Genomic DNA, 144,179 nt, shown 5'->3' with positions numbered 1-144,179 from the left:
TGAGGCGCCGGCACACACTTCCTGGTATCGAGACAGGCGCCCGCGCGTGCACAGTCTCTGGTATCTGGAGGGCGCCCGCGCGTGCACAGTCTTAAAGGGCCAGTGCGCACATAATTGCAGGAAGTCTGCAATCAAGCCCAGAAAGCTACTGGACTATAAAAAGGGCTCTGCCCTCTTGTTCTTTGCCTGAGCGTTGTTCGTTACCCAAAGTTTGTCTTGCAAATGGTCTCCTAGTGTCTTCAAGTTCCCAAGTGTTTCCTGGTCCTGTATCCTGTATCCCGTGCTATCCTGGTCAAGTGCAGTGCTGAAGTTGTTGTTGTGTTCTGCTACTCCATGCCTGACGTCTACCTGCTGCCTGGTCCCAGCCGAGCCTGCCTTGCTACTGTTCAAGTTGCCACAGGTACCCTTTTTGGATTAAAGACTCTGTACTATACCTGTCTGGCCAGCTGCCACCCCGCTGCGCTGTACGGCCCAGTGGGTCAACACCCCGCACCGTGACAGTCCCTGTATAAAATCGAAGGCATGCGCCCCTAGATTTACATGGTTGGTTGTATTACAGCTATACACCGCATGGATCTATTATATGGCCTTGTTTATAATCAGAAACAGAACCCAACAAGCAAGCCTGTCCCTTTCATAAAAGCTCTAGGCACTGTAGGCAGAAATTTCTAAGCCGGTGTACGTTGACAGAATATTTAAAATAAATATGTTTATTCCATGTGTGAATTCTTGTGCTCTAGAAGTAGATATATATCATCAAGAGATTGCTTTTTTTGGGGTCAAAGATATTGGTAAATATTTGTCATTGTAATAATGCCTCCTGCCATTTTTTCTGACAGCTACTGTACATTATTTTTGTATTTGTCATGAAAAAGTGGTTTGCCTTTTAAGTTACATTGTGTACCACTGATTTACAAACGTTTTCCGCCATTTTTGCATGCCGAAAGGTGATGAAATGTATGTCAGGTTCAACCTGTTAGTTAAGTAAAATAGCTGTGTGGTTAAATTGGTGTGAGACATCTTGGGGAACTACAATGCACACTTCACTATAAATACATACTGATGTAGCGCTTGGCGCTTGGTATTAGTAAAATTGCCACACTGTTTCTGCAGTAACATCCAAATAAGGCCTAGAGGAAGAAGTGTATTTGAAGATGACCTATCACCCCTTCTAAACTGTCTAAGTAAATACTTGTATTCCCCATAATATAGCAATTCTGGAATATCTTTATTCAGAAGTCCACATTGTGCCATTCATCTGTTATTCTTCCTAGAAATGTATGAATAAATTGACAACTGGGTGTTACCAGTTGTGTTGTTTGTCCCTACACAGGCCATCTGGCAGTCCTGGCAAATGCCAGATGGGCTGGTAAACAGTGGGCCACCTGCTGGCCGCCCAAACGATTAGTGACGGCGGCCTGCTGCCTCTCTGAGGGGGAGGTGGGCACAACACTGAAACCAGCCGCCGCTACCCCCCTCCTGCACTAATTGTACCTGCCTTACAATGACGCTGATTGGCAGGGCAGAATTATTTGCCCTGCCAATCAGCACCTTTCAACGGTGCTAGCGGCGCAGTGACGTCACCGCACCGCTTCCGTTGTCGAAAGGCGCTGATTGGCGGGGCAAGTCATTCTGCCCTGCCAATCACTGCCTTTCAATGACGCTAGAGGCGCGATGACGTCATTGATTCCGTTATTGAAAGGCGCTGATTGAAGGGGAAAGTCATTCTTCCCTGCCAATCAGCGCCATCGTTCTGCCCCAGCATATCTGCTCAGAATAGAGCAGGCCTGCATTGACACAGGACGGCGTGGGAACGGGATCAAGGTAAGTATGTAAAGGTGTAGTTTTTTTCCCACTTAAAAGTGTGAGTGCCATTATCTACCAGGGAGGGAGCTATATGTGGGACACTATCTACAGGGGAGGCTATATGTGGGGCACGGTCTACAGGGGGGCTATATGTGGGACACTAAGGGAGGGCTATATGTGGCGCACTACATACAGGGGAAACTATATGTGGGGAACAATCTACAGGGGAGGCTATATGTGGGGCACAGTCTACAGGGGAGGCTATATGTGGGACACTAAGGGGGGCTATATGTGGGGCACTATATGTGGGGCACAATCTACAGGGGAGGCTGCATATGGGTCACAATCTACAGGAGGGCTCTATGTGGGACAACATATACAGGGGGCCTATATGTGGGGCACCATATACAGGGCGGCTGTATGTGGGGCACTATATACAGGGGGCGCTATATGTGGGAAGATAACTACAGGGGGGCTATATGTGGGGCACTATCTACAGGGGGCACTATCTACGGGGAGCACTGTGTGTGTAGGACACATTGTATGGTAATATTATAATCAGAGACACAGTGTATGGTGCTATTATAATCGGGAACACAGTGTATGGTGCTATTATAATTCGAGGCGCAGTGCATGGAACTATTATATTTAGGAGTACAGTGTGTGTCACCATGAGAATTTTATCTTCATTTATAGGTGCAGAAATGTTTGAATAGTGAGTAGCTGAAGACATCTGAGCGGCAAACTCTGCAGGATTGGGTCGTGGCCGGGAGAAGTCATCATAGAGGTCTGGACCGGATGATGAAGAAAAGAGAAACAAAACAATTAGAATCTGAGATTGTCACCGGTGAGTCACTTAATATAAATGTTTATTCTGCCTCTAATCAGTACTGTAGTCACTGTATGAGCTGCAGCGAGATGATGGGTGATATGATTTTTTTTTTTGGGGAAACAGCAACTCCCAGCATATCCTTACCATTGTTCGGTCTATGCTCGGAGCTGTAGTTATACACGTACAAACCTGTACGGCAGGGTTTGCACTAAATTGAGCTGTATTTGTGCTGGTGCTGTATTTATGTATTGAGCTTTGTTCTGGAGCTGTATATATGTACTGAGCTTGGTTCTGGAGCTGTATATATGTACTGAGCTTGGTTCCACTGCTGTATATATGTATTGAGCTTGGTTCTGGAGCAGTATATGTCAGAGCTTGGTTCTGGAGCTGTAATTATATAGAATGTATTTATAATAAAAAAAATTACAGGGCAGGTGGAATTGTTTTCAATTCATTGTATATTTAATGGCAACCTGTCAGGTAGTTTTAACCCCTTGAACCGCCACCAGGCAGTAGTACATGACCTGACAATATTTCTAAACATTCCCCTGTATGTTGCTTTCAGATGAAGAAAAATCTGTAAAATCAACTTTTACATTGGTGCACACTATATGCTAATTACTCATTAAAGGGTCATGGGGCTGTGCCTCTATCCTAAAGAGTCAGAGTCCTGCCTCCAAACCCACCTTTCCATGTTTGATTGACATCCCCATGGCTGTTATACATCACTACCAGTCTCCTCCAAATTCCTCGTATGCTCCATTGCCTTGTACTACTTGGGCACACACAGTGCAGCGAGGTGTACTCTGCCCAGCTGCACCGCGCATGCCAGTACAAGGCAACAGCGCCTGGTAAGTGTTACGTGAGGTAGGTGTTTAGCATTTGTGGGGTGTGTGGTATGTGTTCAGCGTAAGTAGTGTGTGCGGTATGTTTAGAGTGGCGAGAGTTGAGGATACATCCTAGGTGTGAGTGGTGTGCGTGCGCATATGTCCTAGGTGTGAGTGGGGGATGTGTTCTAGGTGTAAGTGGTGTGCGTGTGTATGTGTCCTTAGGTGTGCGTGCGCATGAGTCATAAGTGTGAGTGGTGTGCGTGTGCATGTGTCCTAGGTGTGAGTGGTGTGCATGCGCATGAGTCATAAGTGTGAGTGGTGTGCGTGTGCATGTGTCCTAGGTGTGAGTGGTGTGCGTGCGCATGTGTCCTAGGTGTGACTGGTGTGCGTGCGCATGTGTCCGAGGTATGAGTGTTTTGCATGCGCATGTGTACTAGGTGTGAGTGGCACAAATGCAGCATGTGTCCAGCTTGTGGGTTGCGTCTGTGCGTCATGTGTCAAGCATGTGAGTGTGTGTATATGGCTGAATATAAAATTGAAATCATACTATGTAGTTACAGTATGGTGATAATTTAGCATTGTATAATGGTATAATTTGCAATCTTTATATGTCAGTATTAGGCCATGATCACGCAATCAAGATTTGATTAGGACTAAGTCCCTGATTCCACACCTAAATCCCTTTCAAATCCTCTAACATTCTGCATCCATTACAAGTGAATGGGCTATTTTATACCCCATTCACATGCAGCGGAAATAAGTGTGCTTTCATTTTTGTTTTCATGTACACCAGCCCAACACTGGCGGCTGCGTATGGCCTGTGGTGGGCCTGTGTGTTTAAAAATGCCAGGGCTGATTGTAAGTCCCAGTCCAGCCCTGATTAACACTGTCCAATCATGAATGGTAACACCCAGTTGTTAATTTATTCCTAAATGTCCAGTAGGAAAAACAGGGGAATGGCACAATGCAAAGTTCTAGAAAAAAATCCTCCAGAATTGTTTCATGAAGAATAGAAGTATTGCCTAAAACAAACATGTCTGTACAGATGACAGGTCCTCTTTAAAATTATCTGGTTTCTTTAAAAGGTTGCAAACAAAAAAAAATAATATTGTTATATAATTAACCTGCAACGATCCAATACGGTAGCTGGCAGAGATGTCGGTCGGCGCATGCTCAGAGGGCACGATTGTCCAACTAATCAGATGGCTAGGCGTGTAATTTAAGCATCAGCAGGCTGCCAGTTATAGGTTTCTTTTTTCTCTATTCTATTGTGCTATTTCCCGGTCTCTGACCTTTATTTGAACCTTTCTGTTGTGACATGTTTTGTTACTGACTATTCTCTTTCATCATTCTGTGTACCGCAAACTCGACTGCTGCATCACTATTAGGCCGGATTTACACGAGCGTGTGACTTTTGCGTGCGCAAAAAATGTGGTGTTTTGCGCGTGCAAAAGGTACTTAACAGCTCCGTGTGTCATCACCATATGATGCGCGGCTGCGTGATTTTCGCACTCTTTGACACTGTTTGTATGTTTGTAAACAGAAAAGCACGTGGTGCCTTTCAGTTTTCATTAATACATTTTACTGCTGTTGCGCGAATCACGCACGTCACACGGAAGTGCTTCCGTGTGCTGCACGTGATTTTCACGCACCCATTGACTTCAATGGGTGCGTAATGCGCGAACAACGCACAAATAACGGACATGTCGTGAGTTTTACGCAGCGGACACACGCTGCGTGAAACTCACGGACAGTCTGCATGGCCCCATAGACTAACATAGGTCCGTGACAGGTGCGTGAAAATCACGCGCGTTGCACGGACATATATCATGTTCGTCTAAATAAGCCCTTACTGAACCTGGATTGCATGACTACTCTCCTGACCTACTTCTGTGTTGCATACCAGCTCTGCTACATCACGAACCCTGAAATGCTTAGCACCGGTTTGTCATTTATCTGATACGTGTTATTAGACTTTTGTGACTGTTACCCTTAGCAACCATATCTCCTACTTCCCTAAAGCATACCTCCCAACCGTCCCGATTCCGGCGGGACAGTCCCGGTTTCTCACCGCTGTCCCGGCCGGTCAAAATGCCCCGCTGGGCGCTGCATCAAGACAGCTGATTGCTGCTGACTGCAGCAGCGATCAGAAGGCAGGAGTCTTGCGGCGGTGTTCTCACAAGGATTGATGCCGGCCCGGGAGTGGACCAGTCACCTGACTTGTCACCTGACCTCACCGGTCAGGTGACTGGACTGGTCCACTTCCGGGCCGGCATCGACACCAGTGAGAACACCGCCGCAAGACTCCTGCCTTCTTCTGACGGTGAGTGAAAGCAGAGCAGAGAGTGGCAGAGGTAGGGCCGGCTACCTCTACCTCTACCGCTCTCCGCACAAAGTATAAGGGGCTGTGTGTTGCGCTACCTACAGGGGGACTGTATCTGGCGCTATCTACAGGGGGGCTGTATCTGGCGCTATCTACAGGGGGGCTGTATCTGGCGCTATCTACAGGGGGGCTGTATCTGGCGCTATCTACAGGGGGGCTGTATCTGAAGCTATGTATAGGGGGGCTGTGTCTGGAGCTATCTACAGGGGGCTGTATCTGGCGCTATCTACAGGGGGGCTGCATCTGGCGCTATCTACAGTGGGGCTGTATCTGGCGCTATCTACAGGGGGGCTGTATCTGGCGCTATCTACAGGGTGGCTGTATCTGGCGCTATCTACAGGGGGGCTGTATCTGGCTCTATCTACAGGGGGGCTGTATCTGGCGCTATCTACAGGGGGACTGTGTCTGGAGCTATCTACAGGGGGCTGTATCTGGCGCTATGAACAGGGGGGGCTGTGTCTGGTGTTATCTACAGGGGGGCTGTGTGTCGCAGTATGTACAGGGGGGCTGTATCTGGAGCTATCTACAGGGGGCTGTGTGTGGAGCTATCGACAGGGGGCTGTATCCGGCGCTATGTACAGGGGGGCTGTGTCCAGAGCTATCTACAGGGAGGCTGTATCTGAAGCTATCTACAGGGGAGCTGTATCTGGAGCTATCTACAGGGGAGCTGTATCTGGAGCTATCTACAGGGGGGCTGTATCTGGAGCTATCTACAGGGGGCTGTGTGTGGCACTATGTACAGGGGGACTGTGTGTGGAGCTATCTACAAGGGGGCTGTGTGTGGCACTATCTACAGGGGGGCTGTGTGTGGCACTATCTACAGAGGGGCTGTGTGTGGAGCTATCTACAGGGGGGCTGCGTGTGGAGCGATCTACAGGGGTCTGTGTGTGGAGCGATCTACAGGGGGGCTGTGTGTGAAGCGATCTACAGGGGGGCTGTGTGTGGAGCGATCTACAGGGGGGCTGTGTGTGGAGCGATCTACAGGGGGGCTCTGGTGGATGATTTTTCCATTGACCGGTAGCAGAGTTACACAACTGGAAAAGAAAAATCCCCATCATGTAACTCTGCTACCTGTCAATTGAAAAGTCATCCACCACAGGGTCTCCCTCTTGACTTTCATTGTTGTCAGCCTTTTGGTTTGTCCTGCAGCTGCCGTGATGAGCAAATGTTATACCCAAGATAGGAAAAGTAACACAAAGACGATATAACCTCATCCATAATATCTGTGATATCCAGACAGTCTAGAGATCCGCAGTGAGAATGTGCGCTTGTTATTTGCGGAAGGAAGGATCTGGCCGAGATTTCATGTGTTTATGCCGGATATTGGGCGTGGTTAGGGGCATGGCTTAAAATGTCCTTCTTTTCCGAATTCAAAAGTTGGGAGGTATGCCTATAGTAGTCAGGGCCCCCTACTACTGATATTCTCCAAAGAATGAATCACTGGGCTAGCTAGAGGCACTGAAGTCCTGGGGACAGCAGAGTACCTCAAACCTAACCGAAGTTGTGGGAAATTTATGCCACCCGGTTGGTTCTTTCTCTTGGTATCATAGGAACCAGAATGTAACAAATATAATAATACGCAATATAGTGTAGATTGGGGTCTGCTCAGCACTCACTATGCTTCAGACGTTCCTGTCTCATAGCTCAAAAGTTACTCTCTGCCAACTCCCAATCTAAGGTCTCATGCACACGACCATTATAGGTTTTCCAAAGGAGTGCCTTCTACCATTATATGCCTACATATAGTGGAAGAGTGCAGAAAAACTTGGGAAGAATTACACAAAAAAATGGGAAGAATAGCTCCATCCTCACAACACTAAAAAGAGTATTGTGTGGTGGCAGTCTGTAGTATGAAGTCTTACAGCACTACATGTATTGCCCTACACCATTGTGCCGCATGCATCAGGCCTTATTCTCATAGACTTCTCCACTGCAGTCTCACTCACAGATTTCCTTCCAGTGTCTCCATGCACAGAGCTCTTCTGACTGTCTCAGGTCCTTATATAGAGATTGTACAACCTGGTGCTCAATTGCACCTATTTGGCAGCACAAAGGTCTGGACTGTACTATTAAGCAAAAGAGAGAAGTATACTGTAAGCGTATACCCACTGCTGGGATAACCTGGGGACCACTTAGCTCACAGGATCGCCATCTCCCGGGTGAGATGGTTGGCACACATAGAAAGTTCACTCCAACTCCTTGAATAAAAGGTTTAAACCAGCCGCAGCTAGCTTTATTGTCTTCACCACAGCAGTCAGTGTTACAACAATAAACATACAAAATAAACCCTAGGCAGTCCAGCCTCTAACTAACACATTCAGTGTCCCTCACTACGAGACACTGAGCCTTGTACCCAGCACCTCAAAACCTTCACAGTTTTACCTCACACGGTGGTAACTCTCACAGGCTAGCATGTCTGTCTTCCCCAGACTGAGAGCCCTGTGTGAACTGCACACCCCTGAATTAAAGAGCCGTCTCAGGTGAAGCCTAACTAAGCTTATCAGACAGCCCAAGACATGGACTGTCTGTATGGAGTGGAAGCCCGCCCTTCTCCTTTACACTCCAGCAAACCAGGCCCTATTCCAGGCTTTACACCCAAGCAACAGCAGAAAAAACCCTCTCTGCTATACATGCTCACTGGTTGCTTAAAACCTGAGTTTCTGCACTGTCCAGTAGCTGCACTGCTACAATATATATATATATATATATATATATATATATATATCAGTAGCGTAACTACCGCCATAGCGGCTGCTACGGGGCCCGCGGCATGAGGGGGACGTGTCGCCCGCCGGCACGGCCCCCCCATGGCCGGAGGCTCCGCTAGCAGCCGCTATGGCTACTACAGCGGGACGCCACTGAACACTACGGCAGAGGAGGGAGGTATCTCCCCGCTCTGCCATTAAACAAAAGACATGTATCCCCTATCCACAGGACAGGGGATACATGTGTGATCGCTGGCATTGATAGGGAGAACTCGGGACCAATAGTCCCCTGAAGTTCTCGTGCGAATGCGTCACCAGCGCTCCTTTCATTTTTATTGAGCTGCGCAGACGCTGGAAGTCAGAGGTTAGTCATGGAGAACTTCAGGGGACTTTCAGTCCCCCGTTCTCCCTATCTCTGCAAGCGATCACACATGTATCCCCTATCCTGTGGATAGGGGATACATGTCTTTTCTAGGACACACTGTAGGTCACATTTTTTTGGGGGGTTGAAGACGCTGTATGGCATTCCCTACAAGGGTGGGCTGTATGGCGTTCCCTAACCCCTTCCCTCTTTAGCCACTTTTGACCTTCCTGACCAAGCCTCATTTTTCAAATCTGACATGTTTCACTTTATGTGGTAATAACGTCGGAATGCTTGTACCTATCCAAGCGATTCTGAGATTGTTTTCTCGTGACACATTGGACTTTATGTTACTGGCAAAATTTGCCCGATACATTCAGTATTTAATTGTGAAAAACACCAAAATATAGTGAAAAATTGCAAAAAATAGCATTTTTATCAATTTAAATGTATCTGCTTGTAAGACAGGCAGTTATAACACACAAAATTGTTGCTAATTAACATCCCCCATGTGTCTACTTTAGTTTGGCATCGTTTTTTGAACATCCTTTTATTTTTCTAGGACGTTACAAGGCTTAGAACTTTAGCAGCAATTTCTCACATTTTCAAGAAAATTTCAAAAGGCTATTTTTACAGGGGCCAGTTCAGTTCTGAAGTGGCTTTGAGGGCCTTATATATTAGAAACCCCCAAAAAGTCACCCCATTTTAAAAACTGCACCCCTCAAAGTATTCAAAACAGCATTCATAAAGTGTTTTAACCCTTTAGACGTTTCACAGGAATGAAAGCAATATAGAGGGGAAATTTATAAATTTCGTTTTTTTTTGCAGAAATTCATTTTGAATCCATTTTTTGTGTAACACAGAAAGTTTCACCAGAAAAATGCAACTCAATATTTATTGCCCAGATTCTGCAGTTTTTAGAAATATCCCACATGTCGCCCTAGCGTGCTTATGGACTGAAACACAGGCCTCCGAAGCAAAGGAGCACCTTGAGGATTTTGGGGCCTTGTTTTTATTACAATATATTTTAGGCACCATATCCGGTTTGAAGGACTCTTGCGGTGCCAAAACAGTGGAAACCGCCCACAAGTGACACCATTTTGGAAACTACACCCCTTGAGGAAATTATCTAGGGGTATAGTGAGCATTTTGACCCCACAGGTTTTTTGCAGAAATTATTGGAAGTAGGATGTGAAAATGAAAATCTACATTTTTCACAATAAAACGTAGGTTTAGCTCATTTTTTTTTCATTTCCACAAGGACTAAAAGAGAAAAAGCACCACAACATTTGTAGAGCAGTTTGTCCCGAGTAAAACAGTACCCCACATTTGATCATAGACTGCTGTTTGGACACATGGCAGGGCTTAGAAGGGAAGGAACCCCATTTGGCTTTTGGAGCTCAAATTTAGCAGGAATGGTTTGCGGAGGCCATGTCACATTTGCAAAGCCCCTGAGGGCACAAAACAGTGGAAACCCCCCACAAGTGACCCCATTTTGGAAACTACACCCCTTGAGGAAATTATCTAGGGGTATAGTGAGCATTTTGACCCCACAGATTTTTTGCAGAAATTATTGGAAGTAGGATGTGAAAAATGAAAATCTACATTTTTCCCAATAAAACGTAGGTTTAGCTAATTTTTTTTCATTTTCACAAGGTCTAAAAGAGAAAAAGCACCACAACATTTGTAGAGCAGTTTGTCCCGAGTAAAACAGTACCCCACATTTGATCATAGACTGCTGTTTGGACACACGGCAGGGCTTAGAAGTGAAGGAACCCCATTTGGCTTTTGGAGCTCAAATTTAGCAGGAATGGTTTGCGGATGCCATGTCGCATTTGCAAAGCCCCTGAGGGCACAAAACAGTGGAAACCCCCAACAAGTGACCCCATTTTGGAAACTACACCCCTTGAGGAAATTATCTAGGGGTATAGTGAGCATTTTGACCCCACAAATTTTTTGCAGAAATTATTGGAAGTAGGATGTGAAAATGAAAATCTACATTTTTCCCAATAAAACGTAGGTTTAGCTCATTTTTTTTCATTTCCACAAGGACTAAAAGAGAAAAAGCACCACAACATTTGTAGAGCAGTTTGTCCCGAGTAAAACAGTACCCCACATTTGATCATAGACTGCTGTTTGGACACACGGCAGGGCTTAGAAGGGAAGGAACCCCATTTGGCTTTTGGAGCTCAAATTTAGCAGGAATGGTTTGCGGATGCCATGTCGCATTTGCAAAGCCCCTGAGGGCACAAAACAGTGGAAACCCCCCACAAGTGACCCCATTTTGGAAACTACACCCCTTGAGGAAATTATCTAGGGGTATAGTGAGCATTTTGACCCCACAAATTTTTTGCAGAAATTATTGGAAGTAGGATGTGAAAATGAAAATCTACATTTTTCCCAATAAAACGTAGGTTTAGCTCATTTTTTTTCATTTCCACAAGGAATAAAAGAGAAAAAGCACCACAACATTTGTAGAGCAGTTTGTCCCGAGTAAAACAGTACCCCACATTTGATCATAGACTGCTGTTTGGACACACGGCAGGGCTTAGAAGGGAAGGAACCCCATTTGGCTTTTGGAGCTCAAATTTAGCAGGAATGGTTTGCGGATGCCATGTCGCATTTGCAAAGCCCCTGAGGGCACAAAACAGTGGAAACCCCCCACAAGTGACCCCATTTTGGAAACTACACCCCTTGAGGAAATTATCTAGGGGTATAGTGAGCATTTTGACCCCACAAATTTTTTGCAGAAATTATTGGAAGTAGGATGTGAAAATGAAAATCTACATTTTTCCCAATAAAACGTAGGTTTAGCTCATTTTTTTTCATTTCCACAAGGACTAAAAGAGAAAAAGCACCACAACATTTGTAGAGCAGTTTGTCCCGAGTAAAACAGTACCCCACATTTGATCATAGACTGCTGTTTGGACACACGGCAGGGCTTAGAAGGGAAGGAACCCCATTTGGCTTTTGGAGCTCAAATTTAGCAGGAATGGTTTGCGGATGCCATGTCGCATTTGCAAAGCCCCTGAGGGCACAAAACAGTGGAAACCCCCCACAAGTGACCCCATTTTGGAAACTACACCCCTTGAGGAAATTATCTAGGGGTATAGTGAGCATTTTGACCCCACAAATTTTTTGCAGAAATTATTGGAAGTAGGATGTGAAAATGAAAATCTACATTTTTCCCAATAAAACGTAGGTTTAGCTCATTTTTTTTCATTTCCACAAGGACTAAAAGAGAAAAAGCACCACAACATTTGTAGAGCAGTTTGTCCCGAGTAAAACAGTACCCCACATTTGATCATAGACTGCTGTTTGGACACACGGCAGGGCTTAGAAGGGAAGGAACCCCATTTGGCTTTTGGAGCTCAAATTTAGCAGGAATGGTTTGCGGAGGCCATGTCGCATTTGCAAAGCCCCTGAGGGCACAAAACAGTGGAAACCCCCCACAAGTGACCCCATTTTGGAAACTACACCCCTTGAGGAAATTATCTAGGGGTATAGTGAGCATTTTGACCCCACAGGCTTTTTGCAGAATTTATTGGAAGTAGGCCGTGAAAATGAAAATGTAAATTTTAACCAATAAAACGTAGGTTTAGCAAAATTTTTTTTCATTCCCACAAGGACTAAAGGAGAAAAAGCACCACAACATTTGTAGAGCAGTTTATCCTGAGTAAAACAGTACCCCACATGTGGTCATAAACGGCTGTTTGGACACACGGCAGGGCTCAGAAGGGAAAGAACACCATTTGGAGTTCAAATGTAACTGGAATGGTTTGCGGTGGCCATGTCGCATTTGCAAAGCCCCTGAGGGGTCAAAACAGTGGAACCCCCCCACAAGTGACCCCATTTTGGAAACTACACCCCTTGAGTAAATTATCTAGGGGTATAGTGAGCATTTTGACCCCACAGGCTTTTTGCAGAATTTATTGGAAGTAGGCCGTGAAAATGAAAATGTAAATTTTAACCAATAAAACGTAGGTTTAGCAAAATTTTTTTTTCATTCCCACAAGGACTAAAGGAGAAAAAGCACCACAACATTTGTAGAGCAGTTTATCCTGAGTAAAACAGTACCCCACATGTGGTCATAAACGGCTGTTTGGACACACGGCAGGGCTCAGAAGGGAAAGAACACCATTTGGAGTTCAAATGTAACTGGAATGGTTTGCGGTGGCCATGTCGCATTTGCAAAGCCCCTGAGGGGTCAAAACAGTAGAACCCCCCCACAAGTGACCCCATTTTGGAAACTACACCCCTTGAGTAAATTATCTAGGGGTATAGTGAGCATTTTGACCCCACAGGCTTTTTGCAGAATTTATTGGAAGTAGGCCGTGAAAATGAAAATGTAAATTTTAACCAATAAAACGTAGGTTTAGCAAAATTTTTTTTCATTCCCACAAGGACTAAAGGAGAAAAAGCACCACAACATTTGTAGAGCAGTTTATCCTGAGTAAAACAGTACCCCACATGTGGTCATAAACGGCTGTTTGGACACACGGCAGGGCTCAGAAGGGAAAGAACACCATTTGGAGTTCAAATGTAACTGGAATGGTTTGCGGTGGCCATGTCGCATTTGCAAAGCCCCTGAGGGGTCAAAACAGTGGAAACCCCCCACAAGTGACCCCATTTTGGAAACTACACCCCTTGAGTAAATTATCTAGGGGTATAGTGAGCATTTAAAAAAATGTTTCAATTAAAATCCATGGATGTGTGATAAACTTTGAAGCACTCTTTTATGCACAGGCCAGGTTTGTCGGGACAGGTTTCACAATGATAAGTTGTGTCTCGTCTTCTCCCTCTGTTGTAACACACTTTACACCTTTTTTGGCTCCTTCCCTTTTTACCAGTGGGGGGGATTTCGCCAGGAAAGTGTTGCCCTGGTACAATACGTGGACCATCGCTTCTAGAAGTACTGGGGCTCTCCCCTTCCTGGTCCCCAAATACAAGGGCCTTGATAACCGCTTCTTGAAACTGAAGGAATGTCCCTGTCCGGCCTGCACATCGGTATAGCACGTAAGCGTTATACAATGCCATCTGTACCACGTGCACGGCCAGCTTTTTGTACCACGTCTTTGTTTTACGCATGGCACTGTACGGCTTCAGTACTTGATCAGAGAGATCAACACCTCCCATGTACTTATTGTAGCCGAGGATGCAGTCTGGCTTGGGGGTCATTGTGGTGCTACCTCGGACAGGGACAGGGGTGATGCCACTACCGTGTATTGTGGTCAACATAAGGACGTCCCTCTTGTCCTTATACTTGACCAGCAACAAGTTATCGCTGTGTAGTGCCCTGCTTTCTCCTTTTCTTAGGGGTTGCCCAATCAGATTTTTAGAGAGGCCTCTCTGATTTTTGCGCACGGTGCCGCATGCTACAGTACTTCTGGTGGAGAGGCATTTAAATAGTGGGATGCTGGTATAGAAGTTATCCACGTAAAGGTGATAACCCTGGTCCAGCAGTGGGTGCATCAAGTCCCACACTATTTTTCCACTAACTCCCAGGACAGGGGGGCATTCTGGAGGTTCTATCCTGGTGTCCTTCCCTTCATAAACCCGAAACCTGTAGGTGTACCCTGAGCTGCTCTCGCACAGCTTGTACATTTTAATTCCATACCTCGCCCTCTTGCTTGGCAGGTATTGGCGGAATTTTAGTCTCCCCTTAAAATGTACAAGGGACTCGTCTATTGCTATGTTCTTTTCGGGGGTGTACACTTCCTGAAATTTGGTGCAGAAATAATCAATCATTGGCCTGATTTTGAATAGGCGGTCGTATGTGGGGTCATCACGGGGCGGGCACTGTGCATTATCATTATAATGCAAAAATTTCAGAATAATTTCAAATCGTGCCCGGGTCATTGCCATGTGGTATAATGGGGTGCTGTATAAAATGTCCGCACTCCAGTATTGCCTAATCTCTGGTTTTTTTACTAGGCCCATATGTAGGACAAGGCCCCAAAATTTCATCATCTCCGCTGCCTCTATGGGGGTCCACCTAGCAAATGATGACGTGGGGTTTTGGGCTAAACATTGTTGGGCATATAAATTTGTTTGGGCCGCCATTACATTAACAAAATCCTCAGTGAAAAACAGATTGAAATAGTGAATTTCTGCGAGGCCTACAGTCTCAAATAGAATTCCAGAGCTCCCTGTGAAATCTGGAATGTGAGGCTCATAATTATCAGGGGGTGGGTTCCACAGGGTATCGCTCATTTGGGGGGTTGCCTCAGCTGATGTCCTGGGGCGTCTTTGCGGGGGTTCCTCATCACTGGATGAGGATGATGAGGTCAAGATGAATGGGGCAATTTCCTCTTCTCCCTCGCTGGCCGATTCAGTGTCAGAGGCCAGGATGGCGTATGCCTCCTCAGCGGAGTAGAGCCTTTGAGATGATTGGGCCATTTTTATTAGGGGGGTATGTAGTGCTTCAACACGTGTAATACTCTTTATAGAGGTGGTTTTGTATGTTGTGCTTTTACACGTGTAATATGAAATTTATAGGAAAAAAAAAAGAAAAAGAAGAGAAGAATAAGAAAAATTTAGGAGAAAGAAATTTATTGAACGTTCAATATAGAACTGTAAAAAAAACTGAGCTACAACTGTGTCGCTACGTTATCAAAAATTTAGTGAACAAATTTCAGTTAAAAAAAACTGAATGTATGTCACTAAATGGACGCTGACTATAAGATGTAAATTTATACTAAAACTGTCGCTACGCTATCAAAAATTTAGTGAACAAACTTCAGTTAAAAAAAACTGAATGTTCGTCACTAAACGGACGCTGACTATAACGCTATAAATTTATACTAACTGTCGCTACGCTATCAAAAATTTAGTGAACGAACTTCAGTTAAAAAAAAACTGAATGTCCGTCACTAAATGGACGCTGACTATAAGATGTAAATTTATACTAAAACTGTCGCTACGCTATCAAAAATTTAGTGAACAAACTTCAGTTAAAAAAACTGAATGTCCGTCACTAAACGGACGCTGACTATAACGCTATAAATTTATACTAACTGTCGCTACGCTATCAAAAATTTAGTGAACGAACTTCAGTTAAAAAAAACTGAATGTTCGTCACTAAACGGACACTGACTATAACGCTATAAATTTATACTAACTGTCGCTACGCTATCAAAAATTTAGTGAACGAACTTCAGTTAAAAAAAAACTGAATGTCCGTCACTAAACGGATGCTGACTATAAGATGTAAATTTATACTAACTGTCGCTACGCTATCAAAAATTTAGTGAACGAACTTCAGTTAAAAAAAACTGAATGTCCGTCACTAAACGGACGCTGACTATAACGCTATAAATTTATACTAACTGTCGCTACGCTATCAAAAATTTAGTGAACGAACTAAATGTCCGTCACTAAATGGACGCTAACTATAAGAAGTCAATTTATTCAAACTGTATAAAAAAATATATAGCTAGAACTTCTGCTATATATCTTTTTTTACAAAACGGACGTCAGTAAACGTCCGCTACTCTAATGCTAGTCTTTTTTTTTTACAGTTTTATAAAATGAAGAAAAAAAGGCCAAAAAAAAACCTGCGTAAACAAATTACCACTGAGGCTGATTATTAGACTCAGCACTCAGTAGCCGCAGGGCGCACGCAAAAAAAAGGTGCAGTAATAAAAAAGGCCAAAAAATAAAAAAAATTACCACGGATGCTGATCAGTGATGGCGGTCACTGATCAGCACTCAGTGGCCGCAGGGCGCACACAGGGAGGTGCAAAATACAAAAAAAAAGGAAGTCCTGTGCCAAAAATTGGCGGTCAGTGATGGCGGTCACTGATCCGCACTCGGCGGCCGCAGGACGTAAAAAGGGAAAGATGGGGAGGGTGGGATGGGGGGGGAGGGTACAGGGATAAGAAGTTTAGGAAAAAAAACAAGTGCTGCTGCTAAAAAAAAAAAAAATCAGCAGCAGCACAGTTGATGATGATGACGGTTCACTCTTCTGCAGGAAGCAGTCGGATGAAGACGTCACAGCAGGATCGCAGCACAGAAGGCCTCAGATTCGGTAAGTTGGCTTCACAGACGGTCACACCAGCTCTGCTCACCGTTCCTAACCGGAATGAGGTGGGCAGGGCTGGTGTAGGGTGTTTCAAACACCCGCCATGGCTGCGATTGGTCGGTCGGTGCTGACCGACCAACCATAGCGATCTGGGGGCTGGCATCACCGCCATTTTTTACATGGAACATGGTAGTCATTGGTGCTGTCCTAGACAGCACCAATCACCACCATATCACTGTGCCCTGTGGCACAGTGATTGGCAAAAGCCGCAAACAGCCGCAATTGGCCGGTCTGAATTGAACGGCCAATGGCGGCGATCGCCGATGCGGGGGGGAGGCGACACCCCCCTGGGCATCGTGTACAGATGTCCTGCTGTTATGAACAGCAGCCATCTTTACTTTAAAACTTTTATTTTTGATACGGTAACCCCTTCTGCATTTGACGTACATGTACGGCAAGATGCGGGAAGTCAATGCTTTCCATGACGTACATGTACGGCAAATGTCGGGAAGGGGCTACAGGGGGGGGGGGCTGTATGGCGTTCCCTGCAGGGGGGGCTGTATGGCGTTCATTACAGGAGGGGGGCTGTATGGCGTCCCCTACAGAAGGGAGGCTGTATGGGGTTCCCTACAGGGGGGGGCTGTATGGCGTTCCCTACAGGGGGGGGGGGCTGTATGGCGTTCCCTACAGGGGGGCTGTATGGCGTTCCCTACAGGGGGGGCTGTATGGCGTTCCCTACAGGAGGTGGCTTTATGGCGTTCCCTATGGGGGGGGCTGTTTGGCGTGCCCTACAGGGGGGTCTGTATGGCGTTCTCTACAGTGGGGGATGTATGGCGTTCTCTACAGTGGGGGCTGTGTGGCGTTCTCTACAGTGGGGGCTGTATGGCGTTCTCTACAGTGGGGGCTGTATGGCGTTCCCTATGGGGGGGGCTGTTTGGCGTGCCCTACAGGGGGGGCTGTATGGCGTTCCCTACACAGGGGGGGCTGTATGGCGTTCTCTACAGTGGGGGATGTATGGCGTTCTCTACAGTGGGGGCTGTATGGCGTTCTCTACAGTGGGGGCTGTATGGCGTTCTCTACAGTGGGGGCTGTATGGCGTTAGCGCCATACAGCCCCTTCTGTAGATAACCCCATACAGTCCCCCCTGTAGATAACGCCATACAGTCCCCCCCTGTAGATAACGCCATACAGCCCCCTCTGTAGATATCTACAAAGGGGGCTGTATGGCGTTATCTACAGGGGGGGCTGTATGGCGCTATCTACAGAGGGGGCTGTATGGCGCTATCTACAGAGGTGGCTGTATGGCGCTATCTACAGAGGGGGCTCTATGGCGTTATCTACAGGGGGGCTGTATGGCGTTATCTACAGAGGGGGCTCTATGGCGTTATCTACAGAGGGGGCTGTGTGGCGCTATCTACAGAGGGAGCTGTATAGCGCAATCTACAGAGGGGGCTGTATGGCGCAATCTACAGAGGGGGCTGTATGGCGCTATCTACAGTGAGTGTATGGCGTTATCTTCAGTGGGGGCTGTATGGCGCTATCTACAGAGGGGGCTGTATGGCGCTATCTACAGAGGGGGCTGTATGGCGCTATCTACAGAGGGGGCTGTATGGCGCTATCTACAGAGGGGGCTGTATAGTGCTATCTACAGGGGGGGCTGTATGGCGTTATCTACGGGGGGATGTATGGCGCTATCTACAGGGGGGGCTGTATGGCGCTATCTACAGGGGGGGCTGTATGGCGCTATCTACAGGGGGGGCTGTATGGCGTTATCTACAGGGGGGCTGTATGGCGTTCCCTGCAGGGGGGGCTGTATGGCGTTCACTACAGGTGGGGCTGTATGGCATCCCCTACAGGAGGGGGGCTGTATGGCGTCCCCTACAGGAGGGAGGCTGTATGGGGTTCCCTACAGGGGGGGGGGCTGTATGGCGTTCCCTACAGGGGGGGGGGGCTGTATGGCGTTCCCTACAGGGGGGCTGTATGGCGTTCTCTACAGGGGGGCTGTATGGCGTTCCCTACGGGGGGCTGTTTGGCGTGCCCTACAGGGGGGGCTGTATGGCGTTCACTACACGGGGGGGCTGTATGGCGTTCTCTACAGTGGGGGATGTATGGCGTTCTCTACAGTGGGGGCTGTATGGCGTTCTCTACAGTGGGGGCTGTATGGCGTTATCTACAGGGGGGCTGTATGGCGCTATCTACAGAGGGGTCTGTATGGCGCTATCTACAGAGGGGGCTCTATGGCGTTATCTACAGGGGGGCTGTATGGCATTATCTACAGAGGGGGCTGTATGGCGTTATCTACAGAGGGGGCTGTGTGGCGCTATCTACAGAGGGAGCTGTATAGCGCAATCTACAGAGGGGGCTGTATGGCGCAATCTACAGAGGGAGCTGTATGGCGCTATCTACAGAGGGGGCTCTATGGCGCTATCTACAGGGAGTGTATGGCGTTATCTACAGTGGGGGCTGTATGGCGCTATCTACAGAGGGGGCTGTATGGCGCTATCTACAGAGGGGGCTGTATGGCGCTATCTACAGGGGGGGCTGTATGGCGCTATCTACAGAGGGGGCTGTATAGCGCTATCTACAGGGGGGCTGTATGGCGTTATCTACGGGGGTGTATGGCGCTATCTACAGGGGGGGCTGTATGGCGCTATCTACAGGGGAGGCTGTATGGCGTTATCTACAGGGGGGCTGTATGCCGTTATCTACAGGGGGGCTGTATGGCGCTATCTACATGGGGGGCTGTATGGCGCTATCTACAGGGGGGCTGTATGGCGCTATCTACAGGGGGGGCTGTATGGCGTTATCTACAGGGGGGCTGTATGGCGTTATCTACAGGGGGGGGCTGTAAAAAAGGCACTATCTACAATGGGGGGTTGTGTGACACCCAGGGGAGGGGGGCCCCAGTCAAAAGTTTGCTATGGGGCCCAGTCTTTCCTAGTTATGCCCCTGCTCTCTCTCTCTCTCTCTCTCTCTCTCTCTATATATATATATATATATATATATATATATACATACACACACTACCGTTCAAAAGTTTGGGGTCGCCAAGACAATTTTGTGTTTTCCGTGAAAACACACACTTATGTTTATTAAATGAGTTGCAAAATTACTAGAAAATATAGTCAAGACATTGACAAGGTTAGAAATAATGATTTTTATTTCAAATAATAATTCTCTCCTTCAAACTTTGCTTTCGTCAAAGAAAGCTCCATTTGCAGCAATTACAGCATTGCAGACCTTTGGCATTCTAGCCGTCAATTTGCTGATGTAATCCAGAGAAATGTCACCCCATGCTTCCAGAAGGCCCTCCCACAAGTTGAATTGGCTTGATGGGCACTTCTTTCGTACCATACGGTCAAGCTGCTCCCACACCAGCTCTATGGGGTTGAGATATGGTGACTGCGCTGGCCACTCCATTGAAGACAGAATACCAGCTGCCTGCTTCTTCCCTAAATAGTTCTTGCATCATTTGGAGGTGTGCTTTGGGTCATTGTCCTGTTGTAGGATGAAATTGGCTCCTATCAAGCGCTGTCCACAGTGTATGGCATGGCGTTGCAAAATAGAGTGATATCCTTCCTTATTCAAAATCCCTTTTACCTTGTACAAATCTCCCACTTTACCAGCACCAAAGCAACCCCAGACCATCACATTACCTCCACCATGCTTGACAAATGGTGTCAGGCACTCTTCCAGCATCTTTGCAGTTGTTCTGCGTCTCACAAATGTTCTTCTGTGTGATCCAAACACCTCAAACTTCGATTCGTCTGTCCATAACACTTTTTTCCAATCTTCCTCTGTCCAATGTCTGTGTGCTTTTGCCCATATTAATATTTTCCTTTTATTAGCCAGTCTCAGATATGGCTTTTTCTTTGCCACTCTGCCCTGAAGGCCAGGATCCCGGAGTCGCCTCTTCACTGTAGACGTTGACACTGGCGTTTTGCGGGTACTATTTAATGAAGCTGCCAGTTGAGGACCTGTGAGGCGTCTATTTCTCAAACTAGAGACTCTAATGTACTTGTCTTGTTGCTCAGTTGTGCAGCGGGGCCTCCCACTTCTCTTTCTACTCTGGTTAGAGCCTGTGTGTACTGTCCTCTGAAGGGAGTAGTACACACCGTTGTAGGAAATCTTCAGTTTCTTGGCAATTTCTCGCAAGGAATAGCCTTCATTTCTAAGAACAAAAATAGACTGTCGAGTTTCACATGAAAGCTCTCTTTCTCTAGCCATTTTAAAAGTTTAATAGAACCCACAAATGTAATGCTCCAGATTCTCAACTAGCTCAAAGGAAGGTCAGTTTTATAGCTCCTCTGAACAGCAAAACTGTTTACAGCGGTGCTAACATAATTGCACAAGGGTTTTCAAGTGTTTTCTAATCATCCATTAGCCTTCTAACAGAGTTAGCAAACACAATGTACCATTAGAACACTGGAGTGATGGTTGCTGGAAATGGGCCTCTATACACCTATGTAGATATTGCGTTAAAAAACAGACCTTTGCAGCTACAATAGTCATTTAGCACATTAACAATGTATAGAGTGTATTTCTGATTAATTTAATGTTATCTTCATTGAAAAAAACTGTGCTTTTCTTTAAAAAATAATGACATTTCTAAGTGACCCTGAACTTTTGAACGGTAGTGTATATAAATATACATATATATATATGTATATATATATATATATATATATATATATATATATATATATATATATATATATACACTACCGTTCAAAAGTTTGGGGTCACTTAGAAATTTCCTTATTTTTGAAAGAAAAGCACAGCATCTGTGTCGACACCCGTGATTAATCAGTCTGCATCTGCTCCTAGGTCTGATAGTGAGTGACTCCATCTGCTACCACTCAGGCTGGTAGGCTGAGGAGTGAGAGAACCTATCACAGCCTGGCCAGACGGAGCTAGCTCCCGCCCTCTGTCTATTTATACCTTCATTTTCTGCTCTTCCTTGCCTGTGATTCTGTCTGGTTTCCTGGCTCTGCTGTTCCTGCTAGTACAAGCTCAGTACACATATACAGCCCCAGAACCAAGCTCAGTACAAATATACAGACCCAGAACCAAGATCAGTACATATATACAGCACCAGAACAAATACAGTTCAGTACAGAGATCATTTGCAAATTCAGATTAACCCCTGCTGTATAAATTTGTACAATATAAAAGAACAGCTCCCCGTGTAGCCTGAACAATGGTTAGGGTATGCTGGGAGTTGCTATTTAACAAAAAAGAATGTTACCATCCGTCATCTCGCTGCAGATCATACAGTGACTACAGTACTGATCAGTCACAGGGGGAATAAACATTTACATTGAGTGACTCACAGGTGATGTCTCAGATTCTTTTTCGTTCTTTCTCTCTTTTTTTCTCCATCCAGTCCAGACTTCTTCCGGGCACGGCCCATTTCTGCAGTTTGCAGCTCAAATGTAATGACGGGGTAGGGAGACAGGTGAGCCCTAATCTACCCGCCACTCAGTCCCTGCCTACTTACACAGCTTACAACTGGGCGACGGTCCCTACGCTCAATAAGTGCACAACAGACCAACAGACAAGGGTACACAGAAGCTAAGGGAAATGGGGCAGTGAGCAACAAGAGTAGTAAACGAGCTGAGTCAAACCAGGAGTGAACGAGGTACCAAACACAGAGCAGGAGAGTAGTCAGTAAAGCCAGGGTCAATTTGAAGCAGAGGTCAATAGTACTAGCAGGAACAGCAGAGCCAGGAAACCAGACAGAATCACAGGCAAGGAAGAGCAGGAAATGAAGGTATAAATAGACAGAGGGAGGGAGCTAGCTCCATCTGTCCAGGCTGTGATAGGTTCTCCCACTCCTCAGCCTACCAGCCTGAGTGGTAGCAGATGGAGTCACTCTATCAGACCTAGGAGCAGATGCAGACTGATTAATCACGGGCGTCGACACAGAAGCTGTGTCAGGCAGATCCTTTACACTGTACTCCTGAATATAATAGTACTATACACTGTACTCCTGAATATAATAGTATTTTACACTGTGTGCCTGAATATAATAGTACAGAAAAGAAAAAAGAAGTACTATGCACACCAATATGGAATTATTTATCCAAGCAAATAATTTATTTATTTGTAGCCAGTGACAGTGCGACGTTTCGGTCAACACCTTGACCTTCCTCAGGCACTTTAGTCAATGCTGGTCCTGGGTGGCTGGTGCTGTAAGATTGGCGGGTAACCACTATGTGAGGCGCCTCACACAGCTGTTACCCGCCAATCTTACAGCGCCAGCCACGCAGGACCAGCATTGACTAAAGTGCCTGAGGAAGGTCAAGGTGTTGACCAAAACGTCGCACTGTCACTGGCTACAAATAAATAAATTATTTGCTTGGATAAATAATTCCATATTGGTGTGCATAGTACTTATTTTCTCTACTGGATCGGGTTGGGCCCCTACTCATGCACCCACACCATTACCTAGTGCTATCCAAACCTTGCAACTGAATATAATAGTACTATACACTGTGCTCCTGTATATAATAGTGCTATACACTGTGCCCTAATATCATAGTATTATACACTGTACTCCTGAATATAATAGTATTATACACTGTACTCCTGAATATAATAGTACTATACACTGTATTCCAGAATATAATAGTATTATACAATGTGCTCCTGAATATAATAGTACTATACACTGTACTCCTGAATATAATAGTATTATGCACTGTGCTCCTAAATATAATAGCACTATACACTGTACTCCTGAATATAATAGTATTATACACTGTGCCCCTGAATATAATAGTACTATACACTGTACTCTTGAATATAATAGTACTATACACTGTGCCCTGAATATAATACTACCATACACAGTGCCCCTGAATATAATAGTACTATACACTGCACTCCTGATTATAATAGTACTATACACTCTACTCCTGAATATAATGGTACTATAAACTGTGCCCTGAATCAGTGGTGTAACTACCGCTATAGCAGCCGTAGCGGCTGCTACGGGGCCCGCGGCATGAGAGGGCCCGTGTCGCCCGCCGGCACGGGCCCCCACCATGGCTGGAGGCTCTGCTAGCAGCCGCTATGGCTGCAACAGCGGGACGCCACTGAACACGACTACGGCAGAGCAGGGAGGTATCTCCCCACTCTGCCATTAAACAAAAGACATGTATCCCCTATCCACAGGACAGGGGATACATGTGTGATCGCTGGCATTGATAGGGAGAACGGGGGACTGAAAGTCCCCTGAAGTTCTCCATCACAAACCTCGGACTTCCGGGGTCTGTGTCGGCAGCTCCGTAGAAATTAATGGAGCGCCGGTCGCGCTTGCGCGCATGCGTGACCAGGGCTCCTTTAATTTTTATTGTGCTGCGCAGACGCCAGATGTCAGAGGTTAGTCATGGAGAACTTCGGGGGACTTTCGGTCACAGGGGGGGCTGTATGGCGTTCCCTACAGTGGGGGGGCTGTATGGCGTTCCCTACAGGGGGGTCTGTATGGCGTTCCCTACAGGGGGGTCTGTATGGCGTTCCCTACAGGGGGGGCTGTATGGCGTTCCCTACAGGGGGGCTGTATGGCGTTCCCTACAGGGGGGGCTGTATGGCGTTCCCTACAGGGGGGGCTGTATGGCGTTCCCTACAGGGGAGGTCTGTATGGCGTTCCCTACAGGGGGGGTCTGTATGGCTTTCCCTACAAGGGGGGGTCTGTATGGCGTTCCCTACAGGGGGGGGGCTGTATGGCATTCCCTACAGGGGAACGCCATACAGCCCCCCTGTAGATAACGCCATACAGTCCCCCCTGTAGCTAACGCCATACAGACCCCCTGTAGGGAACGCCATACAGACCCCCTGTAGATAACGCCATACAGCCCCCTCTGTAGATAACGCCATACAGTCCCCCTGTAGAGAACGCCATACAGCCCCCCTGTAGGTAATGCCATACAGTCTCACCTGTAGATAACGCCATACAGTCCCCCCTGTAGATAACGCCATACAGCCCCCCTGTAGATAGCGCCATACAGCCCCCCTGTAGATAGCGCCATACAGCCCTGCTGTAGATAGCACCATACAACCCCCTGCAGATAGCGCCATACAGCCCCCCCTGTAGATAACGCCATACAGCCCCCTTTGTAGATAACGCCATACAGCCCCCTTTGATAGATATCTACAGAGGGGGCTGTATGGCGTTATCTACAGGGGGACTGTATGGCGTTATCTACAGGGGGGACCGTATGGCGCTATCTACAGGGGGGACTGTATGGCGCTATCTACAGGGGGCTGTATGGCATTATCTACAGGGGGGCTGTAAAAAAGGCACTATCTACAAGGGGGGGGGGTTGTGTGACACCCAGGGGAGGGGGGCCCCAGTCAAAAGTTTGCTATGGGTCCCAGTCTTTCCTAGTTACGCCCCTGCCCTGAATATAATACTACCATACACTGCGCCCCTGAATATAATAGTACTATACACTGTACTCCTGAATATAATAGTACTATACACTGTACTCCTGAATATAATAGTACTATACACTGCGACCTGAATATAATACTACCATACACTGCTCCCCTGAATATAATAGTACTATACACTGTACTCCTGAATATAATAGTACTATACACGGCACTCCTGAATATAATAGTACTATACACTGTACCCTGAATATAATAGTACTATACACTGTAGTCCTGAATATAATAGTACCATACACTGCACTCCTGAATATAATAGTACTATACACTGTGCTCCTGAATATAATAGTACTATACACTGTGCTCCTTAATATAATAGTACTATACACTGTGCTCCTGAATATAATAGTACTATACACTGTGCCCTGGATATAATACTACTATACACTGCGCCCTGAATATAATAGTACTATACACTGTACACCTGAATATAATAGTACTATACACTGCGAACCCTGAAAATAATAGTATTATACACTGTACCCCTGAATTAAAGTGTGTCAAACACTGTAAAGTAAAACACCACACTCACTAACAAAGCCCCCTGTAGATAGTGACAGTCACAATGCCCCCTGTATTTAGTGCCAGTTACAATGCCCTTTTTAGATAATGTCCCCTGTAGATAGCGCTAGTTACAATGCCCTCTGTAGATAATGTCCCCTGTAGATTGTGCCAGTTACAATGCCCTATGTAGATAACGTCCCCTGTAGATTGTGCCAGTTACAATGCCCTATGTAGATAACGGCCCCTGTAGATTGTGCCAGTTACAAGGCCCTAAGTAGATAATGACCCCTGTAGATAGCGCCACTTACAATGTCTCTGAACTGTAAATTTAACAGCCGGTACGGGAGAACCGGGGTAAACTTCCAGCCACGGGCCCAAGCCCAAATTGCCCCCATTATAATCTGCCCCTGCACCCAGATCCTTCTCAACAAGTGACTCTCACAGTGTTGCTCGGACATATGACAATTAGTTTGTTTAAATCCAGCTGCAATTCACGAACATCTTCCATAGACTGAACATTACTACATAGTTTGGTGTCATCTGCAAAAATAGAAATAGTGCTATTAATCCCATCCTCTATATCATTAATAAATAAGTTGAATAATAGTGGTCCCAGCACGGAACCCTGGGGTACACCACTTATAACAGGGGACCATTCAGGGTAGGAATCATTGACCACAACTCTCTGGATACGGTACTTGAGCCAATTCTCAAATCCAATTACAAACTATACTTTCTAAACCTATAGTCCTTAATTTACCCATTAGACATCTGTGAGGGACAGTGTCAAATGCCTCTGCAAAGTACAAAAACATTATATCCACAGCGGCCCCTCTGTCCAGGCTTCTGCTCACCTCTTCATAAAAACAAATCAGGTTCGTTTGACAACTTCTGTCCTTAGTAAAACCGTGCTGGCTGTAACTTATAATACTATTTATTGTTACATAATCCTGTATATAGTCCTTCAATAGCCCCTCAAACATTTTCCCCGTATGTTAAGCTTACTAGTCTATAATTACCCAAGTATATACCGATAAGATACCAACAGAAAGGACACAAATACAGAGTAATGTTCAATGTGAAGCAACGTTGCTGAACTATATAAAATCAGACATCTCTTTCACGCTTCCTTCATGTCCACCGGTATGTTCCACATCTTCTTCATGTTAGACAGCTACCATTGAGTTTCTCTTGTCTTTTCTCTGCTATCTTCTGTGAGCCCATGTACATTGCACACTTGACATTTTTATGTTGATCCTTTAGCATCCATATTATGGCCCCTGTTAGCCCTCCATGTTCATCTAGACAATTACTGCACTTATGTATTCATATGTAATTGTTGTCACACGCCTTCACATAGGTGGGCTAGATTATATACATTTGTTGGATCCTATTGGACTTTCTTTTGTCATAACCTACCTCGGCTCCATTAGATACAGGTCTGCATGAGTATCTACATAATTCTCTTTTGCTGTTTCTATAACATGTATATTACTTACATACTTATGTAACATTCATATCCGGTGCATGATCGATTTGATGTCTTTTTATTGAGTGACTCATTCCCTGTTCCAGTTTTAACTGTGTCATGTCTTTATGTTAATAAAATTTTGTACTTTTCTCTATAAATTTCATGTGCTTCAGTCGATCATATTTTCTTGGTATTCATCTTGTATAATTACCCAGGGAAAACCTAGAGCCCTTTTTGAAAATAGGCACCATATTTGCCCTGCGCCAGTTCCTTGGCACTATACCAGTCACTAGAGAATCTCTAAATATTATGAAGAGGGGGACAGAAATAACTGAACTAAGCTCTTTATGAACTCTAGGGTGTAATCCACCTGGTCCCGGGGCCTTAGTATTATTATTTGGATGACTCTTACTCTAATTTCTTTATCACATTATGTTTTTAATTCATGTGAATATACAATTTACCTATCTTACAATTTCCTTTATGTTATTGATTTAAAAAAACAACAACCCCAAACACAATCACTAGGATATTTACATTTTCCATTCATTTACATATTCCATTCATTCATGTATAATTATGTCAACACTTTAAAATGAATTAGCTCATATACCTATGTATCATTTTCATGTCCTTGTTTATGCAAACTCAAAGGAAACACAAGTATGCTTCAACAGAGAGACAAATTTAGGAATATCAATGGGGTAAACTGGATACCTGACAATGATAAACGCTGCATTACAGAGCTATGTGAGAATACAGTCAGTCTGACACGAGCGGGATCGTAACAAACAACCGACACCCGCATCGTATGGAGCGGGTTCACTCCGTGAGCATGCTCCATACTTCCCCTACCCGACTATGACGTAACTGTATGTCATATGTCGGGAAGGAGTTAAAGCCTGGAATAAGCGCATGCGCCACCCTAAAGGATACTGCAGAGCGAAGCGGAAGTGAGCGCTGGCGTCTCCTAGGAAAGAGATTCCGGCCAGCAATGGGGAGTCTGCGGTTGCGGCCGAAGAGGAACGAGTGAGAACGATGGGCTGCCGACGTTACAGTCACTAGGGTTATGCCTAGCTCCCCTACCTTTTCCCTTGTATTACGCTTTCGATTTTCCTTATTAGCTAGGTGTGTGTGTGTGCGGTGATTCACGACACAATTCTATAGTAAATAAGGGTTTATTAGTAACACAAAATTACACTAGCTATGAAACACAATATACACAAAATACATATAATCACGGTATAGTATCAGTATACTTCAATACACATAACTATCAATATCAGAAGCCTAGACAGAGGGGCCGCTGTGGATTTAGTGTTTTTGGACTTTGCAAAGGCATTTGACACTGTCCCTCATAGATGTCTAATGGGTAAATTAAGGACTATAGGTTTAGAAAATATAGTTTGTAATTGGATTGAGAATTGGCTCAAGGACCGAATCCAGAGAGTTGTGGTCAATGATTCCTACTCTGAATGGTCCCCGGTTATAAGTGGTGTACCCCAGGGTTCAGTGCTGGGACCACTATTATTCAACTTATTTATTAATGATATAGAGATTCGGATTAATAGCACTATTTCTATTTTTGCAGATGACACCAAGCTATGTAATATATTTCAGTCTATGGAAGATGTTCATGAATTGCAAGCGGATTTAAACAAACTGAGTGTTTGGGCATCCACTTGGCAGATGAAGTTTAATGTAGATAAATGTAAAGTTATGCATCTGGGTACGAACAACCTGCATGCATCATATGTCCTAGGGGGAGCTACACTGGGGTAGTCACTTGTTGAGAAGGATCTGGGTGTACTTGTAAATCATAAACTAAATAACAGCATGCAATGTCAATCAGCTGCTTCAAAGGCCAGCAGGATATTGTCGTGTATTAAAAGAGGCATGGACTCATGGGACAGGGATGTAATATTGCCACTTTACAAATCATTAGTGAGGCCTCATCTAGAATATGCAGTTCAGTTCTGGGCTCCAGTTCATAGAAAGGATGCCCTGGAGTTGGAAAAAATACAAAGAAGAGCAACTAAGCTAATTAGGGGCATGGAGAATTTAAGTTATGAGGAAAGATTAAAAGAATTAAACCTATTTAGCCTTGAAAAAAGACGACTAAGGGGGGACATGATTAATTTATATAAATATATTAATGGCACATACAAAAAATATGGTGAAATCCTGTTCCATGTAAAACCCCCTCAAAAAACAAGGGGGCACTCCCTCCGGTTCAACCTGCAGAGGCGACAAGCCTTCTTTACTGTGAGAACTGTGAATCTATGGAATAGCCTACCGCAGGAGCTGGTCACAGCAGGGACAGTAGATGGCTTTAAAAAAGGGTTAGATAATTTCCTAGAACAAAAAAATATTAGTTCCTATATGTAGAAATTTTTTACTTCCCTTTTCCCGTCCCTTTGAACTTGATGGACATGTGTCTTTTTTCAGCCATACTAACTATGTAACTATGTAATATGCCTACCTCCCAACTTTGAAGTATCACAAAGACGGACTGTCGATGGGGCACGCGCAAATTCTTTTCTTTTAAGCCATGCCTTTAATTCAACCCAATCCCCAACCATACACACCCGATTCAGCCCACACAGTGGGTTCCAAACATGCTCCCATAGTGCCTTCCAAACAGTATAATACCAAATAGCTGCTCCCACACAGTATAATGCCCCCATACAGTATAATGCCCCCATAGCTACCACCATACAGTATACTGCCCCATAGATACAGTATAAAGCCAACACAGATATAATGCAGTATAATACAATACCCATACAGATGCCCCCATACAGTTTAATGCCCCTTAACTGCCCCTAGTGCCAGTGCCCTTGTAGATAGTGACACCGTGCCCATGTAGACAGTGTCCATGCACTTAGCGCCACAGTGTCCCCTATTGAAAGTGCCCCAATATAGTGCCACATTGTCCATGTAGATAGTGCCACACCCCCTTAAAGATAGCGCCCTCTGTAGATAGTGCCACACAGCTCCCCTCCCAGGTAGTGCCACACAGCCCCCCTCCCGGGTAGTGCCACTCAACCCCCCTCCCAGGTAGTGCCACACAGCCCCCACCTAGGTAGTGCCACACAGCCCCCCTGTTAAGGATCTGCCAGGCACAGCTTCTGTATTCACGCCCATAGGTAATCAGTCTGCACCTGCTTCTATGTCTGTGAGACTGACTCCATCTTCCACCACTCAGGATGGCAGGCTTAGGAGTGGGAGAGCCTATCACAGCCTAGACAGACGGAGCTAGCTCCCGCCCTCTGTCTATTTTTACCTGCCTTTCCTGTTCCTCCTTGCTTGTGATTCTTCTCTGTTGGTTTCCTGGCCCTGCTGCAGCTTCTTGAACTACTTGTCCCTGCTTCGTATTGACCCTGGCTTACTGACTACTCTTCTGCTCTGCGTTTGGTACCTCGTACACTCCTGGTTTGACTCGGCTTGTTCACTACTCTCCTGCTCTACGTTTGGCACCTCATACTCTCCTGGTTTGACTCGGCTCGTTTACTACTCTTGTTGCTCACGGAAACTGCCCCGTTTCCCTTTGTTCTGTGTTTCCTTGTCTGTTGTCTGTAGTGCACTTATTGAGTGTAGGGACCGTCGCCCAGTTGTACCCCGTCGCCTACGGCGGGTCGTTGCAAATAGGCAGGGACCGAGAGGCGGGTAGATTAGGGCTCATTTGTCTGTTTCCCTTTCCCTGTCATTACATAATCACAAGCCCATATACCTACTCTACCCTGGTCCCTCACACCACTATGGACCCCCTTGAGACCCTGGTTCAGCAAATGCAGGGTCTCTCCCTACAGGTCCAGGCCCTGGCTCAGAGGGTCAACCAGCCTGATACTACCATGGTAGTACCCCTCACCTCACCTCTTGAACCCCACCTCAAGTTGCCTGACCGGTTCTCAGGGGACCGGAAGACTTTTCTCTCCTTTCGGGAGAGTTTTAGGCTCTATTTTCGTTTAAAGCCCCACTCCTCAGGTTCTGAGAGCCAGCGGGTGGGTATAATTATGTCCCGGCTCCAGGAAGGGCCCCAAGAATGGGCCTTCTCCTTGGCTCCTGACGCTCCTGAACTTTCCTCCGTTGATCTTTTCTTTTCTGCTCTCGGACTCAATTATGACGAGACTGACAGGACTGCCTTTGCCGAGAGTCAGCTGGTGACCTTACGTCAGGGTAAGAGACCTATTGAGGAGTATTGCTCTGACTTTAGGAAGTGGTGTGTAGCTTCTCGGTGAAATGACCCTGCCTTAAGGTGCCAGTTTAGGTTGGGTCTGTCGAACGCCCTGAAAGACCTGCTAGTTAGCTATGCCTCTTCTGACTCCCTAGACCAGGTTATGGCGTTAGCGGTACGACTTGACCGACGTCTCAGGTAACGACAACGTGAACGTTTATGTGTTTTCTCCTCTGACTCCCCCATGATGCCTCCCGAGGTTCTGTTGCTTCGTTCTTCCATGGAAGACTCTGAGGTACCTAAGCAACTCGGGGCCTCCGTGTCCCACCAACAACGTAGAGAGTTCCGCAGGAAGAATGGTCTCTGCTTCTATTGTGGGGATGACAAGCATCAAGTGAACACCTGTCCTAGGCATAAGAATAAGCAGCCGGAAAACTTCCGCGCCTAAGTGATCATCGGGGAGGTCACTTGGGCGCACAGGTTTTTCCCGTAAATATGAAACTTAATAAAATCTTGCTTCCCTTTCAGGTCTCTTTTGGTGGTAGGTCTGCTACTGGCAGTGCCTTTGTGGATTCAGGGTCATCTGCTAATATCATGTCTGTGGAATTTGCTATGTCTCTAGCTATGCCTTTGATTGATTTGCCTAAACCTGTCCCGGTAGTGGGTATCGACTCCACTCCTCTTGCTAATGGTTATTTTACACAGCATACCCCTGTTTTTGAACTCCTTGTTGGCTCCATGCATTTGGAGCAGTGCTCTGTACTGTTGATGCAGGGATTATCATCCGATTTGGTTTTAGGCCTTCCCTGGTTGCAGTTGCATAATCCCACGTTTGACTGGAATACTGGGGAGCTTACCAAATGGGGTAATGAATGCTTGACGTCATGTTTTTCTGTTAATTCTATTTCTCCCCCTGAGAAGGTGAACACGCTACCTGAGTTTGTTCAGGACTTTGCTGATGTTTTCTCTAAGGAGGCCTCCGAAGTGTTACCTCCTCATAGAGAATACGATTGCGCTATCGAATTGGTACCAGGAGCTAAGCTCCCTAAGGGTAGGATATTTAATATTTCTTGTCCCGAACGTGAAGCCATGAGAGAGTATATCCAGGAATGCCTGGCCAAGGGTTACATTCGTCCCTCTACTTCTCCCATAGGTGCTGGCTTCTTCTTCGTAGGGAAGAAGGATGGTGGTCTTAGGCCATGCATTGACTACCGTAACTTGAATAAGGTCACTGTAAGGAACCAGTATCCCCTTCCTTTGATTCCTGATCTCTTTAATCAGGTTCAGGGGGCCCAATGGTTCTCTAAGTTTGATCTACGGGGGGCGTATAACCTTATCCGCATCAAAGAGGGGGATGAGTGGAAGACTGCGTTTAACACGCCCGAAGGTCATTTCGAATACCTCGTCATGCGCTTTGGGTTGTGTAATGCTCCTGCGGTCTTCCAGAATTTCATAAATAAGATTTTAAGAGATTACCTGGGGGTATTTCTTGTAGTGTACCTTGATGACATACTGGTGTTTTCCAAGGACTGGTCCTCCCACATTGAGCATGTCCGGAAGGTGCTCCAGGTCCTTCGGGAAAACAAACTGTTTGCGAAAACCGAAAAATGTGTGTTTGGGGTACAGGAGATACCATTTTTGGGTCAAATCCTCACTCCTCATGAATTCCGCATGGACCCGGCCAAGGTCCAGGCTGTGGCGGAATGGGTCCAACCTGCCTCCCTGAAGGCGTTACAGTGTTTCTTGGGGTTCGCTAATTATTACAGGAGATTTATTGCTAACTTCTCGGTCATCGCTAAGCCTCTTACGGACCTCACTCGCAAAGGTGCTGATCTCCTCCACTGGCCTCCTGAGGCTGTCCAGGCTTTTGAGGTCCTTAAGAAGTGCTTTATCTCGGCCCCAGTGCTTATTCAGCCCAACCAAATGGAGCCATTTATCGTGGAAGTTGACGCATCCGAGGTGGGAGTGGGGGCTGTCTGGTCCCAGGGTACCAGGTCCCTCACCCATCTCCGTCCCTGTGCCTACTTCTCCAGGAAGTTTTCGCCCACTGAGAGTAACTATGATATTGGCAACCGCGAACTCTTAGCCATTAAATGGGCATTTGAAGAGTGGCGCCACTTCCTGGAGGGGGCTAGGCACCAGGTAACGGTCCTTACCGACCACAAGAATCTGGTTTTCCTAGAATCTGCCCGGAGGCTAAACCCGAGACAAGCTCGATGGGCGCTATTTTTTATCAGATTCAACTTTTTGGTTACCTATAGGGCTGGGTCTAAAAATATTAAGCCCGATGCACTGTTGCGTAGCTTCATGGCCAGCCCTCCTTCGGAGGAAGATCCTGCTTGTATTTTGCCTCCTGGTATAATCATTTTGTCTATTGATTCTGATTTAGTCTCTGAAATTGCGGCTGATCAAGGTTCAGCTCCCGGGAACCTTCCTGAGGACAAGCTGTTTGTTCCCCTGCAATTCCGGCTAAGGGTACTTAGGGAAAATCATGACTCCGCACTATCTGGTCATCCAGGCGTCCTGGGTGCCAAACACCTCATTGCCATTGCTCATTACTATTGGTGGCCTGGGTTGCCTAAAGACGTTAAGGCCTACGTTGCCGCTTGTGAGGTTTGTGCTAGGTCCAAGACTCCCAGGTCCCGACCAGCGGGCTTACTACGTTCTTTGCCCATTCCCCTGAGACCTTGGACCCATATCTCCATGGATTTTATCACCGATTTGCCTCCATCTCAAGGCAAGTCGGTGGTGTGGGTTGTAGTAGACCGCTTCAGTAAGATGTGCCACTTTGTGCCCCTCAAGAAACTACCCAATGCCAAGACGTTAGCTACCTTGTTTGTCAAACACATCCTGCATCTCCATGGGGTCCCTGTCAATATTGTTTCGGACAGAGGGGTACAATTTGTTTCATTGTTTTGGAGAGCCTTCTGTAAAAAGTTGGAGATTGAACTGTCCTTCTCCTCTGCCTTCCATCCTGAAACTAATGGCCAAACTGAGAGGACTAATCAATCTCTAGAACAATATTTAAGGTGTTTTATCTCTGACTGTCAATATGATTGGGTCTCATTCATTCCCGTCCAAGAAGTTTGCTCCCCAGTTTATAGGGCCGTACAAGGTAATTGAAGTCCTCAATCCTGTCTCCTTCCGACTGGAGTTGCCCCCATCTTTTCGAGTACACGACGTGTTTCATGCCTCCCTCCTTAAACGCTGCTCCCCGTCCTTGGCTCCCTCGAGGAAACCTCCTGTCCCCGTTCTCACCCCTGAGGGGGTAGAATTCGAGGTGGCCAAGATTGTGGACAGCAAGATGGTCCAAGGCTCCCTCCAGTACCTGGTCCATTGGAGAGGTTACGGGCCTGAGGAGAGGACTAGGGTACCTGCCCAGGATGTTCACGCTGGGGTATTGGTCAGGAGGTTCCACCTTCGTTTCCTCAATAAACCAGGTCCATCTAGAAAGGGTCCGGTGGCCCCTCATAAAAGGGGGGGGTACTGTTAAGGATCTGCCAGGCACAGCTTCTGTATCCACGCCCATAGGTAATCAGTCTGCACCTGCTTCTATGTCTGTGAGACTGACTCCATCTTCCACCACTCAGGATGGCAGGCTTAGGAGTGGGAGAGCCTATCACAGCCTGGCCAGACGGAGTTAGCTCCCGCCCTCTTTCTATTTATACCTGCCTTTCCTGTTCCTCCTTGCTTGCGATTCTTCTCTGTTGGTTTCCTGGCCCTGCTGTAGCTTCTTGAACTACTTGTCCCTGCATCGTATTGACCCTGGCTTACTGACTACTCTTCTGCTCTGCGTTTGGTACCTCGTACACTCCTGGTTTGACTCGGCTTGTTCACTACTCTCCTGCTCTGCGTTTGACACCTCGTACTCTCCTGGTTTGACTCGGCTCGTTTACTACTCTTGCTGCTCACGGTGTTTACATATAGAGTGTATTTCTGATTAATTTAATGTTATCTTCACTGAAAAAAACTGTGCTTTTCTTGCAAAAACAAGTACATTTCTAAGTGACCCTAAACTTTTGAATGGTAGCGTATATGCCCTGAACACTGGACAAGTAGCTTGGTTATCTGACACTCTGGAAACCTTTTCACGCTTCTCAGAATGTTTGATACTATTAGGTGGGGACTTTAAGGATATGCTGGAGCCGCTGCTGGACTCCTCCATGGGATCATCGGTACACCTTTTTTCGGCCCTTCCAATGTTTGATAGATGTCTGGAGGTACTTTTTCCCTTTGCGAAAGATAGTAAATTTTACTCCCATCCTCTCACTATCTGACCATGCACCAGTATCCATGTACCATGCGCCTTATCCAAACGCTTCCACCTAGACAATATAATTGGAGACTCAATGAGACTCTTCTCTGCTCCCAACATAATAGACAGTTAATTAAAACAGCTTTGACTTCTTATTTCTAAGATAATGATACGCCAGATATTTCTCTTAGCACCATAGTGGAGGCACATAAGTCAGTGATCGGAGGTGTTTTGATAAGCATAGGGTCAAATATGAAACGAGAGTGCAATAAGGAAGTAGACTCTTTCCTAAGCCAAGTTCCTGATTTGGAAGACAAGCATTAAAAATCAATAGATCAAGGGGTTCTCCCTGATCTTATGCTATGTAGGGAAAATCCTGAGACAATGCCTGATCTTGCGTACAGCTAAGGCATACATCACAACTTCCCATAAATATTACATGCATGGTAATAACAGTAGCAAACTCATATCGTATCTAGCAAAAAAAGAGACAGCAACATAGCTTTGTTGCCAAGATTCATTCCACAACTGGAACTAGAGGAACTGCTCCTTTTACCAATCATTATACGATTTAAGTCCAGGAGATTTGCCTAATGAGCTAAAAGAGAGAACTACTTTAATTAACTATTTTCTAGACTCACTTAGGCTTCGTTCACATCTGCATCAGGGCTCCGTTCCGACGTTCCGTCCGAGCTTTCCGTCGGAATGGAGCCCTGACTGACACAAACTGAAACCATAGGTGTCCGTTTCCATCACCATTGATTTCAACGGTGACAGATACGGTGCCAATGGTTTCAGTTTGTCTCTGTTGTGCAAGGGTTCCGTTGTTTTGACGGGATGAATACTGTAGTTGACTATGGTATTCATCCGGTAAGTCAGGGCTCCGTTCCGACGGAAAGCTCAGACGAAACATAGCCCTGATGCATATGTGAACATAGCCTTACATTCCCAATCCTCACAGATGCTCACAGAACAATGCTTGTATCACTGTTTACACTACAGGAACTCAATTTATCACTATCTAATATGCCCTCTAGTCAGTCCCCAGGCCCTTATGGCCTTCCAGTCCCATACTATAAACAATTTAAGGATGAACTTATTCCCTTCAAGGAGGGTAAACATAATACCACCCGTGTTCTACCTCTAATCCAGTACACTCGGTCTAGAAACATCCCTTGAGTACTGTTATCTACAGATGCTGAAAAGGCATTTGACAGAGTTGACTGGAGATTTATGTCTCAGACACTGGCCTGCATTGGCTTTCCATTGGCATTCATACAAAAGTTTATGCCCCTATATACCTGCCACGGGTTAGGGTCATGGTCAATGGACACATTTCAAAACCTTTCAATATCAAAAACGGGACAAGACGGGGATGCCCCCACTCCCCACTTTTGGTCATCCTCACCATAGAGACCATGATCCAAAAATTAAGACACAACCCACAATTATCAGGAGTGTAAGAAGGTGACCGCACTCACTCTACTGCTGCCTTTGCGGATGACCTCCTCATCTTCATCGTGAACCTGAATACCGCCTTACCCCATCTTGCTGAAAGTTTTCATTAATTTGGCAAATTGTCCAAATTTTAAATAAATGCTTGCAAATCTGAAGCCTTATGTATTTTTTACCCCATACTCTTATGATAACCTTAAAATGCACATCGCCCTTCCCATTACGTTTTGACCATATTAAATACCTGGGAATCACTCTGACTACTACTCTGACTGAGTTCTGGTATCAAAGCAACTACGTCCCCTTACTTACTCACATACAATCCATCATTACCTCCAGGCAAATTCATTATTTTCCTGGATAGGTAGATCAAACCTATTTAAAATGTTTATGTTTTGTTTTCCGCCATAAAACGTGTTTTCCAAATATATATGCAATACTACTAAACCTAGAATTGCCTATCATACTCTTGCTCTCCCAAAGAAATCCAGAGGAATTGGACTTCCAGATGTAGAGACCTATTTAGGGTAAGTACAGTTAGCACAGATAATGGAGTGGTTTGATCAATCATCCCCTAGACCTGGTGTTCCCATGGAGGGGGCAATGGTTGGGCTTCCATTGAATTCCTTACTATGGCTAGATTACCCTAAGGTAACATCTTACCTAGCGAATAACTCTCTTACATCAGCATGTGTCCAGACATGGACAATGAATAGACACATAGGATCCTTTCATCAAATCCCTTCACCGTCAATCGGCGACATAGCAATTTCTCAAATCAAGCACCAGTCGGACTGCCAGACCCTACCAAAGACAGCATATCACAGCGTGTATGACTCCATTCTGAGGGAGCCATACACATGAAGAATTGAAAGAACAACCAGGTTTTTCCTCACTTAAAGAGGCTCTGTCACCAGATTATAAGTGCCCTATCTCCTACATAATCTGATCGGCGCTGTAATGTTGATAACAACAGTGGTTTTTATTTTGAAAAACGATAATGTTTTAGCAAGTTATGAACAATTTTAGATTTATGCTAATTTGTTTCTTAATAGACAACTGGGCATTATAAAGAGAAGTGTATAACTCTCTGTGTTGGAGATGTAATAAAGCTACACGTACCTATCCCCATCTATAGTGGGAATGCGCCATCACTCGGACCTCCATTACCATAAAGCCACTGTCATGATATGTGGGTATGTGGACACACTGGGCCGTACCACCGTAATGGGATAGCAGCTGGCCACACAGTGTACCAAGTAAAGTCTATAATCCGAGTAAGGGTACCTGTGGTAGTTCAGACAGTAGCGATGGTTAGGCTCTTATGGGACCTTGGCAGCAGACACCAGGTGTGGTGTAACACAGCAGATGTGATCGGTGGCACAACACGACTCCAACTCTCTAAGGTACAGGAACAAGGTAGCACGGGAAACACGATACAGGTAGCAGGAACGGGAACACTGGGAACTGGAAAACACTGAGGGTCCATTTGCAAGACTAACACGTGTAAACACAACAACGCTCTGGCAATGAGTGAAGAGGCAGGGCCCTTCTTATAGTCCAGGGTGATTAGACAATTCGAAACATGTGTGCGCGCCGGCCCTTTAAGGCCGGTACTGAGATCGCACGCACATCCTAGTGGTCACTGCAGGCCAGGATGGCCGCATTTGCTGGCATCTCCGGGAAGTAAGGCGTCAGCAGGATGAGAGGAGTCTGCGGTCTGCGACCGCGGATTGTACACCCGCGTCTATTATTTCTGAATATATGGCCATCCTGCCTTTGGATAATGTCTTGGGAGCTTTGGACACATCTATTTAGTGTAGCAAATGCGCTCATACCACTTTACTGGAAAACTGAAACGACCCCTCCAATTGGCCAGTGGCTTAGAAAAGGATTCTAATTTGTCAGAATGGAGGAATTATCTCATTTAGAAATATGCAATTGTACTAAATTCCAGAAAATCTGGAAATCCTGGTTCACATTTTGTGCAGATGAAAATTATAAACACCTCTGCATAGATGTTGCTGATGTTTCAGAGAACTAGACCTTAGATACCATCTACCGTCAGATATATATAATGCTTTTCCAAACTGAAGCTATACATCATATGCCCCAGGCCATTTAGAGAGCCGCAGTTCGAGAAAACTGCTGTATAAAATAGTGTCTAGAATGTAGGTCAATACATATTAGTTTTTTTTGCATATTGAATATATTGAATATACTGTCTTTATTCAGTGCACAATTTATACATTAAATATTAATAAATCTAGTATCCCCCCCCCCCCCCCCCTGTTTCCAGTCCCCAGCCGCCGGGTTCTCATGCTGGGAATATACCAGTTTTAGCAGATAAGAACATCACCCCAGTCATTCCAACTACTGACTGTATTTGCCAGACATTAATGATATGAAACATCACACATCTGTCATTTTAGGATGTTTTATACTCCATATATTTGTATATAAGTTCAGAGAAAAAACACAAAAATCTTAGCTTTTTATTTGTGATTTATTTGCAGTATACTACTTGTTACAGATGCAAAAGTGTCAAACTACTAGCATACAAAGCTATGTGTGCATATATATATATATATATATATATATATATATATATATATATATATATATATGTATACACACACACAGAGACCTGTATCATCTCTCCAAAAGCCCCACTGATGCCATCATTTCATGCACATTCATAGCTGAGCAGTAAATATAATATATAAATGCATGAAATAGTATAGAAAACTTTCTATTATGTTTACTAAGGTGCCTAACATGCCAGCTGATAACATTTACATTGCATTCAATGACATTACAAATATATTTTCAGAACTTTACATATAAAACACACAGCTTATCTGTATTTTTACTTGAAAAGAAAAAAAAGTAAATAGCCACAAGTTCAATGTAAAATGTAGTGGAAGAGGTTAAAATAGAAATCTTCACGTTAGTGTGTATATCCTGAAGTGCAGACTTTCACTGTTTAGAAATATTAGAATTATTTATCAGCATATTTCCCTAACTGGTCTTCCCTAACTATATTGCATTATTCAATTATGTAATTTAACTGCATAATAAAAATAGAGTCTATGTACAGCGGACTAAACCACGCCAAGTTGCTCCAAATTTCTGATGTGCTGCATATTAAAACTACAGCAACACTCTTGCAGATTTCACAACAGAACAAATGTGTTGTATAACAATGTATGCACAGGATTATTAACTTGCATGACCAAATGAATACTTGTAGGATATTATGGGATTTTTATAGCCATAACGAATACAAGTAAATGTCAATGGCTTCCTCTTTTCTGGTATCGTCTTCGAAATTAGTTTTTAATCTACAGCTTTTGACTTGTATGACAGCATAGGATTACATAGATGTGAGAGGGATATAGGAAATATAAATAATGAGCTTGCTTTTTCCGCAGGACCATCCTTGTCTCTATTCCAGAGGACATTGTATGTGTCATTCAAAGATTTTGTGTTTCCCACATTCTTCTATTGATGCATCATTTGCTCTTACAGTAATTATTTGTGCAAGGACTTGTTCCCCGTCTGGTGCCATAATTACAGCACTATGCTCCTCTAGAAGGTTCATACATACACCATAGTATGGAGTATGCCACAATTGTATATACATTAGAGACAAGCTGAGGTACAGTAAAGGCCCCATGCACTTCTATGGGTGCCGTTTAACGGCTTTGTAAAAAAATGGAGCCAAAATACAGTCGTGTTCATGATGCTCTATTGTTTTGCCTTGTTCACACTGGATTATTGTGTAGTTTAAATTGCAATGTGAATCCTCCTTAGGCCTTGTAAACAGTGCAGTTTTGGTGCAATTATTATTATTATTTTTATTTTTTTTGAGCTAAAGCTAGGAGCGGATCTTAAACAGAGGAATATTGTAAAGAAAAGACCCATTTCTGGTGCAGATAACAAGAATCAAACAAAACGTTCTAAAGAGAGTTAGTTCCAGAGTTCTTAGAAATATATGTCAATAAAAAATGGATCTGTGTAATCGAAATGGTCAGCAGGTCTGGTCACAAATCATACTATGAACCCTCGATTAACTGTGGGATCTGCTTTATTATTGACTACAGATAGAAAACATTTCTAAATAATCACAGCCCAGTTTCATCAAGCTAATTACAGTGTAACAAATCAAACAATCCTTTCCTGCTATTATTGAATAAAACTAAGGGTGTGTTCACATCAGTGTCACCCTTCCGTTCATGGCTTCCGTTAGACCTTTACGTCAGAGGAACGCATGAAAAGAAAGGCAAATGGAAACCATAGCTTCCATTGGCATTACCATTGAAAAAACGGAAACCTTACGGAACGGAAACATTGAAATCAAGGGTATGTTCACACAGTTAACAAAATACGGCTGAAAATACGGAGCTGATACAGCTCTTGATTTTCAGCCGTTTTTTTAATCAAACTAGCATTTTTCGCTGCCTTTTTTTACGTCCGTTTTTGGAGCTGTTTTTCTATTGAGTCAATGAAAAACGGCTCCAAAAAGGGCTCAAGAAGCGACACGCACTTTCTTTTGAAAATGAGGCATAAAAAAATGCCCCGTCGGTATAGAACGCCGTATTTCCCATTGAAATCAATGGGCAGATGTTTGTAGGCATTCTGCTTCCGATTTTTCAAACCGGCTGAAAATAGCCCGTGTGAACATACCCCAATAGTGATGCAATTGGAAGCTATGGTTTCTATTTGCCTTTCCGTTTATGGGTTCCTCCGACATAAAGGTCTAATGGAAGACATGAACAGAATGGTGACACTGAAGTGGACAGACCCCTAAAGGGCAGAAATAATTTCTTATGGCCCATTGCAGTTTGACATCACTAGTGTACAGCAAGTTTGGTCCATCTGTATGTGGTATGATAAACAATGATAACAGTGCACTAAAGTCAATCTACTATGCACTATTTAGCAACTCTTAGAAAAAGGTTTAAGTCTACAACAGATAAATATAAGCAAGATTAATACTTTAATTTTCAGATAATCTTAATTCAGTGTTTCACTACCGGTATGGTTAGCTCTTGAACTATTTTAATTCTTGTGTTTATACATTTTGGGGCTGACACAAAAAGGTAATTCGATTAATACAATGCAAATGCAATGAGCTGGTTTAAATTACAGTCTGTTCACATCCCGCTCGGGTATTTTTTTGCAGTATCCTGTTGAGTTCAAAAGCGTGGTAGAGTATGCTTTTCAATACAATCGAAAAAATAGGTATACCGACCAAATAGATGCCAAAGGGAAACTGTTTTTCCATGTATCAAGTTGATGAAAGCCTCGTTAGATGTATTTGTCAATATACACACCACACATAGTGCCCAAACGTGAAAAAGACCTTACAAACACTGATCACTGGGGGTTTGACCGCTGAGATCCACAAGAACACAAGTCCCCTGTGTGAATGGAGTGGTAGCTTGCTTTCATGACCACTCTCCATTCACTGTTTATAAGCTTGATGGACATAGCTGAGCACTGTACTTGGCTATCACCATCAGTCCCATAGATAGTAAATCGAGTGATGGAAACACATTCACACTACCGCTCCATTCACACAAGGGACGGAGGGACCCGCATTCTCATGATTGCTGGGGATCCCAATGGTCAGATTCCCAGAGATGAAACAGGTATCACTTATCCTTTGGATAGGTGATAAATGTTGTTTATGGGAAAATCCCATTTAGCATTTAAGAGATGTGCACATCCCAATACATTATGCTCCATTTTATTAATTTGATGAATTTTATTATATTTATATTATATCAATACAGTACTTTTAATATTAAGTATTATTATGACATTTATTTTAGCAGTTATTAATATATATATTCTTTAACAAATACAACATCAATTTACTCTACATCATTCAGACTGTTTCTTTTCAGCTTTTCAACTTTCTAGATAAAAGTAGAAAGCAATTGGTGAAGTTGCTAGTGATAGGTGAAGTAACGTGAATAACAAAAACAGGAATATTTTATTACAATTTGGTTTAGCATATTTGTCTATGCAGCGTTGGCATTTGATTATTTACCTGAACTATAATCCAAAAAGCAGTTAGTATGGTTTTTAATTGCTTTATGAAATTGCCTTAGTTACATAATTACATAGTTGAAAAAAGACACAGGTCTATCAAGTCCAACCTATAATCCTACTGTATTAATCCAGAGGAAGGCAAAACTCCCATGAGGTTGATGCCAATTGCCTCATTAGGGGAAAAATTCCTCCCGGACTACAAATATGGAAATCAGAATACATCTCTGGATCAACGTCCCATCTCCAGAATTTAGTACTCCTAACCTGTAATATTATATTTTTCAAGAAAGGAATCAAGGCCCTTCTTAAACTTGTTCAATGAATCAACCATCACAACATCCTGTAGCAGAGAGTTCCATAGTCTCACTGCTCTCACAGTAAAGAATCCCCGTCTGTGATGGTGGTGAAACCTTCTTTCCTCTAGACGTAGGGGATGCCCCCTTGTCCTTGTTACAGGCCTAGGTGTAAAAAGATCATTAGAAAGATCTGTAGTCTGGTACTACCTAGTTATATATTTGTACATTGTAATGAGATCGCCTCTAAGCCGTCTTTTTTCTAAACTGAATAGCCCCAAGTTTGATAACCTTTCTTGGTACTGCAATCTGTCCATTCCCTTAATTACCTTGGTCGCCCTTCTTTGCGCCCGTTCTATTTCAGCCATGTCCTTCTTCTACTCAGGTGCCCAGAATTGTGCACAATATTCCATGTGTGGTCTGACTAGTAATTTGTATAGAGGCAAAACTATGTTCTTGTTACGAGCATTTATACCTCTTTTGATGCATCCCATGATTTTATTTGCCTTGGCATTAGCTGCCTAGCACTGGTTGCTAAAAGTAAATGTACAGTCCACGAATATCCCCAAATCTTTTTCAGTAGTAGTTTTACCCAGTGTTTTACCATTTAATGCATAATTGTAAAATTGGTTTCCCTGGGCCCAAGTACATAACCTTACATTTATCCGCATTAAACCTCATTTCCCATTTCTCTGCCCCAACCTCCCGCGTCCCCAAATCCCTCCAAAGAAGAGCTAAAATCAGCTATAAGGCCCACAAATTGCAATAAATTTCTGTAGGCAAATTCCATGAGGGTGCTCTTGAGTGAAAAGTAGCTGGCGTAGACTTGACTTTCTGGGGCATGGATAGCCAGAGATGGCCCTAATTTATTAAAGGCGTACACCTCTTAACCTTCTATGGGCATCTTACTCCAGCGCTCTTTAAGTCTGCTGTATGAAGTGCCAGTCTAATAATTCCCCCTAAGAGCCCATATACCTTTATGCTTTTTAGTGCATTCAGTTTTTTATAATAAAGTAATTTAAATGATTACCTTGCATAACCTATTTGAAGATGTAATTTAACCATCTCTCTTTTAAAGTTTCTGTAAAAATAACTTGCAAACACATTTTTTAATCATCACACATACTTCCACCATTAAAATAATATATTCCCATTTTATTTAATGTTCCAAAGCTTCTACTAGTAATCTTCCGTGGATATAATCTTTTCTATACAACCAACAGCAATATATAAACATATATATTTTTATCATATAGGTGCGTTACTAAAATAATCAAGTGTACAAAGTGGAGTGAAGGTGCAATGCTATGTAGGTCCCTAGGAATATTAATACATAGTGCTAAAAAAATACAGAAAATATTTTTGCTTGTAACATTTAATACTTGAATATGTATTTTTCCCCATTTTTTTATAATGTAAATACGAAAAAAGCTTGAAGCCATTGAATGAATACATAAAACAAATATATAAAGCATTATTTGAAAATGTTAGGATTATATACTTGAATATTGTCAACTTTCTTATCTTTCGGTTACTATTTTCATATTGTTATACCTGCAGCAATTATATTTTTAGTAGTGTTAAATGGAGGAGGTATAGATGGAAATGGAAGGCCACTGCTCCCTTGCTCACTAGAATTAAGAAAACATACACAATACGTTACTAGAAAATAAAAGACTATTTAAACAAAAGACCCCTTTAAATGGTCTTAGTCCCCATAAATCTATCTGGAGCCTTTTCAACATATATACTGCAGACACTAATAAGAGTTTCCTGCAACCAAAACATATTTTTGATATATTAGTGGATATTAAAGGGGTTTTCCAGCCAATAAAAATTGATGGCCTATCCTCAGGTTAGGCCATCAATAGCTGATGGGTCGGGGTCCGACTCCCCAGATGCCCGCCGATCAGCTGTTTTGAAGGGGGTACAGTGCTCAAACAAGCGCTGCTTCCCCTTCATTTCTTCTTGAACACTGTGAATCATTGACACGTATTTAGCGGCAATTCACAGGTATTGCAGCCTTTTCTCCCATTGAAGTGAATGGAAAAAAAGCTGCAATACCTGTGAATTGCCACTAAATGCGTGTTGACGACTCACAGTGAACAAGGAGAAATGAAGGGGAAGCAGCGCCCATACGAGCGCTGTGGCCACTTCAAAACGGCTCATCGGCGGGAGTCCCGAGATTCGGACCCCGACCCATCAGCTATTGATGGCATATACTGAGGATAACCCATCAATTTTTATTGGCTGGAAAATTCCTTTAAGTTTAGAATAAGTTTTCCCCTTTCCAAATATTAGGGTTATTAATATCATATGTCAACCCTAATAACTAATAAATAGTAATGGTCATTGGCAGGCATGTGGCATATCCACCTAGCACTCTTTTCCATTATTTGCTTAAAGAAAACGTGCTCATCATGTGTGCCCATGTATACATAAAATGAAAATGTAACTGTCTTAGAATATACTGAAAAAAGAAGAAAGAAAAATGCCTTTATTTCATAGAATGATTTTATTATAGTGTTAGTGTAGCATTATTAGGACACAATTTATTTTACTATCTATATGAAAAATTGGTGTTCCCTAAAACATTGGTCCCATATGTTGTAATGAGATAAGTCAGATTGGCACACACGGCGACATTGAGACCTAGTCTAAGTAACCTAAATATATAAAATATACAGATAACATATTAGGTCATCCAGTCTAATATCTCTCTCTCTCTCTTTCTCTCTCTCTCTCTCTATATATATATATATATATATATATATATATATATATATATTCATTTTTACTTTCTTTAATGCCCCATGAGGCAGTTATCATCTGTTTAGTAACAAAATAATGACTAGCCTTAAATTCCTATTATCTTATAGAGTGTATGTTTATAGGATAGATAGATAGATAGATAGATAGATAGATAGATAGATAGATAGATAGATAGATAGATAGATAGATAGATAGATAGATAGATAGATAGATAGATAGGTAACAGATTTATCCAAATTAACAAGCGAATGTGTTATTCTCTAGTGTTCCACTGCCGTTTAAAACAAATTACTTTTTATGAAAAAAGCAAAAACTTTTAACTTATCACTAGTCTACTGGGTAATGGACAGGGTCCTTTACCTAAACACATTACTACCCTCTAAACTAATCTAAAGATTAATGTTGCCTTTCCATCATATTAGCACACAATATTTTATAGGTATTCAAACATCTCTGTGCAAGTCACCACTTATAACCAGGTGACTGTATACTGAGACAACTTTTATGCAGTTTGGTCTATTTGGAGAGCAGTTGACTGTGTAGATGCTTCAAAAGATTCTTCATATTCCTCAGGCTTTGGCTTGTACTCAGGGCTAAATGGGTTTTCATTTTCAAAGTCTATTTCATTCTCCTCATCATCTTCAACAATCGATAACTCAATGTTTTTCCTCAAGTCTTGCTCTTCTTCTGTTTTAGGCTCTTTAGCTATTGAAACTTCAACAATTTGTACTTCCTCATTAGAAGGAAGTACCTCAGAAGGCTTCTCATCCATTGGGCTACCATTCTGAACATCCACAGCTTGTTCTTCTTCAGCATTACTTGGGGACTTAACCTCACCTTCCAGAGGAATTTCTTCATCATTAGATTTCTTCACGCTAAAACCTATTGGAACTTTAAATGATGAACTTTTTGAGGTTTTATTTTGGGATGGGGTGAAAGACTTTTTAATTTTTTCTCTTCTTTCTGGGGACACAATTTTAGTGCTGATCTTACTCATTTTCTTTTCAATATTTTGACGTGAAAATGCTTTCTTCAGACTGTCTACTTTCTTCAGACTGGATCTTTTCATTTTCTCAGCTCTGCTTGGCTCAAATTTTTCATCCAAACTGTCATCATGGCCATCATCCTCATGATTAATTTCATCATCTGAAGAAAGGTCAATTGTATGCATGGTCTCCTCCTGAGACTTGTTAGGGTCAGTGAGATCTTCTGGACCTTCTGTTATACTGGGAACAGGTGTTGGTTCTTTCACAAAGACACTTGCAGGGATTTCATTTTCTTCCTTTATGGAAGGAAGAGATTGCAATTAGAACTAGTGCAGCCTACACAAACATACAAAATATTCAGGCTTTAAAGCAAGTGAAGATTAATTTACAATGTGATTTTTTTCATCTAGACACTATAAAAGCTTAAGCAATAATAGAACAAATGTTACATTTTAAGATATTAAACATATAATTTCAGTAGAAAAAGCAATTAACATGAAGAAAATGGAATACCTTAAATCATTGTTCACTAAGAGCAATTGATTATTTAAAGAATTATATCCCTCCCATCAATTTCTATGATGGAGTTCACATAACAAAATACAAGGCTGACTTTGTTATTTGTGGAGCTTCTTGAAGGCTCGAATAACTAATTAAAACAGAGTAAAGAAAATATAAAATGTGCACTGAGAATCCAACTATTCGGTTATTCTTAATTAATTATTTAGTTAATGCAAAACAACGGAACTTATTACTGACAGCTGGACAAAGAAATTAGTAGAGAACTGTTAAAATATAAAGATTAGGTTGGAGAAAAGTAATTATTGAAGGGGTTTTACCCCAGAATTGCCTTATTACATGTCACAGAAGATTGATTGGTAGGGATCTAAATGCTGGGATCCCCACTGACATCAAACATGGGTTGTTTTTTGTGCTTCCCTCCAGTGGAGAGCATGAAGTGTGTGATTGGGGACTCTCCGTGAAATTAATAGGAACTATGAGAAGTGTAGAGTGACCTTTATAAACAGTCTAAATTTATCGAGAAATGTATCACATTGTACCAAACATAAATAAAATGTGTTTTAATTCACTATTATTTATAGTAAATTCATTATTTATATAGTGCCTCAAAGATGACAGCCTTTTGCAATGAATATCACACCAGTTCCTGCCTTATTGGAGCTTATTATGTGACATTCCTATTACCATTACCATGGGTAGATAGACATATATAAGCTAATAAAGATTATTTATTCCTGAAGACTTTTTCAAAGTTAATGTCCATTCAGTTTTATTGATTAGGTGTAAGTAAAAGATAAATAATGTGTTTGTTCTTTTTTTTAACTTTTTGTAACTACTTCTTTTTGAAAACTTCCCAGGGTCAGCTACATTACAGACTGTGTGTGTGTGTGTGTGTGTGTGTGTGTGTGTGTGTGTGTGCTTTACAGTAGCTACGATGAATCGAATATGAGTACAGTCCTGTCCCCTAGGAACCAGGAAGTAATGACGAGATGCATACAGAGCCTTATCTGTGTGTATGGTGTTGCTACCCTGTCTTATCTGGGCATCCAGCGGTATAATACTATAATAGGCCTGTTATTAAATCCCCCACACTCTGCTGACCCCACCCCAATCTACACAGAAAAACTGACAAGTAAGCGTACTTTTGCACCAGTCAATCCTGGCAGTCAAAACAAGCGCTGATTAACCCCTTAGTGACCACTAATACGCCTTTTTACGTCGGTCACTAATGGGCTTTAGGCTAGGCTGACGCCTTTTCACGTCAGCCTAGTCTAAGTCCTGCACGGGTCTCCCGTGCAGGCAGGAGCCGGGGCTCTGCTGTCTGATGACAGCTGAGCTCCTACTCCAATGCCCGCGATCGACGTTTACTTCGATCGCGGCCGTTTAACCCGTTAAATGCCGCCGTCAATAGCGACCGCGGCATTTAACTTTGTTTACCAAGGGAGTGAGCTCCCTCTGTCACCCATCGGCGGCCCGCGAATGCAATCGCGAGTCTCCGATGGGGTGTCATGGCAGCCGGGGGCTTGATAAAAGCCTCCAGGTCTGCCCTGGACATATGCCTGTTAGGACGCGCCGGAGGCACGTCCTAACAGATTGCCTGTCAGATTTACACTGACAGGCAATAATGCTCTGGTATACGAAGTATACCAGAGCATTATAGCAGCGATCGGAATATAGCACAGTAAAGTCCCCTAGTGGGACTAATAAAATAAGTCATCAAAGTGAAATAAAGATTATTAATAAAAAGTACAGTAAAAAAATAAATAAAACCATTTTTTTCCATAAAAAGTGGTTTTATTTAGTAAAAGTGTAAAAAAAAAAAAAGTACACATATGTGGTATCGCCGCGACCGTAATGACTCCATTAATAAAGTTAATATGTAATTTAAACCGCAAAGTGAACACCGTAAAAAAAAAACGCAAAAAACCATGGCGAAATTGCAATTTTTTTCCATTGCCCCCCAAAAAAGTCATAATAAAAATGAATCAATAAGTCCCATGCACCCCAAAACAGTACCATTCAAAACTACGTCTTGTCCCGCAGAAAACAAGCCCAAAAAAACACTATATTGATGGAAAAATAAAAAAATTACAGCTCTTAGAAAGCGACGATGCAAAAACAAATAATTTTAGTTCAAAAGTGTTTTTATTGTGCAAAAGTCGTAAAAAAAATAAAAAAAACTCTACATATGTGGTATCGCCGTAATCGTACCGACCCATAGAATAAAGGTAACATGTTATTTACGTCGCACAGTGAACGGCGTCAATTTAAAAACGCATAGAACAATGGCGGAATTTCAGGGGTTTTTTATAATCCCCCCCAAAAAAGTTAATAAAAATGTGCTATTAAAAAGCACAACTAATCCCGCAAGTCCTCATACAGCTATGTAGACGAAAAAATAAAAAGGTTATAGCTCTTTGAATGCGACTATAGAAAAACGAATAAAATAGCTTGGTCATTAGGGCCTAAAATGGGCTGGTCACTAAGGGGTTAAGGAGACAAATTGTTGATCGGCAATTGTTGATCGGCACTTGTTTGCTAAATTCACAGGGAGCTATGTATGGTGTTGCTATCCTGTCTTATCTGGGCCTTCAGAGGTATAAGGCTGGGTTCACACGTGGCGGAATTTCACTTGAATTCCGCTGCGGACACTCCGCAGCGTTAATCCGCAGCGGAGCCGTTTCTCCATTGACTTCCACTTTAATTTAGCAGTGTTCGTTTAGACGATGCGTAAAATTCCGCTGCGGAGCATAGGCTGCGGAGCGGAATTTGGTGTCCGCAGCACGCTCTGTCTGTTGCGGAGCAGTGGCGGACTGGTTGCGGACTCATGGCGGAATTTCTCCATTGACTTCAATGGAGATTCTAAATTCCGCAATGAAGTCCGCAGCTGTCATGCACATGCTATGTGTGCTGCGGATGCGTCTTGCTTTTTTAACATGACATTTCTTCATTCTGGCTGGACCTATGTATTTCTAGGTCTACAGCCAGACTGAGGAAGTCAATGGGGCTCCCGGAATTATGGGAGCGTTGCTAGTAGACGTCAGTAAATAGTCACTGTCCAGGGTGCTGAAAGAGTTAAGCGATCGGCAGTAACTGTTTCTGCACCCTGGACAGTGACTACCGATCACAATATACATCAACCTGTAAAAAAAATAGAAGTTCATACTTACCGAGAACTCCCTGCTTCTGTCTCCAGTCCGGCTTCCCAGGATGACGTTTCAGTCTAAGTGACGGCTGCAGCCAATCACAGGCTGCAGCGGTCACATGGACTGCCGCGTCATCCAGGGAGGTAGGGCTGGATGCCGAAAGAGGGACGCGTCACCAAGACAACGGCCGGTAAGTATGAAATTCGTTTACTTTCACTAGGGAAAGTGCTGTCCCTTCTCTCTATCCTGCACTGATAGAGAGAAGGGAAGCACTTTTTCCGCAGTCCGCAGCAGCTAGTCCGCATCAATTTACTGCACATTTTGGGCAGATCCGCAGCGTAATCCGCAACCCGAATTAGGTGCGGCATTGATGCGGACAGTTGCGGAGGAAATCCGCCACGTGGGGGCATGCCCTAATACTATAATAGGCCTGTTATTAAATCCCCCACACTCTGCTGACCCCACCCCATTCTACACAGAAAAACTGCCAAGTAAGGGTACTTTTACACCGGTCAATCCTGGCAGTCAAAACAAGCGCTGATTAAGGAGACAAATTGTTGATCGGCGCTTGTTTGCTAAATTCACAGGGAGCTATGGATGAGGTTGAGCGATTTTTACTATGATCGCTTGTCCCCATGCATTTCTATAATTTGGCAGCACATTTCCCTGGTTACATAGGGAGATGTGCTGACGACAACAATTTATTTTGTGCTGCATAAACAACACGATCAGCCGATGAATCATTTGCTCTTTCTCCGGCTGATCGTCGCCCTGTTTGCACAGGGCAATGATCGGGATCGATCGTTCATATAAACACTAGTTTGCCCAATCATTGGGCCCATGTTAAAGGACCTTAAGCTTCAGGGGACAGGAAGTGTCAGCCTGTAATGTTTGCCATAGTGGCCAATAAGAAAACTGGAATATTTCTGACTTTGGACATGTATAGTCACATTAAAAAAAATACCTACAAAATAAAAAAAGAGAATGGTCCCTCAAAAATGTTTTGTTGTTAGGACCTTGCTCAATCAGATGCGATTGCAGAGTCTGAAGTGGCCTAGTTCTCAGGTTCCCTTCAGCAATGCTGTAAATGAAATGTGCCTTACAAAATGTCAATTAAAATCAATATATCATCTGTGTAATGCAGGGATGAGATGGGAGCTCCAGAAGGAGAGCCTAACAAAGCATGTGCAAAGGGATTGTCTATAGCCGACAACCTCTGTAAAAAAAAAAAAAGTCAGGAAATTCTGATATAAATATTAATTCTTTACATTGCAAGATTAAGAAAAAATATTTTATTGGTTTGATTAATTTAACTTGAAATAAATAAATCTATTATTATTTTCTATATTAAAACTTGGTTAATTTATTCTGCACTTGGGTGCAGTATTTCAGAGTATATCCAACCATGACAAATAGTAAATTTAGCAGTAGAGTAGAAAATTAGATTATCTTGAGCTAGTACCTAAATTTAGGATACTCTTGTAAAGGCATGCTTTAGCATGAAAAGGTAGGGAGAACTCTAAATCAATGCTATAATAAAGAAACTTAGGTGATCTATAGACTTTCTAGTTAATCTAAGAGCAAATAATTGCTTCCAAAGAAAGATTATATTAGCCTTGGACATTTTAAATTGGGCAGAAATCACTACCTCCAATTATAATGAAAAGTCATTTTTGCATGTAGAAATAGTTAATTAGGTTGAAACATGATTTTGTTTAAGAAAGGTTCTTATTTTGGCGTCACAAAATTGTTTGAAAATATATTAGACCTGCTTAAAATGTATACTCATTTGCTGGTTTTCAACAATTACCAAAGAATTTCACATTTCAAGCATTGTCATGATTTGTTTCTAAATAGTAATTTATTTTGATGAAATTAAGAGATTAAGTTAACTATATTGTTTTATTTTTTTATAGCCAGGGCAACATCTACCATGAGGCGAGTTGAGCCTCTAGCCTCAGCCGGCACCCAGCAGAGTCTCAGAGGGGGCGGCATTACAGAGCTGCTGGCCGAGTTTCCCTACACTTATCAGCTGCAATATGTGCTGCCTCCATAAGAACATCATATCTCTGCTGTGCCACAATAATAACCCCCTCTGACCACTCCCCCCGCTCTCCACTCTCCTTTGGCCACCGTAATATGATCCTGCTCAGTGTCGGGACGGAGAGGGAGGCGCGAGGTGTCTACTCTGCACTTGAAGGGAAATCCTGCTATGATGGACTCACCAACGCTTGCTAGTGGTTTCCTCTGGTGTCTCCCTGCACATCCATATAGGCAGCAGCCTGCACAAAAGGTATGTGCGTAATGTATGTATGCACTGTATGTGTATAGTGTATATGTATTGTAGTATATAGTGTATGTGTAGCATGTAACGTATGTACTGTATGTATATAGTGTATATGTATGCATGTACTGTATGTGTATAGTGTATATGTATGTATGTATTGTAGTGTATATGTGGCGTGTATTGTATGTATGTGTAGTGTGTAATGTAGTGTATGTGTAGTGTCTAATGTATGTATTGTAGTGTATAGTGTATGTGTATCATGTAATGTATGTATGTACTGTATGTGTATAGTGTATGTGTAGCATGGTATGTATGTACTGTTTGTCTGTATTATATGTATGTGTAATGTATGTGTTGTAGTGTATAGTGTATGTGTAGTGTGTAATGTATGTGTTGTAGTGTATAGTGTATAGTGTATGTGTAATGTATAGTGTATGTGTAGTGTGTAATGTATGTACTGTACATTAGTTATTTGCCCTGCCATTCAGCAGTTTTCAATGACGCAGGCGGCGCGATTACATCATCACGCCACTTGCGTCATTCAGTTCCAGCAGACCTGTTCATTAGAGAGAATGCCTGCGTTGCTAGAGGACGGCATGGAAACGGGATCAGGTGAGTATGTAACGTTTGATTGTTTTTTTTAGTTAAAGGGGTTGTCCATTACCGGACAACTGATGACCTATGACATCCGGACCCTGCACCAAACAGCCGCTCCGGTAGCCAGCGGGCATCGGATGTTACTGCCCATTATGTGATGTACAGAGCCCGAAGCAGATGGCTCTGTACATGGCATAGCGGCCGTGCTGCAGAGCTGCCACTCTGCTCCTATTCACTTGAACAGTACTGCAGCTCGGCCGCTATTTCTTGTCTGGAGCCAACTTCTTCCGGCATATACGTCCGGTGCCCATAGGCAGTCAGAGCGGCTTAACGGTGCAGGGTCTGGATGTCGGACCCCCACAGATCATGTACTGATGACCTATCCGGTGGATGTCACCAATTGTCCGGTAGTGGACAATCCCTTTAACAGTGTGAGTGGCATTATCTACAGGGGCTTTATCTACAGGGGGCTCTATAGAGCAATTTCTACAGTATACTACAATAACCATTGTTCTAAAAATCCAATGATAACAATATGAGAAATATCTTTAATTAATAATCCATTAAAAAACAAGAACAGATGTACACAGACAATTAAAATCAACAGAGTAGTAGGACAATGGAGGACACAGCAGGTTTAAAATGTATGAATACAATGCCTGGGAGCAGTATATACTGACACAAATACAAAAATAGACATATATCCCAAATATTATAGTACAAAAAAGAAGAGTAGGATTTAGGCTATACACATGTATATAATAATACTCCAAAATTAATCATCACTCACAAACGTGTATGTTTTTAGGTAGGTCACTAAATGATAGAATATGCACAATTAGTTGTATATTGAAGTAGTACTTAGTATCCATATCACATTGGTTTGTTACTACTGCATATGTACCTTCTGTTGTCAATATCTGTTTATAGGTTGTCAATATCTAAAGAAGACCCTATTTAAATGGGGCACTGTGTGTGTGTGTGTGTGTGTGTGTGTGTGTGTGTATGTGTTTGTGACACAGTGTATGGTGCTATTATATTCATGGGCACAGTGTATGGTGCTATTATATTTAGGAGCATAGTGTGTGGCACTATGAGAATTGTATCTTTTATGTTTGAAAGGTGAGAAGTTGAAAGACATCTGAGTGGCAAACTGCAGAAATGGGATGTGGTCGGGAGATGTCACCATAGAGTTCTGGACCGGATGGAGAAGAAAAGAGAAAAAGAACGGCTAGAATCTGAGAAGTCGTCACCTGTGAGTCACTCAATGTAAATGTTTATTCTTCCTCTAATCAGTACTGTAGTTACTGTATAAACTGCAGCGAGATGATGGGTGGTATGATTTTTTTTGTAAAACAGCAACTCCCAGCATATCCTTACCATTGTTCAGGCCATGCTGGGAGCTGTAGTTTTACGCTGTACAAACCTATATGGCAGGGGTTAAACTGAATTTGCAAATGATCTCTGTACTGAGCTGTATTTATGCTGATACTATATATATGTACTGAGCTCTGTTCTGGTGTTGTATTTATGTACTGAGCTTGGTTCTGGTGTTGTATATATGTACTGATATTGGTTCTGGTCTACTAAATGTTGTACTAAATCAAATCTGTAGTTCCTCTGTTCAAGGGATAGGAAAACATTTACCTAAATAGAAACCCGGTGGCAACAGATCCACTACAAACAAGTTCTAAGTAAGGCTAGATTGGAAAAAAAACCCTCATGAGCAATACTGGAAATGTTTAAAAAGAATTGTCTCCAAAAATATATGTCTCGGCTTGGAGGACAGGTTTAATGTCAATTAAGTAAATGATAAAAAACTGTAACCTAGAGACAAGGAATGCTGTTACTGTCTGCTACCTAACAACTAAATATATCCAACAGTGCATATTAGGGCTCAGAAGTTATGATGTCTCCAATGATTTATTATGCAGAACACAATGACCATTAGCTGTGAATTCAATAAGAGCTGCATAAGGCTGGGTTCACACGTGGCGGAATTTCACTCAAATTCCGCTGCGGACACTCCGCAGCGTTAATCCACAGCGGAGCCGTTTGTCCATTGACTTACACTTTAATTTAGCAGTGTTCGTTTAGACGAGGCGTAAAATTCCGCTGCGGAGCATAGGCTGCGGAGCGGAATTTGGTGTCCGCAGCATGCTCTGTCTGTTGCGGAGCAGTGGCGGACTCATGGCGGAATTTCTCCATTGACTTCAATGGAGATTCTAATTTCCGCAATGAAGTCCGCAGCTGTCATGCACATGTTATGTGTGCTGCGGAGCCGTCTTGCTTTTTTAACTTGACATTTCTTCATTCTGGCTGGACCTATGTATTTCTAGGTCTACAGCCAGACTGAGGAAGTCAATGGGGCTCCCGTAATGACGGGAGCGTTGCTAGGAGACGTCAGTAAATAGTCACTGTCCAGGGTGCTGAAAGAGTTAAGCGATCGGCAGTAACTGTTTCTGCACCCTGGACAGTGACTACCGATCACAATATACAGCAACCTGTAAAAAAATATAAGTTCATACTTACCGAGAACTCCCTGCTTCTGTCTCCAGTCCGGCTTCCCAGGATGACGTTTCAGTCTAAGTGACGGCTGCAGCCAATCACAGGCCAATAACAGGCTGCAGCGGTCACATGGACTGCCGCGTCATCCAGGGAGGTCGGGCTGGATGCCGAAAGAGGGACGCGTCACCAAGACAACGGCCGGTAAGTATGAAATTCGTTTACTTTCACTAGGGAAAGTGCTGTCCCTTCTCTCTATCCTGCACTGATAGGGAGAAGGGAAGCACTTTTCCCGCAGTCCGCAGCAGCTAGTCCGCATCAATTTACTGCACATTTTGTGCAGATCCGCAGCAGAATCTGCAACGCAGATTCTGTGCGGCATTGATGCGGACAGTTGCGGAGGAAATCCGCCCCGTGTGGTCATGCCCTAATAGCTGCAGAGAGTTGGTCTGCATTTTAATAACTTAAGTTTGATTTCAAAGCTAATAAGATAAAAATATCATAAGTAAAGCATTGAAATCGCCTTTGATTCAGCCAGGAAATTAATGGAATTCCAAAATATACTTTAAAATGTTTTACTCCTGTACATTATTATTAGGATTAGCACATGAAACACTTGTTTACTGCACATTTCTAAAGATAACTAATGTTTTGTAAGTCAGAGAAACAAATTATATTTTTAGTTCAAAGCAAATGACTAAGAAATTCAAAGACAGAAAACGAAAAACTATATAAAAGCCAGAATCCCATATGAAGGTGAAACTTTTTCTACCCGGGCCCCACCAGTCAATTGGTGGTAATTCCGGGGTTTCACCAGCAATGAAATACTACTGAACAGCGCCCATATTACCACCGTAGCAGCAGCAAACAAATACCACTGCAAAGCGCCCATATCACCCCCGGCAGCGCCAACCAAATACAAATATTCAATGTACATAATATTTCCTAGAAGTACCAAATATGAAATAAAAATTAACACCACTGTGCAGCACAATATACATCCCCAGCAGCGCCAAACATCACAGTGCAGCACAAAATACCTAGCAAGAAGCGCCAAACAAATACCACAGTGCAGCACAACATACCTCCCCACCAGCGCCAAACACTACAGTGTAGCACAAAATACCTCACCAGAAGAGCCAAACAAATAACACAGCACACAAGGATATGTTATAACATTATGATGGCCACAGGTGCGACCTCTTGGACCCCCGCTGATCCTAAGAATTAAGGGGTGGAAGTCCCTTTGGCCTTTTTCCTGCGCAGCTGGTCACCTACTGTGCACAACTGCAATACAGCTCCATTCAAGTGAGTGCTTGAGAAGGGAAAAACTGGCGCTCCTGTCTGTTCATTCTGAAGAATGCAGTTGGATCCCCACCGATCAACAAGAGATGGCACATCCTAATGAGGAAAAACCCCTTTAGCTACTTATGGGAAAAAAGATTATTGCCACACAAATACTGAGCCACATTAGTTACAGTACGGGCAGAGCCTGCAGTTCTGCTATAACATATCTAGAAATTTACTCATATGCCTCTTACTCCAATTAGAATTGTTTGCAGTATGTAAAATCAAGTACTAGAGGGCTGGATATGATTATAAAAAAATTGAAAAATAGTACAAACAGACCCAGCTAGGTCATATGCTCCCTTACAGATTATTTCCTTGAGATTATTTCAAAACCACAATTCTGGAGTTAGAATTTATAAGCTGAGAATGTGAGATGACTGCTGGTCAATCAACTGCCTATTTTTTTGTTATATATGTCATACTTTTAATTTGTGACATAAATTTCCATAGGAATATAATTTCTGTATGACAAGTTCAGTGGCCTTGATATGTATGAAGTCTTTATATTCCCCGTTGTGCTCATTTACACAATACCTCAAGTATTCTTATATTATTCCTACATCATAGAATAAAATGTGAAAAAACAATTAGAATTCTGTAAATATCTGCCCTTGGTAAAGAACGGAACTGTGCACATCTCCTCATTCAGATATCACATTTTCAATTAGGAAGTAGATGGTTTGCAGGTAATTGCTATTATTTTTTTTACCACTTTCTGTTCATCACGTCAGCTTGAAAAAACAGTAATCTCGTTCTCGCATCCTAAATTCTTTCACATTAAGGAGGCTCTGTCACCAGAGTCTCAAATCCCTATCTCCTATTGCATGTGATCGGCACTGCAATGTAGATAACAGTAACGTTTTTGTTTTTTTAAAACGTACAGTTTTGGCCAAGTTATGAGCTATTTTATATATATGCAAATGAGGTTTGAAATGTACAACTGGGCGTTTATTTTCCGTTATGTCCAACTGGGCGTGTATTGTGTTTTTAACTGGGCGTGTTTACTTGTATGACGCTGACCAATCAGTGACCAGTCAGCGTCATATACTCCTCTACATTTATTTACACAGCAGCGATGTGCAGCCACATACACAGAGATTAACGTTAATCATGTGTCCTGATAATGAATACACATGACCATCCAGACTGGACGTCATGTGTATTCAGAATCCTGACACTTCTGACTCTTTTCTTTGAGATTTCTAGCAAGGGAAACAAAATCTCGCGAGATTACGGAGGTAAACGAGATTTTGTTTCACTTGCTGGAAATCTCACAGAAAAGAGTCAGAAGTGTCAGGATTCTGAATACACATGACGTCCAGGCTGGATGGTCATGTGTATTCATTATCAGGACACATGATTAACGTTAATCTCTGTGTATGTGGCTGCACATCGCTGCTGTGTAAATAAATGTAGAGGAGTGTATGATGCTGACTGGTCACTGATTGGTCAGCGTCATACACGTAAACACGCCCAGTTAAAAACACAATACACGCCCAGTTGGACATAACGAAAAAAAAAACGCCCAGTTGTCCATTTCAAACCTCATTTGCATATATATAAAATAGCTCATAACTTGGCCAAAAGTTATAATTTTTAAAAAAACAAAACGTTACTGTTCTCTACATTGCAGCGCCGATCACATGCAATAGGAGATAGGGGTTTGAGAATCTGGTGACAGAGCCTCTTTAACTATAACAGAACTTGACAGGAAGCAAAGACTAAAATCTCTTTTATACTTCTGTTACAATGTTCTTATTGTATAGTATAGTAGATTAGTAAGAGTAGAAGAAATATAAACATTTGTAAATCATATTGTTCATGACCAAAATGAATTTAAAATAAATAAATAAACAAAAATAAATAAACCTAAATGAATGTATTGAAGAATAATCAGCAGTTCACTATTACATCCCAATTATTAGCACAAAGCTTTGTGAATCAAGCAGTGAAGCTGTAGAAACGTTACATTTCCTGCACTTTCCCTCTTAACCTGTCTGCCACTTTTAGATACCGGCTCAACTAGAGTGCATAGTTATTTATTCAGAGAGTATGTCAGATCAGGGAACTACTCTGCCCAACTAAAAAGTTGACATGATGCTGACTACGCTATTGCGTCAGTGAAACGGAAACGCAAAAAATTGAAACTTAACGGAACAGAAACAAACGGAAACTAACTGCAACGGAAGAATTACCATGGAAATTAATTGAACGGAAGCTATAGTTTCATTTCATCTGTTCCTCTGACGGAATGGATGAGCGGAACCTCCAAACGGAACCTGCCGGTGATGTGAACAGGAATCTCTTCTATTTGAATTTTATTACTTCTGTAACAACTAAGGCATATTGCACATAGAAAGTAGGTATGCATTTAATAGTGAAATATATAAACAATTGACTACATTGTTATCCATTGTGTACATTCTTCATAACAATAAGCCATTGTGTAAAACTGTCAGGCAGATATTTTCTGCTGATTAAATACTGGGTGTGAGAAGTTAACCACTACTTGTTAAGGATATTAATTTCTTTTTTTCTAGTCAGCTTATCCTTTTACATTTAACCTTAAAAGCTATGTACACCTTTGAAAGGGATTTTATTTATTTTTTATTTTTCTTAATAAAAAGGTTAATCAGTGTGTTTGGTGAAACGTTATAATTAGTTTTTATTAAAAATAATTTTTACTTTTTGAGATACAGCTGCTCTGTATTCTGAATCCATCAGTCCAGCATTATGAACTTAGATGTGATGGATAACAGGTGGATCCCGCTTTCACTGAACCGCGGATCTGACGGAAATAGTATTTTGCAAACGATATATAGGGAATACAGAGCTGCTGAAATTTTAATAAAAAATAATTTGAAAGTTGCACCAATCACACTGACCTTTTTATAAAAAAAAAATCCCTTTCAAATGTTTACATAGCCTTTAAAAATATTGTCTCATTTAGAAAAGCCATTTTAGGTGCACTATTAAGAAATTCTTTGTTAACAGAGGGGAGTTCCCAGTCAAAGGGGTTATCTCACAAACACATGTGTGATCACTTTTGTCCGACCACTGGGGCCCCCAGTGATGAGGAGAATGGGGGACTGAAAGTCCCGGAAGTCCCATTGAAATGAATAGAGCGCTGGCCGAGCATGCGCACCATGCACTCATGGAGCACTTCGGGTGACATTTGGTCCCCCATTCTCCTCAATGCTGGGGTCCCATCGTTTGGAGCCCAAGCAATCAAACATCTATTCCCTTTCCTGTAGATATGGGATACATGTGTTTTGTGGGAAAACCTCTTCAAGGACCCTCATCTATTAACCAGAGCAAAGAGCAGCTACAAAAAGTGTCTGTAGCGTTGGAGGACCCAGCTCATCCATGTATTACTTTGAACACTTGCTGCCAGATTCCAACACAGTTTACAGCTGATTGCTGGGGGTCCCCGTAGCAGGACATTGTGCGATATTGTTGGGGACTTTTCTAACAAAAAGCTATTGTCCAAAGTGAACTACCCCTTTAATGGAGAAAAAAAAGTATGCAATATTTCCATACCAGTACAGCCACAGGAAAAAAAAAGTAGTATTTGTAATGTTCCTCAACCTTTTATTTACATTTAAATTGTGAAATATTGAAAGAGGAATATAGCTTTAAACTCATACACTGAAATACAATGGTGTTTTCTGGCCCTTGGGAAATATGGGCTGCTCTCTACTGAAATATTGGGCTCATACAATACCTGTCTATACATTAATAATCTAGTCCTATGATTATTTTTCTTTGCACATCAGTATTCTATAAACAGGTCCTTATTAGGCCTCATGCACACGACTGTAACTATGTGCATGGTCCGTAATTACGGCACTGACGGCCCGAGGAGTGTCATCCGTGGGCTGTCCGCAATCATGGGCCGTGCACACACAAGAATACATTGAGTTTAATGAGCCCGGACTGCAAATGCGGCCCGTAAAATGACATGTGCTATTTTTTTTTTGCAGTCCAGGCTCTGGGCAATGCATGGACTGTAGAAACCACGGACTTGTGCACTGACCCATAGAATATAATGTGCCCTATACTATCCGCAATTGCAGATAGTATGGTGACTTAAATGCACAGTTGTGTGCATGGGGCCTTAGAACGCTACAGGTTGAGAAATGACAGGGACATTGATAAATATTCTGCTAATGAATCATGTGAACATATGATCAGATTTGATCAGGTTTTCTTTGGCAGTATTAGAGACTAAACCCACAACATCAATTATACTATATGGGCAAAAGTATGTAAACATCTCTCCTAATTATTCAGTTCAGGTGTTTCAGTCCCACCCAGTGTAAACAGGTGCATAAAATCCCACAGCTATGAAATCTCCAAAGACAAACATTAGTAGCAGTAGGATTTGTCGGGAAAAGCTCAGTGACTTTAGCCTTTGCCACAAGTCAGAGAAATTTCTAATCTGCTAGACTTGCCCCAGTCAACTGTAAGCGTTATTATTGTAAAGTGAAAGCGTCTAGAAATAAGCTCAGCCACAAAGCGGTAAACCACATAAACTCACAAAGCCAGGCCGTCAAGTGCTGAAGCACCTGACGCCTAGAAGTCGCCTATCTTCTGTTGTAACGCTCACTAGGAGAGTTCACAACTGCCCTTAGAAGTGACACCAGCACAAGGACTGTGTGTCGGGAGCTTCAAGAAATGGGTTTTCTCCTAGAATATAGTGTTTTATGCTGTATTAAATGTTGTTTTACAAATAAGATTGAGAAGTTAACTGTAAAGAATTGAGAAACTGCACATGTAAATAAATAAAATCACCTTGGATTTCTATGTGGTACATCTAGTGTAATATTTCATAGAGCTGGCAGAATGCACACTCTGTAATGGGATTTTTGGTATTAAATGCATGACAATATAGGATGAGTCTTCAGTTTAGAACCTTTAAGGCTTTCAGCAGATATGTGAAGATTCCCAGGACCATACTGAAAATAACTTCTATGAGTTGATCAGTGCTGGTGATGTGGCATGGTAAACCCAGCATAGTCCAGCATTTTCGGCATGTATAGAATAGGACTCTCATAATTCCTAGTTCTGGAAAAAGAAGGAACTTTCCTGCCTATTTAAAGAGGACATTATGTTCCACAGTCTGACTTCTCTACCAAAGGCAGCTTTCCTTTAGGCCTCATTCACACGGCAGTATTTTGGTCAGTATTTTGCTTCAGTATTTGGAAAACCAAAACCAGGAGGGGGTATGACATACAAGAGGTACAAATATTCCCATTATACTTTTTTCTTTTTTTAGGCACCTCTCCTTGTTTTGGCTTACAAATACTGACGCAAAATACTGACCAAAATACTGCCATATGAAAGTGACCTTAAAGAAAACAAAATGCATTTTAATTTTAGTGACCATCATATCACAATTTACAGTTTTCTATTTACAAAATATAGAAGATTATGTAGCAATACAATGAACCTCTTGGAATTAAAATTTTATTAATATAATACAATCAGAACAAACATTAAATACACAAAAGATAAGAAAATAAATTTTTAACTTTAAAGTTAAGAATTACATGTACAGTATACTACTTTGTAACATTTTCTGAAATGTAATTATTGTTAAAAGAACTACCATTGTTTATTTGCATGGTTTTGATAATAGTAGTACACAGTACTTTATAGAATTACTTTTAATATTAATATGACATGATTTTAATATTACAACCTATTTTTTACTTGTTATTGTTGTGAATCATTTAAGAATGCACCTAGCAATAAGCAGCAGAAGTGTATTGCTGCATTTAATGTATCAAATTTCAGCTCTAACTAAATAATAAAAATGTATTATATTTAACTTTGAGAGGAGTTTGGTGAGGGCTAAAATACATATACAGTATCTTCAGACTCCTGGCCTCAGTCACACGGCCCAATTACAGATCTGTTTTGTACGAAGCCATAGTAGGGCACCCATGGAGATACATGGGCCTTTACTGTATGTTTGCATGCCTAAAATGTCATTTATACGCATACAGAGAGTCGGATTCTGCACAAACATTAGAGAAAAAAATGGTGTCATATTTCATCGGATGCCATACAGTATGTACCGAGGTATTTTCCCCTAGAAGCATTATAGGGGAGAATACCTCTATACATATACCAGCCAACGGAGCCTGTAGGGCAGCACACATTTAACTCCATACTAGAGAGCTGTACAGTTTCGTGAACATTGAAATTGTATGCTTCAACTGTACAAGCCACCCGGCCAAAATCCACATCGCAAAACTGTGACAATTTGCGGTAAAACTGTGTGTGGCACTCTACCGCTGCATGTACGGGCACCCGATGTTATTAAGAATACTAGAAGTCATCTGTGCCCATTTTCTTTTGGACTGATCTGCAGCTTGCAATAGTCTTAATACTGAGAGTAGGGCACATTATTCCTTATATAATGCACTAATTGAAAAATTTTGTACATATAATTTAGCTCCATTGTACTCAAATTGATTACAAGAAGTTGGTCAGGTGTCATTTCATGCCTCTCTGTATGTGGATTTGGAATTGTTATGACCCATTAAAACAATAACGTATCTTCAAACAATATTAACCCCTAGGTTCACCAGGACGCAACTGCACGTCCTGGCGGGGGGGTACTTCCTGCACCTGGACGTACAGTTACTCAGACGTTCCCGTTGAGCATTGTCATACCAGACATTGTCTGGGAATCGGGAGGTCAGCAGACCCTGACAGCTGACAGTCCCCTGTAGCCGGTCAGCGGTCCGGCGATTTAGTCAATTAAACCCTTATATGCGGCGATCGATAGCTGGTCCTGATAGGCTTCCTGTCAGCGTTACACTGTTAGGCTGGGTTCACACGAGCATGTTACGTCCGTAACGGACAGAACGTATTTCGGCCGCAAGTCCCGGACCGAACACACTGCAGAAAGTCGGGCTCCGAGCATCATAGTTATGTACGATGCTAGGAGTCCCTGCCTCGCTGCAGGACAACTGTCCCGTACTGTAATCATGTTTTCAGTACGGGACAGTAGTTCCACGGAGAGGCAGGGACTCCTAGCATCGCACATAAGTATGATGCTAGGAGCCCGGCTCCCTGCAGTTTGTTCGGTCCGGGACTTGCGGCCGAAATACGTTCTGTCCACTACAGACGTAACATGCTCATGTGAACCCAGCCTTAGCGTCACACTGACAGCTATAATACATTACACTACATAGGTAGTGTAATGAATTATAGCTGAGATCAGTTTTGCAGGTGATTCACTCCCCTAGCGGGACAAAAAAGAAAAGTTAAAAAAATTTCTCAAAATGTAAAAATAAAAGTTATAAGATAAAAAAAACAAAAACTGCCTTTCTTCCTATAATAATTAATTTATTATAGGAAAAAATAAAAACGTTAAAAATAATACACATATTTTGTATCACCGCGTTTGTAACCACCCAAACTATAATGGTATTTTTTCTGCACAGTGAACACAGCAAAAAAATAAAAATAAATAAACAATGCAAGAATCAGTATTTTTTTTGCCCACCATCCCTCACAAAATATAGATTTTAAAATTGATCAAAATTTGCATGTACCCCAAAATAGTACCAATAAAAATTACAACTAAGATTTTATTGTGCTAATGCAGCAAAGCATAAAAAAAACTATATACATATGGTATCGCTGTAATTGTATCGACCTGCAGCATAAAGTAAAATTGTCATTTCTAGCCCATGAACACTTGAAACAAAAAAAGAATAAAAAACGTTGTCAGAATTTCTGGTTCCGGGTCACATTGCTTGCCAAAAAATGGAATAGCAGGTGATAAAAAAAATCGCATGTACCCCAAAATAGTACTAATAAAAACTACAAATTATCCTGCAACAAATAAGTCCTAACACAGCTCCAATGGATAAAATATATAAAAAAAGTTATGGCTCTCAGAGTGTAGCGACACAAAATGTGCACCTCTGGGGTCAAAATACTTAGTATACCCCTTAAAATGCCTTAAGGGGTGTGATTTCCAAAATAGGGGTCACTACTTTGGGGTTTGTTTTACTATTTGACCTTAGAGACCTGCAATTGTTGGCCAGTGCTGTAAACATCACCAAAATAGGCCTCAAATGCGCATGGTGCTCTTCCCTTCCGATCCCGGTCATATGTCCAGGCAAATGATAAATGCCTTGAGGGGTGTAATTTGGAAAATGGGGTCACTTCTTGGGGCTTCCACTATACTCTGGTACCTCAGTAGTTTTACAAATGCGACACGGCTCCCAAACACCAAACCAGCAGCTTCTGTATGCCAAATAATGGTCCTCCCCTTCTGAGCCTTGCAGCGTGTCCAAACATCCGTTTATGACCACATGTGGGGTATTGCAATACTTTGGAGAAACTGCTTTACAAATGTTAGGGTGCTTTTTTTACTGCAAAAGACCTGTGGAGTCAAATTGCTCACTATACCCCTAGATAGATTTCTTAAGGGGTGTGGTTTCCCAAATGGGTTCACTTTTGTGGTGTTTCCACTGTTTTAGACCCTCAGGGGCTTTGCAAATGCGACATGGCAGCCGAAAACCATTCCACCTAAATTTAAACTCCAAAAGCCAAATAGAGCTCTTTCCCTTCTAAGCCCTGGCGTTAGTACAAACAGCAGTTTATTAAAAAAAATAAATAAGGGGTATTGCCATGCTTAGAAGAGTTTGCTTTACAAATGTTGTGGTGCTTTATCCTTTATCTATTGTGAAAATGGAAAAACCTGAGATAAAACGACATTTTATTAGAAAAAATGGTCCATACAACATTTTGTTGCCAATATGGAGTATTTCCGTAATAAGGAGAAATTGCTTTTCAAAATGTTGGAGTGCTTTTTCTCCTTCATGCTGTAATGCCGGGGTAGGGAGACAGACAGGTGAGCCCTAATCTACCCGCCACTCAGTCCCTGCCTACTTGCAACGGCCCGTCCTAGGCGACGGCGTACAACTGGGCGACAGTCCCTACGCTCACTATGTGCACAACAGACAAGGGTACACAGAAGCTAGGGTAACAGGTAACCATGAGCAACAAGAGTAGTGAGCGTGCCGAGTCAAACCAGGAGTGTACGAGGTACCAAACGCAGAACAGGAGAGTAGTGAATGAGCCGAGTCAAACCAGGAGTGTACGAGGTACCAAACGCAGAGCAGGAGAGTAGTGAACGAGCCGAGTCAAACCAGGAGTGTTCGAGGTACCAAATGCAGAGCAGGAGAGTAGTCAGTAAGCCAGGGTCTATATGGAGCAGAGGACAAAAGTACAAGCAGCTGGGGGGCGTGGCCAGGCACTGATGTGAGCAGTCGCACGGAACTTCGGCTCTGACCAGAGACCCCTTTTATTTATCCTGCGGAGGAATTACTGTTGCCACCATTTCTTATAACTTGCGGAGGAAGGGTAAGAGACCCACGAGGAGCAAAATGGGTCCGTCAAAAGCGACAGGAGCTGCGGAGAAGTTGAAGGAGTTTGCCCGGGGTGCGGTCCAAGATGGCGCCCGCGGCGAGTCCTCACAGCATGGAGCAGAGGGGCCGGCAAAAGTTTCTGGAGGGCAGTCGGAGTTACGCCCTGCGGCTGAGGTAACAGCACAGCCTGGCCTGACATTGCAGCAAGTATCGGAGACGCTGCTGGCGGCGATATTAGAGACCAAGACCTCGGTCACAACAAAAATAGAGGAGGTTAAGGTGGATGTGGGTCTCCTGAGGCAGGATTTGCACAACTTGAGGGACCGAGTCGCGCATGCTGAAACCAGGTTGTCGGACCTGGAGGACCGTACAGCTAATATACCCCACACACTTCGGGACCTCTCTGGCAAGGTGAATTTATGGCGCCAGAAAGCGGATGATTTGGAGAACAGGCTGAGGAGGAACAACCTTCGCATCATAGGCCTACCAGAACGAGCAGAAGGATCCCGCCCAGACGAGTTTACAGAGAAATGGCTGAGAGATATGTTTCCAGATACCGTGTTTTCGCAGGCTTTTGCAGTGGAAAGAGCGCACAGGGTTCCGGCGAGGCCGCCACCCCCTGGAGCGAACCCTCGACCATTCCTGGCGAGATTGTTAAATTGTAAGGACCGGGATATGGTCCTGCAGGCAGCCAGACGCAAGGGGGCTATTAAAGTGGATAACGTTACGGTGTCAATTTTCCCCGATTTCTCTCCGGAACTACAACGTCAACGCGCATCGTTTGTGATGATTAAACGAAAGCTGCGAGACCGACAAATTCCATATTCTATGGCTTATCCGGCCCGCTTGAGAGTCGTCGATGGAGATCGAGCGGTATTTTTCGCCAACCCTGAGGAGGCGGATGAATGGTTGCTGAGGAATATGAGGTCGCCTAGAAGATGAAGATTTTCTTGGGGACTTAAAGGAACAGTGTCATCACAAATAAATTTTTTATATGTTAAAGATGTTAGTGCTTTAATAAAAACGTTTATATTCATTTGTGTGTTTGTGTTTTACTGTTTCTTATTTTTACACTTTTTCTTCCCTATGGGGGCTGCCATTTTTTGTTCCATTTCTGTGTGTGTCGATTAACGACACACACAGACATGGAGTACGGCAGCCACAGTCCCATAGGGACTGTGAACGGCTCCCGTCCCATTCACGTCCGTGTACGGCGTCTGTGTGGGAACTGCGCATGCGCCGCTCCCACACAGTCCTATTCGAAATTGGCGCCGTCCGGCGCCATTTTCCTGTGGACCGGAAGTCGCGGCCGGACTGTAATATTACTACTTCCGGTCGCGGCTTCCGGACTTGTGCACATGGAACAGCGGCAGCAAAGGGAGCGGACTGGCCGGAGGGAGCCGCGGCGGCAGGAGCAGGTAAGAGATTTCAATGTATGTTAGTGTTTGTGTGTGTTTACTACTGTATGTAAACCTACTACACTGTGGGTTACCTCAAAAAATGGCGACACACAGTGTAGGAGGTTAAACCTTTCAAACCCCTCGTTTATCCCGGCACTAGCCAGGATAAAGGAGGGGGGGATGCTGAGAGCTCACTAGAGCGAGGGCTTTTAACCCAATGTTGCAATGCTGCAATTTTGGGAACTAGCTCCATCTAGTGACCAAAAATGGGTAGTATTATAAATTAGAAAAAATTTATAATATTTCCTGTCTCTTGAAAAAAATAAAAAAAATTTGAACAATGTTTAATCACCCACACACTAAATGTTTAATTTTTAAAAAAAAAACATGTTTTTCTGGCAACACATTCCCTTTAAGCGCGGGCATGGTGAATATGTATCCTGAACGGTCATTTGCTGTCTTGCATGTGGGGAGAGGTTATACATGGGGGAGACAATGTTTAAAGTTTCCTTTCATAATGCTTTATCTTCCTGTAATATGCCTATAAGGGGGTCCGGAGTTCAGAATGGTTCCAGATCATATATTACTCTTGTTACGATATGTGATTGTAGTAGGTTACCGAAGTGTTAATAGGGGGATTCTGACCAACGGGTTGTTGTTCCTCTAATTCTGTGGCACAGTAAAGCACATTATAGGGGGGAATCTGCTGTAGTACGCAGCCTGATTTGTGATTCCACTGTGTATATTCCTTAGCGGTGGAAGCTACCCCTTTCATATATAGTATATAGCTCTTGAGCTCCTGTTGAGCTCCTGATGGCTAACTGGGTTTTTATGTGGTTCATGTTTTTGATCTCTGTTTTACACAGACAATGAGTACCTTACATTTTGAGAGCTGCATATCAGGGAATGGCACTACCTAGGGAGAGGGGGAGGGGGGAGAGGGAAGGGCTGTTATCAGTAAATAGAGAGTTTTCTACGTATGGCGTCACTTAAGTTCTTGTCCTGGAATGTGAGGGGCATGGGGACTCCAAGGAAACGGAATATGATTTTCTCTGTGCTTAAGAATGTGAACCCACATATAATTTGTCTTCAGGAGACGCATCTGACAGCAGACACAGTACAGTTTTTATGTAAGCCCTGGATTCAGTGGAGTAGACACTCTGTTAGAACTTCTGCCTCTAGAGGGGTATCTCTATTAATACATAGAACTCTTAGGTGGGAAGTGATGCATACCAGAATTGATCCTGAGGGGAGATACGTATTTGTGCATGCCAACATTAATTCCACACCTTATGTCGTAATGGGGATATATAACCCACCGCCAGGGTCTCTGGCACTACTTAGGGAGGCGGTTTCCTTTGCTTCCGCAAAGTGATCCTCCTAGGAGACCTGAACCTTATAATGGATCAGTCTATTGATCGGTTCCTGTTGAGGGGAGAGGGTGACGCAAGACAAGGGGTCTCCCCATTAGCCTCATTAATGGAGGAGATAGGTTGGGTAGATCTATGGAGAGTTAGTCATATGGGACTTCGTGAACTCACATGTCACACACCACAATTTGATGCATTGTCTCGTATAGATTAGATTTTTGGCACGTCCTCTGTATATAATTCTATGGAAAGCATTGAACATCTTCCCAGAGCAATTTCTGATCACAGTCCGATTCTCCTGCAAATGTCACTACCGGAGGTGGGTAGGAGGGGGGCCCTTAAAATTCACCCGTTTTGGCTCCAATTAATCAAACCAAACGATAGGATCCCAAATCAGCTAGATGTCTTTCTTGAAGCACATAGGCAGGAGCAGAATGGGTTTCTACGATGGGATACGCTGAAAGCGTATTTGAGAGGCTGCCTGAAATCATCAATATCATTTGTGAAGCGCTCCTCGGCCCAAAGGGAAAAGGATTTGGCGAGAAAGTGTGGAGAATTGGAGGCCGCATTTGTGGGTGATCCCTCTCCACAAAACAGGGAGGCTTGGCTCTCGGTGGGGAGAGATTATCTTTTAGTACTGCAGGAGAAGGCGGACCGTAGAATCTTCTTCACTGGCCAATCCTTTTTTGAATTGGGTAACCAATCCGGCAAACTCTTGGCTCATGTGGTGAGACAGAATACCTTGTCTCCTCCAGTGTTGAACATTCGAAATGCTCAGAATGTTTTGGTCCATACCTCCCAGGAGATAGTGGCTCAATTTGCAGACTTCTATAGGGACTTATATACGTCTAGGGCTGGGCACTCAATGGAAGAATTGGGGAAATATTTGGATGACATGCAGTTTCCACAGTTGTCGGAGGAGGGTTGTGAGTTACTCGAGTCCCCCTTCACAGTGGAGGAGATTTCTGAGTGTATATTGGATATGACTAAGGGTAAGGCCTCGGGCCCGGATGGGATTCCTCTGGAAGTATATATTCAATACATTGAGGTTATGTCAGCCCAACTTCTTTCTCTATTTGAGGCGTGCTTATTGGCGGGTGACCTGGCGGATTCTATGAAAGAAGCTACCATAGTAGTTATTCTAAAACCAGGCAAGAACCCAGAGGATTGTGGTTCTTACCGCCCCATATCACTGCTTAACATAGATTATAAGATACTGACTAAATTAATGGCCAATAGACTAGCGCGGGTCATCAATGATGTCATACACTCTGATCAGACCGGTTTTATACCATGGAAATCCAATTCGGATAGTATTCGTAGAGCTCTGGTGGTTACTCAAATGGGGTGGTGGGAGCAGCAGGATTGGGCGCTGGCATCCTTGGATGCAGCCAAGGCATTTGACTCTGTAGAGTGGACATACCTATGTGAGGTGCTCAGGAAATTTGGGTTCGGGACTACCTTTATCAAATGGATTACGATCATATATAAAGAGCCTCGAGCCTCGGTAGTGGTTAATGGGATTTTGTCCCCCTCCTTTTTGCTTCATAGGGGTACGAGACAGGGGTGCCCATTGTCCCCCCTATTGTTCGCACTTGCCATAGAGCCCCTGGCTATAGGGATTCGAAGAGATATGGCCTTTCAGGGCATTCGGATCGGACCGCGAGAAGACCGCATAGGACTTTACGCTGACGATATGCTGCTGTTCCTTGCCAACCCGAATGCCTCATTACCTAGGGCTATGAGATTGATGGAGGTGTTTAGCAGTTTTTCGGGCCTGCATGTTAACTGGAGTAAGTCCTATCTCATGCCTCTCCATTCTAACAATTGTGGGTGGGGCTCACATTTTCAGGGTCTACAAGTGGTGCATAGTTTTAAATACCTGGGAGTTTGGATATCTAGGGATAGTTCACACTCATACAATATAAATGTGTACCCCCTACTTTCATATTTGAAAGATAAATTTGCAGTCTGGAATTCACTCCCCTTATCAGTGGCGGGTAGAATTAACCTAATTAAAATGGTAGTGCTACCTAAATTGCTATATGTCTTGGAACACGCGGACACAATGGTTCCTAAAAAGTTCTTTAATTTGGTCAACTCTATATTTACTCAATTTATCTGGGGAAAGAATAGACATAAGCTCAAAATAGACACTCTGCAGAGGCCCAAACAGAGGGCGGGAGCGGCCCTACCTGATGTGTTTTTGTACTATTTGACAGGTCAACTTAGATATATTAGGCTGTGGATGTTGGATGATCCATTGCCCAATGCCGAACATCATCTAGCACATTTTCTCAGAGTACCTAACTTATGGCCCGTTCTAGAACCACATGATTTTAGCCCTAAGCATACGTTACCGTTGATTAAACTGGCGAAAAAGGTGTGGGCTCATGCAAAATCACTGATGAAATTTAAAGATACGGTAGTGGAGTTGCCGTTGTGGTCCAACCATGGATTACCTCACTTTTTGGGATTTCAGGATCATGCATTCTGGGAGGGTTTAGAGGTGACACAAATGAAACATTTGAGTACTGGAGATGGACATGCATTATCAGCAAGGGAGATACAAGATACATTCCAGGTGCCAGAGAGGGATACATTTAGATGTGTACAGCTGCACCACATTCTCAGGGCCCAATTCAGACACGCTCAGACTTTGATATCTTCCCTACCCCTTATAGGGGTGCTTCGAACACAAGGCCCGTGGGGCCTGATATCAGTAGTCTACACGTTCCTGCTGTCTCAAAGGTTAGCACATGCGGGATGTGCGGTGGAACTCAGATGGAAGGGGCTGATTCCGAACCTGACTGAGGAGGATTGGCTTGATGCAACGTCTTCACATCTTGCGGTTTCACCAGCGGCTAATAATAAAATGACGCAGCTATATATTATCCATAGATGTTATATAACTCCTACCAGGCTATTGCATATGGGCAGATCTTCCTCGGCTAGTTGTAAAAGATGCCAGCATGGTCGGCAGACTTTGACCATATGGTGTGGCACTGCCCGGTAATAGCTAAATTCTGGAGAGGGGTCACAGACTTTCTCTCATCAGTAACAGGTAAACGAGTCCCCTGTGAGCCTGGGCTATGTTTGTTGGGTCTGTTCCCACCGAACTCCTGGACACACTATGAAGGTATATTTCTACGGGAGACCCTGTTCATGGCCAGGAAGGCTATTGCACTACGTTGGATGGGAGATCTTCACCCAACGGTTCCACAATGGAAATCACTGCTCAACTCAGTAATACCTTACGCTAATCTAGTATACAAACATCGGGGATGTCCGTATAAATTTCTGGAAGTGTGGGGTAGTTGGTGCTCATCGCCTCTTGCATCGTTTAATGTAGGTGACCTCAGGTCCTCCCTAAACAGTCTTGGGGTTTAATTGAGTAAGCAGGGACGGGGTAGCGGGCCCTAACTGGGGGGGGGAGGTTCGATAGGGGGTTGGACGAGATCAGTCCTGGATTGTACAACTATTTATAACAGGGTTGTATATATTTGCATTGCTTTTGTTCCTATAAATGTAATGGTTATACTCAGTAACATACCGGAAAAGGATGTACCACATCTTATTCTCACTGTGTAACGGAGATCGATGTTGTTGTTTGTATGGTTATGTTACATTGAAATAATGGGTTTCTTGCATGTCACCCAAAATGTTATGTTTATCATACCATGTGCACTGTGTATTTTCAATAAAATGAGTTTAAAAAAAAAAAAGTACAAGCAGCTGCAGCAGAGCCAGGAAACCGACAGAATCACAGGCAAAGGAGGAGCAGGAAGTGAAGGTATAAATAGACAGTGGGCGGGAGCTAGCTCCGTCTGGCCAGGCTGTGATAGGCTCTCCCACACCTCAGCCTCCCAGCCTGATTGGTAGAAGGAGGGGGGTCACTCGATCAGACTTAGGAGCAGGTGCAGACTGACAACTGTTTTTGCAGATGACACCAAGCTATGCAATATAGTTCAGACTATGGAAGATGTTTGTGAATTGCAGGCAGATTTAAACAAACTAAGTGTTTGGGCGTCCACTTGGCAAATGAAGTTTAATGTAGATAAATGTAAAGTTATGCATCTGGGTACGAACAACCTGCATGCATCATATGTCCTAGGGGGAGCTACACTGGGGGAGTCACTTGATGAGAAGGATCTGGGTGTAATTGTAAATCATAAACTAAATAACAGCATGCAGTGTCAATCAGCTGCTTCAAAGGCCAGCAAAATATTGTCGTGTATCAAAAGAGGCATGGACTCGCGGGACAGGGATGTAATATTACCACTTTACAAAGCATTAGTGAGGCCTCATCTAGAATATGCAGTCCAGTTCTGGGCTCCAGTTCACAGAAAGTATGCCCTGGAGTTGGAAAAAATACAAAGAAGAGCAACGAAGCTAATAAGGGGCATGGAGAATCTAAGTTATGAGGAAAGATTAAAAGAACTAAACCTATTTAGCCTTAAGAAAAGACGACTAAGGGTTGACATGATTAACTTATATAAATATATGAATGGCACATACAAAAAATATGGTGAAATCCTGTTCCATGTAAAACCCCCTCAAAAAACAATGGGGCACTCCCTCCGTCTGGAAAAAGAAAGGTTCAACCTGCAGAGGCGACAAGCCTTCTTTACTGTGAGAACGGTGAATTTATGGAATAGCCTACCGCAGGAGCTGGTCACAGCAGGGACAGTAGATGGCTTTAAAAAAGGCTTAGATAATTTCCTAGAACAAAAAAATATTAGCTCCTATGTGTAGAAATTTTTTACTTCCCCTTTTCCATCCCTTTGTTGAACTTGATGGACATGTGTCTTTTTTCAACCGTACAAACTTTGTAACTATGTAACCACGGGCGTCGACACAGAAGCTGTGCCTGGCAGATCCTTTACACATGCCTTGTAAAAATGTAGAATTTCTACGTTTTAATGGAAAAATTTAGATTTTCATTTTCAGGGTCTAATTCCACTAAATTCAGCAAAAAAATCTGTGGGGTCAAAATGCTCACTATACCCCTCCATAAATTCTTTCAGAGGTGTAGTTTGCAAAATTGTGTCTTTTAGGGGGTGTTTCCACTGTTTTAGCCCCACAAAACCTCTTCTAACCTGACATGGTGCCTAAAATATATTCTAGTAAAAAGGAGACCCCAAAATCCACTAGGTGCTTGTTTGCTACTGATGTGTTTCAGTCCATTACCACACTAGGGCCACATGTGGAAGATTTTTAAAAACTGCAGGATCTGGTCAATAAATATTAAGTTGCGTTTCTCTGGTATAACCTTCTGTGTTACAGAAAAAAAAGGATTAAAATGGATTTTCTAAAAGGAATAATACAATTTGTAAATTTCACCTCCACATTGCTTTAATTTCTGTGAAACACCTAAAGTGTTAAGAAGCTTTCTAACGGCTGTTTTTAATAATTTGCATTTTTTTTAAATTGGGTGACATTTCTAATATATAGGGCTCTCAAAGCCACTTCAGAATTTAACTGGTCCCTAAAAAGTAGGTTTGGGAAATTTCTTGAAAATGTGAGAAATTGCTGCTAAAGTTCTAAGCCTTGTAACGTCCTACAAATATAAACGGATGTTCAAAAAAACGATGCCAACATAAAGTAGACATATGGGAAATGTTAATTAGTAACTATTTTGTGTGGTATTACTATCTGTTTTACAAGCAGTTACATCTAAATTTAGAAAAATTATAATTTTTCTAATGCTAAAATGTCACGAGAAAACAATCTCAGAATCGCTTGGATAGGTAAAAGCATTTCCAAGTTATTATCACATAAATTAACACGTCAAATTTGAAAAAAATTGGTTTTGCCCACAAGGGCAAAACAGGCTGCGTCCTGGAGAGGTTAAACCAATAAGGTAAGCCTATCTTTTCATTTTCACTGATTGTGATATTTATGAGATTTCTGGAAGCTCATAATTTACTAACATTAAATAAAATTGTATTATACCTAATAAAATCCCGATTGAAACTATTTTCGTCGCATCATTATGAATGCATTTGAATGACTGACATGTAGAAGAGATCAGCAGCACGACCAGAAGCTCTCAACCAGAGGGGAACAAGGTAGAAAATCCCAGCCAGGGATGGTGCAGGCAGCGAAAAGTACCAGGTCCAAAAGATGCTTAAAATATTAGAACTCAAATGGATCTATGAATTCGATACCCTTGAGCCTAAGGGGCTAAATAGGGAGTTCAGGACCACAGGTATCTGTTAGGTATGTGTCTATGGGCATGATCCTGGACACACCGTCATCAGTAGTAGGGTTGTGATAGAGTGCTTGGCGATTAGCCATACGACTACTTGAATTTTTGTATATCTTTTTACGCTATATTAAAAAAAAAAAAACTTTTTTTTAGGTATTTTTATGCCACTTACATCATATGGGGATTTGTTTTTAGAATCACTTTTCAACATTTGTGGTGAAAAACGTTATTGAAAAATCCTGACCAGTCTTTTGGGATCGCTGCCTGAGTGTATATTCTCTGCCTGTCTTATCTAAAGAACATATTTTTTACTGTTACCTATTATTATATAACATTGTGTACGAAGACTGTATTGCTCTCCCTTTATATTGTTATGTTGCATTTAGATTGTGCGTTATATTAAACTATGTAATAGGTAAGACATGCAGAGTATTCCCCTGTTTGGGATCGACACGAGATTTGACAGTGTCCTCTACTTATGAGGACTGTTGGTTCTCCTTTGATCAGGCTAAGATTTCGTAGTCCCATCTAGAGCGCATACGCATGCGCGGCCCAGAGTGAGACCGCGATGCGTATCTATGGTAACGGCTGACGCCAGAAATTGAAGGAATTGACACTTCCTGTTATGCGCCGCGAGGACCTTGGATTCATACGAGGCAAGATTGATCCAAACAGACTGTTCTACAGGTATTGCACTAGCGATCTTGAAATGTTTTTGTACTGCATTGGATTCTGATGATGTGGAGGCTTTTTGCATTACGTGAGAATATTATTAAGAGGGCATTTTACTATTGTTGAGGTTTTAACACGTTCAGGAAGTGATGTCACAATACATGTGTTATATAAAGTGTGCACCAATGTACTATCACCATGCTTGACAAAGACCCAATAGGGGTTGAAACGTTGCTGTTCTTTTATGCTTGGTGAATAAACTTTCACTTGTTTGAATATCGGAGTGCTGCAGTTTTTCTTATTATTACTGTGCATTTGAATAACTGTTCTCCTGCTTCACTCTCATCAGGTGAACTATTGCTTAAGGTCAAATGAAACTGTCTAAAGAAGTGAATTCATACTCATAGCACATTATCTCTATTGCATATCTTATGGAGTCAAAATGATAATGGAGCTATTATATTGTATTAAGCAACAATGAAATGGGATATAACAGACCATAATTACTCCTTTGATCTCTACTTCAAATTATTACAGCAGATCTATACTGTTTCTTCATTAGCATACACATCTCAAACGTATATTTATAGATTGACTAATGGAAACTCATTGGCTTCTAGCACATAAATGCATTTACTTCTATTTGAGCATAATGCTGGGCAAGATCGTGCACGGTGAGTTATTGTATTTCCCTAAATGTTTTCCAGTCAATCATTATTCAATACAACCCGTAAGGTGTCAGAATGTATTATTTTCTCAGCAATGCAAGCTATGTTAATTTACTGCCTTGTTTGGTACTCCGGGATTTCAAACATGATGGGGTTGCCAAGGAATTTTCAAGTATTTGAGGACAATTATCACAGCTAGCAATTCCAATTATGTCTTTAAGAAAACCTGTTTTTCAAAACAGTGGTCCAGTCACAAATAAGTCCTTTCCACTGTGTGGGCCATCAGATAATAATTGTATACAATTAATTAAGCACTATTCACTCTACCTTGGGGTAGGAACACTTAATGAGATTACTTCTGTTTGCTGATGCTAGATTGGCTCAAGTTCAAGAGTTAATGAGCAGTAAAATGGCCAGAGGAAAGGTTCTGGAATAAGGAAATTGTGTCCCACAACTGCTATGCTAAATGTCTTGGTCTGGAATTAATAAAAAAGAAAAGCTTTATGACTAAGGAGAGGGTTGAATATTTTATCATTCTATATAATTGAAGATATAACAAGTTTGAAATATGCCTCTTACCCAAAATGTTACTACACATTGGAATAACTATCTAGTAGAAACTATAATCATGGATTTTTCTACTGAAAATAACCAACTTTCCTGCTGTGATACTTTATATATAGTGAAGATAAAGCTGATATATTCTCTACAGTGATAAAGGGTAGGAATTTTGGGACATGGGATGAGTGACCTTTCAAGAAGTGCATTTCAAGACGAGAACATCTGCAAAATGTTTTTATTAGATTTGTTTAACATAAAAACTAGATTTAAACGATAGGTCATTTTCTGATGACACATTTCCTTTAAAGTAGGCCTTAGATGTAGGATACTTGCTGGACAAAAGATCTTAACACAACAAACTATCCACTAACATGCATGTGTGGCACCACTTATCTCAAGGAAAAATAATGGAAAAAAATATGTAACTTTATTTTTTTTACATTAGGAGCAGATATCAAGGTTGTTTGACCACCTTAGACATAAAGCTTGCCATACACATGATAAATGTAGAAGAACCCGCCAATTTCAACAGGACCGCGTGACGAACTGGCGTGTGAGCCCTGCCATATGTCTCCTGATACAAGATGTTGAGGGAAAAAGGGATCAGGCATGTTGGATGCATGATCGTTTGTTTTTGCCAAAGATGAGCTGCTGCCAAGCCACTTGGCATCTGGGGTCGGACATGTAGCCTGTGAAGCCTGTTTAGCTGCACAAGGCCCAAGAATGGGCAGGGTGCCCACTCTAACCACAGGGGGTTTTATAACAAATATTCTGTTTCTCTTCTCTTGAACCTCTATGATTGTCTGAGCTGCTCTGTGATTGGCTGATAGCTGATGATGACCGGTGTATCTGAGCAGTCTACAGTCACAGATGGAGGAGCAAGAGGAAGGAGTCCTGCAGCCTTCAGTGCAGGTAGTTGCCTCTTTACAGGGATTTAATTCCTTTACTACACTACCCTAGACCACCAGGGTTGATACCATTAAGCCCTTTCTTAATCTAGACCAAAAGCGATTTTACCATTAACCGCTTCACTGCCTAGACCATTGGGAATGTTATTGTTATCGAAGACCAACTGGCTGTTTTTCAGGGGTTAACAGCAAAAACAATTTCTGCTGTCTTTACTTATTTTAAATATGAGAAAATTGTGAGAATGCTGGCCGAAGGGGACCCACATAGGCTTTTTGTACGCATTTTCTAGTAAAGAGTATAATATTATATGTATATGTATATATATATATATATATATATATATATATGTATATATATATATATATATATGTATATGTATATATATATATATACAAACCTTGACTGTAAGCAGGACTCCAAGGATATTGGTCAATAAAACTTTTTTATTCACCCATTCTTCACAATAGCATGGTGGGCATTCTCAAGCAATGAGTGTCAGTAATCACAACATATTTATACAACACACTGTGTAATCAATAATTAAATCCATATATATATATATATATATATATATATAGTGATGTCTATCAACAATAATAATGTAAATTTCATGTGCAATAACAGTGTAAAAACATATATCTTACATAATTATTCCATATGATTAATATCAAACAGCTGGCGCTCACCCTTGTAGCGTGAATAAACCTTGGCCAATTCAAATAGCATTTACACAGCAACCTTTTTCTAGTCCGGCATCCAATAGCACCTAATGCGAATGTCAAGACATCCTCCATCCAATGATCACGTGTCTGGCATGATGCATAAGAGAAGGCATACCAGGATTTGTCACAGGGCGCATGCGCCCTAGTACATACAGGCTCAAAGGTGCCATGTTGGGAACCGCACCAGGGCATCCCGCAGTATGCACGTGCACCAGCCAATACAGACTGTAATCCCACCATCTTAGATGGATTCTTACAGTCTTAACCATATAAAGATATTTCCATATAGTAACAATTTTAATATTAATGGCCCAAGATATACAGTAAATACATCAAATAAAGAATGAAATAGGGACCATAGGGAGACACTACTGTAATATTTAAAAATAGATTTTAGCAAGTTCGTTTAAGAGCCAGATTCAGTCTAGTTCAGTTTAGCTATTGACCTTAATAATTTTGTTTTAGTAGTAAAAGATTGAAGGCATAAAAACAGGTTCCAATCACCCTAGTAATAGGGACCAGACCACCCTGTCATTGCTCCAAAGATAGATGTATAATCAGACATTTCGCCCGATCACTGGGCTAACGTGGGTTCGTATGTCCTGCATAATATTGCGGCATCTATAAATGGCAGGAAAAAGGACGAACCATTATTATTATCATTATTATTGTTATTATTATTAGACTGTGAAACATTGCACATGAGCATAATGAATAATGAGGAGACATTTTTCAACTACATCCAATGTTTTTTCCTACACTCCAGTGGATGTGGACTTTTTTAGATGTCCCTGCGATAATAGATTTGAAGGGGTGTTTTGAGTATGAATCTAGATGATGTATCACTCTTTCTCTATTTATCCTTGTTGGGCGAATATTATAAGAAAAAGATACCACGTGGCCTTAGGTCACATCAAAGTCCCAAACTTTTTCCTAAAAATCTGTAATTCTGTAATAGGTTGGAGTGCCTTTCCAAAAAATACGCCTTTGATGATTTTATTTATTTATTTTATTTATTGAGTTTCTGCAAAAAGAAATGATCTTGAGTCAACAGAAGCAACAAAATCTAGAGGATAAACTTGTTGAAGTCATGGATCCTTCTGAATTCTCTAATTATATCCTCTCTAAATTCCAACGCGGAAAGGAGGAAATGAAAAGGCACAAATGGTTTGGAGACCAAGAAGATTATATGACTGGCCATGTGTACAATTGGCAACATGAACATCAACCCGTTAGGAGATTCCAAGTGAATAAATCAAGAATTAGGAATACAGTACATTCTCAATCTTCAAATTATTTTTTTTAGATATAATGCAAAGGGGGACCTCAGGTCCACAAATTGCACAAGAAGGGGTGGAAGACATTTCAACGAACAGTTAAAAAACAAGGAGTGGAAAGAATTTGAAAAACCAAGGGGGAACCAGGAGGAAGGGATCAACCAGCCAGCAGTAAATATTTCCTCTTATGTCTTAACTGACATAGAACTAGTCAACAAGTGGACTGGTTCAGTCCAGATATTGACCTTAATAATTTTGTTTTAGTAGTGAAAGATTGAAGGCATGGTTTTCACAAATGTATACTTCTGAGAGTGTTATTGATAAAATATTGAGCAAGAGAAATTGTGTTTGCAACAATGGGGCTTGTTTAACAGTTCCAATTTTAAACCCCCAGGTAGCATGCAAGTGGTAGAAACGTTCATCTCTACTGTTAATAAGTATATAGAGGAACTTAAAGAAAAATAGTCTGTCAACAAATCACACTTAAAGAAACAGAACGTGTCACATTTGAACAATGGGCACTTATGGATCTGTTCCGTAGCGACGACCTAGTCATTGAGCCAGCCAATAAAGGTGGGGCGGTCGTCATTATGGACAGCTCTATGTACCTTCAGGAGATTCAATGACAGTTAGGAGATACTGAGGTGTATAGGAAAGTTGATGTAGATATTTTGAATCGTATGAAAACCGTTATAAATCATGAATATGCCATTAATCTAATTGACAAAGAGTTACAAATTTTTTTACTCTTTCCTAATCCAGAGACCCCACTCCTTTACAACTTTGCCAAAATCTGACATGCCCCCCAGGCACACAGATAGTTTCGGGTAGGAATTCTTTATTAAGTCTTATGGAAATTTTCCTTGATAAAACTCTAAGAAAGTATGCCATTCCATCAAAATCCTACATCAGGGACAAATCAAAATTTCGAATGAAAAGTAAGGAAGTGATTATTGCTCCGGGGGGTATGTCAGAGACTTTGTTTCCTCTCTAACTACTAGAAGAGGGTTCTATGCTTGTTTGGCTTGTGAAAACTGTTCATTGATGCAAAGAGGTAACAAATTTGTACATCCGAATACGGGCCAGGAGTTTGACATAAGATTTTTCTTATAGTGAATATATAATATGTACTTTGGTGCCCTTGTCCCTGTGTATATGTGGGGAAGGCCACCACTACATATAAATTGAGATTTAATAATCACAGGTCTGCTATCCGTACAGGCAGAGGTGACCTTACTGTCTTTTAGACATTTTGCCGAGATGGGACATCCGTTAAAATCATTAAGATTCATGTTCATTGATCACATTCCCCTGTTGAAGCGGGGTGGCTATAGGGTTTTGTCCCTTAAACCGAGAGAAGCTAGGTTGATTCATCGTCTAAAGACTTTAAACTCTGATGGGTTGAATGTTGATTACCCATGAAGTATTTTTAGATAATCAAGGACTCTCTTTACTAGTCACTTGCCCAGTAGTAAGCTATGATTCACTATACCCTTCCCTGTAGTGTTAGGACGTCTTTTCTTTATATGTCTTTTTTGTTTTTTTTTAATCTATTATTGGATATATGGGAATATACTGTACATTTTTGTTTTTTTCTTTATTTTTGTGTGTTTTATACAGATTGTTTGTCTACAGATGAGCACTCACCTCTCTGAACATCTGTAATCATCAGGATGTGAAAACCCCTGTATCTAAAAAAGGAATTAATTATTTTCTTTCATTTTTGTAACTATTGAGTATCTTTTTTTGATATATATTATATCATTAAGGCATCACGTGTGTCCTCTTTTTTTCATCTATGCACAATTTATTTTCTTTTTGGGTGATTTAACGTGACTGGAATTATATGTGGTATATTAACCTCTTGGATACCGACATGTTTTTTCTTCTGTGGAAAGATTACGACCTATTGAGAGACTCTATCTTTGCTGTAGTTCGTTGTTTTTCCTGCCTTATATATGGCACATTATTATGCAGGACATAAGAACCCAGGTTGAACCAGTGATTGAGCGCAGTGTCAGATTATACATCTGTCCATGGAGCTGTGACAGGGCCATACATGAGGGCCCACGCCTACCATAATTGGGTGGTCTGTTTCTCTTACTAGAGTCATTGAAACCGTTTTTTCTTGACGCCTTGAATATTGGATTTTGAACGAACTTGCTAAAAGTAATTTTGAAATATTACAAATGATGTCTTCTTATTGACTCTATTTCATTCTTTATTTAATGTATTTATATCTTGGGCCATTAATATTGGAAGTGGGGCAATGTTGCCTTATTTGGCCTTAGTAAGCTATATGAGAATTTCTTCATACGGTTAAGACTGTAAGAAGTCTAGTGTCCGTATCCAAGATGGCTGGTGCTCGTGCGTACTGTGGGATACCCTGGTGGGGTTTGGAACTAGTGGCGGTTCCTGTTTCCAACATGGAACCTTTCAGCCTGTATGAACTAATATATCCCACCCCTTGACAGGTGTCTTTGTCACGAAATAATTAATGTTATTCACTTCTCCTAATCAGGGATTTTAATGTTATGACTGAATGGTGTACAAACACTCCTTGTCACGTCATGATAATGTGGTATTTATAGTATATGGTATTTTTACATCTTATTTCTCATACAATACAAATGAGTATTTAGTATGCCATCACTAACCTGTTACACTCAGTCATAGTGCAATGCTGTGGATAAGCTCTTGGAGTTGTCTTTGGGCTGTGGATATTAGTTATCACAAAATTAATGTATGATATTTAGCAGAATTATTTTGTACATTGACCTGTTGGAATGATTTCTAAATGTGTAATGGTGGAGGCCCCGCTCATCTCACAAGGTGGTGGTGGAGGCCTAGATCAATTGCCTCATTTTCCCTCCCTATAAACAATCCCTGTTCTACACAGTGAAAGCATTTTATTGGTCATAGAAGCGGATTTCTGACCCTTTATTCTTGGGTTTGATGGGTGTCTTAGTTGTCACTGTCGGACCTTACTAATCTCCATGTTATGACATATCCAAGCAAAATGCCATTGTCACGTTTTGTGGGTATGTGGACCCACTGGGCCATACCGCTGTAGTGGGATTGCAGCTGGCCAACAGGATACCAAGTCAATGTCTATAGTTCGAATAGGGTACCTGTGGTAATTCAGACAGTAACGATGGTAGGCTCGGATGGGACATTGGCAGGAGGCATACACCAGGCGTGGTGTAACACAGAAGGCATAGTATATGGCACCACACGACTCCAACTCTCTATGGCACAGGAACAAGGTAGCACAGGATACAGGTAGCAGGTACGGGAACACTGGGAACTGGAAAACACTAAGGTACCATTTGCAAAGACTAACATGGGTAAACACAACAACGCTCAGGCAATGAAGGAAGGGGGTAGGGCGCTTCTTATAGTCCAGGGTGAGCATGGGCTAATTACATATTAAATTCATGTGCGCGCGCAGGGACACCGCAGAATGAAGCGGAAGTGAGCGCTGGCGTTTCCTGAGAAGGACATGTGGGCCAGCGCTCACAGATCTATTGCTGCGGCTGTCGGGATGTGAGTAATCCCGACGGCCCATGGCCATGGGTGTTACAGCCATGGGTGTTACAGCCATAACATAATGAAAATATCCCCTTGCTAATAGAAAGATAGTTCCAACAGCAACATTATAAGAGCATAGATGTGAGGATGTCTTCGAATTAGTTGAAACTATTAAACTTTATTTGTATAGTGCGCGCGCGTGTGTGTGTGTGTGTGTGTGTGTGTGTGTGTGTGATATCATTACATACTGTACATTACATCTTATAAAACTAACTTTATGACCTCACTCCATAAATGTGGGCTGTATACAGTTTTTTTTCCCCCTCTCATCTTGGTCATTGAAAGCAAATATAATCTTGAAACGATGTAAACATTCTGAGACTCCGATTCTATTATAGCTCAGGGTCTAATATATTATGGTTTCTGTGTCACTGGGTACTGTTTTAAATGTCGTTTTGCAGATCCAGAAATTTCTCACATTCAAACTGAAATAAAACAAATGTGGAAAGGTTTACTCACTGCATCGATATCAACCCTGAATCATTTACAAGCAGAGAAGCTGCAGAAATTATTTATTTAGATACGGTCACCTTCAGTCAGCTATTCAGACAATTTATGCTGTGTTATACAAAGATCTAAAAAAACAACAAGCCATCTGGGATTTGATTAAATTACATTTAGGTATTTTTAGGAGAATCCCTATGTATACATTACTCAATGGTGGATTGGGCTTGCAGCCTCAGTTAAAGAAATCTGCTTTTGGGGAACAAATTGCAACACAAGACATAATATAATCATAACAGTAGTAATATATACTGTGCTCTCTTCAAAAAACGTTATTTCTACTGTCATGGAGAATCAATTAAATCTTCGGTCCTGAATGATAGCTGACCAGATATCTTTTAGGGCATGGCCAGACATGGCGGAATTGCTTTGGAATTCCGCTGCGGACACTCCGCAGCGGAAATCCGCAGCGCACCCGTTTCTCCATTGCCTTCCACAGCTTTTTAGTAGGGTTCGTTTACACGTTGCGGACAATTCCGCTGTGGAGTATAGGCTGCGGTGCGGAATTTGGTGTCTGCAGAATATTGTTGCGGACGTGTGGCGGACTTGTTGCGGACTCATTGCGGAATTTCTCCATTGACTTCAATGGAGATTCTAAATTCCGCACTCGAATCCGCACATGTTATCGGTGGTGCGGATTTCTGGTGTATTTCGGTGCGGATTTCAAGCAGGAGCAGGATATGACATCATTCTGTTGAGGAAAGAAAGCCTCCATTTTCGGCTTGCAGCCTGACAGCAAGAGACAGGAAGAGACAGAAAAGTCAGAAAAGACAGAGCAATGGCAAGATATCGGCGCATGGACATGGAAGTTTCCTCACTGATAAATCTGGTAAGTACATGTATATGTTTATGTCATGTTGTTTAAAGTGGACTAGTATGTATGGTGTATCACTAGCAGCACCTGCAGTATGTACATATTCTAAGGCAGACCAACATGTAACAGATCCAACCTTAATCCTAAGTACAAAGCAAACTGCAATATGCACTGTGTATTTCTTTTGCATAATAGGCCAAAATTATGGGACACCTCCAGTGCTGGTTACAGTGACCGTAACGCACGGGAGGATGGACGTACGTACGTACGTACGTACGTACGTACGTACGTACGTGTGTCGCGGCCTGTACCCCGAGTGGGATGGCATGCTGGAGAGAGAGCAGGGAGTGATTGGTAAGTTTGCATATAGGTTGTAATGCAGATCGTTTTAACCCGTTAGTGACCGGCCCATCGTGTTTCTACGTCGGTCACTAACGGGCCTTATTCCGATGCCATAGACTTTTTACGTCGCGGCATCGGAATAAGTAAACAGAGCAGGGAACTGTCAGATCTCCCTGCTCTCAGCTGCTAGAGGCAGCTGAGGGCTGGGAGCGTCCCTGCTCTGCCGTGTGAGATCGATATTAGTATCGATCTCACACGTTTAACCCCTCAGATGCGGTGCTCAATAGCGAGCACCGCATCTGAGTGGTTTTGGAGAGAGGGAGGGAGCTCCCTCTCTCCCCCACCGACACCCGGCGATACGATCGCCGAGTGTCTGTGTGTCTAATGGCAGCCGGGGGTCTAATAAATGCCCCCAGGTCTGCCTGGAGTGAATGCCTGCTAGATCATGCCGCAGGCATGACCTAGAAGATGCCTGTCCGTGTTAAACGGCCAGGCAGTAATACACTGCAATACAAAAGTATTGCAGTGTATTATAAATGCGATCGCAGAATCGCATATTATAGTCCCCTAATGGGACTAGTAAAAAAGTGAAAAAAAAGTTGAATAAAGTTAATTAAAAAAAAAATGTGAAAAAAAATGAAAAACCCAGCTTTTCCCCTTACAAACTGCTTTACTATTAAAAAAACAAAATAAAGTTAAAAAGTTACACATATTTGGTATCGCCGTGTCCGTAACGACCCCGACTATAAATCTATTACATTATTTAACCCGCACGGTGAACGCCGTAAAAAAAATAATAAAAAACTATGGAAAAATTGCTGTTTTCTGTGAATACTGACTTTAAAAAAATGTAATAAAAAGTGATCGAAAAGTCGCATCTACTCCAAAATGGTACCAATAAAAACTACAAGTCGCCCCGCAAAAAAAAAAGCCCTCATACAACCGTATCGGCGAAAAAATAAAAACGTTACGGCTCTTCAAATATGGAGACACAAAAACAAATCATTTTGAAAAAAAAGCGTTTTTACTGTGTAAAAGTAGTAAAACATACAAAAACGATACAAATTTGGTATCGTTGCAATCGTAACAACCCGCTGAATAATGTTATTGTGTTATTTATACCACACGGTAAACGGCGTAGATTTAGGACGCAAAAAAGAGTGGCGAAATTTCAGATTTTTTTCTATTCCCCCCCAAAAAAAAGTTAATAAAAGTTAATCAATAAATAATATGTACCTAAAAATGGTGCTATTAAAAAATACAACTTGTCCCGCAAAAAACAAGACCTTATACAGCTATGTCGACGCAAAAATAAGAAGGTTATAGCTCTTGGAATGCGACGATTGAAAAACGTAAAAAATAGCTTGGTCATTAAGGTCCAAAATAGGCTGGTCATTAAGGGGTTAAAGACTGTATGCTAACGTTGTTTTGCATCATTTGAATGCTGAAATGTCTCTTCAAATCTTTGGCCTTTCATGGCTAGCTAAACGATACACCAACTTCTGTCATGTCACTATGACATGTGCGAAGTTGTTGACACCTTTCTTCGAACTGTAAAGGGTATGTTCACACGGCCTATTTACGGACGTAATTCGGGGGTTTTAACCCCCAAATTACGTCGGAAATTACGGCTTGAAAGCGTTGACAAACATCTGCCCATTGAAAGCAATGGGCTGACGTTTGTCTGTTCACAGGAGGCGTATATTTACGCGTCGCTGTCAAAAGACGGCGCGTAAATAGACGCCCGCGCCAAAGAAGTGTCATGTCACTTCTTCAGAAGTAAATGGAGCCGTTTTCCATGGACTCCATGGAAAACCAGCTCCAGTTACGTCCGTAATGGACGCGGCATTCAAGCGCCTGCACATGCCGTTACGGCTGAAATGACGGGGCTGTTTTCTCCTGAAAACAGCCCCGTAATTTCGGACGTTACGGACGCTGCCGTGTGAACATACCCTTATGGTATGTTCACACGCTGAGCCAAAAACGTCTGAAAATACGGAGCTGTTTTCAAGGGAAACCAGCACCTTATTTACCGTCGTTTTTTGATCAAGTTGCGTTTTTCGCGCGGGTTTTTACAGCGTTGAAGGAGCTTTTTTCAATAGAGTCTCTGAGAAAACATCTCCAAAAACATCACAAGAAGTGTCCTGAACTTATTTGGATGAGTCGGGCATTTTACGCGTCGTCTTTGGACAGCGACGCGTAACATGACAGGGCGTCGGCACAGTACATTGGTAAACCCATTGAAAGCAATGGCCAGATGTTTGCCAGCGTATTGGAGCCGTCTCTTCAGGCGTAATTCGAGGCGTAAAATGCCTCCATTTCAACTGAAAATAGGTCGTGGGAACCCAGCCGTAGCCATATCCACTGTCTAGTCGAGTTATGACCCAATGATGTTGTTGCATTGATGACCTATCCTCAGGACAGGCCATTTGAAGTGATTGTTCTGGATACACCTTACATCATCCCCTATGCCCTAATTTTCAAACATAATTACTTTTGCAGAAAATGATGTGCGCAACCGATGGCGGACAGTCCCCGACCGTTTCCGGAAGCAGCTTTCCAAAAAACATGCAAGTGGGTCCTCTCCGGCACGTCGCTCAACCATTGCGCACTTTGACTAACTGGCTTTCCTGATTCCGAGCAGGGAGCTACGAAAGTAAGTCTCTATTTGCATACACACCTGGGTTAAAAGGGAGCGAATGAAACACCTGATTACAATCAATCGGATTTCTATTTCACTCCTTTGTCGATTCCAGTGGATATGTATGTTAGGATTTTTCCAGTGTCGTCACTAAAATGGCCCTTGCCCTTACACATTATGACATATCACTCTGCGTTGCTTATGTAACTCATTCTCTTCTTGAAGAGAATGAGTGTTGATTTTGCACACACAAGCTTGCTGTTAGATCGTGTGTGTGTGTATAAAGGCAAACAGCAATGTTAGCGATATTTGCGACTGACAAAGTGTCAAGGAAATGTGTTAAAAATCCAGTGGCTTTTTTTTTGCTTGTAGATCTCAGGGCAATGTACCACCTCGCCCTCCGCAAGTGAGTGGCCTTGCCCAGGTGCAGCAGCATCCGGTGGGAGCATAGTCCGACAATGTTGTGGGGGAAATGAAGGCCGACGACATGGCTGATGAAGATGTGCCCCACAAGTCTACTCCGGCCACAGCAAGTACTCTGGAACACATCTGTCCAGCCCCCCTGGCAGGACCTCCCCGTCAAAGGCAACGAGTGGGTGGGCGAAAAAGCGCGACCACACCCAAAAATACCAACATGGTGGAGTCCCAAGCCTTGACAATGATCCGGAGGGTGGAGGCCGAGGATGACCTGCACAATTTTGGCTATTCCATAGCTGACCGCTGTAGAAGGATGGCCCAAAATCGGCAGGCGGCGTATATAACGTGTGTGTTTGCACTGGCAGATATCTTTGAGGCCCCCAAGCCCCTACCCGATGTGGCCGACATAATTTTTCACATGCGCACATTGACTGGGCATAGGGCTGACCCGTCTGCTGCTGTGCCACACGCCCCACCTCCTGCCTCTGGACACTCACTGCAGCCCGACCAATTGTTTTCCCCCTGGTCTCATGGACACCCTTCTTCTTCCTCTTTCCGTCCTTACTCCAATGTCCCATCCACTTTTCCCACCTCTTACTCTTCTAATCTTCCACCTCTTCACATTCATCCTCACACCTCTGCGTCATACATGCCACCTACCACTACCTCCTCCTCTGTCCCCTCTTCGTGTCCCCAATTGACCCCTCCTCACTACCATACTTTCCAGTAGTTTGGTTTTTTGGTTTGTCGCTACTGTTGACCATTGTTGGGCCTAGTTTTGTGGGAGTGTGACGGTGTCATGCCATGTTACTTGTTTATGCACAAAGTTGTTCCCTGAATTGTTCTCAGGGCGTATATTTGACATGTGGTGACGTAAGACGTCAATGTTTGATAAAAGTTTTTTTGAATTGCTGACTCTGGCTTGTGTCTTTGCCGTTTTTAACGTGTGGTTGTCAAAATGTTGAAGGGCATCAAGGGGACCATACAGAATGTTCTCGGTGTGGTCGCTTTCAGGAAGGAGAAGGTGTGTGTTGGGTATCCTAGGGTGTGCTGAACAAATAAAGCCAACCTGAACATCATACTAATTTTTCAGACATGTGATTACTCCAATACACACACTTAGGCAAAATGAGAATAATCGGGCAGTTTTTTATTTTAAAGGCAGCAGATCCAACAGACAATTTCACAATCCATAGGAGTATCATTGACAGAATAACCTACTGTTTGTATATGAGACGGATTACAGCTGGGTAGGCTGCACACCACCAACACAGGAATATTGCCAAGGCACGGCCCCTTCAGAAGTCATGAAAAAATCTGAGAAAATATCTCGAACTCGTACACCACAACTGGGCTGCCCAACAGAACCCCAGTTAATGCCATTGCCAACATAGGACAGAAGTGAGTCCCCTTCAACATCTTGACGGTATTCCTGGAGGTAGTTATGGAGAACACAACATGCCTTGATGACGGCATCAATGGGGGTTTCCTCCAATTGGATGGCCGAGGTAAAGACCCTCCACTGATTTGCCATGATGCCAAACGTTCACTCCACGAAACGTCGTGCCCTGCTCAGCCTATAATTAAAAATCCTCCTACGGACATTCAGTCCCCTTCGTGGGTATGGGCGCAGCAGGTTAGGGCTCAATGGCAATGCCTCATCCGATACCATCACGAAGGGGACTGGACGCGTGGTTCCTGGAAGAGGTGTCGGAGGTGGTAGAGACACGCGATCCTGGAGAATTTGTAGGCCAATCTGGGAGGCTCGCAGCACCCGTGAGTCCCCAGTACTACCATAGGCACCAACATCAATGGCAACAAATTTGTAATGTGCATCAGCCACCGCCATCAGGACGACCGAAAAATACTTCGTGTAATTAAAGAAGCATGATCCTGAGTGCGGTGGCTGCTGCACCCTTACATGCTTCCCATCAATGCAGTTAGGGAAATTGGTTACAGTTTGAAAGCCTGCTGCGACCTTTAACCAAATCTCTGGAGTGGGGCAAGGCATGACAATGGGCTGCAACTTTTCCCACAGAACTTGGCATGTGCTCTTCACAATTCGTGAAATTGTGGATTTGCCAACCCGAAATTGGAGGTGCAGGGATGCATACGTCTCGCCTGTGGCCAAAAATCTGAAAAAATAAAAACCTGCAGCATTAATTACATTACATAACACAATTTGTTAAGAACAACATGTAGGGAGACTATAATACATATGTTTCTAAAAACAAGAAACTTGCCCAATATCAACAACTGCTCAATAGGGACATTGATTGGATGTTAGATGACACTCATAAATGTGGCCACTTACCGCAAGGTGATGAGCAACTTTTCCTCAGCAGCAATCGCCATCCTCATCACGGTATTCTGCTTGGTAATGTGAGGCTTGACAATTTCTAGCAGCCTGTCAAATGCTTCGATGTTCAGCCGGCAGAATCCTGTAAATTTGTCGGGATATCTAGAACAAAACACGAAGATGAACCAAAATGGTGGTTAAAAAGCCTAATTCGGAAACACATGCCAGCTGTCAGACACCATGTTGTGTGCACGAATGAATCCCTTCGTTCTTCTCTACTACTTTTTCGGAGGTTTGACACAGGTGTGGTCCAGACACGAGTAATGAATATGGTATGCTCAGGATAGGCCATCAAGATATGATCCTTCTGGGTCCTCCAGACGAGACAGTCGCCGAGCAGCTGTTTGGAAGTGGCCGCTGTGCTCGGACGACCGCTGCTACCCCTTGATTTACTTGACTTGATCACACTGTCAAGCGCCGACACACATGTAGCGTATGTTACGACTATGCGATCTTTCTCAGAGGCACTTCAATGGGATAAGGTTTGAAATCGTGTGATTGGCCACTGGAGCTGTGTTAGCTATTGAATTGTGAGCAACTTAAGCAAAAGAAGGGTATACGAACACTATGGACCCTTCACGACAACTGATCGGTGACAGGGACGACTGTCAGAGGCCAAGCGATCAGAAATCAATGGCCTATCCAGTGCACAGAACAGCGTGTTTTAAAGCCTGGCCAACACTTTACTCTACACCCTACTCTCACATGTAGCAGCCAGATGATTAGAGACTCATTCCAATACATATTATGCATGTTATGTTAAGTTACCCAACAGAACCTCAGGGGCAGTGACAATGAAATATTGTAGTAAAAATATATACCTTCTTACATCGCGGTAAAGAAGTGCAAAATGACCCACAGTCGGACACGGCCTCTTTCTTCAGCCTGCGTGCAAATAATGTTTGTGAAATCCAAGAAACATGTTACTATATCATTAGCAGACAGAAACATATACTTTTGCCTATGACGTTTGGAGGCAACAAAATATTACTTACACGTTGCCTTCGCCGACGACGGAAAATGCTCACTATGGTGCGCAGCAGCAGAATCAGATATTGTCGGCGTAATTGAAGTGGTCGCTCCTGGATGTCAGGCATTGTCCCACACTTCGGTTTAGTATACTTCTCCAGGCAGATTCCCTTCTCTTTCAGGCCACACTTATACATGCCATGGGTGTGTCCAGCACGTGGTCATAGGAAATGACCTCACAAATGATGTCAGTTCTTTTATTTCAAGACTTGCCTTGGAAATCCGCACCTAAATCCGCAACGCAATCCGCACCTAAGGGCATGACCACACATGGCGGAATTCCTCCGCAACTGTCCGCATCGATGCCGCACAGAATCTGCGTTGCAGATTCTGCAGCGGATCTGCACAAAATGTGCAGTACATTGATGCGGACTAGCTGCTGCAGACTGCAGGAAAAGTGCTTCTCTTCTCCCTATTCAGTGCAGGATAGAGAGAAGGGACAGCACTTTCCCTAGTGAAAGTAAAAGAAATTCATACTTACCGCCCGTTGTCTTTATGACGCGTCCCTCCTTCGGCATCCAGCCCGACCTCCCTGGATGACGCGCCAGTCCATGTGACCGCTGCAGCCTGTGCTTGGCCTGTGATTGGCTGCAGCCGTCACTTACACTGAAACGTCATCCTGGGAGGCCGGACTGGAGACAGAAACAGGGAGTTCTCGGTAAGTACGAACTTCATTTTTTTTTACAGATACATGTATATTGGGATCGGTAGTCACTGTCCCGGGTGCAGAAACAGTTACTGCCGATCGCGTAACTCTTTCAGCACCCTGGACAGTGACTATTTACTGACGTCTCCTAGCAACGCTCCCGTCATTACGGGAGCCCCATTGACTTCCTCAGTCTGGCTGTAGACCTAGAAATACATAGGTCCAGCCAGAATGAAGAAATGTCAAGTAAAAAAAGCAAGACGCATCCGCAGCACACATGACATGTGCATGACAGCTGCGGACTTCATTGCGGAACTTTGAATCTCCATTGAAGTCAATGGAGAAATTCCGCCATGAGTCCGCCACTGCTCCGCAACAGACAGAGCATGCTGCGGACACCAAATTCCGCTCCGCAGCCTATGCTCCGCAGCGGAATTGTACGCATCGTGTAAACGAACACTGCTAAATTAAAGTGAAAGTCAATGTAGAAACGGCTCCGCTGCGGATTAACGCTGCGGAGTGTCCGCAGCGGAATTTAAGTGCAATTCCGCCATGTGTGAACCCGCCCTAAATCCGCAGCACTTTGGCAAAATCCGCAGCGTAATCCGCAATGCGGATTCTGTGCGGCATTGATGCGGACAGTTGCGGAAGAAATACGCCACGTCTGGGCATGCCCTTAAGGTAGTCATTGAGAAATAGACGTATAATGGCCGCAGGTCATCAGACTTAAAAGCAGTTTGGGGATCTATGATGCTGTTAGTTTTGGTCATTAGAGCTGCAGTCGGGACGAGATTTTGCGGGAGTAATACAGATACAAAAATGCACCCATATTACACTGTTCTAAAATCAGCCTTAGCAACATATTCCACTCAGTATTTCCTCAAAAATCTGCCAAATTCTTGATTTTTATAACATGGACAAATCAGAAAATGTAAGGAATGCAAATTTATTCAGACTAATGCTGGTTTAAAGGTGATTCAATCTCATACAATAAACATTACATTCTAAGCAAAACATAACATATAGCAAAGTGCGTTTCTATTTTATAGATAATTTTTTCTATGTTTTCTTCTCTACCCTTATAGAAGTACATGATCTACCAGTGGAAGTATGTGAAAAGAAACGGGTAATGTATCTCAGGTCTCATGTTTCTGTTTCCAGATTTTCCCATCTGGTGAATCAGAGTTTGTTAATCAAAAATCTTCAGCACGATTTTGTGCATGGAATCCAGGCTCAGTATCTCTGCTCCCATAAATGTTCACATCATTTATAAAGAACTTCAGGCCCTTTTACACTGGCAATTATCGGGCTGACAAGCGTTCATAGAACACTCATTGCCGATAATTTCCCTGTGTAAAAAGGACAGCGATCAGCAGATAAATGCGCAATCACTGGCTTATCTGCTGATCGTATCATTTTTTAAAAGTTGTTGGCAGCACATTTTCTTGTGTAAACAGGGAGACAAGCTGCCGACATGATGATAATGTATGGGGACGAGCGATCGGAGTAACGAGCACTCGTCCCCATACTAGCTCCTTGTGACAGGAGCAAATGAGCGCCAATCAACAAGCTTTCTCGCTGATTGGCGCTCGTTGCACCGGCTAATATTGGCTGGGGTAAGAGGACCTTTACTAAGGCATCTTTAATGTTAAAACCTGAAACTTAGTGCCGCATATTTATCTTTCACAGCTTTCTATCTTTACGACTATCTCTTAAGAAAAACATACACATATAACACTATGAACACCTTTGACATAGAAATTATCTTTACATGTTAGTGGTGACCTTGAGTTAAAGAAGTTTCACTAAAGGCCCTGTTACACCGGCCGATAAGCGGCCGATGCAGCAAGTGCCGATCAAGGAGACATAGATGATCGGCGCTCGCTTGCTCCTGTCACACTTAGTTATGGATGGGAACGAGCGGTCGTTACTCCGATTGCTTGTCCCCATCCATTATTATCATGTCGGCAGGGCGTCTGCCTGTTTACACAGGGAGATGTGCTTCCGATAACGATAATATTTTACTTTTTTAAAACTATACAACCAGCAGATGGTCGCGCGTTTGCTCAGTCATCTGCTGATCTTTCCCCTGTTTACACAGGGCAATTATCGGCAACGAGCGTTTTATATTAACGCTTGTCTGCCCGATAATCGTCCTGTGTAAAACCACCTTAAGTTTCAGGCTGCAATCTGCACTTCATTCATTTTCAGACCCCCTGATATGCTCCTAGTTTTAGACATAGCTAGGCGGGACATGCAGGCATGTACCCCTGGTGCAATTAGGATGGAGGGTAGAGGGGGTGTTGGCCATAGAATGAGAATCTCAATCCAATTTTCCCTTCACTCAATTTTACCCAGGTTCTTAGGAAGCAAATAAAACGAAACAGCCTAACTAGCGCTGTCGAGTGCAAGGGAACCTTCAGTTCCCTGCCAAGCCATCTGACGCTATTCTTGTTAAACAGGTGGTGCATGTGTCATTTCGCTGGAGTGGGCCTGTTCAGAAGAGGCCAGGCCTGCATCGCAGGAGGACGGCATGGGAACAAGTACAGGTGAGTATGTGTGTGCCTGTTTGGCACATTCTACTGGGGGCATTATCTACAGGAGGCAATACAGGGGCACTGTGTAGCACTATCTACAGAGAGCACTATCTACAAGGGGCACTGTGTGGCCCTATCTATAGAGAGCACTATCTACAGGGAGCACTGTGTGGCCCTATCTACAGGGGGCATTGTGTGGCCCTAACTACAGGAAGAACTGTGTGCCACTATCTACATAGACCACTGTGTGGCATTCTCTACAGGTGGCACAGAGTTTGGCATTACCTACAGGGGGCACAGCATGGCACTCTACAGGGGGCACAGCATGTGTGGGGCGCTGTATTTGCATGGGCCACAGCGGGTGTGGTGCTTTATTTGCATGAAGCATAGCCCATGGCGGATTACCATAGGTAAGTTTAGGCCCATGGCCGACCAAAGAATGATACCACATCTCAGTTTTGATGCGTTTTTTGCCTTGAATCGCAGTAATTTCTTTTTACAAGACTACTTTGTGTATGGAGCAGAAAACTCTCTGTGACAAGGGCCTGAGGGTCCTTACATAGGACTCAATTGTATCCAATTGAGAGTACTGGCAAGGCAAAGGAACCATGGGTTCCCTTCTCTGCCATTCTGCGTTTTTTTGTGATGCAGACGGCGCGATGATGTTATCATGCCGCCTGCATCGCTCTGCTGGATGAGGCCTGGTAAGAAGAGACCAGGCCAGCCTCGTGGAGAAGAGGACGGCGTGGGAACGAAAACAGGTAAGTGTGTGGCACTATCTACAGGGGAGGCCAGTGTGGCACTATCTACAGAGGGTGTGGCGCTATCTACATGGGGCAGTGTGGCGCTATTTACAGGGGAGGGGGGGGGGTGGCACTATCTATACGGGCAGTTTGGTACTATCTACGGGAGGCTGTGTGGCACTTACTACAGGAGGGTGTGTGGCACTTTCTACAGGAGGGTGTGGGGCACTATCTACAGGGAGTTCTGAGTGGCACTAGCAAAAGGGGTCTCTGAGGGGCACTATCTACAGCAGGCATTGTCAATGGCGCTTTCTACAGGGGGCATTGCTAGTGGCACTTTAGACAAGGGGCACTGTGTGTGTGGTGCTTTACTTTACAGTGTTTGACACAATTGTATTAAGGGGCATAGCGTATGTTACTATTATATTCAGGGGTGGAGTGTATGGTGCTATTATTTTCAAGGGCGCAGTGTATGGTGCTATTATATTTAGGGGCATAGTGTGTATAACCATGAGAATTTTTTCATAGTTTATAGGTGCGCAAACGTTTAAAAAGTGAGGAGCTGAAGACATCGAAGTGGCAAATTCTGCAGAAATGGGTCGTGGCTGGGTGAAGTGGTCATGAGGTCTGGACCAGATGGAGAAGAAAAGAGAAAAAGAATGACTAGAATCTGAGAAAACGTCTCTTTTATGAAATTGCAATTTGAGCGATTCCCCAAAGGCTGCTGGAGAGTGGTGGGAGAGAGCATGCACATAAAACTGCAACCTCAAATCCGTCACAACTCTGATCGACAGTGTCCAAGACGACACTAAATTGTTCGCCAGAGCCAACTGCAAGTTGGGATGGACTTTGCTGTTTAGGACCCAAGTTGTCTTAGCAGAGTTCAGTGTTGGATAGGAGGTGCAATGCAGACTAACCTGAGCAGGAAACCGGACAGCCAGGGTATAAATAGAAAGTCCAAATCAGAAGGCAAACAGATATCAGGAGAAGCAAAGGTCAAAACCAGCCGGGAGCAGATAATCCAAAATCAGCAAACAAGGTGTTAACGAGAGACAAGTCAAGGTCAGTTTCCAAAAGGTTCAGAAGTCAGGACTGCATGGATTTTAGGAAGATTGATCAGACACCAGAAGACAGGAAAATTCACAAGCACTGACAGGTGGAGGAGGCTGGGAATAAATACTAATTCTACACCTGAAGGCAGAAAGACAGACAAAAGAGATAGGCTCAAGGTAATACACAGACGCTCAGAAGCCAGAACTATAGTCATGGTAACCTTAAGGGACCAGGCGTTTTCCTAACCGTACCCCCCTTCTACGAGGGGCTACCGGACCCTTAAACCTCGGACTAGGTTTCAAAGAAAACTTTAAATAAATAAAAAATTAACCAAATGACTGGGATGTACTGAATGGGCAGGAACCCAAGTTTGCTCTTCTAGCCCATACCCCTACCAGTGCACCAAGAACTGTAAAATACCCCTGACCCTTCTAGAATCCATACATTTCTGAACCTCAAACTCCACATCTCCCTCAACCTGAACTGGAGTGGGAGGTTTCCTGAGTGGATTAGATGGTGGAAATTTTTTGGGTGAAATACATCATGAATCCTAAAAGATGGAGGAGGAGCCAGACAAACAGACACAGGGTTAATTATTTAAACAATTTCATATGGACCAATAAACCTAGGAGTAAACTGCGATAGGGCACTTTTAGGCGCAGATTTTTAGTAGAAAGCCACACCTTTTGACCCACACTGAATACAGGACCTACAGTATGTCTCTTTTTCAGATTGAACCTGAGCCCAAACTGTGCACAGTTTATTTGATTAAACTTCCACTTCAGGGTTACCACTAAAAGAGGCGTGAAATGAACCAAGACGAGGATGAAAACCATAATTGCAAGAAAAAGGTATCAAGAGAAACATGGTGGCAATTATTTATCACAAATTCCGCTAAAGGAAGATATGAGACCCATTCAGCCTTGTTATTAGTAATTTAAGACCTAAGATATTGTTCCAAGGTTTTGTTAAAACGTTCGGTTTGACCATTACTCTCAGGGTGGAATGCAGAAGAGAACGATAACTGTACCCCACATTTCTTACAGGAGGCTCTCCAGAGCTAACCACAAATTGTACACCTCTATCAGAGACAATATTTTCCCGAATACCATGCAGACGAACCACTTGATCAATAAACAATTTAGACAACGTTTTGGAATTGGGAAGTTGAGGCAATGGGATGAAATTACACATTTTACTGAAACGGTCCACCACAACCCAAATTACAGTTTTCCCTTCAGAGAGAGGTAAATCTGTAAAAAATTCCATAAACAAATGAGATCAAGGTCTCTGCAGAACAGGAAATGGCAGCAATTCATCCATAGGACGGGTTCAAGGAGTCTTAGCGTGAGCACAGATATCGCAAACAGAGACACAGGAACTAACATCATGAGACAAGGATAGCCACCAATAGAGACACGACACCAACCTTTTAGTACTAGTTATCCCTGGATGGCCACTAAAAAAAGAATCATGTAACTAATTGAGCAAACAAAATATGAACTGGGGAGGTACAAACAACTTCCCAGCAGGAATAGTTTGCGGAGTGAGTTGCTGACATTCTTTAATCTCAGTTGAAAGATCTAATGATATTGCAGAAACCACAATTCCTTTAGATAAAATAGGTTCAGGATGAATGTCGGGGACCTGTGTGGAGCAGAAGCCTCGAGACAATGCGTCAGCCCTGATATTTTTAGACCCGGGTCTGTAAGTTACAATGAAGTCAAATTTGGTAATGAACAAGGCCCACCTAGCCTGTCTTCGATTGAGTCTTTTGGTTGATTCTAAAAAAGTCAGGTTCTTATGGTCAGTCAGTCCAGTAATTTGATGTTTGTCTCCCTCTAGAAAGTGGCACCACTTTTCAAACGCCCACTTAATAGCAAGAAGCTAGCAATTACCTATATTATAGTTTATTTCAGTAGAAGAAAATTTGCGAGAAAAAAAAGTACAAGGATGCAAGTAAGACAATACAGAAAACCCTTGAGACAACCCGGCCCCACACCTATTTCTGAGGCATAAACCTCAAGGGGCTAGAAAGGTCAGGTTGAACAAGTACAGGTGTTTTCATAAAACATTGTTTTAAGGTTTCAAAGGCAGAAACCGCAGTAGGTTTCCAATATACAAGGTCAAAACCCACTTTAGTAAGATCTGTCAAAGGTTGGCAATGGTGGAAAAATTATAAATAAATCTTCGGTAATAATTATCAAAACCAAGAACCTCTGCAGAGCCTTTAATGAAGTGGGGTGAACCCAATCAAGAATTACTTAAACCTTAGTGGAGTGCATACGAAAATCATTAGGAGACAGCACATACACAAAGAAATTAATTTCCTGAACTCCGAAAATAAATTTTTCAAACTTCGCGTTAAGACGATTTTCCCTCAGTACTTGAAGGACGGACCTTAAATGTTGGACTTGGGAGGACCATTCAGAAGAAAACACATGAATATTGCCTCGATACAACACCACGAAACGTCCAATAAAATTTCTGAAAATATCATTTACCAGGCTTTGAAAAACTGCAGGAGCATTACGTTAACCAAAAGGCATGACCAAATAATCATAATGACCGTCAGCAGTATTAAATGCTGTCTTCCACTCATTCCCTTTGCGGATACGAACCAAATTGTAGGCCCTGTGTAAATAGAGTTTAGAGAACCACCTGGCTCCTGAGATCTGATTAAACAGGACCGGGATGTGTGGAAGAGGATACTGATTCTTAACGGTAATTTTATTTAATTCACGATAGTCGATACAGGGTCTTAAACTTACATCTTATTTTTCAACAAAAAAAAAAACCTGCTCCCACTTGTGAAGTAGACAGATTAATATGACCCTTACGGATGCTGTCTTTAATATAATCTTTCATGGCTTGTCTTTCTGAAGCAGAAAGATTATACATCCGCCCCTTGGGCAGCTTAGTACTAGGGAGAAGTATGATAGGGCAGTTGTATGGCCTATGAGAAGGGAAAGATTCACAGCCCGACTTCAGTAAAGACATCCTTAAAATCTTGAATAATCTCAGGCAATAATAGAGATATTAGTAGTAGACAAACACATGCAATAATCATAACATTTAGAATTTCACTTAATCAAACTTGCTTTCACCCAATCAATAACTGGATTATGTGTCTGTGACCATGGGATAACCAATATTATTTCGTAGGGCAAATTTTCTAAAATAAAGAAAGAGATTTGTTCAGTATGCAAAGTACCCACTTTCAATGTAACAGGCAAAGTAGAGAACTTGACTGACCCCTGAGCGAGAAGAGTATTATCAATAGCAGAAACTTTGACTGGGGTACTCAACTGAACAAGAGGGATAGCTAATTTTTTTTAGCAACCTGAAAATCTAAGAAATTTGCTGCAGAACCACAATCTACAAAAGCTTGCCCAGAAAAACAAACATTATAAAAACACAAATCAACAGGCAAAAGGACTTTTTTTTAGAAAATGTGGGAAAAACCTGACTGCCCAGATGGCTTTCCCAGGGACCATCTAGGCTCTGCAGTTTTTCCGGAGCTGGACGTTCTGGACATTTGGAACAGTTCTTGAGTGTATGACCAGCGTCCCCACAATAGAAACACAGCCCCTTGGGTTTGAGAAAAAGTCTCCGTTCCTGAGAAGACATAGTGGATCCCAACTGCATGGGCTCCTGTGCATCAGAATAAGGGCTCTCAGCGCAGGGAAGGGGAGCAGCCATAACTGTTTTTTCATTTTTGCGCTCTTGTAGTCGTCAGTCCAGATGTACTACAAGGGTCATAGTATTCTCTAGAGTAAGGGGTGGAAGATAATTAATTAAGAGATCTTTTAAGTTTTCTGAAAGGCCTCAGTGGAATTGGGAATAGAGTGCAGCATTATTCCATTGAGAAGGAATAGACTATCATCTGAACTCCGAACAATAATCCTCGACAGGACGTAGTCCTTGCTGGAGAGATAACATCTTGGCCTCCGCTACTGCAGTGACATCTGGTTCTCCATAAATTATACCTAGGGCCGCAAAAAAGGTTTCCACAGAAAAAAAGTTCAGGGGTATCAGGTCCCAATGAAAAGGCCCAGGTTTGAGGATCACCCTGCAAGAGTGAAATGACGACACCCACTTGCTGTTGCTCAGCACCAGAGGAGATAGGTCTCAGATGAAAATATAATTTACAACTATCCCGAAAATTAACAAAAGACTTCCGATTAGCAGAGACAAGTTCACTTTAGGTTCCACAGGAGATGTCGCAGTTTCATGCTGTTGAATCCTTACAGCCAGACCTTGTACCAGCTAAGTCATGCCTTGCATTTGTTCCAACGGGGCTTTCATAGGTTCCATTGTGGAAAAAATAATATAGATGGGCTTGTGAATATGTTATGGAATTGCAATTTGACTATGCTGCGTCCAAATCAGAAGGCAAACAGATATCAGGAATAGCAAAGGTCAAAACAGGCCGGGAGCAGTTAATCCAAAATCAGCAAACAAGGGGTTAACGAGAGACAAGCCGAGGTCAGTGCAGGGAATGTAGGAAGCTTGATCAGACACGAGCAGACAGGAAAATTCACAAGCACTGACAGGCGGAGGAGGCTGGGTATTAATTCTAATTCTACACCTGAAGGTAGAAAGACAGACAAGAGAGATAGGCTCAAGGTAAAACAGACACGCCCAAAAGCCAAAACCATAGTCATGGTAATCTTAAGGGAACAGGCATTTTCCTGACAGTTTCCTGTGATTTACGGGATTTATAGAGAATCTGTCACCTCTTCTGACATGTCTGTTATATGAAATCCTTGTATTCCATAAAAAGGAATGGGTGTTATCATTCCCCTTGTCAGGAGAATGTGTCCCTACAAAGTGTGATGCTGTCAGCGATGGTTGGAGACTGTCAGCATGACACAACCGTTTGAGAAGTGGAATCGTAACACTTATTTTTCCTTGCTAGCACACGGCACTGCAGGACGGTGGTGGTGGTGAAGGGGGGCACAAGTTTGGGAACCAGCCCAGGGCCTATGGTCTACTGAATCTGCCACTGAGCATAGCTTATGGTACTTTTTTTAGGGGGCTCAGCGTGTAAAACTACTCTTAGCAGGAACTGTGTGTTTTGTCCTTTGTTTTAATAGGGCACTGCCTATGGCACTATTTTGAAGAGGCAAAGCATGTGGAACAATTATTATGGGGTACTGTGTGTGTGTCAATATATTTTCAGGAAGAACAGAGAGTGACATTATTGTATTCAGGCGGCATAGTGTGTGATAGGGTTGTATTCAAGGACACAATGTGTGGCAGTGTATTAAGGGGCAACGTGTGTGGCATTATAAGGATTTTGTGTTGGTTTATAGGTGCGGATGTGTTAGAAAACAGAGAAGCAAAAGACATCTGAGCGGCAAACTCTGCAGAGATGAGTCGTGGTCGGGAGAAGTCATCATAGAGGTCTATATCTCTGTTGTTCTTGGTACTAAATAAACAACTGCCATATAGAGTCATATTATAACCATTTTAAGGTGGCCTTAAGCTGATAATTAAACTCTGCTATTATTTGGCTCCTTGTTTACTATTTGCAGGATCAGACAGACCCATAAGGGGATAGGAGAATCAGGTGAACCTAGTGTCTGAAAAAGTAATGATGCCTAGCCACAACAGAGCACGTGTGAGTTTGGACTAGAGTTAAAGGGGTTGCCCCACGAAAATAATTTATCACCTATCCACACCACTCAGCACTGTAGTGTTGAGTGGCCACCTAAATATAAACACCAGATGAACAAATCTAAGCAATAAATACACATTATTTGGCACTCAGATACATCCACAGTTAAAACTAGACTGTCCATTCAGTGCTGAGAGTGATACTGAAAATACTCCATTGACAAGGGAAATGGTCAGTCTATTCATAGATTTCCAGGAGAAATAACAGAGGAATAGCACAAAGCAGAGTTCTAAGTAAAGATGCTCCAGAATATGCATTTATGTAGAATGCAAGTATTTACTAAAAGGCAATAAACATTCAGTGTTTCTCATACTCCTTGTCACCTGATTAACTTTCTTATAGCATGTTTTGCAGCCTCAAGTCTCATTAAGAATTTCAGGCTGGCTTGTGTTGCTCAAAACCAAATGGGACATCAACTCTTAGGGCTGATTCAGACGTGCGTGGCGTTTTTGCGCGCGCAAAACACGTGGCGTTTTGCCTGCGCAAAAGCCACTTACCTGCTCCGTGAGGCAGCATCATATGATGCGCGGCTGCGTGCTTTTCGCGCAGCCGCCATCATTATGACACGCCATTCGGATGTTTGTAAACAGAAAAGCATGTGGTGCTTTTCTGTTTACATTCATCCTTTTGACAGCTGGTGCGCGAAACAGGCAGTTCGCACGGAAGTGCTTCCGTGCGACCTGCGTGGTTTTCACGCACCCATTGACTTCAAATACGCTGAGATATTGACAATTTCGCGCTTTTTGCGCAGCAGACAAACGCTGCGCAAAAAGCACGGACTGTCTGTACTGCCCCATAGACTTGTATTGATCTGTGCGTGGCGCGTGAAAACCACGCGGCCCGCACGGACGCAATACACGTTCGTGTGAATCCAGCCTTAGGGTGTATTCACACGGTTAACAAAATACGGCTGAAAATACGGAGCTGTTTTCAAGCCATTCTATAATCAAACTAGCGTTTTTCACAGCATTTTTTACAGCCGTTTTTGGAGCTGTTATTTCTATTGAGTCAAGGAAAAATTGCACAAGAAGTGACATGCACTTCTTTTTACGGGGTGTCTTTTTACACGCTGTTAGTTGAAAATGAGGCGTAAAAAAACGCCCCGTTGGAACAGAACGCCGTATTTCCCATTGAAATAAATGGGCAGATGTTTGTAGGCGTTCTGCTTCCGATTTTTCAGCCGTTAAAATAGCCCGTGTGAACATTTCCTTAGGGTATGTTCACACGCAAAATGAAAAACGGCTGTAAAATACGCAGCTGTTTTCAAGGGAAAACCGCCTTTGATTTTCAGCCATTTTTTAAAAGTATTGCAGTGTATTATAATAGCGATCGGAGGATCGCATAGTGAAGTCCCCTAGTGGGATTAGTAAAAAAGTTTTAAAAAAAATGTAATAAAGTTAATAAAAAAATAAAAAAATTAAAAAAATTTAAAACACACTTTTTCCCCTTACAAACTGCTTTAGTATTAAAAAACCAAAATAAAGTTAAAAAGTTACACATATTTGGTATCGCCGCATCCGTAACGACTATAAAGCTATTACATTACTTAACCCGCACGGTGAACGCCGTAAAAAATGCAATAAAGAACGACGGAAAATTTTCTGTTTTCTGTGAATCCTGACTTTAAAAAAATGTGATTAAAAACTGATCAAAAAGTCGCATCTACTCCAAAATGGTACCAATAAAAACTACAAGTCTTCCCGCAAAAAAAAAGCCCTCATACAACCGCATCGGCGAAAAAATAAAAACTTTACGGCTCTTCAAATATGGAGACACAAAAACAAATAATTTTGAAAAAAAAAGCGTTTTTCCTGTGTAAAAGCAGTAAAACATACAAAAATTATACAAATTTGGTATCGTTGCAATCGTAACAACCCGCTGAATAAACTTATTGTGTTATTTATACCACACGGTAAATGGCGTAGATTTAGGACGCAAAAAAGAGTGGCAAAATTTCAGATTTTTTTCTATCCCCCCCAAAAAAAAAGTTAATAAAAGTTAATCAATAAATAATATGTACCTAAAAATGGTGCTATTAAAAAATACAACTTGTCCCACAAAAAACAAGACCTTATACAGCTATGTCGACGCAAAAATAAAAAAGTTATAGCTCTTGGAATGCGACGATGGAAAAACTTAAAAAATAGCTTGGTCATTAAGGTCTAAAATAGGATGGTCATTAAGGGGTTAATACATAATGTGTTTCCTCAGCCCAAGTGCATAACCTCACATTTTAATTAAATGTATCATTATGTATGTACAATCTTGATAAATATCGCACATTTTGCGTTGTTTTTGTCATCTTATAAAATCGTGCATTTCAACATAATATAGATTAATCTTGCCCACCATGTATGGCCTAAAGCCTGAATTTCCTGCAAAATGTGAGGAGCGGTCAGATGTCTTCATAGGGGGGGGGGGCGGAATAATTATCGCACAAGTATTAAGTATTATAGGGGTGATTGTTGTTTAATGTTCTTTATTATTGCGTTTTTACTGGACTGATGATATAACTAGAGATATATATGGTTACAGTACATACAGTGAAGGAAATAAGTATTTGATCCCTTGCTGATTTTGTAAGTTTGCCCACTGTCAAAGACATGAACAGTCTAGAATTTTTAGGCTAGGTTAATTTTACCAGTGAGAGATAGATTATATAAAAAAAAAATAAAGAAAATCACATTGTCAAAATGATATATATTTATTTGCATTGTGCACAGAGAAATAAGTATTTGATCCCTTTGGCAAACAAGACTTAATACTTGGTGGCAAAACCCTTGTTGGCAAGCACAGCAGTCAGACGTTTCTTGTAGTTGCTGATGAGGTTTGCACACATGTTAGATGGAATTTTGGCCCACTCCTCTTTGCAGATCATCTGTAAATCATTAAGATTTCGAGGCTGTCGCTTGGCAACTCGGATCTTCAGCTCCCTCCATAAGTTTTCGATGGGATTAAGGTCTGGAGACTAGCTAGGCCACTCCATGACCTTAATGTGCTTCTTTTTGAGCCACTCCTTTTTTGCCTTGGCTGTATGTTTCAGGTCATTGTCGTGCTGGAAGACCCAGCCACAAGCCATTTTTAATGTCCTGGTGGAGGGAAGGAGGTTGTTACTCAGGATTTGACGGTACATGGCTCCATCCATTCTCCCATTGATGCGGTGAAGTAGTCCTGTGCCCTTAGCAGAGAAACACCCCCAAAACATAATGTTTCCACCTCCATGCTTGACAGTGGGGATGGTGTTCTTTGGGTCATAGGCAGCATTTCTCTTCCTCCAAACACGGCGAGTTGAGTTAATGCCAAAGAGCTCAATTTTAGTCTCATCTGACCACAGCACCTTCTCCCAATCACTCTCAGAATCATCCAGATGTTCATTTGCAAACTTCAGACGGGCCTGTACATGTGCCTTCTTGAGCAGGGGGACCTTGCGGGCACTGCAGGATTTTAATCCATTACGGTGTTACCAATGGTTTTCTTGGTGACTGTGGTCCCAGCTGCCTTGAGATCATTAACAAGTTCCCCCCGTGTAGTTTTCTGCTGAGCTCTCACCTTCCTCAGGATCAAGGATACCCCACGAGGTGAGATTTTGCGAGGAGCCCCAGATCGATGTCGATTGACAGTCATTTTGTATGTCTTCCATTTTCTTACTATTGCACCAACAGTTGTCTCCTTCTCACCCAGCGTCTTACTTATGGTTTTGTAGCCCATTCCAGCCTTGTGCAGGTCTATGATCTTGTCCCTGACATCCTTAGAAAGCTCTTTGGTCTTGCCCATGTTGTAGAGGTTAGAGTCAGACTGATTAATTGAGTCTGTGGACAGGAGTCTTTTATACAGGTGACCATTTAAGAGCTGTCTTTAATGCAGGCACCAAGTTGATTTGGAGCGTGTAACTGGTCTGGAGGAGGCTGAACTCTTAATGGTTGGTAGGGGATCAAATACTTATTTCTCTGTGCACAATGCAAATAAATATATATAATTTTGAGAATGTGATTTTCTTTTTTTTTTTATATATAATCTATCTCTCACTGGTAAAATTAACCTAGCCTAAAAATTCTAGACTGTTCATGTCTTTGACAGTGGGCAAACGTACAAAATCAGCAAGGGATCAAATACTTATTTCCTCCACTGTATATGTCTAAGGCATTAGAGTGGATGACTTTAGCACTATTTGCAATGTTAACATTTTGCCCTGTTTGGTAAATATTGCTGGCAAATGGGAGGTTTCCTGATGACAAATTATTTATCACAGTCGATGTTGTTTTAGCTGGAAAATAAGTGTGAAACTTGCAGAAGAACAATGTCTGTGGTAAAATGGGTCACACTGAAAGAATGCTATATAAACGCGGTTAATAATTATGTCACCTACACAGAATTGCAAAATTGCCACCTGAATCTTCCAATGACAACACTATAAAATAAGTTTTTTACGTCTGCCGCGCCGGCTTGATTTATGGATATGGACGCTGATTTTCATTGAATAAAGTAATCAAATTACCTCTGCTAGGTTTGAAATTCCTGAGCTGAAGAAGTGATTGATTGTTCAATTTCTGAATATTATCATCCTCCCATATGTTTAAATGCCTGCAAACCTGTACAAAAATGGTATGGCTAATAAATATAACGGAAGTTACCCGGCAATTGTACAGCATTGAGACGGATTTCGTATTTCACACTTGTCTGTTTGCCCTACATAAAAGTGAACAAACTATCTGAAAGGAAACTTGTCATGCTGGGATGAAGCGCTTAAAGTGCTGTAGTAAATAATGCGGATGTCAGAGTCTCAGAACAAGGGCAATAGCTATTGAAAGTCCGCAGGCATCTTATCTGGGAAGGATATAACTGGTGGAAATATGGATAAAAAGCACAGCTGCTGAATATTAAAGGGGTTTTCCACTTTCTGACAACTGATGACGAATCCACTTGATAGGTCATCAGTATATGATCGGTGCGTGTCTGACACCCGGACCCCGCACCAATCCGCCACTCTGGCTGCCTCCGGGCGCCGGGCGATGTTGCCAGAAGCAGATTGCTCCAGTCAAAGAATATCGGCCGAGCTGCAGCACTGCAGCTCTGCTCCTATTCAAGTGAATAGGAGCAGAGCAGCAGTTATGCCGAATGGCCGCTATGCAGTGGTCGTAGCCATCTGCTTCTGGCTCCAACTACTGCATCCCTTTCCAAACATCCGGTGATCGGAGGCAGCCGGAGTTGCGGATCGGTGCGGGGTCTGGATATCTGACACACATCGATCATACACTGATGACCTATTCGGTGGGTGTTTAAATTCTTTACTGTCTATAGACAGCGTGGGTGGTATTCACTATTAGGTATTAACCCACAGACGCCCATTAATCAGGGTACCTTGTAGGAACACTGTTTTATGTGACCTGCCGAGAGGTTTCTATAGGAAATGCATACATATCTGGCACCTGAAATACCACTAAAGAAATGGAAAGTTGTGCAAACTGAATCTCACAACTTGAATCATATGATCCTTATATTCTTTGCATCATACGGTAGAAATCATTATGCTGTTCTTCATATTTTCTATGAAAATGTTAAATTAAATTGACATTTAAAGTGGTATTACATTTTCAGCAAATAATGGTAATTTGTTTGTACAATGAAAAGTTATGCAATTTTACAATATACTTTCTGTATCAATTCCTCATGGTTTTCAAGATCTCTGCTTGTTGTAATTCAATGCAATCCTTCATTGTTTATAGAAAAATCTCTCTTGGTCATGTCCTGGACAGTTGCATGTACAGTTATAGTCAGACTACACTACTTTTGTAGTGTATTTCTGGCGTATATGTCAAGAAATGCTTCTGTTATAAACATTAAACGTACTTATATTCATAACTTGAGCTCCTGGACCCAAATGCAAAATCTGTAACAGATGTAGCACCTACCATGTTCTGGTAAAACTAGTGTCTGTTTATTTGGCATCAGAACCTTAATGCTACCCCAGGTACCAGGGCCCGGTTACGACTGCTACCTCTGCACTTCCTATGGCTATACCATATATCCCAACCTTCAAGAACCGCAAAGAGGGACAAGCGATGTGGCAACGCTCTGGCTGGGGATTCCGCTCCTGGAGTAGCCCCTGACGTCACTGTCCATATAAGGCCGGGGATTCCGCTGCTGGAGGAGCCACTGCATATATGGACAGTGATGTCAAGGGCTTTCCCAAGACAGGAGTCCCCAGCTAGAGAGCTTGCATTGCTCTGGTCGGGGACTCCATAATTGAAAGCCCAACATCACTGTCCATATGGACAGTGACGTGAAGGGCTTCCCCAGGTTCAGCGCTTACAGTAGCGCTGTGCCTAAGGAGTCCCGATGAGTGGACAGTGAATACTGAAGCAGGGAGCTGACGGTAGCTTGCTTCAGCATTAGATTCAGCTGTATCCTCGTCCTGAGGACGCAGATACATTTGACAGCGGGACACACCATCGGCCACCCGGGACAGCGGAGCACCGCCCGGGATACGTGACTGTCCTGCTAAATCCGGGATGGTTTGGAGGTATGCCTATACTACTACTATTATGGTCCCAATGTATGCCAAAAGTGAGTTCTTTATTTTCTTATTAATACAAAGGATTCTGCATAAAATGTATGCCATGGCATGTGTTAATATAGCGTTAATATAGGATAGGAAAACCTAACACTGTGGGTTCTTTGTGTTCTAACACGCTATGACATTAACTTAAATCTATTTTTACAAGACTATAATTTCTCAATTTAAAATCAAATGTGTAAAATAACTTATTCTAATGATTACTACGGCAACTGCTTATTGTAGTAAAACTGCCTCCTGTGAGAATTCATCAAGAGCCTACGCAGCAGGGTGCCAAGGCTATGCAATCTTTATGCTATCAAATGTCATGGAAACCACTTATTCTCTTATTAAGCAAAACTTGCATAGCATATTAATAGCACATTAATTAAAATATCTAAATATAGTCATGTGTGGTTTTGTTGAAGGGGTCACGTATCTCCTTATGACAGAAAACAGACATATGGATTATAAAAAACATGTAATATATTTGTGTGCTGTTTTAATTACAGCTTCTATATTTTTTTATGGAGCATGGTTAAAGGAACACTCTAGGCAATATGTATACACTGTGTTATGCAGGGCCGTTCAGGGCCTTGCATGATCCAGGGATATGCACACCTCTTTGGTGTTCTTTGCTTTGCCCCCTCAAGCACTGAACTAGGCATAATAAAGAGTATTTGTTTAGCCTGGAATGTTCCATTAACCCCTTTAGGACGCAGCCTGTTTTGGCCTTGTGGACACAGATGATTTTTTCAAATCTGACATGTGTCATTTTATGTGGTAATAACTCCGGAACGCTTTTACCTATCCCAGCGATTCTGAGATTGTTTTCTCGTGACATATTGTACTTTAGGTTAGTGAAAAAATTTGGTCGATATTTATTTGTGAAAAACTTCAAATTTTAGCAAAAATGTGCAAAAATTAGCATTTTTCTAAATTTAAATGTATTTGCTTATAAAACAGATAGTAATACCACACAAAATAGTTACTAGTTAACATCCTCAATATGTCTACTTTATGTTTGCATCATTTTTTTTCACGTACTTTTATTTTTCTAGGACGTTACGAGGCTTAGAACTTTAGCAGCAATTTCTCATATTTTCAATAAAATTTCAATAGGCCATTTTTTCATGGACCAGTTTAGTTCTGAAGTGGCTTTGAGGGCCTTATATATTAGAAAGTCCCCATAAATCACCCCATTTTGAAAACTGCACCCCTCAAGGTATTCAAAAGCACATTCAGAAAGTATTTGAACCCTTTAGGCGTTTTACAGGAATTAAGGCAAAGTAGAGGTGAAATTTACAAATTTCATTTTTTTTGCCAAAATTCATTTGTAATAAAAAAAAATCTGTAACACAGAAGGTTTTACCAAAGAAACGCAACTCAATATTTATTGCCCAGATTCTGCAGATTTTAGAAATATCCAACATGTGGCCCTAGTGTCCTAATGGACTGAAACACAGGCCGCAGAAGCAAAGGAGCACCTAGAGGATTTTGGGGCCTCCTTTTTTTAGGAATATATTTTAGGCACCATGTCAGGTTTGAGGAGGTCGAAACCCCCAAAAAGTGACTCCATTTTGGAAACTACACCCCTCAAGGCATTTTTCTAGGGGTATACTTAGCATTTTGACCCCACAGTTTTTTTGCAGAATTTAGTGGAATTAGTCTGTGAAGATGAAAATCACCTATTTTTCTGTGGAAACATCGAATTTTTACATTTTTACAAGGAATAAAGGAGAAAAAGCCGCCCAACATTTGTAAAGCAATTTCTCCTGATTACGGCAATACCCCATATGTGGTCGTAAACTGATGTTTGGACCCACAGCAGGGCTCAGGAGGGAAGGAGCGCCTTTTGGATTTTGGAGCGCAGATTTTGCTGGATTGGTTTTCAGTGCCATGTCGGGTTTGCAACGCCCCGGAGGGACCAAAACAGTGGAAACCCCCCAAAAGTGACCCTATTTTGGAATCTACACCCCTCAAGGAATTTTTCTAGGGGTATAGTGAGCATTTTGGCCCCTCAGGATCTTTTTAGAGCTAAGGTGACCAAAAAACAGCGATTTTGGCGCTTTAAATTCTTTATTTATTACAGCGTTCACCGTGCCCAATAAATTACGTTTTAATTTATTCTGCCGGTCGGTACGATTACGCCGATACCATATGTGTATAGTTTTTTTTAAGTTTTGCAGCGTTTGCACAATAAAATTACGTTTCTATAAAATAATTTATTTTCTGAGACACGCTATTCTGAGCCGTAACTTTTTTATTTTTTCGTCAAAAAAGCTGTGGGTGGTCTTGTTTTTTGCGGGACGGGTTGTAGTTTTTATTGGTACCATTTTGGGGTAAATGCGACTTTTTGATCACTTTTTATTCTATATCTTGGGAGGGGTGTTGACCAAAAAATAGCGATGCTGACAGTTTTCCGTTTATTTTGTTTGCAGCGTTCACCGTGCGGAAAAATTAACATTATAGTTTCATAGTTTGGGTCATTACGAGCACGGTGATACCAAATATGTGTCCTTTTTTATAACGTTTTCATTTTTTCCCTATAATAAATGACTTATTATAGGAAAACAAAACTTTTTATTTTTACACTTTTATAAAACATTTTTATTAACTTTTTGTAATGACAGGGATAGGGAAACAGACAAGTGAGCCCTAATCTACTTGCCACTCAGTCCCTGCCTACTTGCAACGACCCGCCCTAGTCGACGGGGTACAACTGGGCGACGGTCCCTACACTCAGTAAGTGCACGACAGACAACCAGACAAGGAAACACAGAACAAAGGGAAACGGGGCAGTTTCCCACGCCAACACCGTGAGCAACAAGAGTAGTAAACGAGCCGAGTCAAACCAGGAGAGTACGAGGTGCCAAAAGCAGAGCAGGAGAGAGGTGAACAAGCCGAGTCAAACCAGGAGTGTACGAGGTACCAAACGCAGAGCAGAAGAGTAGTCAGTAAGCCAGGGTCAATACGAAGCAGGGACAAGTAGTTCAAGAAGCAGCAGCAGGGCCAGGAAACCAACAAAGAAGAATCACAAGCAAGGAGGAACAGGAAAGGCAGGTATAAATAGACAGAGGGCGGGAGCTAGCTCCGTCTGGCCAGGCTGTGATAGGCTCTCCCACTCCTAAGCCTGCCATCCTGAGTGGTGGAAGATGGAGTCAGTCTCACAGACATAGAAGCAGGTGCAGACTGATTACCTATGGGCGTGGATACAGAAGCGGTGCCTGGCAGATCCTTAACACTTTTATTAACTTTTTTTTACTTTTTACACTTTATAGTTTTGCTTATTAACTTTTCTTTTACGTTTTACACTTTCTTTTTTTTACCTGCAGCTCTGATCGCTGCTAGAATACATTACACTACCTAGGTAGTGTAACGTATTCCAACTGTCAGTGTGACGTCACAGTCACTCTGACAGTTGGTCTACGGGGATCAGCAGAGGCTGATCCTCATAGGCTGACATACATGGAAGACTCGGGGGTCGTTGTCTGGCCCCCGGGTGCCATCACAAGCATCAGAAGCCCCCACGATTGCATGGGGGCTGCTGATGCGCTACAAACCCGCTACATGCGGAGATCGCAATCGAGCCCCGCACGTAACGGGTTATTTGCCGAAATCAGCGGCGATGAGCCACTGATCGGCAACACTGGAGTGTCAGCTGTCGGGGACAGCTGATCTCCAAGTTCCCGATGCACACTGTCGCCGACAGTGTGCCATCGGGAACGACACAGTGACTTCTTGTCACTCTGACAGGAAGCCTATCAGGACCAGCCGAAGGTTGGTCCTGATGGGCTTCCGTCCATGGCAGACCTGGAAGCCATTGTTTGGCTTCCGTTTGCCATAGTAACTATCGGCAAACCCCGCGATTTCGGACCGGGGTCTGCCGATATGTTAGAAATCCCCAAAATTTGGCGATTTCACCCAATCGCCGAATTTAAGGGGTTAATTCGCCGAAATCAGCGGCAAAGGACCGCTGGCCGGCAAGAGGGGTGTGTCAGCTGTCGCTGACAGTGTGCACCGGGAAAAACTCAGTAACTATACGTATATAACCTCCCGCAACGACGGACAGTTACGTCCTCGTGCGGATAGGGGTTAAGAAGTCACAATATATCAGCATATTTATGAACCCAATAAAGTAGTTATGTCTGGAGTACAAACATTATAGGCTAGACCTGACATACAACCAGTGGCGGACTGGGGTTCTTTAGGCCCACCAGAAGAAATTTTTCTGAGGACCCAGCCTTCATCTACACAGAACTTATCTACTTTTAATTGCCTTATAAACTTTCTTGTTATTATTATACACAAAGGACTGAAAATATAGTTAATAACTTTAGTATCCGTATAACTTGCTAATGCATTAATCTGCCTAAGATGATTAAAAACAACTTTATTCATTCTTACTAAAATGTGTGAGCTTATAGTCCGTTTTGACTTTTTCAGGCTCTTGACAAAAGTGCAGGTGGGGTGATTATTCAGAGTTAATGTTCTGTCCCTATTGTCACGATGCAGGGTGTGGATCCATTGGGCCGTACCGCGTAGCGGGATGGCAGCTGGCCAAACAGGTAAGTACAGAGTTCAATTAGTTCAGCGAGGGTACCTGAGGCAATCGTAGGCAGTAGCGAGGCAATCACGTCCAGGACCAGACGGTGGGAAGTCGTCAGGTGAGGCGTAGCCGATCAAGCGTAGACTGTGGTACAGCACGGCAATAGCACAGCACGGCACTAGAACTAGGTAGCACGAAAACAGGATACGGGATACAGGAGCAAGGTACACTGGGAAACTGGAAGACACTGGGAGACTATAAGCACGACAAATGATGGGTAACAAGCAACGCTCTGGCAAGAGCCCTTTTTATAGCCTAGGGCATCCTGGGCTAGATTGCAGACTTCCTGCAAAAATGCACGCACTGCCCTTTAACCCCTTAAGGACGCAGCCTAGTTTGGGCCTTAAGGCTCAGAGCCCATTTTTCAAATCTGACATATTTCACTTTATGTGGTAATAACGTCGGAATGCTTAAACCTATCCAAGCGATTCTGAGATTGTTTTCTCGTGACACTTTGGGCTTCATGTTCGTGGTAAAATTTGGTCGATATATTCAGTCTTTATTTGTGAAAAATTGCAAAATTTAGAGAAAATTTACAAAAAATAGCATTTTTCAGAATTTAAATGCATCTGCTTGAAAAACAGACGGTTATACCACCCAAAATAGTTACTAGTTCACATTTCCCATATGTCTACTTTAGATTGGCATCGTTTTTTGAACATTATTTTATTTTTCTTGGACGTTACAAGGTTTAGAACATAAACAGCAATTTCTCATATTCTTAAGAAAATTTCAAAAGCCTTTTTTTGAAGGTGCCAGTTCAGTTCTGAAGTGGATTTGAGGGGCCTATGTATTAGAAACCCCCATAAAACACCCCATTTTAAAAACTAGACCCCTCAAAGTATTCAAAACAGCATATAGAAAGTTTTTTAACCCTTCAGGCATTTCACAGGAATTAAAGCAAAGTGGAAATGAAATTTGCAAATTTCATTTTTTCTGCTGAATTTCAATTTTATTCAATTTTTTTTTAGTAACAGAGAAGGTTTTACCAGAGAAACACTACTAAATATGTATTGTCCAGATTCTGCAGTTTTTAGAAATGTCCCACATGTGTCTCTAGTGCGCTCGTGGACTAAAACACAAGCCCTAGAAGCAAAGAAGCACCTCGTGCATTTTGAGGCCTCTTTTTTATTAGAATATATTTTAGGCAGCATGCCAGGTTTGAAGAGGCGTTGAGGTATCAAAACAATGGAAACCCACCAGAAGTGACCCCATTTTGGAAATTACACCCCTCAAGGAATTCATTTATGGTTTTTGTTATCATTTTGACCGCACAGTTTTTTCACAGCACCTATTTGAATTGGGCTGTGAAATGAAAAAAATGATATTTTTTCCAATAAAATGTCATTTTTGATCAAATTTTCTTATTTTCACAGGGAACAACATACCCCATTTTGTTGCCCAATTTGTCCTTAGTGCGGCAATACCCCATTTGTGGTGATAAACTGCCGTTTGGGCCCATGGGAGGGCTCAGAAGGAAAGGAGCGCTATGTGTTTGTTGGAGTCCAGATTTTGCTGGATTGGTTTTCGGGTGCCATGTCACATTTGCAGAGCCCCAGAGGTATCAAAGCAATGGAAACCCACCAGAAGTGACCCCATTTTGGAAACTACACCCCTCAAGGAATTCATTTATGGTTTTTGTTATCATTTTGACCGCACAGGTTTTTCACAGCACCTATTTGAATTGGGCTGTGAAATGAAAAAAATTATATTTTTTCCAATAAGATGTCATTTTTGATCAAAATTTCTTATTTTCACAAGGAACAACATACCCCATTTTGTTGCCCAATTTGTCCTTAGTGCGGCAATACCCCATTTGTGGTGATAAACTGCCGTTTGGGCCCATGGGAGGGCGCAGACGGAAAGGAGCGCTATGTGTTTGTTGGAGTCCAGATTTTGCTGGATTGGTTTTCGGGTGCCATGTTGCATTTGCAGAGCCCCAGAGGTATCAAAGCAATGGAAACCCACCAGAAGTGACCCCATTTTGGAAACTACACCCCTCAAGGAATTCATTTATGGTTTTTGTTATCATTTTGACCGCACAGTTTTTTCACAGCACCTATTTGAATTGGGCTGTGAAATGAAAAAAATGATATTTTTTCCAATAAGATGTCATTTTTGATCAAAATTTCTTATTTTCACAAGGAACAACATACCCCATTTTGTTGCCCAATTTGTCCTTAGTGCGGCAATACCCCACTTGTGGTGATAAACTGCCCTTTGGGCCCATGGGAGGGCTCAGAAGGAAAGGACCACCATTTGGCCTACTGGAGCTTTTCTGGTGCTAAGTCATGTGTGCAGAAGCCCCTGAGGTACCAGTACAGTTGAAACCCCCGAGAAGTGACCCCATTTTAAAAACTACACCCCTTAAGACATTCATCTAGAGGTGTAGTGAGCATTTTGACCCCACAGGTACTGTGTAAAAGATAATGCGCAGCAGATGGTGCAGTGTGAGATTTGCAATTTTATATATGTATATGCCATTTCAGTGTCCAATATAGTGTGCCCAGCATGCGCCACCGGAGATATACACCCCTTAAATTGTAATGTGGGTTCTCCTGGGTACGACAATACCCTACATGTGGCTGTTATCAGCTGCCTGGGCATACGGCAGGGCTCAGAAGGGAAAGATGAGGGGGGTAAGCTGTGCGGAGTGCATCAGGGTAAATTAAAAATCAAGGGATGTATGATACATTTTAAAACAATCTTTTATACAGAGCCCTGGTTTTTCGGGACACGTGTCACATTGGTATATTGTGTTCTTCCTTATCCCCCTCTTATAGCAGACTCTGCACCTCTTTTGACTCTTTCCCTTTCCACCGGTTTGGGGACCTTCTCCTGGAAAGTGTTGCCCTGGTACGATGCGTGTGGCCTCGCTTCCAGAAGTACTGGGTGCCCCCCCTTCCTGGTCCCTAAAGATTAGATCTTGAAATTCCAGGAAAGTTCCCCTCTGGCCTGCACATCGACGTAGCACATACGCATTGTACAAAGCCATCTGTATGATGTGCCCGGCCAGCTTCTTATACCACACCGCATGGCGCTGTAGGGCTTCAGGACTTGATTTGACAAGTCCATCCCTCCCATGTACCTATTGTAGTCCAGGATGCAGTCTGGTTTGGGGGTGGCCTTTCCTTCATATATCCTAAACCTGTAGGTATACCCTGATGCACTCTCCCACAGCTTATACATCTTCACGCCATACCTTGCCCTCTTACCTGGCAGGTACTGGCGGAATTGAACCCTCCCTTTAAAATGTACCAGGGACTCATCAATAGAAAAACACTTCTCGGGGGTGTATGCTTGGGAAAACCGGGCACTGGAACGGTCTAATAGGGGTCTCCGTTTATACAAACGGTCAAAACTGGGGTCATCTCGGAGTGGGCACGGCTCATTATCAGTATAATGTAAGAAGCGAAGTATTGCCTCATTTATTTATTTTTTTAGGTTCCAGTTCATTTCTGAAGTTGCTTTGAGGGGCCCATATATTAGAAACCCCTATCAAACACCCCATTTTAGAAACTAGACCCCTCAAAGTATTCACAACAGCATTTAGAAAGTTTATGAACCCTTTAGGTGTTTCACAGAAATTTAGAGCAAAGTAGAGGTGAAATTTACTCTTTTTATACCATTTTTTTTATAACACAAAAGGATTTATCAGAGAAACACAAATTAATACTTATTGCCCAGATTCTGCAGTTTAGAGAAATATCCCACATGTGGCCCTCGGGCGGTAATGGACTGAAGCACCGGCCTCCGAAGCAAAGGAGCACCTAGCGGATTTTGAGCCCTCTTTTTTATTAGGCACCATGTCCGGTTTGAAGAGGTCTTGTGGTGCCAAAACATTGGGAACCCCCCAAAAGTGACCCCAATTTGGAAACTAGACCCCTTGAGGAATCCATTGTAGTTTTCTTGGGGTGCATGCGGCTTTTTGATCAGTTTTTATTCCATTTTTAGGTGGCGTGGTGACTAATAAACAGCAATTCTACTATTGTTTTTGTATACTTTTTTTTTTACAGCGTTCACCGTGCGCTATAAATGATATATTAACTTTATTCTGCGGGGCGATACGATTACGGCGATACCAGATGTTTATAGGTTTTTTTTATGTCTTATGGCGTTTGCACAATAAAATACGTTTTGTAAACAATCATTCACTTTTTGTGTTACCTTATTCTAAGAGCCAGAACGTTTTTATTTTTCAATCAATAAAGCCGTGCGAGGACTTTTTTTTTGCGTAACGAACTGTATTTTCCATCAGTACCATTTTTAGGTACATGCGACTTTTTGATCTCTTTTTATTCCATTTTTTGGGAGGTGAAGTGACCAAACAATTGTGATTGTGGTACGGTTTATTAATATTTTTTTTTACGGCGTTCACCGTGCGGGATAAATAACAAAATAATTTTGTAGTTCAGGCCGTTACGGACGCGGCGATACCAATTATGTATAGTTTATTTGTTTGTTTATATATTTTTATTAATAATAAAGGACTGATAAGGGAAAAAGTGGGACTTTTACTTTTATTACTTTTAAAACTTTTATTTTCTTATTTTTACACATCTTTTTTTAACTTTTTTTTTACTTTATTACTTTGTCCCACTAGGGGACTTGAGGGCAGGAGGCCCTGATCGCTATTCTAATACACTGCACTACATGCGTAGTGCAGTGTATTAGAACTGTCAGCTACTCACTGACAGCAAGCATAGTGGGTCCTGACGTTGTCAGGACCCACTAGGCTTCCGTCTATGGCATAGCCGGACGCCATTGTTTGGTGTCCGGTTGCCATAGTCACCATCGCCGGCCGCTATCGCGTAGCAGGCCGGCGATGGCAGCTTAACCCCTAAAAAGCCGCGATCTCTATAGAACGCGGCTTTTAAGGGGTTAATCAGCGGGGACACAGCGATCGGTCCCCGCTGTAGGAGCTGTGACAGCTGCTGAACAAGACAGCAGCGTCACAGCTCCTGTATGTGTCGGGAGGACGGCCGAAACGGCCGTTACTCCCGAGACGTACTATTACGGCATGGAGCGCGAACGATACAGCTGCCATGACGTAATAGTACGTCAAGGAGCGGGAAGGGGTTAAGGCCGTGCATGCGTGGACACACGAAGTCCGGAAGTGAGTGTCGGCGCCTCACAGGAGGACGACACTGCAGCGAGGTAAGATGTCCATGGCCACGGCCGTCGAGGTTAACGTCCGAACGATGGACCGTGGCCATAGACGTTACAGTATCCCCCCTCTTACGCCCCCTCTTCTTGGGACCAGAGCGGGAAAGAAACTTCCTCACAAGGACAGGAGCATCGATGTTCTCCTCTGGCTCCCAAGACCTCTTCTCTGGTCCGAACCCCTTCCAATCCACTAAATAAAATGTCCTTCCTCCCACCTTCTTGGTAGCCAGAATATCCTTTACTTATGTGGTGCCCAGCTTGTGCTACTTTGAAAAGACAGCTCTCTAATTATTATGCCTTGTTTCCTGGCTTTATATACACGCTACATGTTGCCCTAATATTTTGCTTGGACATACAACAGTGTTCAGGAGTGAAAAAGCACCATGCACATTTAGGGTAATTTTGGTGATTTATGCAGCATTGTCCGCAAATTGCAGGGCTCTAAGGTCAAATAGTAAAACAAACCCGCAAGAAGTGACCCATTTTGGAAACTACACCCCCAAGGCATTTATCAAGAAGGAATTAATGCGCAGCGGATGGTGCAAAGTGAAAATTAGAATTTTCCACTGATATGCCATTTTAGTGCACAATATGTTGTGCCCAGTTTGTGCCACTGAAGACAAATACCTCATAAACTGATGTTAGCTCTTTCTAGCATGGCAACAACATATCTGTGGAGGTAAACTGCTGTTTGGGCACACTGTAGGGTTCAGAAGGGAGGGAGTGGCATTTGGCTTTTGGAGAGCGGATTTTGCCTGGTAGTAGTTCTGTTTGGGGTTTTGCTGGTATTTCAGTTTATATTAGGGGGGCATATGTAATCTGTGCTTAGAACATCAGGGTATAATAAGAAGGAATAATAATGGGGTAAATAAATAATAATCCCCAGATATGTGGCCAGTGTCGCACTTAGAAATAATGCCTCATCTTATCCCTCTTTCTGAACACACTCTGCACATTTTGTGTCGTCATTTACTGAGAGCCAGAACTTTTTTTCGTCAACTGAGCTGTGTAAGGGCTTATTTTTTGTGGGAAGAGCTGTAGTTTTCATTGGTACCATTTTGGGGTACATGCAACTTTTTGATCACTTTTTATTAAATTTTTATTTTCAGTATCTCACTTACCGTTGTCCCAACTAGACAATCCTCTTTCAGAATGCTACCACACCGGTGGACAGCTTGGTGCCGCGATTCTGGTGACTAAACCCCCCGACACGTAGCCAATACTGGTAAAAGCAGTTAGGGCCTGTTCACATCACCGTTCGCTTTCCGTTCAGGGGTTCCATCTGAGGTTTCCGTCGTGAAACCCCGCAACGGAAAGTCAAACGGAAACCACAACTTCAGTTTGCATCACCATTGATATCAATGGTGATGGAAACATTGCTAATGCTTTTCGTTTGTCACCATTGCGGCAGGTTTTCGTTTTTTCGACGGAATCAATAGCGCAGTCGATTGCGCTATTGATTCTGTCATCAAAACGGAAACCATTAGCAATGTTTCCATCACCATTGATATCAATGGTGATGCAAACGAAAGCTGTGATTTCCGTTTGACTTTCCGTTGCGGGGTTCCACGATGGAAACCTCTGACGGAACCCCTGCACAGAAAGCCAACGCTGATGTGAACAGGCCCTTACTGGTGAAAGATATGGGTAACCACACATAAATGTGCGACATAGTGGCAATTTAAATACTATGTAGTACATGGATGCCTAGTCCTCCAGAGAGGAATTTATTTTTGCAGTGGCTAATTGGCTAACAGAAAGAGGTTCAAAGAGGTGTCTCCCCTCTATAATGTTAATGTGCCCTAATAGAACATATGGAAAAGGGTGTGAAATCTTACTAGTTCTCTCACTATGCTGTTTATATGCTTTTCAATTATTATCAGAAATGTCTATTGGTTTCAGTTATGAATGTTCTTGGACAGTTTTCAAGCACACAAAAGGGCAGACCAAACTGCAGCTGGCCATACAAGGTCTGAATGGAAGCCTCAATAGTGCACACAGAGCTTTTCCAACATGCCTGATTTTTTTTCTCCTAGAAAAATCCGTAACATATTTTCAAGCATTTTTGATCTTATCACACATTGTAGTGCTGCAGTGCTTGTAAATGACATATATTATTATATAGCCCCGCTGTGTTGTGTGCGAATTTACATTTGTCAGTGTGTATTAGTGTTTACTGCATGTTCGTTCTGTACTAAAGCTACTACACGGTTGTTCTGCTTCCATTGCGGAAAATTGTACTCCACTAAATCAAGCTGAAAACAACATTTGTTTTGACAACATAATTATGGAAAGTCTTAGGGCGGGTTCACACATGGCGGAATTTCACTTAAATTCCGCTGCGGACACTCCGCAGCGTTAATCCGCAGCGGAGCCGTTTCTCCATTGACTTTCACTTTAATTTAGCAGTGTTCGTTTACACGATGCGTACTATTCCGCTGCGGAGCATAGGCTGCGGAGCGGAATTTGGTGTCCGCAGCATGCTCTGTCTGTTGCGGAGCAGTGGCGGACTGGTTGCGGACTCATGGCGGAATTTCTCCATTGACTTCAATGGAGAGTCAAAATTCCGCAATGAAGTCCGCAGATCTTATGTGTGCTGCGGAGCGTATTGTTTTTACTACCATGACATTTCTTCATTCTGGCTGGACCTATGTATTTCTAGGTCTACAGCCAGACTGAGGAAGTCAATGGGGCTCCCGTAATGACGGGAGCGTTGCTAGGAGACGTCTGTAAATAGTCACTGTCCAGGGTGCTGAAAGAGTTACGCGATCGGCAGTAACTGTTTCTGCACCCGGGACAGTGACTACCGATCTCAATATACATGTATCTGTAAAAAAACATATAAGTTCATACTTACCGAGAACTCCCTGCGTCTGTCTCCAGTCCGGCCTCCCAGGATGACGTTTCAGTGTAAGTGACGGCTGCAGCCAATCACAGGCCAAGCACAGGCTGCAGCGGTCACATGGACTGGAGCGTCATCCAGGGAGGTCGGGCTGGATGCCGAAGGAGGGACGCGTCACCAAGACAACGGCCAGTAAGTATGAATTTCTTTGACTTTCACTAGGGAAAGTGCTGTCCCTTCTCTCTATCCTGCACTGATAGGGAGAAGGGAAGCACTTTTCCTGCAGTCCGCAGCGGCCAGTCCGCATCAATTTTCTGCACATTTTGTGCAGATCCGCAGCCGTAATCCGCAACCCGGATTAGGTGCGGCATTGATGCGGACAGTTGCGGAGGAATTCCGCCATGTGTGGTCATGCCCTTATTCTGTCTTCCTATCACATACATGTCATCAGTCAGGCGGACCATATAAACTTTCAATTAAATCATTTACTTCTGGTCATACCTAAGAGCCTAACATAGGACAAGGAAAGCAAAAGAACGAGACCAAATCCTTAAATATAGTTGATGTAGCATGAGATCAAGAACTACAAGGCTAAAATGTAGCGATTCTAGGTTTCCAAATCAGCAATCATGTAATAGTTTTGTCAAATGTGGGAATTTCTCCATAACTGGAGGGCATGCTTCATAGTACATTCCAGTTCTCCCACCTGCCAGAACAACAACTAAATAATGAATTCCTTCACAGTGCAAGAAAAGATGAAACATTAGATAATCTCGATAAATCAGTTATACTGATGCTGGATAAAGCTTGATTTGGTGTTTGTTAGCATTAAATAAACTCAGTGCACCTTTCTAGTATTCCCATTTCTCTGACACTTAGAATTAACTGCAGTTAACACCAGTATCAATCTTCTTTGCCCTCCCCCATGTGATGTTCACAGGGGTGCAGGAATTTGTACTATGTGGAGTTGTTCCTTGGGCCCACACGGTGCCTGGTGATTGCTAAGTGGTTAAAAACTGTTAGGCATTAGACAGAGGGTCTGCTTTGTTTTCCAGAAACAGTGCCACTCTTGTCTTTGGGCTGTGTATGGTATTGCGGCATTGTTTCTGGAAAAAAATCGGAATCTTTTTTCTAAACCTGTATAACGCCTTTATCCATTAAAAAATGTTTATTTTCTGACCCTGCATTGTTAGTTAGGTTTTACACTGCAGATTTTTTCGCAATGAATTTTTCCGCAGAGTAGTATAGTAGCAGCAGTGTGGAAGACAATTGAGCAAATCACATCCAAACACAGCGGGGAAAAAAACTGTCATATATTGAGCTGCAGTTTTTTTTAAATTGCAGCATATCAATTTAAGCTGCGGAATCGCTGCTTTTCTGTTGCAGATTTTTCCTCATTGAATTCAATGGGAAGGTAAAACTCGCAACATATATGCATGTGTTGCGACTTTTGCGGCAGAAACGCTGCAATTCCAGTGCAAAAATTGCAAATGAGAAAAAAAAGCTTTTTTCTAATTTAAAATTAATAAAAAAGCTTACACATACCACCAACCATTGTAATAGCGACACGATCCACTGTTCTGAGAGCAGCCCGGCCTCCTGGGGTGACGTTTCATCCCATGTGACTGCGGAAGCAAATTAAAGGCTGCAGCGGTCACATGGACTACAGCGTCATCCCAGGAGGCCGGGCTGTACTCACAGCAGAGGGACGCATCTCCATGACAATGCCGGGTTGTAAGTATAAACTTTTTTTTTTCCTGCAGTATTTCTGCAGCGGACATTCCGCCCAAAAAAACTGTACCAAAATTTAGTGTTTTTTTGGGGCGGAATCCCCTGCGGTTTTCAGAATGGATACACTGTGTAATTTCACGAAGCATGTTTGCCCTGCGTGTGCCTACCCTAAGGCCTGATTCACACAAGCGCTGCACATCTCGGACATGAAAAACTGCAGTTTTTCACGTCCGAGGTGCATCCGTGCTCAGCGTTGCGGGATGCGATGTCACGTATCCCCCACAGTTGAGAGTCTATGGAGGGATGCGTGATGCACGAAAAGAATGGACATGTCCTATTTTCGCACGGACCCTTCACACGGTCCGTTGAAACAACGGCTGTGTGAACGGCCACATTGAATTACATAGGTCCGTGGGACGGCCGCTGTTTCAACGGCCGTCCCACGGACGTTTAACTCGCTCGTGTAAATAAGCCCTAATTCTCAAATAAAGATCACTCAAGATTTCCATGGTGTTGCTATTTGGAAGGCATTACTATTTGACTAGTTTGGAAAAAGAATTGTATTACACAGAAATATAAAAATATGTTTATATCTTAAAATCTTGTGTATGAAATCTTTTATACACAACTTGACAAATCCAATAAATTGTTGGATTCACACGCAACATTTTGAGGAAAAACATCACGTATTTAGTGGCTTTTTTCTGGCTTTTTTTTTTGCTGCATTTGTTGCGACAACAAAACACTGCGGACAAATGTTATCAAAAAGTGAATGGTGAAATATGAAACGCCCTACAAAGATGCCATTTTTTATATTGTCTTGCGTTATTTGGCTCAGTGGCATTTTTTTTCAGAATTGCAGCAAGTCTGGCTTTTTTTCAGCATTTAGTGGGGTTTTTCTCCCATAAACCTCCATAGGTTTTTTTGCCTTCGTAAAAAAAAAAAAAAAAATACATGCCAATGTGTAAGGCGTCTTTTTGGGCATTTTTGGAGGCTTTTTTTCAGAATAAATAATGTATTGCAAAGAGGAATCTTTACATCACATGATATTTGAGTCACATGATTTGCAATGGGAATAACGTCACCTAAAAAACGCAGGTAGTAAAACGCACTATTGGCAAAATAACGTCACTAAAAATTCCAAAAAAGCATGTACCTTTTTCCCCCAAAGGCCTGATTTTTTTTCTATGCTTTTTTTTTTGCAAAGAGGAATCTCACACAAAAAGTGTGACACAAAAATATCACACAAAACGTGAGTGAAGGAACACTTACACTAGGTATGACTATTTGAGTTATAAACAGATCCCATTTTCCGACCCATGTGGCTCATTTTCATGACACATACCCAGTCTCAAGAAAACAGAATATTTTTTCCAATAGACATCTTGAAAATTAAAAAATTATGGGTTATTCATGGCTCTCTTAAATGTGAAAAAAAATTTATCTACTCACTTTAACATTTTTGACCCCACCCAATATGTGCATTTTTGTTGCAGTTCTGTATATTTCTTACATCATCTTATAACTGAAGCCTATTCAATGGAAATGAGAAGGTAATAATTCACAAATGTATATATCATACTTCCCAACCATACCAGATTCCGGACGTATGTCCCAGTGTCAACTGTAAATGCAACATCAGAACAGTGACAGCAGGGGCTACTCTTGGAATGGTACCCCCTGCCAGAGCATTGCCGATGCTATGGCTAGGGATTCCCCTACTAGAGGGAGCCATAATGGCAGTATCTACAGGGGGTAGCGCTAGCTACAGGGGGTGGCGTTATCTTTAAGGGGGTGTGGAACTATCTACAGGGAACACTGTGGCGCTGTCTACATGGGCACTGTGTGGGGCACTATCTACATGGGCACTATCTACTAAATGCGCACTTGCACTTTATATGTGGGCACTGGCACTAGGGGCAACTAAGGGGGCATTATACTGTATGGGGCAGCCAAAGGTGGCATTATACTGTATAGGGCAGCTATGGGGAATTATACTGTATGGAGGCAGCTAAGGAGACATTATACTATATGGTGGCAGCTATAGGGGCATTATACTGTATGGGGCAGCTGTGGGAGTATTAAATTGTATGGGGCAGCTATGGGGCATTATACAGTATGGGGCAGCTATGGGGTATTGTTCTGTATGGGGGCAGCCATGGGGGCATTATATTGTATGGAGGCAGCTATGGGGCATTATACTGTATGGGGGCAGCTATGGGAGCATTATACTGTATGGTGGAATTTGTGTGGGCATTATACTGTATGGGGGCAGCTAAGGGGATATTATACTGTATGGAGGCGATTAAGAATTTAATGAGATATTGAAGCACTTGTCCATGTCTGTGTGATCTCTCTGATGCATTGTTATTGATTTGGACTCCGAGGCTGGATTCTTAGAGTACCTTTAGGTCTCCCAAACCCAGGCTACTCCGACAGCATCATATATGTAAACTAGTGCAGACAAGAACTAAAGGTGTTGGGACAAGAACAAGGACCACAAATATGGTTGTCTACAAGTCAAAAGATAAATCCTGGACAAAATATAACTAGTGCGTGCACACATGTGTTTACTAAACTAATCCATAACAATAATATATTTAGTAAAATCATTGTAAATAAATAGGAAAAAATAGAAAAAGTGTAAAGATCACTGAGAGAAAGAAGCAAGCTTGTCTGTGGGAAATCCGTTACTTCCATGAAAGGCAGCGGGAGACAAGTTGCCGGCTATCTGTCAGTGCCACAACAATGCAGCTTAGTCTTATCCTGGGCTGGGTCTGCTTGCTCAAGAGGAATGTAAAATATTTCGAGCTGGGATTTTACACCACATACAGAAATGTGACACAAGGCCAATTTTTTCTAACCTTTGCCATATGGAAATAGTGCCCACACAAATATTTGTTACCAGCTATATATGCACAATGTAAAGCTAGATTCATAAGGGTATGTTCACACGGCAACCTCCATTACGGCTGAAATTAGGGAGCTGTTTTCAGGAGAAAACAGCTCCGTAATTTCAGACGTAATGGCAAGTGCAGGCGCTTTTCGCTGCGTCCATTACGGACGTAATTGGAGCTGTTTTTCCATGGAGTCAAGGGAAAACGGCTCCATTTACGTCTGAAGAAGTGACAGGCACTTCTTTGATGCGGGCGTCTTTTTTACGCGCCGCCTTTTGACAGCGGCGTGTAAAAAAAATGACCGTCGGCACAGAACATCGTAACACCCATTTTGTTTCTTTACCCATTAAAATAAATGGGCAGATGTTTGCCGACGCTTTTGAGCCGCATTTTCGGACGTAATTCGGGGCTAAAACGCCCGAATTACGTCCGTAAATAGTGTGTGTGAACCCAGCCTATTAGTTCTCTCATTACACTAAAGCTGCCTATCTAATGCAAATCTATCTATCTATCTATCTATCTATCTATCTATCTATCTATCTATCTATCTATCTATCTATCTATCTATCATTGCAGTATCTTCAAGTAGTACAATCTGACAAAATGGCCTTTAGACTAAAGAAGGTAGTTGCCCCTAAGTCTACACCATAAGGCTGGATTCACACACAGCATTTTACTGCGTTTTTGTAAATTTTTAGTGGCGTTTTTAATGCCTTTTTTGCTGCCTTTTTTTTTTTTTTGCTGAATTTTTACTTTAGCCAGATGGTACAATAAAGTCTATAGTAAATTATCAAATGCACTACATACAACTGCGTTTTGGTTTGTGGCGTTTTTAAGGCAATTTTGTGGTCAGTGGTGTTTTTTTCAAAATGCAGCATGCCCTGGGTATAGTGTTTCTACCATAGGCATCTCTATAGGACTTCGTAAATGGCCTAAAAAAATGTATGTACAAAATTACACTTAATGAAAAATGGCCCAAAAAATGCCTCTAAAAATGGCATAAAAAAACGCACAAAACATTTGAAAAACACTAGCTTTTTTAGAAACATTTTTTTGGTGCAGTTTAAAACACCAATTTCTATGTGTGAAGGATGCCTAAGGCTGGAATCACACAATTGTTCGGCCATAAAGGGTATATTAATTAGCGGCCCCAAGATTTTGCAGATAAAAGGATTTTTTACCCGCATTAAGACGGCCATTAACAGGGTATTAGACAGCCGCGCCAAACATGGTGCGGTTGTTGGCCACATCTCGTACGTGTTAGGGCTGCTCTGTGTGGTCTTACCGTTAGTAGTCTTATAACAGGTCTTATAACCGGTATTTACATCCTTGAAAAACATAACAAACTTTGAAAACAATGACAATATATGTTTTAACGATGTCTTCATGGAATGTATTCGCCACCAAAAGTCTTAGATAGTTTTATCACGTAGGCTAATCTTATATTACCCTAGTGTTCTGCATTACATAATTAAAGTTTTGTATATAAAAGATTTGCCCAGTCTTGGCTAGAAAACTGACACAGCACAGGGTTAAATTAAAAAAATGCCAAACAGAATTGGACACATGGCAAAATACTTAGAGTTGAAAGGTTGAGTATTCAACTTTTCCATTTTTGGTCTGAATTATTCACGATAAACTTGAGCATATGATATTCACACTGTGAAAAGGAAAAAGGCGAAACTCAAGCAAAATTGATATATAATAAAGAAATTCTTTATGTTATTTAAGTGTCAACAATTTAGTTTAATATGTTCGAAAAATGGTATAGTATATATGAGTAATATATGATGTATAAAGAAGTATTAAATGCAAATGCACCAGCTGTGATGTATGCCTAGGGTATTCCAATAATCTATCAAAACTACAGTAAGGGCACATTCAGAGGTGGCGGAATTGCTGTTGAATTCATTTGTTTCTATACATTTTTAGGAAGCCTTTGCAGTGCAAAAACAGAAATCTATAACAAGTCCGCTGTGATATCTGCAACATCTGAATTACCTGTCAAATATGCAATTGGTGCAGATTCGTTGCGTAATTGCCCCAAATCTGCACCAACATTTGCAGCGGAAAAATTCTGCCACGTCTGAACGTGGCCTAAGGCACACAAGACGGAAATGCTGCAGATTTTCCATGCGGATATGTGTATGCAAAATCTGCGTCGGATTTCAGTACTAGCCATGTGGATGGGAGTTGAACAAATCACATCCACATGCTGCACAACATTTTCTGCACGGAAGTCATTCGCAGCGTAAAATGCTGACAGATCCTCTGTAACCCTGGGTTCCCACAGGGCGGATACGCTGTGTAAAAATCACGCAGTATGTCCGACCTGGATCCCGCAGTACATTCCATCAGGAAAATGGCATTGTGGTGCGGTTTTTCGAACGGAATATCCGCTGCGGAAGAAAGCCGTCCATCCTCTGACTTCCGCAACGGCCTCCCTGGATGACGTTGAAGACCATGTGACGCTGCTGCCTGTGATTGGCTGCAGAGGTCACATGGGATGCAACGTCATCCCAGGAGGCCGGACTGCTGGAAGAAGGAGGTCGTTCTAGGTAAGTAGGATTATTTTTATTTTTTCGGAGTTGTGATTTTTACGGCGTAAACGCTGCGATTATGTCGCAAAAGTCGCAACACTTGGCTTTCTGTTGCGGGTTTTGCAACCCTATTGAATTCAATAGGGAAAAGCCACAATGGAAAATCAACAAAAACGCAGCATAAATTGACATGCTACGGATTTAAATTCTGCACCGCAGATCAATTTATTAACGTTTACGCAGCGTTTTATTCTGCAACGAGGGCATGAGATTTTATAAATCTCATCCACTTTGCTGCTACTGTAAATGCTGCAAAATTTCCGCAAACAATTGTTTGCGGAAATTCTGGAGCGTTAACGCTATGTGGGAACCCGGCCTTAGGCTAAATTCACAAACCGCATAAAATATCTGCTGGGAAAGTAAATCTGCACAAAATCCATTTTTAAATCTGTTTGCGAATTTGGCCATGAATTTCGCATATTGCATTGAAATCGGTGAGATCTGCTGCAAAAATCCACAACAAATAGGAATAGAATTTGCTGCACACACTTTGCAACCATTCTCCATTGAAAAATGATTTGTTGAAATGATTGCAACAATCGTATGATTTTACCACACATGTGACAAGTATTTCTTAGCAATGCCAACTATGAAAAATATTTTCCATCCTGACCTGACGTCTCTCAATTGATTTCTGGATCAATTTTTGCAGAATAATACACATATAATCAGCTATATGTCAAATAAAACAAGTATCTAAAAAAATTGTCATCTTCGCATTTCTCTACAGATACATGTAATGGGTATGGCCTGTTTACAGCTTGTGACAGAGATGCAGAACCTAAGAAAATCACTGAGTGAAATCGATGCTACTTGATGTTATATCCAACTGAAATTCCATGATTTATTTCTTATGCATTTGGTATGGTTTATTCCAAAAAGACCACACCCATATTATTCTACAATATATAAATGTTATTTTAAGCATTGTATTTGAGCAACTTTCTATGGTGAGAATTTAAAATGGTTTTACATTTTTAGATACAAGAGTGACCTCACTTACACTTTTATATATATATATATATATATATATATATGTATTTAGTATGATCTTAAGATTTGCCTAAAAAATGCAAAAGGAGAACAATAAAAATAAACTAACCATCTATAAGAATCAATCTATAGTTAAATATCTCATATAATCATAAAATACAATGATGACTGTAATATACAGCAAGTACCGCTATTTCCATAGTGAGAAGGGAGTGGCTGCCCAGAGTACCAGTCTGTACTTGTTATGCCAATAAGAAACTCCATAAAAAATTATTTTCAAGAACTAATTTGAAATAAATTCGAAATAAATAGAATCTATTTTGTAGAACTTTAGTGTAACTCACCTGGAAGATCAAAACTTTGAAATTGTTTCGTCTTAAGAGCTGATTGTGGTTGCTCTCCAGTTTCTTCACCTGTACAGTTTGCTTATCCATACGGTCTTTGACATCTCTCATATTGGCGCTGACTTTGCGAGATTTCTCCAGAAGTTTACTGACGGTGTTGCTGGTAGACGTATGACTCTTTGATAATTTGGTGATATCATTTTGGATACCCTTTACTGAGTTTTCTATGTCAATCTGCTTCTTCTCCATTTTGTGCTGGTTCTCTTGCACTGAATCCAGCATGTTCACCAGTTTATCCAGCAGGGTGAGAACTGTGATGGCGTTGACTTGATTGCTGTCTTTGATGGAGTCCGCCACTAGTTGCTGGGGTATAGGACTGGAGCTGGGTGACTCTGCAGGGCTGTGGCTGGGCACCACCAACTCCTGGCTTTCATGATCACCAGTCTTCTGAAACTCTTCGTTATTCTTCTCTATTTGAATTGCATCTTCCTCCATGTTCACAAATCACACTGTGCAGCTGCTTCACTTTTCCTCTTGTTTTCTTATGATATATGCTAATGAACTTATTGTAAAAGTAGCAGATGTTCTTTTCTCTGTCTTCTTCTCCTTTGATTAGTGTTTGCTTTGATAGGATAGTATAGTCTGCAGCAAAACACTGCCAGCAACTACATTCCAGCTTCTCTTTTAAGCCTCTGCTCCACCCAGTGGGAGGTGAAAGTTGAATTATCCAAACTTTTCAGATCCAGGGGTGTGTTTCAGAACTTACACTCCATGTCACGGCACTCCTAGATGTGCAGGTTTACATATTTTTTTTTAACATGCCATAGTTTAATAATGACTTCATGCAGGCACAGAAAACACCCTATGTTGGACAGAAGCCATCTCTGCTTCTCTTGGCTGCAGGGGAAAACTTTTGGCTGGCTGCTATGAAACACTGGAACACTGAGCATGTTTTTTTCCTGGATGAAGTTATTTTCAGAGAGAAGTATTGTTTGCATCTGCCAAGGGAATAACTCATGATGTGGTTCACATCTACATTTCTTTTTCCTTACAAATATAGGTTAGAGATCTCAGTTTTCACAGAGCTCTTTTAGTGGGTAGGGCTGCATTTATTCTAAGTTTATCTTTCACTTGTGAATGGATTTTCTGTGACATTTCCCTAATTTAAATGATAACATGCTACACTATATTGTATGCCTATTAGCAGCTAAAGGTGGCAATGCACATGCAATAACTGACAGCCGAACTCTGGTTCAACTGAGTTACTTCTCCCGACTACCTCATAAACATACATGCCCATCATGGCCAAGCACGCATGTTTTTTTTCAATGGGGAGAGGAGAACAAGCCGCTGCCAGGTTCCTCTGGCAGTAGAATATCTCCTATGGGAATAAAGGATCAGACATGTTTAAATCCAACATGCCCAATACTTCCTTCACCCCAACATCTGTCATCGAGTCAGGGTGTCCCCATACTCCGTAGATCGTCAGCCGATCCGGCCAGAATCGGTGGTTTGGATGAGTTTCGTCTAGTGAATGGACATGTTTCGATTTCCACTGTCATTAGACTGAGCACTTTAGATACAAGCATCTTTAAGATAACGGGAGTTACAATTGAGGTCACAGAGCTACCATTGTGCAGTCCCTTTCTTTTGCTTAAATGTTTGGGGGTGCTTTCAGACATTCCCTATGTCCTCTGAAATTGCTTGCGCTGCTTCTACAGGATAGAGCCTTCAGTTATCAGTTTACCTCCAGTCAGTGGCAACGCTAGAGTAGCACCACTGATCGAAGAAGAGCCGCTAACTGACAGAACTCTCCTCTTAAAGCAATTGCCTACATGTCCTTTACAAAGGTCTGAGTAAGTGGCTTACAGTCAGCAACCGCAAACTTTGGTTTGGGTGGGGCTGTAAAGTAGGTGCGTGAATTCATAATTTTAACTTATTTTAGGAATTTTATAGATGCCTATATCTAAAGTTCCACTGTCTCATGATAATAGTACTTTAACTACAATGTGCTATAGACAATATTTCCAATGGAAAAGCATTTATATTTAAATGTTTAAAAATCAAATGAAAAAAAAATTAAAAAATGTTGCGGCACTATTGAATTAATTATCTGAAAATATAAAAAAAAAATGCTAAAAGTTGTTATAAGTATATATTCTAATTCTGCTCAGCCTGTCCAGCAGTAGAAGCCACGACTTAGTGTTAAAAGGGGTTGTCTAGAGTAAACAGTAATAGTATAATGATCTGATTCCTACGATACCAGCAAAAAGGGGGTTTTAGGCTGAACGAATATCAGGCAGACAAGCGTTGATATAATAATTGCCCTGTGTAAAAAGGGCAGTGATCAGCAGATGAATGAGCAAACGCTCGTTCATCTACTGGTCGTATAGTTTTAAAAAAGTAAAAGATTACTGTTGTCGGCAGCACATCTTCCTGTGTAAACAGGGAGACGCGCTGCCGATATGATGATAATGTATGGGGACGAGCAATCGAAGTAACGACTGCTCGTCCCCATCCATAGCTCCGTGTGACAGTAGCAAGCGAGTGCCAATCAACGATATCTAGTTGATCGGCGCTCGCTGCAGCGGCTGAGTGTCGGCCGGTGTAAAAGGGCCTAAATAACCAACCATTAGGCACAATTTCACCTTTCCCATGGCTTAGGCCGGGTTCCTACGGGATGGATACGCTGCGTAAAAACCATGCATCTGACATTCTGTCTTGTTTTCGGACAGAAGTTCCGCTGTGGAAGAAAGCTGTTCATGCTTACCCCAACCCTCCTCTGATGTCAGCTCCGGCCTCCCTGGATGACGTTGGGGGCCATGTGACGCTTCAGCCTGTGATTGGCTGCAGTGGTCACATGGGATGCAACATCATCCCAGGAGGCCAGACTGCAGGAAGAAGGAGGGCATTCTGGGTAAGTATGATTTTTTTTTCCTACGGCGTTGCGATTTTTGTGGCGTAAGCTCTGCGATTATGCCACAATAGTCGCAACGCTTGGCTTTCTGTTGCGGGTTTTGCATCCCCATTGAATTCAATGGCGAAAACCCACAACGGAAAAACAACAAAAACGCAGCAGAAATTGACATGCTTCGGAATTAGATTATGCACCGCAGGTGAAGTCATTAACGTTTACACTGCATTTTTTTCCCGCAGTGTGGGCATGAGATTTACTAAATCTCACCCACTTTGCTGCTACTGTAAATGCTGCGGAATTTCTGCACACAATTCCTTAGCGTTTACGCTATGTGGGAACCCGGCCTTAGGGTTGTGGTACTTAGCTGGCCCTGGGGCTCAAGTGACTCTAGCTAGTCTAGTGGTTTATTTTCTGGATAATCTTACCTGATAGAAAATAAGACCAAAAATAAAAAAGGATTAAAAATAAATAAACAATAAGCGGGATTCGATTGCTAAAAGTAATGGCAAATAAAGTCTATATTAACATAACAGGAAGGTTATAACACGAAGAGGGATGAAGCCTTGGCAGAGTTCAGAAGTTGGAAACAGGTGAAGCAGAGACCGTTACAGTCTTGCCAGGGGTAAAACATGATTTAGTCAGGAAGCCAGGGGTCAGTAATGAAGATATAGCAGAGCCGAGTATGTGGTACTGGAGCAGTAGTCCGGAGAGCAGTCAAAAGAGCAAGGATTCAGTAATGAACATGTAGCAGAGCTGAGTATACAGTACAATAAGAGAAGCAAAGAGTGGTCAAGCGATCCAAGTCAAATATGAGTCAATCAAGACTCTAACTCAATACATTTACGAAAAAAAGCCTATCTAGGGTATACACCTAAATAACTGTTGCTAAGGCTAGTGTAACTGAGGTTTAAATTGCCCACCCTACTTCTCTAAGTATGTGACAGAATATCCCCAGGACAATGTGTTTCTGGTGGGTTTCTGAACGGTCAGACTCTGACAATTTATAAGAACGAAAGCCCCTTTCCGATTTCTGACTTTCTGATTTTGAGATACTGCAGCTCGTTTTTATATATGTAATGTGTCTGGTATTGCAGCTCAGCTCCATTCATTTGACACAGACAGAGAGCACACACGAGTGCACCCAGATCCAAATCCATTTTGCTCTTAGTATCAGCATGGTTCCCAGAGGTCAGACAGGGATATGCATACTACATTTTAACTCCACTGAAAACCTGCTGCTTCAAGTTTAAATGCGCTTAAAAAGGGCCTGTCACTAGGTCTGTGTCTGTGTCTCCAGCAGTGTTTGTCCTGTACTTGTGCGTCCCCCCCATTGCTGAGCTATGGACCCCTTTTTATTTAGCAACCAATATGGAAATGACCCGCTGGCTAGTCAAGTGGGTTTGGCCATCATGATTCTTAATAGGCGGAGCTACCAGTGAGCCTTTGACGCTGACCTATCAGCATGAGGCAGTTTCCTAAAAACAGTCTTCATCCAGCGTCGTCGCGTGAGTCAGTCTTCAGCCAGCATTGTCTCACGCGATGACGCTGGCTGAATGCTGTCTTTTAGGAAACAGCCTCACACTGTTATGTCAGCGTCACAGGCTCAGTGGTAGCTCCGCCCATTAAGAATCTCTGGCGGCCGAACCCATGCTGATTTCCCTTCACTGGAACCAAGGGGCCTAGGCCAACCCCTAAAAAACAACCGCATAGCATTATCCCTCCTCCACCAAACTTTACAGTTAACAGAATGCAGTCAGGTAGGTAACATTTTCATGACATTCGCCAAACCCAGATTCATCTATCAGACTGCCAAATAGAGAAGGGGGATTCATCACTCCACAGAACACGTTTCCTGTTCTCTAGGGTCCACTCCATCTAACGCTTGGCTTGTAAAGTTTTCATGCAGCTACTCGGCCATGGAATCCCATGCCATGATGCTGTTTTTGTGCGGATGTTAATGCCAGAGACGGTTTGGAACTGCAGTTATTGAGTCAGCAGACTTTTATGCACCATGCGCCTCAGCACTCAGTGACACCGCTCTGTAACTTTATGTGGTATGTCACTTCGGGGTTGAGTTGCTCTGCTTCATAAACGCTTCCATTTTGCAATCATACAACTCACAGTTGATGGTGGAATACCTAGGAAGGAAGAAATTTCACAAACTAACTTATTGCAATGGTGGCATCCTATTACAGTACCATGCTCATCATCGGACCGGAAACATTGTCTCCCTGCCCCGCTGCTTACTCTTGTAGGCAGGACCACGCAGAACATAAAATTTATAGGCCACCCGGCTCATAATATTTATGGGCCGGGCGGCATGGCCCCCTCATGCCAGGTGGCGCAGCTAGCACCGAGGGGCCCCGGTTCTAGCAACTGCCACATTTATTTGTATCCGTGTCCTCAGGACACAGATATAATTGAATGCTATAGGCTGCAGGTCACACGAGGCCTGCAGCCTATAAGGCGCTAGGAAGAATCCCTGCACAGGCCGGCGTGATCACGTCACTGCCTCAAGCTGGCCTATGCAAGGGTCCCATCTCCAAGCAGCTCCGTCCATCATGGGAACAGGGCTAGGTAAGTAAAATTTCTGTTTTGCGCGGCTGTGTGGCGCTATGCACAAGGGAGTGGGTCTGTGTGGCACTATCTACTGTGGGGGAGCTGTGTGCCACTATCTACAGTGGGGGGCTGTGTGTGGCACTATCTATAATAATGGGGGCTGTGTGACACTATATACAAGAGTAGGGGCTGTGTGGCACTATCTACAGTGGGCGGGCTAGTTGTTGCACTATCTACAAGAGAGGGGCTGTGTGGCACTATCTACAAGGGAGGGCTGTGTGGCACTATCTACAAGGGGGGCTGTGTGGCACTATCTACAAGGGGGGCTATGTGGCACTATCTACAAGGGAAGAGCTATGTGGCACTATCTACAAGAGGGGGGGGGGGCTGTGTGGCACTATCTTAAAGAGGGGGGCTGTGTGGCACTATCTACAAGAGGGGGGCTGTGTGTGGCACTATTAATGTGTGGGTCCTAAAGATGGGTACTATTATTATAGTGTGTGGCACTGAGGGGGCATTATTTCCATCTGGGGCAGTATAAATGGTGAGGTTTTTGTAGGGGTGGGGAGGTGCTAGAAAAGCGAGTAGCCAAAGATGTTTGTGTTGCAAATTCTGCAGAGGCGATTCGGGAGAGGGAGAGGGTCGGATGAAGAAGAAAAGGAAAAGTGAGCGACTCCAATCCGAGAAGACATCACCAATGAGTCACTTGAATTCACTCTATTGCTTTAAAGGAATTTTCCCATCTTAGATATTTATGACATATCCACAGGAAATTACAAAAATGTCTGATAGATTCAGGTCCCAGCTCTGGGACCAGCACCTATATCTAGAGATGCGCACACGCTCGACCCTCTCTCCAGTAGTCTCCACCTGGATTCTGTGGCCAGTTCTAGATATAGGTGCTGGTCCCAGAGCTGGTACCTGTATCTATCAGACATTTTTGTAATGTCCTGTGGACATGCCATAAATGTCTAAGATGGGAAAACTCCTTTAAGTTATATAGTCTGCAGAGTGCTTCTGTAGGATTGGTGTCTACCACTATACGGTCACTATGTAGTCGTAATATTGGTCTTTGGTGTACTACACAATTAAGAGTGGTCACATTATTTCTATATAGCTGATGGATGGACCCCAAGAATTATTTCCTCTGGTGGGTCCAAAGTACTTCAGTCTGACACTGACCATGCTCAAATTCAGTGCGGTCTTTAGAACGACCCATTCTTTCACAAATGTTTGTAAAGGCAGACTGCATGGTTAGGTGCTTGGTTTTAAACACCTGTGGTAATGGGGCTGAATAAAGCACCTGAATTCAGTGATTAAGAGGTGTGCACCAATACTTTTGTGCATATAGTGTCTTCATCACAAATAAAGAATATACAATATATCTCTAGACTAATATAATACGTTGTTTCATTGTACATAAGTAAGTCATTGTTCTGAGTTCAATATTTTATTTTTTTTGAATGCACTAGAAATGAATATAAATACAATTACATGTGTATATTACACATAGGACCACAATGGTTTCTACTGCTTAGGCAGAGAAGTGGCAAATTATTTTACACTGATAAATATAAGCTTATGCACTTGGGAAACAAAAATGTATGCTACTATTACATACTAAATGGGAAAATACTGAGCAAAATTTACATGGAAAAGGACTTAGGAATTGTAGTTGACAGTAAACTTAACTGTAGCAACCAGTGTCAAGCAGCTGCTACCAAGCCAAATAAGATCATTGGATGCAATTGATAAATCTCTAGTAAGACCACACATGGAATATTGTGTACAGTTTTGGGCCCCAGTGCACAAGAAAGACATAGTAGTGATTGAGCAGGTTCAAAGGCGGGCAACTAAAATAATAAATGGAATGAGTGGACTGCAGTACCCAGGTTACTGGGACACAGAATGAGATCCATAGCCAAGGACTAAATGTACAGATAAACTTTTCATGTTTCTTATAAAAAGGAACCCAATCAAACACTATAAATGACTTTGTTGTGTCATATTTATATACTTTGTCTGCTAATCGCTCTAAGAGTGTCAATAAAAAAAGATACACTATAAGTTATAAACACTCTAAGGTTTGATTATTCCAGCATCTTCAGTCGATATATAAGGTCAAATAAAATAGGTCCCAAACAGTGCAGCCAGACCATTGCTTATTTATTAGATTTGTGAGAAAATTGTTCGCAAATGATAAAGAAAATATGATGATACTCAAGGCACTGTAGTTGATAGTGAGACTCTATGCCGCTACAAACTATTTAGGCCCTCATGGGGTATTAAAGAAAATCAAATTTTGACTGTGGTGTTGTTGTTGCCAGGTATGACACGAATGGGAGCATTGTATTGATCTGGTGCTGTCCGATGAGTTGCAGATCTATGGAATCAAAACGGAAAATGATACAACACACGTGGACTATTATACACATAAAAAGAATAAAATGTCTGTAAACAATATACAGTTTTAATGACAGGAACAATAAGCCAATGGGGAAAATGCTCTAAAATATCCCCTTATAAATATTTGAAAACCCAACCCACTGTGAGAGGCGAGGAACGGTGTACCTTATGTCGAGAGGCGATGACTCAACGCAGCTCCGCAATCATTGGTCGCTCGATGACCGAACCCCTGAATGGGTGGGACCATTTCACATACAGACGCTCGCTGCCACTGCCTAATGAACTACTATGCTATTAGGCTAGAGGTCTCCCTGACGAGCCAGAACTTATACTGGCGAAATGCGTAGAAGAATTAAGCTAGATACATATGGAGCAAAGAGTTAGATCTATCCACCTATATTTACTTCTACTCAAGGTCAGGTTCCGGAGATAATGGGGTCGTTATTTTTAGAACGGTAGCTCAATACGTTATCAACAGTCAGAAATAGTGTTTGAGATATGAGGAAGGATACTTAGCACCAGTGTGCGATCTCAATTTACACTGGCTCTGGATACTAGATTACGGAATAAAACCTTGGTGACTCAGTTAGAAATAAACAGTTAGACATATTTTATAATATTCTGGGGATAAGTTCCAGTGATAATGGGGTCGTTCTTCTATGATGGGTAGCCCAGTCACGTTATCAATAGTTAGGGAAAGCAGAATTCAGCTATAGGGAGTGATAATAGGCACCACTGTGCGATCCCCTATACATACTCGTTGCCCCAGTTGCAACAAGCAAGGAATGAATACCTAGAGCTCAGTGATATGAGTTTTTGTGTTTTGTATGTCAGTATGTTTATCGTATAATTAGTACAATTACTATACTACCCATATTTTAATATTAAATCAAAAGCTATGTTGTAGACTATTATTTGTCCTCTCTAGAACTTTAATATTTGATAGAGGAGGATTAACCTTTCACGCTAGCAAATGTGTATTTCTTACAGTAATGTAAGCCTATGCAACTTTCTAACATACTTTGTGTTTTAAAATTTTAACTGTTTTCAACATATCTGTTACTGTTAATGAATAAAATCATTCACTATTTACATCCAGGGGAAACATCAATTATATTATGAAGTATAAATACACTATACAATGAATCAGTTTTGTATATGTAAAAACAGAAAAGCTCTTTAAGATATTCAGTGCATGAGCATTACCTAATATGAAATGTATAGGCAGTGGCGGATTAAGTGTACCATGGGACCTGGGCTGTTCCCCCTCACACGTGCTGACACTGTACACGTCAGTGCCACTGACCTGATCGATACAGTTTTTAGCAGCTGATACAGCTGCTCTGTGTACAGAATACAAAGCAGCTGTATCTCAAAAAGTTAAAATTATTTTTAATAAAAAGTATTTAGAAAGTTGCACCAAACACACTGAAACACTGTTTTATTAAAGAAAAATAAATAAATAAATAATAATAATAATAAAAAATGGTAACACCTCTCTTTAAAGTGTAACTAAACATTTAAAAAACTTTTGACATGTCATAGTGATATGTCAGAACTTTTATTTGATGGGGGGTCCGAGCACTGAGACCCCCACCGATCGCTAAAGTTAAGCGGCAGAAGCGCTCGTTTGAATGCTGCAACGCTTCGTATCTGATCGGTATTCCTCGGAGTGGTGTACGTCCGTGCACCGCTTGCTCGGCTTTCCGAGAATAGCAGATCAGAAATGAAGCGGCACAGCGTTCACCTGAGCGCTTCTGCCACTTTGTTTTTGTTTCACTATGACATGGCAGAAGTTTTTTAGAAGTTTAGTTACGCTTTAAAGGCTTTTCCCATAAGGGACATTTATGACATATCTCTAGAATGGGTCCTCCTAAACCCTGTTCTATATCTTTCTGCTCTCGCTGCCTCCCAGCCACTTTCTGACTTCATGGTCGGGAGTTACGAAAACAGTGGTTACGTAACTCTCATAGTAGTGAATGGCAGTTATGGAAGCAGCATAGCATGCAATCTAAGCTGTTTCAGTACCTACCCAGGGGCGTAGCTAGGGGGGGCAGGCGGGGCATGTGCCCCGGGCGCAACTTAGAGGGGGGCGCCAGCGCCACCTCCTCCTGCACTATAATTGTACCTGTGTCGCAAGGACACAGGTACAATTAGAAGCCATGAATGACCGGGCACGTTCCGTGCCCGGCCATTCAGCGCTTTTCCACGAGTGAAGCGACTGGTACCCTTTGTACCAGTGAAGCTTCCGTCGATGAAAGGCGCTGAGTGACAGGGAAAGTCATCCTGCCCAGCCAATCAGCGCCTTTCATAGACGCTGCGTTCAACCCCCAGGAGACCTGTGCAGAAGACAGCAGGTCTCTATGGCTGCCGGATGGCGTGGGAGCGGGATTAAGGTGAGTTTGAATATTTAATTTATTATTTTTTTTTAATTGTAATAAAAGTGTGTGGCTGTATCTACAGAGGGGACTTTATCTACACGGGGAGGGCTTTATCTACAAGGGGGACTTTATCTACGGGGGGAATTTATCTATGGGGGGGGACTTTGTCTACACAGGGGGGCCTTTATCTACAAGGAGGACTTTATCTACGGGGGGAATTTATCTACACGGGGGGGGGGGGGCTTTATCTACGGAGGGGGGACTTTGTCTACACAGGGGGGGGTCTTTATCTACGGAGGGGGGACTTTGTCTACACGGGGGGCTTTATCTATGGGGGGACTTTATCTACGGAGGGGTGTCTATCTACAGGGGGGGCTATATACTGGGATGGGCTATCTATGGAGCACCATATACTGGGGTGGGCTATAGCTACAGGGGGGCTATATAGTATATAGCCCCCCTGTAGATATAGCCCACCCCTGTATATAGCCCACCCCTGTAGATATAGCCCACCCCTGTAGATATAGCCCACCCCTATAGATATAGCCCACCCCTGTAGATATAGTCCCACTGTAGATATAGTTCCCCTGTAGATATGGTCCCCCTGTAGATATAGTCCCCCTGTAGATATAGCCCACCCCTGTATATAGTCCCCCTGTAGATATAGCCCACCCCTGTATATAGTCCCCCTGTAGATATAGCCCACCCCTGTATATAGTATCCCACAAATAGCTCCCCCTATAGTGCTCCACAGAAAGCCCACCCCTGTATATAGCCCCCCTGTACATATAGTCCACCCCTGTATATAGTGCTCCACAGATAGCCCATCCCTGTATATAGTATACAGTATATAGTATATAGTATACAGGGGTGGGCTATCTGTGGAGCACTATATACAGGGGTGGACTATCTAGTGGAGCACTATATACAGTGGTGGACTATATGTACAGGGGGGCTATATACAGGGGTGGTCTATCTGTGAAACACTATATACAGGGGTGGACTATATGTGGAGCACTATATACAGGGGTAGGCTATATCTACAGGGGGACTATATACAGGGATGGGCTATATCTACATGGGGGCTATATACAGGGGTGGGCTATCTGTGGAGCATTATATACAGGGGTGGGCTATATCTACAGGGGGCTATATACAGGGGTGGGCTATATCTACAGGGAGGCTATATACAGGGTTGGGCTATACGTGGAGCACTATATACAGGGCTGGGCTATATACAGGGCTATCTGTAGAGCACTATAGGGGGAGTTATTTGTGGGACACTATATACAGGGGTGGGCTATATGGGGGCACTATCTACAATGGGCTCTATGGCAGGCACTATCTACAGGGGGCACAGTGTGTGTGTGGGACACGGTGTATGGTGCTATTATAATTAGAGGTGCAGTGTATGGCGCTATTATATTTAGGGGTGTAGTGTATGGTATAATGATAACTTTATCTTTGTTTATAGGTGCAGAAATGTTGGAAAAGTGAGAAGCTGAAGACATGTGAGCGGCAAACTGCTGAAATGGGCTGTGACCGGGAGAAGCCATCATAGAGGTCTGGACCGGATGGAGAAAAAGAACTAGAATCTGAGACGTCACCGGTGAGTCACCTAATGTAAATGTTCATTCTGCCTCTAATCAGTAATGTAGTCTCTGTATGATCTGCAGCGAGATGGTGGCATGATTGATAGGATTTATTTTTGTGAAACAGCAACTCCCAGCATATCCTTATCATTGTTCGGGCCATGCTGGGAGCTGTAGTTTTACGTCGTACATACCTATACGGAAGGGGTTGCACTAAATTGAGCTGTATTTGTGCTGGTGCTGTATATATGTAATGAGCTTGGTTCTGGGGCTGTATTTATGTACTGAGCTTGGTTCTGGTGTTGTGTATAGAACCATATTGCTTGTAAAATGTACAAATGTTTTTATGCTCGCGTTACATAAAAAGAAATGTGGAAAAGAAATGACACGTCAATTGGTAGAGAAAACAAACATGGCGAAGGGGATGGAGATGTCGGGAAAGAGGTTGGGGGGGGGGGCGCCAAACTGAATCTTTGCCCCGAGTGCTGGAGAACCTAGCTACGCCTCTGACCTACCATTCAGTCCTATGGGACTTACAGAAACAGCGTAACTTAGCGAGCTATGCTGTTTTCGTAACTCTCAACCATGAAGTCAGGAAGTGACTAGGAGGCAGCGCAAGCAGAAAGAGGTAGAACAGGGTTTAGGGGGCCCTGTTCTGGAGATAGGTGTGGGACCCAGAGGTGGGACCTGCATCTATCTGATATTTATGACCTATCCTGTGGATATGTCATGAATGTCCCTCATGGGAAAACCCTTTAAGTAGTCAGACACCCCTCTCCTTGTAGTAAAATAACTACTGAGAGCTGTATGCGTGGGAATATATTGCAAGGTGAGTTCAGTTTGTCTAACTAACTCTTGAAGGCTCTATAGGGGGCTCTGAGTGTCTGACTCTGACCTCTCTGTACGGGGTATCCCTCCCTCAGAGACTTCAGCAATTAGTCGCTCTGACCCCCCAGCAGACAGACAGACAATCTGACCTCCCCTTGCAATATATTAGTAAATACTGAGGGCTCTATGGGAAGGGGGGCTATACTGGAAGGGGAGTCTAACCATACAAGTGACTGCAGAGGACTCTATGAAGGGTGGTATAATCCCCCCATCCCCCATCGAGCCCTCAGTATTTATTATACAGCAGGCTGGGCTGGGTTAGAGCATTAGACTGCTGACTGCTCTATGGGGGAAAATTATCATTCCCTTATGGAGTCCTCTACATTGAGTTAGATGGATCCCCCTTGCTGTATAATTAATCCCTCCCTAGCATC

At 42.6% G+C, this 144,179-nt stretch overlaps 1 protein-coding gene across 1 annotated transcript; it reads right to left on the bottom strand.

The window, feature by feature from the left end:
• Positions 1–45,679: 45,679 nt before the first annotated feature.
• Positions 45,680–131,768, bottom strand: CAVIN2 (caveolae associated protein 2). Its single transcript, XM_075829972.1, has 2 exons — positions 131,063–131,768; positions 45,680–47,669 (listed from the first exon to the last, which is right to left on the bottom strand). The coding sequence occupies exons 1-2, from the start codon at positions 131,555–131,557 to the stop codon at positions 46,890–46,892; spliced, it is 1,275 nt and encodes a 424-aa protein (XP_075686087.1). The 5' UTR covers positions 131,558–131,768; the 3' UTR covers positions 45,680–46,889.
• Positions 131,769–144,179: the final 12,411 nt, after the last annotated feature.

The sequence above is a fragment of the Rhinoderma darwinii genome, chromosome 6 (assembly GCF_050947455.1).
Source record: "Rhinoderma darwinii isolate aRhiDar2 chromosome 6, aRhiDar2.hap1, whole genome shotgun sequence".
NCBI classification, from domain to species: domain Eukaryota; kingdom Metazoa; phylum Chordata; class Amphibia; order Anura; family Rhinodermatidae; genus Rhinoderma; species Rhinoderma darwinii.
The sequence above is the reverse complement of the archived record's forward strand: the minus strand, read 5'-3'. Positions and strand labels throughout refer to the sequence as shown.

Excerpts from the sequence above, each read along its gene's own strand:
- CAVIN2 (XM_075829972.1), bottom strand. The coding sequence starts at position 131,557 with ATGGAGGAAGATGCAATTCAAATAGAGAAGAATAACGAAGAGTTTCAG. Across the intron at positions 47,670-131,062 it reads TCAAAGTTTTGATCTTCCAG|GAAGAAAATGAAATCCCTGC; the intron begins GTGAGTTACACT and ends CCTTCCATAAAG.